General features: G+C 48.8%; 1 protein-coding gene and 1 non-coding gene across 4 annotated transcripts; one reads left to right on the forward strand and one right to left on the reverse strand.

The window, feature by feature from the left end:
• Positions 1–36,514: 36,514 nt before the first annotated feature.
• RASGEF1C (RasGEF domain family member 1C) lies at positions 36,515–114,823 on the reverse strand. 3 transcript variants are annotated; one of them, XM_055302251.1, is made up of 14 exons: positions 114,705–114,823; positions 68,917–69,099; positions 68,668–68,790; positions 67,354–67,491; positions 59,569–59,769; positions 58,432–58,506; positions 50,095–50,184; positions 48,615–48,717; positions 48,063–48,142; positions 47,884–47,979; positions 43,831–43,926; positions 42,228–42,351; positions 36,946–37,018; positions 36,515–36,740 (listed from the first exon to the last, which is right to left on the reverse strand). In XM_055302251.1, the coding sequence occupies exons 2-14, from the start codon at positions 69,091–69,093 to the stop codon at positions 36,620–36,622; spliced, it is 1,497 nt and encodes a 498-aa protein (XP_055158226.1). In that variant the 5' UTR covers positions 69,094–69,099; positions 114,705–114,823; the 3' UTR covers positions 36,515–36,619. The 3 variants fall into 3 exon arrangements, with proteins under 3 accessions (XP_055158226.1, XP_055158227.1, XP_055158228.1); XM_055302252.1 differs by having other exon boundaries at positions 68,917–69,095; positions 114,705–114,816; XM_055302253.1 differs by lacking the exon at positions 114,705–114,823 and adding an exon at positions 88,401–88,509.
• Positions 110,227–110,333, forward strand: LOC129495354 (U6 spliceosomal RNA). The gene has a single exon (XR_008661512.1). It is a non-coding gene; the product is annotated as a U6 spliceosomal RNA (small nuclear RNA).
• Positions 114,824–122,407: the final 7,584 nt, after the last annotated feature.

Consider the following 122,407-nt stretch of genomic DNA (forward strand, 5'->3'; position numbering starts at 1 on the left):
GTTTCGCTTGTCAGATGCCTAAGAGTATGTCTCCTCTCTTCGGCATGAGAATTTCTCGAATTACATATGGGTGCCAAAAATGTGAGGTGAAGGGTGAACCTGGTTGGCATACTCATAATGACTGATAAGGATCTTACTTTAATCCATTCATTACATTGCTCCACTATTAACTTACAATAAATGCTGTATTTGCTTTCTAGACATGAACAAGATGCCTTACTAGACATAGTCCTAGAGGCCAGAGAAACCAGCTCCTAATCCATATGCAACAATCCACTGGTGCATTCCTTTCAGGTAGATTACAATTTATCTACAATAAAATCTTTATAGATTTACATAAAATCTTTACATAGAATCTTACACATTTGGATCCTGCAAAGGAGACCAAAGACCACATCGGAGCTGCAAGGCTGAATTATGAATGTGGGATGATGCTTATGCTGACGACTGCAGGTCCATGACCTCTGTCTTCTAAGCTCAGAGCCCACTGTGGTCTCTGATCAATTTACGAATCAAACAAAAGAATACCTAATATTGGGCAGTGCTTGAGTAAGTACAGCAAAGTGCTAAGTACCCTAAGAACTACGAAAAATAAAAATTAATTTTAAGAAAATGGTAACACACACTCCTGAGTAAGAGCTCTGGGAGCAGTCAGGCTGGGTTCGACCCGGCTATGCCACTACCATCTCCATGATCCAAGGAATGGTGTACAATGTAAATGTTGTTTTGGCAAATTCCCATAAAGAAAAGAACTTGCCAGCCAGTGAGGGGGGTCACAGGAGGCAGCATCCAGTCAGGTCAGGGTCCAGTGTCTGCTCAGAAACCTCAACAGCCGGGCGGGTGACACTGGTGGCCTGACTGCAGGCCTCGCAGGGAAGTGGTGTAGCAGGCCTCTCAGGGCAGCAAGGCAGCAGAGCTGTAGGCCTCGCAGGGCAGTAGGGCTGCAGGCCTCGTAGGGCAGAAGGGCAGCAGGGCAGCAGGTCTCTCAGGGCAGTAGGGTTGCAGGGCAGCAGGGCACCAGGCGTCTTAGGGCAGCAGCGCTGTAGGCCTCGCAGGAAAGCAGGGCAGCAGGCATCTCAGGGCAGCAGGGCAGCAGGAATAGCAGGGTAGAAGGTTAGCAGGCCACTCGGGACAGCAGGGCTGCAGGCCTTATAGGGAGGCAGAGCAGCAGGCCTCGCAGGGCAGCAGGGCAGCAGGTCTCTCAGGGTAGGGGGCTGCAGGCCTCCCAGGGCAACAGGTCAGCAGGCCTCTAAGGGCAGCAGGGCTGCAAGCCACACAGGGTAGCAGGGCAGCAGGCCTCACATGGCAGCAGGGCAGCACGGCTACAGGCCACTCAGGGCAGCAGGGCTGTAGGCTCGCAGGGCAGCAGGGTAGCAGGCCTCACATGGCAGCAGGGAAGCAGGGCTACAGGCATCGAACGGCAGCAGAGCAGCAGGTGTCTCAGGGCAGCAGGGCTGCAAGCCTTTCAGGGCATCAGGGCTGCAGGCCTCGCAGGGCAGCAGGGCAGAGTCCTCACATGGCAGCAGGGCAGCAGGGCAGCAGGCATCTCTGGGCAGCAGGGCAGCAGGCCTGGGAGGGCAGCAGGGCAGCAGGGTTGCAAGCCTCGCAGGGCAGTAGGGCAGCAGGGCTGTAGGCCTCTCAGGTCAGCAAGGCAGTAGGGCTGCTGGCCTCGCAGGGGAGCAGGGGAGCAGGCGTCTTAGGTCAGCAAGGCAGCAGGCCTGGCAGGGCAGCAGGGCCCAGGCCTCACGTGGCAGCAGGGCAGGCCCTCGGGGAAGCAGGCCACCCTCGCCCTCTGAGCCTTGGGAGGCTCCTGAGCTCGCCCCGCAGGGCCTCCCCGGGCAGGGCTGGCCGCCACACCCTGGGGTCTGAGTACCCCAGGCCTCTGCAGTCCCAAGCCCCGCCCCCCCACCCCCCAGCAGCAACCATGCTGGTGCTCTATGGCCTCAGCCTCTGGAAGGTGGGCCCCGCCCCCGCGCCCTCCCCCCTCCCCTCCACCCCTCCCCCCCGCTGGTGGGCGGGGCTGCACAGGCCCGCGTGGGCGGCTTTGTGACCCCTTAGCACGTGGGTGCACCGCTCAGAGGCTCAGTGTGTGCTTGACCTGGAGAGGAGTCAGACGCCTTGGAGACCCTGTCCAAGGCCTTAGGCTCCAACCTCCGACCCTGGCGCACAGCTAGCCCTGAATGGGCCATTTATTTTCCAAGTTTCTTCGCCCTCCCCGCCGCCGGCCCCTGTCCGGCCGGAGTCGCCCCCTGGTCACTCCTGCCTGTGACACCGCCCATGCTGGCCGCGACCACCCTGCCGCTCCTGCACCTGCCGCCTGCTCTGGGCGCAGGCCGTTCCAGCGGGCTCGCAGGCCTGTACCAGCTCGCTGCCACGGGGAGCCCGGGAGGCGGCATCGCCGCTCCCCCAGGCCGCGGGCCCCCCTCTGGGCCTCCTCCCCGCGGTGAGCTGGAGGAGCCCTCCGGGTGGCCGTGCGCTGCCTGCGCGCAGTTCCCTGGTGCTCCGGCCCTCGAGGACTGCGAGGATCCCTCCTCCCGTGCGCAAGGTCGCTCTCCTGCATTCACTACCTGCGCAGGTAGCCAGGGCTGCGAGTCAGGTACCATGCCCGCCCCTCCCCGCTTCGATCCCACAGGGCATGGAGGAGGAGGTCCCAGAGCACCCCGCAGGACAGAGGGAGGCTCCTGCAGAGGCCAAAGGGCCGGATGGTGGGAGTGGCCGCCCCCACAGCCGCGGGGATACACAGGGGACATGCGAGCGCCCCGAGACCAGTGGCGTTCTCAGCCTCCACCGAGCCAGCCCTGCACCTCTGGACCGACGCCTCAGCCCCTCAGGAGAGAGCTCGTGGCACAGCACCCAGATGTCTCCGGTGTCCTCCTCGGAAGGCCGTGCGGCCACCTCTTCATGCGGTCCCGCGGGAGATGGCCTCGGGAAGGCCGACAGGGATGCGGCGGTGCTCCCGGGCCCACGCCCATGCTGCCCCTTGCCGCAGGAGACATCCGCGGAGGAGGCGGCGACTGAAAACCATCAGCCCGTCCAGAGCGTGCGGGACGCATCGAGGAAGGACCCGCAGGCTGAGGAGCCCTCAGGCGTCTCACCCCGGAGCCGTGGCCCGCCAGCACCTGCCAGCAGCGGGCGAAACAAAAGGAAACTGGGCATGCCCCTCTGTCTGCCATTGCCGCCGCCACTACCGCTGCTGTGGGATCGAGGGGACGTGCCCCCACCCCCTAAGCTTCCTTGCGTTGCTGTTGACAAGGACCTAGGCACCGTGCAGAACACCGAGCGTCCGAGGAACAGGACCTTGAAGGGCAGAACAAAGACCTTGGCCGACTGCCGGGCCGCTCAGCCTGCCCCTGCCTGCCCCCCGCTGGCCTGGGACACCGCAGGCTCCGCGCCCCTGGCCGCTCCCGCTGCCCAGGTCCCTGTGCCTCCCACCGCCGCGGCCGAGCCTTCTGCCGGGCCCCCGATCCTATCTGTCCCTCCGTCTTCCCCAACACAACAGGGTGGCCCGGAAACAGGACACGGAGGTCCTAAATCTCCTCCTCTTGCTGTTCCTGCTGATTCTCTTCCTCCGCTTACTTCCAGTCCCACTGGGGAAACTCCCCCTCGGGGAGGCCCTCTTCCACCAGGCAGCGCTGCAGCACCTGCCTCTGACCGCCCCCCACCTCCTAACACCTCAACCCCCTTACACCCAGCCTCCTGCACGAAAGAATCCCCAGCCCCTATGTGTGTGGACTCTCCCCCGCTCTCCCGGACAACCCCTCGTCCAGGCCACTGCACAGATAGCTCCGTCGGTGTAGTCCAGCCTGGCACCTCTAAGCCGACGTCTTCTACCATCGCAGCAAAGTCATCTACTCTGACCCCCAAGCCTATTTCAAACCCTGGTGTCGTGGACATGGACACTACGCCTCCTTCCCGGGCTGTCATCTTCAGCACGTCCCCGCACTGCAGGATGAGCTGTCCTCCGTTTTCGCGGGGCCGTGGCAGTACGACGCAGAGATGCCCTGCGAAAGTCGCAGCATCCACCAGTCCACCGACATCGGTGGCCCCCGGCCCCACCCCACTTCTTCATCAACTCTTCGGCCTCCAGGTCACCCCTCAGCCCACACATGGGACTCTGGCTGGGAGGCAGCAAACAGCTTTTCTTCCCAGTGCTCCTATCGCCACTGGCTTGCCCAACCTCAGTTCTGGAGCCACCACCACTCCAGTAGGCAGCACCTCTGCAAACCTCAACGCTCACTCTGACCCCGATGCCATGGATACCACATCTCCCTCCCGGGCTGTCGTCTTTCACTCCCACCCTGGGTCCCGGAAGAACCATTTGTCATTTTACAAGGCACTTCCTGGTTCTGGCAACACACCACCTACGAGCAGCACTGCCTTGGGCCACGGCTCTACCAATTTACCTCAAAAGTCAGCCAGCATACAGACCCCCGTTCCGAAGCACTCTAACGCAGGAATGGCCTCTCAGCCCACATTGGAGGTCACAGTGGGCAACAGCCTAACAATTCCTACCTGTTAGGGAAAACAGTCGCCCCAACACAGGCTGTCGGCCTGGCCCCTCCTATAACTCACCCACCTGGAGGCAGCACAATGCAGGCAGCTTTCGGGGGCTCTCCTTTTGGCACCACTGTCAACAAGCAGACGGCCTTTGGCAACCAGCCAGGTATTCTCCACACTCCTCACTCTACCACCACTGGCTTTGGAGGTCCGACTGGGAACACTAGCACATCACTCACAGCTACTATGACGGGAACACAGAGCTTTGTGTGGTCTGTAGTCCCCAGTGGCCCACCCCTCACGGCCAGCACTATAGGCCCACAGACCTTTGTGTGGTCTGTAGTCCCCAGTGGCCCACCCCTCACGGTTAACACCACAGGCCCACAGACCTTTGTGTGGTCTGCAGTCCCTGCTACCACTACAGGCCCAGAGACCTTTGTGTGGTCTATAGTCCCCAGTGGCCCACCCCTCACGGTTAACATCACAGGCCCACAGACCTTTGTGGGGCCTGCAGTCCCTGCTACCACTACTTGCCCACAGACCTTTGTGGGGCCTGCAGTCCCTGCTACCACTACTTGCCCACAGACCTTTGTGGGGCCTACAGTCCCTGCTACCACTACAGGTCCACAGACCTTTGTGGGGCCTACAGTCCCTGCTACCACTACTTGCCCACAGACCTTTGTGGGGCCTGCAGTCCCTGCTACCACTACTTGCCCACAGACCTTTGTGGGGCCTACAGTCCCTGCTACCACTACAGGTCCACAGACCTTTGTGGGGCCTACAGTCCCTGCTACCACTACTTGCCCACAGACCTTTGTGGGGCCTACAGTCCTTGCAACCAACTCTTGCCCACAGACCTTTGTGGGGCCTACAGTCCCTGCAACCACTACTTGCCCACAGACCTTTGTGGGGCCTGCAGTCCCTGCTACCACTACAGGCCAACAGACCTTTGTGGGGCCTACAGTCCCTGCAACCACTACTTGCCCACAGACCTTTGTTGGGCCTACAGTCCCTGCAACCACTACTTGCCCACAGACCTTTGTGGGGCCTACAGTCTCCAGTGGCCCACCCCTCACGGTTAACACCACAGGCACACAGACCTTTGTGGGGCCTACAGTCCCTGCAACCACTACTTGCCCACAGACCTTTGTGGGGCCTGCAGTCCCTGCTACCACTACAGGCCAACAGACCTTTGTTGGGCCTACAGTCCCTGCAACCACTACTTGCCCACAGACCTTTGTGGGGCCTACAGTTCCCAGTGGCCCACCCCTCATGGTTAACACCACAGGCCCACAGACCTTTGTGGGGCCTGCAGTCCCTGCTACCACTACTTGCCCACAGACCTTTGTGGGGCCTGCAGTCCCTGCTACCACTACAGGCCCTCAGACCTTTGTGGGGCCTACAGTCCCTGCTACCACTACAGGCCAACAGACCTTTGTGGGGCCTACAGTCCTGCACCACTCTTGCCCACAGACCTTTGTGGGCCTACAGTCCCCTGCCCACCCTCACGGTTAACACCACAGGCCCACAGACCTTTGTGGGGCCTGCAGTCCCTGCTACCACTACTTGCCCACAGACCTTTGTGGGGCCTACAGTCCCTGCAACCACTACTTGCCCACAGACCTTTGTGGGGCCTACAGTCCCCAGTGGCCCACCCCTCACGGTTAACACCACAGGCCCACAGACCTTTGTGGGGCCTGCAGTCCCTGCTACCACTACTTGCCCACAGACCTTTGTGGGGCCTACAGTCCCTGCAACCACTACTTGCCCACAGACCTTTGTGGGGCCTACAGTCCCCAGTGGCCCACCCCTCACGGTTAACACCACAGGCCCACAGACCTTTGTGGGGCCTACAGTCCCTGCTACCACTACAGGCCAACAGACCTTTGTGGGGCCTACAGTCCCTGCTACCACTACTTGCCCACAGACCTTTGTGGGGCCTACAGTCCCTGCTACCACTACTGTCTTAAAGAGCACCAGGGCCTTGCCTGGCCACACGACCTCAGCTGTAGTTGCAAGCACCAGCACCGTGATCTCAGTGCTTCGATGCACTTCTAGTTCTACCTTCCTGCCAGGCACGCGGGGCCCACCTGCCCAGCGTGTGAGTGGTGTGAAGGAAGGGAACAACATCACTCCCAAGACTGGAAGACCTGGAATTCCCGCTTTATGTCAGCATAATGGGGGCCCACCTGATGCAAACACAGATGAAAACCTCATCGTGTCTATGATGGCAGCCCTCTGTATCAGCAACCGCCCTCGGAACCCTGGGGGCCTACCTGTCTCTAAGGCAACTGGTGCTACGGGGAACAGCACCATACCTGCTGTGACTGGACAAAATAGTGGTCCCCCATTCCTACAGAGCACACAGAACCCCCCCAAGCCACAGCACTGGTGGTGCCACGGGGGACACCACCATGCATCTTAGAGAGAACTCTCTACTCTCGGAACACGTGGACCTGCCCCTAGTCAGGGCACCCCTCTGACTTTGGTGAGCCAGCACTGTGTGTGCAAGTTCTTGGTCCACTGTTCTGTGCTCTGGGCGTGGCTAGGCTACCTTCTTAACCTGTCTAGAAACCGCCACCCACTGGTTCCTTCCTTTTGTCATGAATCTCAACATAAACGGAACAGATACTCCTCCACGTATTATATGTAATAGTAAATGGATTTTGCTGTATCAGAGCCTCAGTGGGCTCTTATCTTTCCCGGATTACGTAGAGATACTTCTATATCTATAAAACTTTGTTCTTACTAATCTGCCTTTGCTCGTGTGTCTTTTTGTCTCGGCAGTAGAGAAAGAATTAACCGATGTGAGTGTGGTGGGTTGAACCAGACTTTATGCCAAAGTTTCTGCGTCTCAGAGACTGGAATGTGGAAGTAGCCACAGGTTCTGGCTGCACGCACAGACCCCTGAAATGTGCATTTTGAGTGTAAGGGATGGGAATCCAGGAGGAAGGAAGGTCCAAAGGAGGGAGAGATGAGGTGACTCGTCCTTGCCTCTACCCTCTGTGCTTCGCTCTCCTCTCCCCCGACTCTGACCTCAGTAGAGGTTGAATAACCCTTGATGAGTGCAAGGAAACCACCCTGTGATCTTAGTTTTTAAGAATGTTTAAATGTTTTCTTGGGTGCCTTCTTAGTTTAGGCTTAGGCCAATCATTCTTACACATTCCCACTTCACCCAGAGGAGACAGATTTGAGCCCGGAGAAACAAGTGGAAAAAGAGTACATGCATGCCTGCTCTGGAAGTGTTAGGAATGTCAGTTTATTTAGAGTTTATGGTGCCGCTTAAGCGCAGTAGAACAACAGATCCTTTTCAATAAGCAGCCCAGCTCTGATCTAAATCACTAAAATATCAAATCACCTGTGTTATTATTCCTGGTTCTGGCTGACCCTAAACTTTTCTGGATCTCCACTAGACTTAATAGAGGCAAAATTGCTGACTTTGTGGGGCTTACATTCTAGTTGGAGGGGAGAAAAATACATGCGTGTCGACGATCTGGTAGGTTAGTCACTTAGAACCCCTGTGGAAAACCAAGTAGCATACGGAGCATTGAGGCTGTAGGCAGAGAGGAGCGCAGCTTTCAATTTTAACAGTGGACAGGATAAGCCTCACTAGAAAGTGGGATTTGATCAGGCTAGAGGGAGGGAACAAATCAAATATCTGAGGGAAAAGCGTTGTAAATAATTGGAATAATCACTGCAAAGACCCATAAGAAGGGTACCGGACACCCTCAGGGAGCAGTTACAAACTAATGTGGGTGGCTGGCATAGGGTCAGCAAAGGGAGGAAAGAGAAGACGTGGGTTGAATACTCTGCACCATTTACTGGCTGTGCGATGACAAATGGTAGACCAACCTTCAAGAGTCTCCGTGGACTCAGTCTTTCTCCGTGGCCTATTTACGTTGCAAGAGTTTTGGAAGGCTAAAATAAGTAACTTATAACCCATGTTGTTGTTATTCTATAAATAAGGATAGATGCACAGAGGGTAGGTAGGTAGGTAGGTAGGTAGGTAGGTAGGTAGGTAAGTAAGTAGATATACAGAGAGAGAGAGGATGGGGATCGGGCATGTACATTTAGGTGCATGCTAATGAGCTCCTTAGGCCACTAGTGCTGCCTTGCCTTCAGCAGGCCTTTCAAAAAGGAGATCCCATGGAACAGGGCTGAGATCAGCCCTGCAAAAGAAAGAACACCAGGGCACAGAGGCTGCTGGACCCCTCCGGGCACCCTGCTCCCCGATCCATTACTCTAAGTTGTGTATTACAGTTCCAGAGGATCAAAGCTCCTGCTCCCTGGCTGCAAAGAACTGCCTACCCTTTGTAGGCAGAACTGCCTCTCAGAAGCAGGGTTGAAATCCAGTTTGCTTCTAATAGTCCTGCACCCTCTCTCAGCCCTGTCTGCTAATGTTACCAGGGACAACTTCTAAAAATTCGTACTTCTTGACTTTTTTTTTTAAGCCTTCAAGCTAAAAGTGATGCCCTGAATAAGGCAAATATTTAACAAACATGTGGTAGAGGTAAAGATGATTTTAAATATCACGTTTTGATGCACTTACACAGTAGAAGCAATTTCTAAAGAGACATTTTATTTTCATGCAAATAATACATGAGCCTAATAGCAACTTGAATGATAGGGAAATGCAGCCCTTCTCCCTCAAGGTCCCCTCTCCAGAGTCAGTTTCTTGCTACTTTGATGTCACCCCCATAATTCTAAACGTTATGCTTATCCTGCTGTATCATGACATACTCATTTTAGACCATGTTTTTACCTCTCTAACATGATGGAGGAAGATAAACTCCACTCCCACTGTTTTCCCTCCCTCTTCCTTTCCAAACATCGCATTCAATTCATCTGCTGCTTCCCTGTTGTACCTTCATGTAACTGCGCTGGGTTTATTGGTGAAGGAAGGGGTAGCAAAGGGCTAAAAGCTGTGGTTCTGACCACTTGAATTAGAATCACAACCTACCTTATGGGGTTGCTTATGATAATGCAAATAGTAACGTACTTGCAGCCTTTAGTGTCTAACACACAGGACAGCTCAAGAAATATTAACAATTATTTATTTCTTGTGTTACCTACCTTCACCCTAATCTCGTGATTTTTCTCTATGCATGAGCCTGTGTGCCATGGCTCCTCTGCCTTGCCTTTCCCCTTGCATAACTAACTCACTTGACTCACTTTCTATCAATAACATGTTTGCTTTTGTTTGTGCTGTTAGTGTTCACATGTTTCCATACAATTGTAGCAAAGTGTTCTGTGTTTTATCCACAGCTTGGCTTTAAGGGCTGAAAACCAACAGCCTGTATTGACTAAGTATTGCTTAGTCCTGGGGAAAATAATGCGGTAGGATTATATTTTCTACTCTGTCAGTATAGCACTGCTACTTGTCTTTACCATCCTTGTTTAAAATCAAGCTCTATTTTAGTTTGCTTGATATTTCATCTATTTTCTCATACATTTTAAATAATTTTTCCCAAAATTTGAATTGTTTCCCTCTTTTTTAAATCCTTGCACTGCTCACTCACTCATTAATAGTTTTATTTTCTATTTTTAAGATTTATTTATTTGACAGAGAGAGAGAGAACATGGTAGGCAGAGGGAAAGGGAGAAGTAGGCTCCCTGCTGAGCAAGGAGCCTGTTCGGGGCTCAATCCCAGGATCCCAAGATCATGACCTAAACTGAAGGCCACTCGGGCGCCCTAAACTATTTTATTTTCAAACTCAGTAGTGTTTACTTGGCCAGATCCCTTCCTTTCCTAGAACCCTTTGCCCCTCCCCTTCTCAGTTTGGAAGATACATGATCAAAGTAAGGCATGATTCTAAGAGAAAGGGAGCCAAAGGGGCCATTCAAACTGCTTTTAGGCTAGGCCAGAAATGCTCACTAATCACTAATTATGAAAAATGCATAATTCTGGCCCCACTATCCTAAGTTTGTAGTTCTGTGGGAGAAACAACAATCTTGATTTCAACCAGCACTGCAGGTAATTATGATCCAAATAGTCCACTTTCCATATTATACCAAATACTGGTTTGGGCCTTAAGTAAGGGTTCACCAAAGGGCCCATACATTTTACAAGATTAAACATTTTATATGGCATGTTGGGCTACAACTCCAGTTAGTAATAAGCAGGACATTTTCCCTACATATATTTCTCAAGAACTAAAAGGTAGCTTGTGAAAAATTTCAGTGGTTCAGACTCATGTATGCATATCTTTCTTGCCCTAGATATATTCATTTTAGAGATCTAGAAACTACCTGAGTGTGATGAGCCTGCGCAGGCCCTTCCTGACCCAATCACTGCTAAGATCCCAGGGTCATGTGATGTAACCAGGCTTCCCAGCAGCAGTTCACACCTCACCTGAGAGAGAGCTGGAAATGTTCATTTTAGCAGTCCCAAGACCGTGTTGTCCTCAGATATCCCTTCCAGATTAGGAAAACTGAGGCTGGCAGAATCCAACAGGTGCTAAGAATTAGAGCCATGATGTGGATCTCCTGATTTTGTCTGAGGCTACAGGTGTGAGGAGGGCAACCAAACAAAACAAGACAAAACCAGGCCTGAAAAACTCTCTCTCTGATATAGTGTCTTTTTGTTAAATCCATGCTGAGCTTGACATCAGAGACTTAGAAGTAGATTTTCATAACGTGGAGGACGAATGCAAGTTTATGTATAAAGAGATGGCAGTGAAGGGCCTTGAGGTAAAGGCTTTAAAACAGAAGTTCAGTTTCTAGTTTTCCATTAGACTAATCAAGGCTGTCATACAGAAATTTGGAAACACTGGCTAATACCTAAGTTAGCCACATGGACAATCACTGAAAAATATTTTTCTGGATAGAAATATCTTTCTGGAGAGGAGGGGCAAGATGGTGGAAGAGTAGGGTCCCCAAGTCACCTGTTCCACCAAATTACCTAGATAACCTTCAAATCATCCTGAAAATCTACGAATTCGGCCTGAGATTTAAAGAGAGACCAGCTGGAATGCTACAGTGAGAAGAGTTCGCGCTTCTATCAAGGTAGGAAGACGGGGAAAAAGAAATAAAGGAACAAAAGGCCTCCGAGGGGGAGGGGCCCGCGAGGAGCCGGGCTGAGGCCGGGGCGAGTGTCCCCAGGACAGGAGAGCCCCGTCCTGGAGAAGCAGGAGCTGCACCAACCTTCCCGGGCGGAAAGGGGCTCGCAGGGAGCTGGAGCAGGACCCAGGAGGGCGGGGATGCCCTCGGGCTCCCTGGGACACTAACAGACACCTGCGCCCCGGGAGAGTGCGCCGAGCTCCCTAAGGGCTGCAGCGCGCACGGCGGGGCCGGAGCAGCTCGGGGGCTCAGCGCGGAGGGGGCTGCGGGGCGGGAGCGCGAATCCCACAGCGCAGGCCCCGGAGCACAGGGCGCCGGGACACAGCCCAGGATCCGGCCTCCCCCGGGACAGGCAGAGGCCGGGAGGGCCCAGGACAGCAAGGACGCTCCTGCCCCGAGCTGAGCAGATCAGCGGCCCCGCCCCGGAGCCTCCAGGCCCTGCGGACGGAGAGCCCCGTAGTTCCTGCGGAGGCTGAATCCAGGGCTGCAGAGCTGGCCCCGCCACTGGGGCTGTTCCTCCTGGGGCCTCACAGGGTAACAACCCCCACTGAGCCCTGCAGCAGGCAGGGACAGAGCAGCTCCCCCAAGTGCTAACACCTGAAAATCAGCGCAACAGGCCCCTCCCCCAGAAGACCAGCTGGACGGACCAGTTCCAGGGGAAGTCAAGGGACTTAAAGTCTACAGATTCAGAAGATACTCCCCCGTGTTTTTTTTTTTTTTGTTTGTTTTGTTTTTGCTTTTTGATTTGTTGCTTCCCCCACCCCTTTTTTTTACTTTCTTTCTTTTTCTTTCTCTTTTTCTTCTCTTTTTTCCTTTTTTCTTTTTTCTTTTTCTCTTTTCTTTCCTTCTTTCTCTCTCTTTTTCTCCTTTTCCCAATACAACTTGTTTTTGGCTACTCTGCACTGAGCAAAATGACTAGAAGGAAAACCTCACCCCAAAAGAAAGAATCAGAAACAGCCCTCTCTCCCACAGAGTTACAAAATCTGGATTACAATTCAATGTCAGAAAGCCAATTCAGAAGCACTATTATACAGCTACTGGTGGCTCTAGAAAACAGCATAAAGGACTCGAGAGACTTCATGACTACAGAATTTAGATCCAATCAGGCAGAAATTAGAAATCAATTGAATGAGATGCAATCCAAACTAGAAGTCCTAACGATGAGGGTTAACGAGGTGGAAGAATGAGTGAGTGACATAGAAGACAAGTTGATGGCAAAGAGGGAAACTGACGAAAAAAGAGACAAACAATTAAAAGACCATGAAGACAGATTAAGGGAAATAAACGACAGCCTGAGGAAGAACAACCTACATTTAATTGGGGTTCCCAAGGGCGCCAAAAGGGCCAGAGGGCCAGAATATGTATTTGAACAAATCCTAGCTGAAAACTTTCCTAATCTGGGAAGGGAAACAGGCATTCAGATCCAGGAGATATAGAGATCCCCCCCTAAAATCAATAAAAACCATTCAACACCTCGACTTCTAATAGTGAAGCTTGCAAATTCCAAGATAAAGAGAAGATCCTTAAAGCAGCAAGAGACAAGAAGTCCCTGACTTTCATGGGGAGGAATATTAGGGTAACAGCAGACCTCTCCACAGAGACGTGGCAGGCCAGAAAAGGCTGGCAGGATATATTCAGGGTCCTAAATGAGAAGAACCTGCAACCAAGAATACTTTATCCAGCAAGCTCTCATTCAAAATGGAAGGAGAGATAAAGAGCTTCCAAGACAGGCAGGAACTGAAAGAATATGTGACCTCCAAACCAGCTCTGCAAGAAATTTTAAGGGGGACTCTTAAAATTCCCCTTTAAGAAGAAGTTCAGTGGAACAATCCACAAAAACAAGGACTGAATAGATATCATGACGACACTAAACTCATATCTGTCAATAGTAACTCTGAACGTGAACGGGCTTAATGACCCCATCAAAAGGCGCAGGGTTTCAGACTGGATGAAATAGCAGGACCCATCTATTTGCTGTCTACAAGAGACTCATTTTAGACAGAAGGACACCTACAGCCTGAAAATAAAAGGTTGGAGAACCATTTACCATTCAAATGGTCCTCAAAAGAAAGCAGGGGTAGCCATCCTTATATCAGATAAACTAAAATTTACCCCGAAGACTGCAGTAAGAGATGAAGAGGGACACTATATCATACTTAAAGGATCTACCCAACAAGAGGACTTAACAATCCTCAATATATATGCCCCGAATGTGGGAACTGCCAAATATTTAAGTCAATTAATAACCAAAGTGAAGAAATACTTAGATAATAATACACTTATACTTGGTGACTTCATCTAGCTCTTTCTACCCTCGATAGGTCTTCTAAGCACAACATCTCCAAAGAAACGAGAGCTTTAAATGATACACTGGACCAGATAGATTTCACAGATATCTACAGAACTTTACATCCAAACTCAACTGAATACACATTCTTCTCAAGTGCACATGGAACTTTCCCCCGAATAGACCACATACTGGGTCACAAATCGGGTCTGAACCGATAACAAAAGATTGGGATCGTCCCCTGCATATTCTCAGACCATAACGCCTTGAAATTAGAACTAAATCACAACAAGAAGTTTGGAAGGACCTCAGACACGTGGAGGTTAAGGACCATCCTGCTAAAAGATGAAAGGGTCAACCAGGAAATTAAGGAAGAATTAAAAAGATTCATGGAAACTAATAAGAATGAAGATACAACTGTTCAAAATCTTTGGGATGCAGCAAAAGCAGTCCTGAGGGGGAAATACATCACAATACAAGCATCCATTCAAAAACTGGAAAGAACTCAAATACAAAAGCTAACCTTACACATAATGGAGCTAGAGAAGAAACAGCAAATCGACCCGACGCCCAGCAGAAGAAGAGAGTTAATTAAAATTCGAGCAGAACTCAACGAAATTGAGACCAGAAGAACTGTGGAACAGATCAATAGAACCAGGAGTTGGTTCTTTGAAAGAATTAATAAGATAGATAAACCATTAGCCAACCTTATTAAAAAGAAGAGAGAGAAGACTCAAATTAATAAAATCATGAATGAGAAAGGAGAGATCACTACCAACACCAAGGAAATACAAACGATTTTAAAAACATATTATGAACAGCTCTACGCCAATAAATTAGGCAATCTAGAAGAAATGGACGCATTCCTGGAAAGTCACAAACTACCAAAACTGGAACAGGAAGAAATAGAAAACCTGAACAGGCCAATAACCAGGGAGGAAATTGAAGCAGTCATCAAAAACCTCCCAAGACACAAGAGTCCAGGGCCAGATGGCTTCCCAGGGGAATTCTATCAAACGTTTAAAGAAGAAATCATACCTATTCTACTAAAGTTGGTTGGAAAGATAGAAAGAGATGGAGTACTTCCAAATTCATTCTATGAGGCCAGCATCACCTTAATTCCAAAACCAGACAAAGACCCCACCAAAAATGAGAATTACAGACCAATATCCCTGATGAACATGGATGCAAAAATTCTCAACAAGATACTAGCCAATAGGATCCAACAGCACATTAAGAAAATTATTCACCATGACCAAGTAGGATTTATCCCCGGGACACAAGGCTGGTTCAACACTCGTAAAACAATCAATGTGATTCATCATATCAGCAAGAGAAAAACCAAGAACCATATGATCCTCTCATTAGATGCAGAGAAAGCATTTGACAAAATACAGCATCCATTCCTGATCAAAACTCTTCAGAGTGTAGGGATAGAGGGAACTTTCCTCGACATCTTAAAAGCCATCTACGAAAAGCCCACAGCAAATATCATTCTCAATGGGGAAGCACTGGGAGCCTTTCCCCTAAGATCAGGAACAAGACAGGGATGTCCACTCTCACCACTGCTATTCAACATAGTATTGGAAGTCCTAGCCTCAGCAATCAGACAACAAAAAGACATTAAAGGCATTCAAATTGGCAAAGAAGAAGTCAAATTCTCCCTCTTCGCCGATGACATGATACTCTACATAGAAAACCCAAAAGCCTCCACCCCAAGATTGCTAGAACTCATACAGCAATTTGGTAGCATGGCAGGATACAAAATCAATGCCCAGAAATCAATGGCATTTCTATACACTAACAATGAGACTGAAGAAAGAGAAATTAAGGAGTCAATCCCATTTACAATTGCACCCAAAAGCATAAGATACCTAGGAATAAACCTAACCAAAGAGGTAAAGGATCTATACCCTCAAAAACTATAGAACACTTCTGAAAGAAATTGAGGAAGACACAAAGAGATGGAAAAATATTCCATGCTCATGGATTGGCAGAATTAATATTGTGAAAATGTCAATGTTACCCAGGGCAATTTACACGTTTAATGCAATCCCTATCAAAATACCATGGACTTTCTTCAGAGAGTTAGAACAAATTATTTTAAGATTTGTGTGGAATCAGAAAAGACCCTGAATAGCCAGGGGAATTTTAAAAAAGAAAACCATATCTGGGGGCATCACAATGCCAGATTTCAGGTTGTACTACAAAGCTGTGGTCATCAAGACAGTGTGGTACTGGCACAAAAACAGACACATAGATCAATGGAACAGAATAGAGAACCCAGAAGTGGACCCTGAACTTTATGGTCAACTAATATTCGATAAAGGAGGAAAGACTATCCACTGGAAGAAAGACAGTCTCTTCAATAAATGGTGCTGGGAAAATTGGACATCCACATGCAGAAGAATGAAACTAGACCACTCTCTTGCACCATACACAAAGATAAACTCAAAATGGATGAAAGATTTAAATGTGAGACAAGACTCCATCAAAATCCTAGAGGAGAACACAGGCAACACCCTTTTTGAACTTGGCCACAGTAACTTCTTGCAAGATACATCCACGAAAGCAAAAGAAACAAAAGCAAAAATGAACTATTGGGACTTCATCAAGATAAGAAGCTTTTGCACAGCAAAGGATACAGTCAACAGAACTCAAAGACAACCTACAGAATGGGAGAAGATATTTGCAAATAACATATCAGATAAAGGGCTAGTTTCCAAAATCTATAAAGAACTTATGAAACTCAACAGCAAAGAAACAAACAATCCAATCATGAAATGGGCAAAAGACATGAAGAGAAATCTCACAGAGGAAGACATAGACATGGCCAACATGCACATGAGAAAATGCTCTGCATCACTTGCCATCAGGGAAATACAAATCAAAACCACAATGAGATACCACCTCACACCAGTGAGAATGGGGAAAATTAATAAGGCAGGAAACAACAAATGTTGGAGAGGATGCGGAGAAAAGGGAACCCTCTTACACTGTTGGTGGGAATGTGAACTGGTGCAGCCACTCTGGAAAACTGTGTGGAGGTTCCTCAAAGAGTTAAAAATAGACCTGCCCTACGACCCAGCAATTGCACTGTTAGGGATTTACCCCAAAGATACAGATGCAATGAAACGCCGGGACACCTGCACCCCGATGTTTCTAGCAGCCATGTCCACAATAGCCAAACTGTGGAAGGAGCCTCGGTGCCCATCGAAAGATGAATGGATAAAGAAGATGTGGTTTATGTATACAATGGAATATTCCTCAGCCATTAGAAACGACAAATACCCACCATTTGCTTCAACGTGGATGGAACTGGAGGGTATTATGCTGAGTGAAGTAAGTCAATCGGAGAAGGACAAACAGTGTATGTTCTCATTCATTTGGGGAATATAAATAATCGTGAAAGGGAATATAAGGGAAGGGAGAAGAAATGTGTGGGAAATATCAGAAAGGGAGACAGAACATAAAGACTCCTAACTCTGGGAAACGAACTAGGGGTGGTGGAAGGGGAGGAGGGCGGGGGGTGGGGGTGAATGGGTGACGGGCACTGAGGGGGCACTTGACGGGATGAGCACTGGGTGTTATTCTGTATGTTGGTAAATTGAACAATAAAATTAAATTTATTAAAAAAAGAAATATCTTTCTGTTCCCCTTGAAAAAGTTATGACAGAACGTTGAGAAAGTTATATGCTTGGATTTTGCATTTATCATTGTTATCAAACCTATTTGTAGTGCTTACACTATGACAAGTACTTAGCAAATATTAACTCACTTAATCTTCATAATAGCAACCCTATAGGTATTATTCATAATATCCACTTTTTGGGGGAAACCAGAAAGGTTATATAGCTTGTCCAAGTCACACAGTAAGTTGGTAGCAAAACCCAGGATTTAAAACCAGACCATCAAAAAAAAAAAAAAAAGACAAACAAAACAAAACAAAACAAAAACAAAAACAGACCATCTAGACTTTAATCACTTTGCTGTGTTGCCTTATTATAAACTGTGTTTAGGAAAAGGACTAAGTTGACAAGCATGAACTCAAAGCAGAAGAGAAATGAATGAGGAAGAGGAAATGAATGAGCGCAGAAACTGGAGAGGAGTTAAGTTTCAGAAATTGCTGGTAGTAAGACCTAGAAATAATAATCTGGTTGAAATGTTAATTTCAGGTAGCACCTGAATCCGTTGAGAAATGCTATATATATATATATATATATAGTTCAATTTGCCAACATATAGCATAATACCCAGTGCTCATCCCATCAAGTGCCTGTCACCCAGTCACCCCCCACTTCCCCACTCACCTCCCCTTCTACTACCCCTTGTTCATTTCCCAGAGTTAGGTGTCTCTCATGTTCTATCACCCTCACTGATATTTTCACTCATTTTCTCTCCTTTCCCTTTATTCCCTTTCACTAGTATTTATATTCCCCAAACGAATGAGACCATATAATGTTTGTCCTTTTCCGATTGACTTACTTCACTCAGCATAATACCCTCCAGTTCCATCCACGTTGAAGCAAATGGTGGGTATTTGTCATTTCTAATGGCTGAGGAATATTCCATTGTATACATAGACCACATATTCTTTATCCATTCATCTTTCGATGGACACCGAGGCTCCTTCCACAGTTTGGCTATTGTGGACATTGCTGCTAGAAACATCGGGGTGCAGGTGTTCCCGCATTTCACTGTATCTGTATGTAACTCTGTTTAGATTACTTTTTGCCATGTAGAATTTTTTAAGTTACACAAAATCCAATCCACTGTCTGGTTCTTTCTGACATCTCACTTTCATGTTTTGCTTTGGCAAAGACTTCATTATAATAAGAACAGTATTTCTCATCCTACCTTACGTTCCTCTACATTATCCTTTTCTTACAACATTACCAAATGCATGCTATACAGGCAGTTTTTGCTCTGCATTGCACACCTCTGCACAAATTTCAGTTACCACTATTTAGTTAAATAATCTCGGTCCCAGGGCAACACAATTCACATTTTAGTTACCACCATATATTAAGGGTGAGAAAATACTTGAAGTACAAACTTCATAGCTAATTCCTCAGAACTCAAATTACCATACAGATAACAGATGTGTGTCATGATCAGCCATCACTTCCTTCACAGTCAGGTAGTGCTTGGTCCCCGTGCATGTTATTCAGTTCACACACAGATACCCAGACAGCAAACATGTCATTCTGCTGCTTCTTTGTCCTCCTCTTGAACATCCACATCACAGATTACAAAACTGGATAATCTTGAGTGGGAGTGAGAGACAACAAAGGCACACGTGTCACAAGGGAACAGAAAGCGATTCGTTGGAAATGCAATTCTCACAGAATATGAAGGAACCACTACAGAATAGCTGCCTCTGAATGTTGAATCTGCAGGCACAATGAGAGTAAATATGCAACCAAAGCTACTTAGTAAAGGCACAATCAGTACCTGTGGAAAGGGGTCAGGACAAAAGGATGAAGATGTCAGAGAGTAAATGATGTCAGCCAAAAGCTTCACATTAAAGGAACTTTCAGATATATTTCCCCATATTAAAAGCACAAAGAATAAAATGTCAGAAGTGGATACCAGACTCAGAATGGAGTATGAGACTTTGCCAAGGCATGGAAGAGATTCTTGCTCTTTATTGTCAGCTACACGGCAGGTGGAGGGCAAGCACTGTGCAGAATAGCCTTGATATAAGTCTTTTCTTTTCTCCTTTAAAATTAGACTTTATTTTTTATTTTTATTTTTATTTTTTTTAGACTTTATTTTTTAGAGTGGTTTCAGGTTCATAGCAAAACTGAGCAGAAAGTAGGGAGTTCACATATCTCTTATGCCCCCATGTAAGTGCAGTATCAACTTCCCACACCAGAGTGGCATATTTGTTATAATTGATGAGCCTACATCGAAACATTATTATGGCTCAAGTCGACAGTCATTGGTTCATTCTTGGTGTCCTATATTCTATGAGTTTGGACATATGTATAATGACATATATCTACCTCTGTAGTATAGTTTCCTTGCCCCCCAAATCCTCTCTGCTCTGCCTTTTCATCCCTTTCTTGACCCTAATCCCTGGAAAACTATTAACCTTTTTACCGTCTCCATACTTTTATGTATTCTAATATGTCATAGAGTAGAAATCATATAATGTGTAGTCTTTCAGATTGGTTTCTTTGGTTCAGTAATATGCATTTAAGTTTCTTCCATGCCTTTTCATGGCTTGAGAGCCCATTGTATCTTAGAACTGAATAGTATTCCAGTGTCTGGATGTACCACAAATATTCATCCATTTACGCATTGAAGTATACCTTGGTTGATAACAAGTGTTGGCAATTAAAGCTACTGTGTACATCCGTATGCAGCTTTTTATGTGGACTTTTCAACTTATTTGGGTAAATACCAAGGAGAGCAATTGCTAGGTTGTATGGCAAGAAAATGTTTAGTTTTTCTTGTTTGCTTTTTAATTTTTTTATTCGAGTGAGGTTGACACACAAGATTACACTAGTATCAGCTGTATAACATAGGGTGATTCAATATCTCTATAGATTATGCTGTGCTCACCATAAGTGTGGCTACCATCTGTCACCATACAGCATCATTACAATATCATTGACTGTATTTTCTATGTTCTACCTTTAATTCCTGTGACTTCACTCATTCCATAACTAGAAGCCTATATCTCCCACTCCTCTTCACACATTCTTTTTTTTTAAATTTATTTATGATAGTCACACACAGAGAGAGAGAGAGAGAGAGAGAGAGAGAGAGAGAGAGAGGCAGAGACATAGGCAGAGGGAGAAGCAGGCCCCATGTACCGGGAGCCTGACGTGGGATTCGATCCTGGGTCTCCAGGATCATGCCCTGGGCCAAAGGCAGGCGCCAAACCGCTGCGCCACCCAGGGATCCCTTCACACATTCTGTCCATCTGCATGCCCCCCTTCCCTCTGGCAACCATAGTTTGTTCTCTGTATTTATAGGATTCTGCTTTTTGTTTGTTCATTTATTCATTTGTTTTAACAGTATGTTTACTTTATATAAAATCACCAAACTATCTTCCAAAGTAGCTGCACCATTTCACACTCCAACTAATAATGAACAAGTCTTTGTGTTGCTCTACATTGTTGTCAGGAGTCAGCATTTGATGTTGCCAATGTTCTGGAGGCTGGCCTTTCTAATAGGTGTGGACAACCTTCCTCTGATCACTTATTAGTTTCGGAAATTTTTGGATATTTTCCTGTTTTTTTTTTTCACATATTAGTCATGTCATCTGCAAAAACGAAGACAGTTTTAGTTTCTCCTTTTCCATCTGTACTCATTTTATTTCCTTTTCTTGGCTCATTGCATCAGCTAGAATTTCTGGTAAATGTTGAAAGGGAGTATTGAGTGGAAACCTATCTTGTTCCTAACCTTAGCAGGAAAGATTTTAGTTTCTCACCGTTAAGTGTGATGTTAGCATAATGCTGACCTCATAGAATGAGTTAGGAAGTATTCCCCCAGCTTTAATCTTCTAAAAGATATTGTGGAGAATTGGTATAATTTCTTCCTTAAAGAAATTGAGTTAATTGGTAAACACATCTGGGCCTGGTGTTTTCTGTTTTGAGAGTTATTAATTATTGATTCAATTTTAAAAGTAAATATAGGCTTATTCAGATTATCTATTTCTCTTTGTGTGAGTTTTCAGAGATTGTCTTTCCAGGAATTGGTCTGTTCCATCCAGATTCTTCTCAACTGTGTAGGCATAAAGTTGCTCATAGTATTCCTTTGCTATCCTTCTAATGTCCATGGGATATGCATTGATGATATCCTGTCCTCCATTTCTGATATCTAAATCTCTGGAATGTGACTGAGTTTCAGTACTCCAAATTTTGAGGCTCCCACAATGCACTGATCCTCTGGGGGAGGGTCTTGTCACACTTTTGCCATTTGCTGGCCTGTCTCAGAAAAGTGGTTACACGACTGTACAGCAATTCAGAGTTTATGGCCAAACAGAGGAGAAAGCTGCAGCAGGACGCATTGCCTTCAGCTGGCATCCCGGCTCCTATGCCAGGAACAGTGTAGCCCTTGGTGCCACCTGTTCTTCTTGCAACCCAGAGGATCCTCAGACAATGCTGTTGCTCTTGGGACTCTGCCTTACTTTCCCACCCGAGCACCTCTAAGTCAGGCACATCACCCCCACTGCAGTGGACTTCTAAAAGTTCAGGTTTTGCACTTCACTGATGATAATACTTCTGGGTAGCCTCCTTAAGCAGGCTCCCTTCCCACCACACTACCCACAGTTATATCTCCCCCAAATCAACCTGCACCTCCTATCTTCCAGAAGGTGGTTGCTTTCTTACTTGTAGACTTGTAGTTTGGCTCTCTGAGATCTCCAATTGATTTCTTGGATGTTCAAAATGATTTGATAACCATCTAACTGTGTTCCACAGTGGAGACAAACAGCCCTCTTGCTCCTTGGCCATCTTAACTCTTCGGACCTCATTTTATCTCAACTGCTTTCTTGAGAGGTCCTATCTCCAAATATAGTCACATTCTGAGTTACCTGGGGTTAGGACTTTAACATGTGCATTTGAAGGGTGGACACAAGGCAGCCTGTGACAATTGCTGTATCAGTGGCAGTGGGATAACTGGGTCAAAGGGTAAATGCAATATAAATTTGATGTATATTATTACCACATTGTCCTTAATGGGTTGCTATAATGGCCTGAATTTTTGTGACACCCCTCCCTAGTTATATATTGAAGCCCTAAACCACAATATGATGGTATTTGGAGGTGGGACTCTGGGGAGGTAATCAGAGTTAGATAAGGTCATGAGGCTGAGGCCTTAGTCAGATAGAATTAGTGCCTTATAAGAAGAGACGCCAGAGAACTTGCTTTCTATTTTTTCACATGTGCACAAAAAAGAGGTCTGTGAGAACACAGGAAGATGGCAGGTGTCTGCCTGCAACCTAAGAATAGAATCCTACCAGAAACAGAATCAACTGGCACCTTGGTTTTAGATTCCTAGCCTCCAGAATTGTGAGAACATAAATTTTACTGTATAAACCACTCAATCTGTTTTCTTTTGTGTTATGGCAACCTGTAAGTGGCAATTCCCTGCAAACTTGACAAGTTGTCAAGAGTGTGTTGCCAATATTATGGGTGAAAAATATGTTGTTGTGACTTTAATTTGCAGTTTTCTTATCATGAATGAGAATGTGCACTGTTTCATATATTTAAGGGCCAATATGAATTGTTCACTCTTTGCCCATTTTTCTGTTGGAATGTTTGGTCTTATTTTTTTTTAAAGACAGCTCTTTTTTTTAAGATTTTATTTATCCATTCATAGAGACACACACAGAGAGAGAGAGAGAGAGAGAGAGAGAGGCAGAGACACAGGCAGAGGGAGAAGAAGGCTCCATGCAGGAAACTTGACCTAGGACTCAATCCTGGGTCTCCAAGATCATGCCCTGGGCTGAAGGTGGCGCTAAACCACTGAGCTACCTGGGCTGCCCTGCTATATTTCTTTTATCATTCTTTTAACCTAGAGAGTATAACAAATATTCTTCTTACAAATGCAACAAATTACTACTTTTACCATTTCCCTATTAATGCTAGATGCTTAAAACATTTCAATTCCAGGGGTGCCCACGTGGCTCAGTTGGTTGTGTACAACTCTAGGCTTTGGCTCAGGTCATGCTCTCATCAGTCATGAGATTGAGTCCTGAGTCAGCCTCCTTGCTCAGCAGGGAGACTGCTTGAAAGATTCTCTTCCTCTGCCCCTCCCCCCCCTTAAGGTAAATAAATAAATATTTAAAACAAAATAAACAAAACATTTCCATCACATAGACTTTTCCTGGATTTTGCAGTACTGTTGGTATGTGTTTTATTTTTACATGTATTTTTAAATGCCACATGACATTGCTATTATTGCTTTGTATAATCACTACTCAATCAGTACTCATTAATTTTAGCCTGTATACTTACCTATTTGTACTTTTCATTCCTTTCTTCAATTATGTAATTCTCTCTGGAATCATTTTTCTCCTGTCTTAACTTTTTTGAGGTTTAGGTTTTATAAGTTTGCTGACAATTAATTCTTTCTGGTTTTGTATGTTTGAAAAGTTGTTATTTCCCTCTATTAAAAAAAAAAAGAGTTTGTTTGTTTGTTTGTTTGATTGGGGGAGAGAGAGAGAAGAGAGAGAGGAGAGCAGAGAGAACCTCAAGAAGACTCCCTGCTGAGTGTGGAGCCTATCTCAGGGCTGGATCTCATGACCTGAGATCATGACCTGGGCCGAAATCAAGAGTTGGATGCGTAAATGACTGAGCCACCCAGGCACCCTTATTTCCCTCCATTTTTGAAGGATATTTTCTCTGGCTCTAAAATTCTAGGTTAATGATTATTTTGTTTCAATGCTTTAAAAATGTTTCTTTGTGCTCTGGTTTGCATAATCTCCGCTGAGTAGTCAGTTATTAATCTTATTTTTGTTTCTTTGAAGGTAGCATATTCTTTTTATTTGGGTGTTTTTAAGATTTTTACTCCCCCCCCCCTTTGATTTTAACATTCTTATACTAAAATGCCTAAGTGTGGTTTTCTTTGTATTTATCTTGCTGGAATTTGAAGTGTCACTTGAATCCGTGCTCTGATGTCTTTAATTTCGGAAAATTCTCAGCAATTTTCTCTTCAAATATTGCTTCTGCTCCATTTCTTCTTCTCACTTTCTAGGGCTCCAATTCTCCTGTTTTATTTTCATTCCTGTGTTCTACATGTCTCTTACACTCTTTTTTTAAATTTTTTTTATTAAATTAATTTTTATTGGTGTTCAGTTTACCAACATAGAGAATAACACCCAGTGCTCATCCTGTCAAGTGTCCCCCTCAGTGCCCGTCACCCATTCACCCCCACCCCCCGCCCTCCTCCCCCTCCACCACCCCTAGTTCGTTTCCCAGAGTCAGGAGTCTTTATGTTCTGTGTCCCTTTCTGATATTTCCCACACATTTCTTCTCCCTTCCCTTATATTCCCTTTCACTATTATTCATATTCCCCAAATGAATGAGAACATACACTGTTTGTCCTTCTCCGATTGACTTACTTCACTCAGCATAATACCCTCCAGTTCCATCCACGTTGAAGCAAATGGTGGGTATTTGTCATTTCTAATGGCTGAGGAATATTCCATTGTATACATGAACCACATCTTCTTTATCCATTCATCTTTCGATGGACACCGAGGCTCCTTCCACAGTTTGGCTATTGCTCTTACACTCTTTTCTGTACATTCTCTTATTTAAAAAAAAATCTCTACTTCAATTTGGATATTTTCTATTTGTGGTGACTTGTCTCCATGATGTCCATCATTAATTATTTCCTGCCCTGAATACTAAGGTATTTCTCCATTAAGAAGTAAAATGTGGGGCACCTGGGTGGCTCAGTCAGTTCAGCATTTGGCTCTTTTCTTTTTAATTTTTATTTATTTATGATAGTCACACACACAGAGAGAGAGAGAGAGAGAGAGGCAGAGACATAGGCAGAGGGAGAAGCAGGCTCCATGCACCGGGAGCCCGATGCAGGATTTGATCCTGGGTCTCCAGGATCGCGCCCTGGGCCAAAGGCAGGCGCCAAACCGCTGCGCCACCCAGGGATCCCAGCATTTGACTCTTGATTTCGGCTCAGGTCATGATCTCAGGTCGTGAAATTCAGCACTGCATTGGGCTCTGTGCTGGGCATGAAGCCTGCTTAAGATTTTCTCTCTCTCCCTCTCCTCGTGTCCCCACTCCCCTTCTCTTTCTCTCTCTCTCTCTCTCTCTCTCTCTCTCAAAAAAAAAGTAAAATCTATTCCTCTTTCTTTCTTGCATCTGGGCTGGGTTTAGAACCCAGCTGAGCGGGCAGCCCTGGTGGCACAGCGGTTTGGCGCTGCCTGCTGCCTGGGGTGTGATCCTGGTAGACTTGGGATCAAGTCCCGCATCGGGCTCCCTGCATGGAACCTGCTTCTCTCCCTCTGCCTCTCTCTCTGTCTCTATGAATAAATAAATAAAATCTTTTTAAAAAAAACCAACAGAATGCAGTGGAAGTAATAATCAGGGACTTTTGAGTCTAGGTCATAAGAAATCAGTCACTTTTCACTTATCCTCTTGGAATTCTCACTGTGGAGCAATCCAGCCACCATGCAAAAAGCCTGATCACCCTGAGATTGCCCTGTCTGAAAAGTTTTGAGCTTATCATACATAGAGGACAACCATAGGTGCTTTAGTTAATAGTCTCAGCTGAGTTCAACTTTACCATCATTCCCTGCACCAATGTGCTAGTCATATGAATGAATGACAGAAAATAGATATTGGTCTCTACTTCTGTTTCCTGGCACAAAGCTCCTGAAATATTTGTAATTTCCTCAGCAATAAGAATACTGGGAATATCTCTTGTTTTAGTATTGGCCTTTGACCCCATCCCTGACATGGAGCTTCTAAAACCCTTGTAAATTCCTAAATGATAAGAGCTCTAGGAGCATCTATTGTACTATTTAGATGATTACAGGGGCTCCTGGATGGCTCCCAGCTCGGGGCTGCTCACCAGAAAGACCAAGCCCTGATCAGAAGCTTGGAATTTTCAGCATCCCCCACTTCCACTATTCTGCAGAGAGGAGAAGAGGTAGAAATGGATGTAATAATTGATCATGCTTACATGAAGAAGACTGCATAAAATTCTAATATCAAGGAGTTCAGAGAGCTTCCAGGTTGATGAGCGCATCCACTTCGGGAGGATGACACATGCCTACTTCATGGGGCAGAAGAAGGTCCCATGCTCGGGGCCCTCCAATTCACCCTATGTATCTCTTCATCTAGCTGTTCTTCTGCATGCTTTATTGTATCCTTTAATAAACTGGTAGATGAAAGTATTTCTCTGAATTCTATGAACTACTCCAGCAAATTAATAGAACCCAAGGAAGGTGGTTTCTGGAATCTTCAGTCTGTAGCTGGTTGGCCAGGAGCATAGGTGACAACCTGGTCTTGTAATTTGGCACCTCAAATGGTGATGGTAGGAACAGTCTTGTGGGACCAAGCCCTTAACCTGTGTCACCTGACACTATCTCCTGCACTATCTCCTGAGAGGTGTATCAGAACTGGATTAATTTGTAGGACACCCAGGTTGTGTCACAGAGAATTGTTTATCATGGGAGAAAAACCTCCAGGCATTTGATGACCAGAAATGTCAGAAGTCAAGTGTTTTGTGTGAGTAGGGAAGGAGACTCACATGTAAGAAACTCATATTAGGGAAGAACTGTTTTTTTTTTTTCCCTACATAGGAAGAAAAAATATTGGGTTTTCTTTTACAGTGGGATTCTCTCAGACCAACCCATCTATTAGTTGAATACTGCCAGGTGACCTCTGTTGATGCTGCATGGAGCAGGAGAATCTTCAGCTGAGCCCCTAAATTTACCATCAACAACAAAATTGTGAGATAAAACAAAGTGATCATTTTTAGGAAGGCACTAATTTTGGGGTGATTTCTTATGCAGCAATAGCTAACTGGAACAAATGTCAGTACCTGGAAGTGGGTCACTATCTCAGTGGAAGCCTGAACTATGTGACATTGTCTTTGGGAGTGGTTGGTGGTGGCAATTTGAAGGGCCTTGAAGAGATATGGTCACCAGCACCCAAAGGACAGTGAAGTCCTTGCTGCTATTGGATCCTCGAGAAAAGACTGGGTTCCTCATGGCTGTCATTTTCCATGATTCTCTCTGTTAAACTAGCTGATTTACGGTTTAGATTGGTCTCAAGAAGCTACCAGTCTCCTATTAATTGCTTGCCACCAAAATTTGTTTTCAGGAGCCCCTTAAGTTGGAGCTTCCCTACACTCTATTTTAAGTCAAGTAATTTTCTTTGGGTAGAGCTTGGGAGTTCTCTGTTCTTATAGCTTGCCTCTCCCTACTGAAAAAACCTCTGAGCCGTGCTCCAGAGTTGACAGTGGTCCACTTTCTCAGAGTGATACCCTTGCTTCATGAGCAGAGCACTGGATGTAACTTCTGGTCTTCTTGACTTGCCTCTCCCACCGTAGAACACCCTACACATGACATTAGGTAAGGGTGATCAGGGCCCCAGTATTCCCTGATGAAAGCACCTGGCATAGAGTTTCTAATTTATGACAGGGATCAGGTGGAGGAAAGTGGACCCCAACCACTCAGCTGCACTCACTTAACCTTACCTTTTGCAGCATGTAGCGGGAAGGCAGTTTGCTCCTCTTGAGGAGATATGGTAACTCCTGACTTTAATCTGGGCAGGGGATGGGGAGAGGGAGCCATGTGTTTTTGGTTGTACCCACCTGGAGCAGAGCATCTGTATAGCCACCTCTCCCAGTCCTCTGTCCCCAGGTGTTTCTCCTGGTAGCCCTGTGTGTTTGGGATCATAGTCTTCTGGAAGGAGATAGCCTTTGGGAGAGAAATCCATCTTTTGCTGTTCCTATACTTCCCCATGGTCTGAGGGCAGAACTCCCTTGCAAGGTCACATGCCATCCCAGATTTGGAAACCGGACCCTACCTCCCACAGTGAATTACTGTGATTCTTTGTTTGAAAATGCTTGAATGGTTGGGATCCCTGGGTGGCGCAGCGGTTTAGCGCCTGCCTTTGGCCCAGGGCGCGATCCTGGAGACCTGGGATCGAGTCCCACATCAGGCTCCCGGTGCATGGAGCCTGCTTGTGTCTCTGCCTCTCTCTCTCTGTGTGACTATCATAAATAATTAAAAAAATGCTTGAATGGGACTTTATAATTTGGCTTTAGAAATTATTTCTAGAATTAAAATTTAAAATCAAAGTTTGACTTGAAAATAATTCACAGTGTTAAAGCCTTTGTAACAGAAACCAGTCGTTAGTCCTGTTGCAGGGGCAAAGAGCAGGTGGATTTAGCTCCCCAGCCCAGCCCAGAGCCTGGGAGTCTTTTTCCACTTTACGGAGGCACTCTGGTCACCCCTGCCAGCCTTCTTTCAGTGCCAGGCTTTTCCTGGAGCCCGGATCTGCCTGTTCACTCCAGTGGGTCCTGGGTGCTCTCTTAAGACTGTCCCTTTGTCTCCCAGGACTTTCCTTGTTCTTGCCCTGCATTGGATCCTGTGATTGCTGACCTTCATCATCTTTCTTGATTTATTTCTTCATTTTGGTGCATGTACTTTGTAGCAGACCATATCCTAATGATGCTAAGTGTTGGCAAGAATTTGGGGGCCTCTGTTGTGGGAGCACACTCTGGTACCATCATTCTAGAAACCACTATTGCTATATTCTGTGAAATTGAGAATTTATGGATCCTGTCTAGCAATCCTACCTGCAGGGAATCTCTGATAGCTAGAAATTGGAAGCCCTCTCCCCTCAGATTCTCAGCTAGAGGCTCCCTCACTTTGTGTGTTAAATTTTGAAAATTAACTTCATTATTGAATAGGTAACATACATGCATGGCACCGAAGCAGAAAGTCTCTCTGCTCACCCAATTAACTATTATTATTAAGTTTGTGGGTATTTTTATTTTTTAAAGATTTTATTTATTTATTAATGAGAGACACAGAGAAAGGCAGAGACACAGGCAGAGGGAGAAGCAGGATCCCTGCAGTGAGCCTGATGCGGGACTGGATCCCAGGACCCTGGAATCAAGCCCTGAACCAAAGGCAGATGCTCAATCACTGAACCACCCAGGTGTCCTTTTGGGTATTTTTAAATGTTTGTAAAGTTTTAAAGAGATATTTATTTATTTATTTATTTATTTATTTATTTATTTATTTATCTATCTATCTTAAAGAGATTTTTAATATAACGTAAATTAATGTAAATATGTCTTCCTGCTCATTTCTTTTTATGCAAATGCTAACCTACTCTACAGGGTGCATTCTACCTGTATCATCTCATGGGTCCTTTTCATGTCAATACATGAGCAGCATCCTCATTACAGCTGCACAGTGTTCTATGCTTGGGCTGTGCGGTGCTTGATTTCTTCACCAGTTTCCTATTTATTGACACTTGGGTGTTCTCCAATCTTTTGCTTCACACAGTGCCACAATGAATAGCCTTTTGCGGGCTTGTTCACTTGGTGGTATGCAAGCATGATGGGAAGAACAACTGCTAGTGGTAGGATTGCTGCACCACAGCGTGCACATACTCATAATTTTGATGGAAACTGCCAGGCTCGTTTTTGTAGGGGTGTTATCAATTTACACCCCAAACGGCAAGGTAGGTATGCCTATTTCTTCAGCTTTGTCCACACGATGTTATGATAATTATTGTTATTACTATTATTATTTTAGTCAATCTAAGAGTTAACAATGGTATGCCTGTGTGGTCTTCTTCAGTGTGAAGGTGAGCATTCCTGGGTGCAGAGTGAAGATGGTGGAGCAGTAGGGGGACCCTGGGCTTTCCTTGTCCCTATAATACAGCTGTATTAAGGTCAGGTCACTTGGAACACCCAGGAAATTGATCTGAAGACTGGGCAGAGGATCTCCATGGTTGGAGGGAGACAGCGTGGCAGGTGCAAAGGTGAGCATTCCTGTGATCCCTGAGCATCTTCTCACATGTTTGAGCCACTCATATCTCTTCTGTGAACTGTTTTCGTCCCCTGCCCATTCTTCTACGGGACACTTGAGCTTTCCATTTTCTTTGGAATCATCTTCAGTCAGATTTTTGTCCCTAACCTTTTCCTGGGACTCCTTCCTGTGAGGCCATTGTTCACGTCCATGGTGACAACCCAGAGGCCAGCTCTTGGTCCTTGTCTTTGCTGGCTTCTCAGCAGCACTTGGCACAGCTGACCACCCTCTCCTTGGGTCTCTCTCTCTTCATTATTTCATAGATGCATCACCCAGGCCCCTGGCTGTATGAGCAGCCTGCACATTGAAGTTTCCAGATGTATGTATCCAGGCCCAGTCTCTCTCTGAAATGTCACTCTTCTGTTCGCTGAGGCCAAAATTCCTAAGGTCGGCTTTGACCTTTTCCTGGTTTTCACATTTGACCTGCAGGTTCTCAGCAAATCCTGTTGGCTTTACCTTCCAAATATGCCCCACACCTGGCCACCATTTGCCACTCTGCTGCCACACCCCGGCCCAGCCCACCTTCTTCTTTCAACCCCATCACCTGCCAGCAGGTCTCCCTGCTAAGAACCGTGGTGTGTGAGATCCAACAATTAAGTCTAAAGGCAGACCTACACAGAGAGGTTGTGTTCATTTGCGTTAAAAGATCTTAATTTAAACCCAAATGTGTTCTCTGTGGCTGTATTTTATTTCTGTTCTACTCCAAATAGGTAAATCATTATTGAAATAAAGAGGGTATAACTGTCCACAAAGCCATTGAAAAGTTTTCTTTTTTTAAAAAATATTTTATTGATTTGAGAGAAAGAGAGAGCATGAGTTGGGGAGGGCAGGGGCAGAGGGAGAAGCAGGCTCTCTGCTGAGCGGGGAGTCCTGTGTGGGGCTCAATCCCGGGATTGCAGGATCATGACCTGAGCCAAAGTCAGACACTTAATCAACTGAGCCACCTAGGTGCCTGAAAACCTTTCTGGTTTTCAAGCTAGGCCGCGCTGAGCTTATTGTAGCACTTAGCCCTCATTGTTGGCTCATCCTGCGCGCCTTCTCCTGGAGGCCAGGAGAGTTCCCCTTGGGCTCTAAGAAACAGTTCAGGTGTGACTCCTTAGCAGTGGGGGCTCTCCAGGCTCTGGGCTGGGCTGGGGAGCTAAATCCACCTGCTTTTTGCCCCAGGAAAGGGAATAATGTAACCATTCATTACTTTTCTGTTATGCAAATACTGTGCTAATCTTGGATTTTTTTCCCCATGAGATAAATTACAAAAGTAGTATTATTGAGTTAAAAGCTATCAAAGAGATCTTTCTAAAACTGACCTTGTTCCAGTTTAGTCTGGGTTCTCCAGAGAAATCAAAGGAGAGATAGGAGAGAGATGATATAGATAGATGATAGATAGCTGGATAGATAATAGATAGATAGATGATAGATAGATAGATAGATAGATAGATTTATTATAATGAATTAGCTCCCATGATTACAGAGGCTAAGAAGTCCCAGGATCTGCTGAATGCAAGATCATTGGAGAACCAATGGTGTATATTCCATTCCAAATGCAGAAGATAGGCAGAGAGAAAATACTCTCTTCCTCCACATTTTGTTCTATTCAGGCCTCCAACTAATTGGACGAGGCCCACCCACGTTGGGGAGGGCAATCTATGCTACTCAGTCTACTGATTCAGGTGGGAATCTCACCCAGAAGCACTTTCACAGACACATTCAGAGTAATGTTTGCCCAAATATCTGGGTACCTCATGGTGTCGTCAAATTGACACATCAGATTAACCATGACATCCCTCCTTAAAATTCTTCAATACCTGCCCCCCTGTCCTGTTCTCCCAGACCTGCAGTATAAACTCCAATCTACTTGGTCAGCCCTACGGGACCTCCCACTGTCTGGCCTCTGCTGGTCTATCCTGCCATTGCTCTCTATCCCAGAAATACTGGATTTCTGTTCCCTCCTTTTTGCTCAACTACTGTTCTCTTTGCTTGTCCAGTTGGCCAAGGCCCACTGATCAGTAGTGAGGGTTCCAACTCATGACTCAGGTCTGTTCATTTCCAGTTAACCTTTCCAACTGTCTGATCCTGTCTGAGGCCCAGGGTGGGGTGCCAGAGGAAGATGGTATCAGGCACCCTGTTCAGCCATGGGCAAGGGCACAGTTTTGGCTGAGAGGTATGCTGCACATATGTTTCCAGGTCTTCCTATTGATCTGTCTCCTGACCCAGGGCCCCAGGACTCAGTGAAAATGGAGCCATTTTTTGCTGAAGATGCCATGCAGCAGGACATGAACCTCACAGCATGCATGTTGGTGATAAAGGGTGGTGTGATGGGGAATGAGGCCTGCTGTCTTCTGCTGCTGAGCATGAGGCATGGCTTTGCCTGGTGGGGCCCATGGAGGGTAGCTGGAGACAGGCAGGAGGTTTTGTCTTGAGGATGTGTGAGACCCTGTAGGGCACTCCTGAAACACCAGGGAGCACCCGGGGGCATAGACCTTCCAGAAAAGGAAGGGGCAGGAGTGGAGGAAAGATGTGTGTCACTGTGTCTGTGCTTGCAGGAAGACCAGGTGGCCAGCTGGAGTCCCCTGGCTTCTCCACACCCTCAGCAGCAGAGCTGGGGAGGCTGCTGGATTCTGGTAGGCCCAGGTGTCATCCCTGTAAGCTGAGTGTCCCTGGGCAGTGGCTTTGTCCTTCTGAGTCTCTGTTTTGTCACTTGCCAAATGGGATGGTGACAGCGCCTACCCCTTGGGGTTTGTTAGGCTGTGTGTAAAGTCTAACTGGTGGGAGCTTGGCACTTGGCACTTGTGACGGAAGCATTTGAGTTTCAAGGTAAAATGGAGCTTCTAGCTGGGGCACTCCCGGACTATGGCTCTTGACGGCGTTACTCAGCTTCTTGCCACTTTGGTGCATCAATGGGTATGTCAGCTGTTGAAAGTTAGAGACTGGGCATTGCTTGGGGGTGCCGATTCCTCAAGAACCTCACATGAGCCTTGCAGTCTTGGGGAAGCAATGGTCCGAGGTCTGATAACTGCCTGAGAGGTCCGAAGCACCGGGGGCTGTGCTGGCATCTATCAATCCCTGTATTGTTGGGGAAAGGGTTGTCGTCTGTGGTGTTCTCTGGGGCAGCCTTTGAGAACCACCTTGGGATCTTCTGGGGTCCTACCTTGGAGGGCTTCTGCAGAGGCCTGGAGGTGGCTAGATTACTGGGATAAATCTTGGGTCATGATGGAGAAGACCTCACCTCAGGAACTGTTGGGGGGCTGGGCGTGGTGGAGTGTGTCCCCAGTGATTCAGCCATGTGGGGTCATGGGTTTCGGAAAATGAATTGATTTTGAATCTCAGCCCAGGCCCAGGGGTCTCTGAAGCAAACCCCAGTCGGGGATGTCTTCAAGAAAGCACGAGAAGAGATCACAGCCATGCCCTTTCCTTGGCCTCCTGCACACAGTGAGGCCACTGGCTGCCCTGGAGCCTTGAGGCCCAGCTGCCAGCCTCGTGGCTGAGCTGGGCACCTTCAAAGGCCAGCTGGAGACCCAAAGCCTGGGCCACGTGTCAGGGGTGATGTCACCCGGCACCAAGCCCGGACTTACAGGCACCGTCTTGGCCACCACCTGTCCTGCTGACACTTGCCCACAGGTGTGGGGTCTGCCCTTTATAGCCCCACAGGCCAGCTCCCTCAGTGGTAAGGGCTGAGGCTGGGACAGCAGGAGGACAAAGAGGCCTCTGCAGGGGAGGGCCATGAGTCCCAGACGTGATGATGGCAGGGCACTACCCTTGAAGGGCTCTGAAGCTGTACCTGGTGAAGGGACCCCAAGATCCTCACCTACCCAGTGCGGTGGGGGGTGGGGTGGTGAGTACCGGCCTCCCCCGCCGTCCTTCCCACACCCACTCTGCACTGAGCCACTGTGGGGCTGGTGGGGAGCAGGCATGGAGATGAGGGTGCAGGTCAGGAATCCCTCCCCAGAGGCTGGGTTTCTGACTGGATTGATGAGGTGGGGCACAGCATGCCAGGGAGTGGGAACAGCATGGACAAATCAGCCTGTGGGTGGTAGGGCCAGCAGTACCCTTTGTGGGCACTGACAAGCTTGAGCGACCTCCCTGTCTCACGGTCAGAGCTGCAACTATGGGCATTGCTCTGCTGTCTCCCGTGTGCCTTCCTCACGCTCACTGTGGCCTGGGGGAGGCTGCTGCCATCTTGGGGCTGGGACAGAGCAGGGACTGAGCTGGGCCTTGGCGATGGGGACGCATGGCTGTGGGGAGGCATATAGGGCTTTGGCTTTGGAGAAAGAGCTGGAACACTGGGCCAGACAGAGTAGTGTCCTATCTCCTTGTGGCTGGGGTAGGAGGTGACATCCTGTGGTGGGAACTGGCTCCTGAGCAAGCCTTCCTGAGCTCCCTTGGCATCAGTCCTGGACCTGCCATAGTGTGTATCCAAGGCCACCAGCTCCTTCTGTGATGTTTGGCTCCCTGCCTCTGATGCGCAGTACCCAGTGTGGCCAGGAGGCAGGGACAGTGCCTGCTGGTGTCTGTAGGAGGTCCTGTCTAGAGCTGCCCCAGGGATGCGAGGGAGCGAGGGGGGCCTGTTCGTGGTGGAATGAGGGGAGGAGGTGCTTCTAACCAGCTCCTGGGCCCCAGGGCTCTGTGAGGCCCCAGCAGGAGCTGGATGTGGCATAAGGTGGGGAGAGGGGGGAGCCTGAGCCTAGCTGGAGCCCAGACCCTGCTCCAGCCCCTGCTCCTTCTGCCACTCACCCTCTTGGGGTCTCAGACGGAAAGGGGGTGGGCAGGGTGGGGCAAAGAGCAGATCCTGCTCAACCCTGACATCCTTATGCCTTCTGGGCCTTGCGGAGGTCCTGGGCCCACCAGGCGGAACTCTCTGAGTCAGAGGAGCCTTTCCCTGTCCCTCAGATGGGACCCAAGTTCATGCCACCAGGACAGGCATGTCTGGCACCAAGTGGGGCCCAGGAGCTGGCCAGGGTGGGTCAGCATTCACCGACACACACACACCCCTCTGCCCAGCAGGCATAACCAGGAGACCGGGTATGTATCGTACTCCCTGCCTTCCTGGCTGGGTGACCTGGTCACATGCCGGGTGGGGGCTCAGCAGCTCCATTTCCCATTTACTTCCTGGCCCAGAAACTTGACTCAGTGTATGAGGTTCTGGGGGGGGGGGCAAAGGAAGGAGCCTCATGGTGGGCTCATTAGCCCCATCCCACCCCACCTTAATATCAGAGGTGTCTGGCCACATGCAGGGCTGTGGGTGTCCATTTGCCAGGCCCTGTCAGCACAAGAGTACTGGAGTGGAAATGGCCACCATGTCCCTCTCCTGACCTGAGGCCATGACATTCCCAGGCCTGAGCTTGGGAAACTGCCCTGCATCCTAACAGAAGCCGATCCCAGGCCCATAAGTGAAAAGCAGCTTGGATGTAGATATGCAGGGTATATACCACGTGTTGATACCAACTCAGAAATTCACAATGTACTGTACAGGTGGTCATTCTCATGACTCAAATTTGTCCTGTGACCTGTGTCACAGTCGTCACCAGAAAGCTATGCCCTGATACCAGCAGGATCCATAGAGGGGGTGAACTGGGCTGCAGGAACCAGCCCATATTGGGGGGCAGGGTAGGGTCCATCAGAAGAATGGCAGGGGCCGCTGGCGTGGTGCCTGCTTGGAGAGGAGGAGGCTCCCAGGCCACCTGGTGACAGACTGGGTGTCAGCCTCTGTGGCAGTCATCACTCAACGTTCTGGGGTGGTGCCATGTCCTTGCTGAGGATGGACAGATGGATCAGCAATGTGACCCCCAGCATCCTGAAGGCAGATCCCCTGCAGCATGTGTCCCCCTCATGTCAGGAGGCCCTGGGCCTGCTGGGGCTGAAATTTTACGAAAGGTGGAGAAAGCTCTCCTGTGGCATGTGGCTGCTGGGGCGGGCGCCAGGCCATAGGGTCACCGTTTGCAAAACAGTGAGGTACCAACACCTCTATTTACTGCTGGGCCAGCTGAGGCAGGGCTGTGGAAGGTTTTTGCTGACTTCCTCCCCACCTCCTCCTCTTCCTCCTCCTCCTCTGCCACTTCAGCACTTCTCACGTCTTCCCCAAAATAGAAGATCTGCAGATTTAAATATGTCCAGGGTGGTATTTATTTTTCTCTCCAGCATGTCACCTGCTAGGCAGGTGACTCCCACCCCAGAGGGGTTCCACACAACCCTCCTGGCTCAGTCCTCAGAGCCCACTGTTGCGAGTCCACGCCAGCCTCCACTCAGCTGTGTTTACAGGCTGCACAAACAGGAGGTGCTGTCTCACATTCTGGCGTAAAAATACAGACTGGGAGTTCCAGGGCCTGGACGCTCATCTTGACAGTCCATAGGGGCAGCCTCCAGCTGTGGGGGTTGGGAGGCCATTACAATCCCAGCCTTCCTCCCATCCCAGGCTTGAGTTCTGCCCTCACCCCTAGGAGCTTGGCTCGGCCTGCCCCCTCCCTGTGGGCCTGGGTATCTGTGAAGGCCCTGGGCCCTGGCCTGGCCCTAAGCGCCCACCCCTCTCCCCTCAGTCCTTCCCCAGTCCTGTCTTGGCTCACGGACTCACCTTAGAGATTTCCACCTCTCTTTTTCTGTTTGGTTCTCTGGGCTCTCACTTTCATAAGAAGCCAAATAAAGACCTGGTCAGGAAGCAAGGTGAAATTACAGTTATGGTCAGCAATGATAGCCTCCTCCACACTCAGCGTCTGACCTGTTTTTTGTTCTTAAATTAAATTAGCTGTGAGTAGACCCACATGCAGTCGTATGAAGCAATTAAGAAAGAGGTTGGTGTGCCCTTTCCCTAGTTTCTCCTGACACAGAGAGAACCACTTGCAAAACTATAGCACAAGATCACCAGCAAGATATTGACATTGACACAGTCGGGACACGGAACATCCTCGTCACTGCCTCGTGCTGCCCTGGCAAGGGGCACTTTTCTTAGCCCCTGGCCACCACTAATAGGTTCCCCGTGTGCAGATTCTGTCATTCCGAGAGCGCGATACAAATGGAATCAGTACACATTTGGGATGGGCTCTTTTCACTCAGAGTAATCCTCCAGAGGTCACTGAAGCTGTAGTGTGTGTCCGTACTTCATCCTTTTTCTTGCTGTAGAGTGTTCCATGGTGTGGATATACCATAGTGCGGTTAGCCACTCACCCATTGAAGGACATCTGTGTTGTTTCCAGTGTCCAGCTAGAACAAATTAAGCTGCCATAAACATTGGAGCACAGGTTTTCATGTGAACACAAGGATTCGTTTCTCTGGGATAAAGAAATGCCCGAGAGTGCAATTGCTGAGTCAGATAGCAGTTGCATATTTAGTTTTACAAGAAAGTCTAACTAGTTCTACAACCTAAAGATTTTCTGTTGCTTTTATTCTTCCTGAAAGTTGTACAGTTTTACATTTTACATTTGGGTCTATGATTAATTTTGGGTTAATTTTTTGTAGGAGGTGTATGGCTGAGTGGAGGCTCACTTTTGGCTTACAGATGTTCAAATGCCCCAGCATCATTTATCAGAAGATTTATGCTTTAGCTCTGTTGTCAACCATTGGGCATATCTGCGTGGGTCTATTCTTGGGCTCTCTACTCTGTCCTTGCTATGTGAGTCTTTCAACTCATGAACATCATGTCTCCATTTTTTTTTTAGATCTTTGATTTCTGTCTTTACCATTGTGTAGCCTTTGGCATACAAACCTTGAACATGCTTTGTTAGATTTATACTTATGTATTTCATGTATTTGAGTGATTATATTGAGTGATGGGATTGTATTTTAATTTCAGTGTCACATATTCAATGTTAGCACATAGAAATACAATAGATTTTTGCATCTTTATTTTGTATTCTTCAACTTGTGCTGAACCCACTTAGTTCTAGGAGTTTTGCAGATGCTTTGGGATTTTTTACATTTTCTGCAAATAGGGACAGTACTAATTCTTCCTTTCTGATCTGTCTTTATTTTCTTTTCTTGCCTTATTGCATGGACTAGAACTCTATTACTACCCTGAATAAAAGTGGAGAGAGTAGATATCCTTGCCTTGCTACTGGTCTTTCACCATTAAATATGATGTTAGAGGAAAGATTTTTGTAGATGCAATTTTTCAAGTTGATAAATTCTCCTCTATTCTTATTTTTCTGGGAGTTTTCCCCATGTATAAGTGTTGAAATTTGTCAAAGCTTTTCCTATATCAGTTGATAGAATCGAGTGATTTTTCTCCTTTAACCCATTAATATGGTGGATCACACTGATTTTCAAATATTGAACTGCTTTGTATCTCTGGAATAAACTCATTTGATAATGGTACGTAAAGAAAGATTTAATTTATTTATTTGAGAGAGAGAGTACAGGAGTGGAGCGGGGGAGGGAGGGCAGAGAAAGAGGGAGAAACACACGCCTCACTAAGCAGGGAGCCTGATGCAGAGCTTGATCACAGGACCCTGAAATCATGACCTGAGCTGAAGGCAGACGTTTAACTGGATGAGCTATCCAGGCGCCCCTATTTTTTGGTATTGCCAAATTCTATTTGCTAAATTTTGTTAAGGAATTTTTGCATCTATATTCATAAGGGATCTTTGTTGTTACTCCCCTCCCCCTTTTTTACTTACTATCTTTGGTTTTGGTATTAGGGTAATAATGACTTAATAAAATGAATTGGGAAGGCCCCTCCTCTTCTATTTTTTTTGAAAAAGATCATGCAGAATCAGTATTAAGTCTTACTTAAATGTTTAATAGAATTCTCTAGTGTAACCATCTGAAGTCAGAGATTTCATTTTTGGGGTGTTTTAGAATTACAAATGTGATTTCCTTAATGGTCATAAGGCAATTCAAATAATCTACTTTGTGTTGAATTTGTGGTAGTTTTTGTTTTTTTAAGGAATTGGTCCATTTCATTCAACTTGTCAAATTAATGTGTATAGAGTTGTTCATGCTATTTCCTTATTAGCCTTCCAATTTTGCAGAGTCTGTAATGATATCCTTCATTTCAGTCTTGATATTAGGTATTTCTGTCTTCTCTTTTTCCTTGTCGAGTTATTTGTTGTAGAATGGCAGTGTCATAGTTCTTTTCAGAGAATCAGCTTCCTGTGGGCTACCTGAACAGTCTTTAGAATTCCCTTTTGATTTATCTGTAGTAAATTCCCGAAGGATATTTTCACTGAATATAGAATTCTGGGTTGGCAGTTATTTTCTTGCAGCACTTGAAAAATATGCCGCTGCCTCTGGCCACCATAGTTTCTGATGAGAAATCTGTCATCCAAATCATTTTGCTCCTATAGGTAAAGTATCATTTCTCTCTCGGTGATTTCAAAATTTGTTTCTTTTTCTTTGGTTTTCAGAAATTTGACTATGATGTATCTTGGTGTGGGTTTCTTTGAATTTATCCTTTTTGGTGTTTACTCAGCTACTTGAATCTGTAGGCATATCTTTTCCAAATCTGGGAACTTTCCTGCCATTATTTCTTAGATGATTTTTTTTCAACTCTGCCTGTTTTCTCCCCTTCCTTCTCAGACTCTGATGACAAGAGTGTTAGATCTTTTGTTGTAGTCCAACAGGTCCCTGAGACTCTGTTGTTTAGATCCTATAATTTCTATTCTTCTGTCTTCGAGTTCATCAATTCTTTCCTTTGCCCTCTTTGTTCTGATGTTGAGCGCATCTACTCAGTTTTTTATTTCAGTTATGTATTTTTCAGTCTTATAATTTCCATTTGGTTCTTCTTTATACCTTCTGTTTCTTTGCTGATACTTCTTATATTATCATTTATTTCAGGAAGCCTCAAGGCTGACTTGATTGCTAGGTGGGTCCTGCCAGGGGGAGCCTGGAGCTGAGGTAGGACATGATTTCTGTCAGAGGCTGTGACAGACCAGTTTGGGCCCAACACAGCTTAGGTCTCTTGCTTTCTCCACTTTTTTCAGGGTAGGAGGGAGAGGAGGAAGAAAGGGTCACTGTAAGATGCTCCTTTCTAAGTACACTTCAGAAAGGCCAGGGTTTTATTTGTATGTTCATAGCCAGATCACTGCTTTGCACACAGTGGGCTCTCTAGAGATACTGTTTGCTGAAAGAGTGAATGAAATGCCCTATCTCACTCCTCTCCCTGACTCAGACCCCACCCCCACCCCTCTTCTAATATGGCTTTGACACATTTTATTGCCCAACTTCTACTGGCTGACAGCAATCATCCCAGTGACTAGTGTTGTAGGTTGAATGATGGCCCTCAGAGATATCCAGATCCTAATCCCTGGGACATGTGACTATTACGTGGACATTACCTTCCATGGCCAAAAGGGACCCTGCAGGTGGGATTAAGGATCTAGAATTGGGGAATTATCTGGGATTATCCAGCAGGGTCCTAACTCCCACTGCAAGTGTCCTTCTAAGAGGGAGACAGAGGGAGGCTTGACCACAGGAGAGAGAAGACGATGTGATGGTGGAAGTAGAGGTTGGAATGATGTGCTTTGAAGGTGGAGGAAGGAGTGATGAGCCAAGGCATATGGGCAGGTGACCACCAGAAGTCATAACAGGCCAGGAAACAACTCTCCCCTCAGAGCCTCCAGAAATAACCAGCTCTGCTGACACCTTGGTTTTAGCCCAGTGGAATGGATTTTGGACTGTAACCTCCATAAGTGTAAGAGGATAAATTACTATTGTTTTGAGCCACCATGTTTGTGGTGATTTGTTATAGGCCCAATAGGAAACTAACACAACTAGTATCAGTCAACACTCAATTGAGTGTTGTCCTATAGGATTTGCCTGTGCCAACTCAAGTAATTTTCACCGTGGCTTAGGAAGTAGGACCTCTCATTGCCCCACTTTATAGATGCACCAGATGAGGCTTAGAGAGGGTGAGGCACCTATTCAGGGTCACACAGCTTGCTGGGGTGGAAGTAGCCCAGGCTGGTTTATCCATCAAGCTGCTGTGCTCCCAGTTACAGATGAGACCCCCTCCAAAAAGTTACTTGCTCCAAAACATAAACAATAAAATGGCAAACTTGAAAGTATTAACAATTAAAAGCAAAATCATGAAAATAATCCTTCCCCTAAGTTTTTGTTTTTGGCAGAAAATGTTCTCCTGAGCATGAGTGGGGAATCCCTTTGTAAAATGCCTGCTGTGATGAGGAGGCAGGCCTCCTTTGTGCTGAGCAGGGACCTCCCAGGGTGGGTGGAGGGTCTTGGATCCAGAAGGCAGCTAGCCATGGGGCCTACCCTGGGATGATGGACTTAGGCCCAGATGACCACTTGCTTCCAGTACTTTCTCTTCCTGAAGGGCTCCTGGGGTATGCTTGCTTAACAAGTTCACAAGCAAATGTGTCACATTTGACAAATGATCAGATGGGAATGCTGATTTATTGAAAGGGACAGACATTAATGGCACTCTGGAGAAAAGATACCTCATCTCATTATACATATGCACACACACACACACACACATACACACACACACCTGCACACATACCCAGCTGTACAAAGATCCACAGTGAGCCCAGGGCTCCATCTTCCTTATGTGAGCACTGGGAGGGTAGTTCTTATCAACATGCTAGCTTCACCAATGAGGAAGGTGGGTCAGAAAGATGGTTTAGATTTATGAGGCCCAACAGCATTTACGCTATGTCCGAGGGGAAACCTGGCCCTTGGGACCCTTGAGGTCCCAGCGTGCGGCTCCTTGGGCCCTATCCTATGCTCTGGGGGTGGCAACCATCCAGCCGGGGGATGCAGCCTTCTCTGCTCCCTCTCAGATCAAGTAAACACAGGCCTGATGCATCTTGCTCAGAGCAGGAGCCCCAAATGGAGCTATGACTAAGAAACCACCCAAGAGTCCCAGAGCTGGGGGTGACAGAGGCCATGGGACCACCTTACCATCCTCACTGAAGATGGGAGCGGTGTGCAGGTAGTGAGTGATGCTGGGGTCTTGCTCAAAGGGACACTCTACTTGTTTCCATGTGATGAACTCTCCAACCTGCTTGGCCAGCTCCAGAAATTTCTGCCAGGGTCATAGAGACACAAAATGGGAGCCCCTCAGTGCCTGGAGATCAGCCCCACTCATCTGTCCCACAGAGACCCCTCTGGGGAGGGCAGGGCTAGCACCAGGCAGTAAATGACAGACTTCTCCATTGGGAATGTTGGGTGTTTGCCACATCTCTTCAGTCTCTCTGAGGAATCTGGGGAGAGGGCTAGGTCATCAGCAGGCAGTACACCCAGCTACATGGGAACATTAATTTCTTTCTATTTATTTTTGTGATTATCCCTACAAGTTTGTTTATTTAGAGAATGATGCAAAGAAATTTAAATAAATATATTTAAGCAAATAATATATTTAAGGAAGATTTAAGTAGAATTTTATTTAAGTAAAATTTAAGTAAATGTATTTAAATTAAAAAAAAACTGTGCTAATTTAAAAAAAGGATTTTATTTCAAATAAATAGCACAAAGTCATGAGTGGGTGGGAACTATACTGTATGGCATCGTCTGATCAGTCCTGGTGGCTGGCTCCAGCCCCTACTGCCCGTGTCCCAAATCTGTGTCCACATGAGCACCATGCAGCCTTGCATTTCATGTCCTGGTCTTGGTTCTGAGGACCCATGCCAGGAGGGCTCCATGCAGGGCTTCCCACACCTAGTGTGTGTAGGCTTTCCTGGAGAGTATGATCCCCGGCTGTCTCATGAAAGCCCAGCCTCTTCCATGTCACCTCCAGTCCGACTTTCCTGGGGATGCAGCACCCAGTCATCTGCTGGACTTCATGTCCCCTGCTACACAGGCCCTCAGGGGTAGCCAGGCCTGCAAGTGGCATGTGAAGTCTGCTGCGGGGGTTGGGGGTGGGACTGCAACTGTGTGAGGCCCCACAGCACAGGCAGCTTCAGGCCAAAGGGCCCAGATGTTGGGTGGGGACACCTGCTGGGCATGGTGTGCACCCGTAGTTGAAGCCCCGTTTTATAGAGGGAGACACTGAGGCCCAGACAGAGCAAGGGGCCAGCCCAGAACTGACTGCCCCGTGGTGGTGCTGGAGGCTGGGTAGAGCCAGCACCAGGGCAGGCCAGCCTTCCCAAAGGAAGAGAGCCTCCTCCTTCCACTGCTGTACAGCACGCTTTGACTGCCTGACTCAGTGACCAGTGCTCTTGGGGCTCCCAGGCCCAGAGCTGAGCCCACCAGCCACTCTAAGATGTGTGTGCTGGGTGGTCCCATGAGGTGGGGTCAGCCTGATTTTGCTTCTAAAGAGCTAGGGGACCACAGTGCTGGGATCAAGGAATGTCTAGCCCACTGAGCATGGGCCTCCCTCTGTCTGGGAGGTCATGGAGGGCTTCCCGGAGGAGGGGACACTTGAGCTGACGGCAGCGCATGTCTTCAGAGGGAGTAGAAATCTTTCCTTCCCTCTGCCCACTCTGTCTGAACACCTCCTCCTGTGCTCAGCGCCCCTCTGCCTCTGCCCTGGGACCCTGACACATCCGGGACCCCCGCACCCTACCTCAAAGTTGACATGTCCGTTTGGCAGGCGGTTGGCGCAGCCCTCGTTCAGGAAGTAGATGTCTTTGATGAGCAGGCTGAAGAAGGGAATGACAATCTAGGGGGAGGAGGGCCGGTTAGCCCTGGGTCAGTAGGAGGTTCAGGCCCTTGACCCTGGGCCCAGACTGTTTCCTCCTGGGCCCGAGACTCCAGTGCAGACTGAGCGCATGATGTATATGGTGCCATTCTTCCTGGGGCTGAATGAAAGACGCACGGTCCCAGCGTGCCTTGGACATTTCCCCCACTGCCCGCTGGGCAAGGCTGTGGCAGTTTGTGCCAGGGATCCACAGACTTGGGCCTCTTGGCTCAAGCACACCGGTAGGAGCACAGGTGCATGCTGAGCCCGCCACTAACTACATACGGAATGTGAATCGCTTCTTGCAAACTTTTCTGGCCTACCTTTAAAAAAATGTATTTATAAGGATTTGTCATTTTGTGCCTTTCTGGATGCTAAAGATCCAGGCCTGCTGCATTGTGGTGCCCTGCTCTGGTGTCTGAGGGGTCCGACTTTTGAGCTCAGCGGGAGGAAGGCAGGGGCTCTGTGCATCACTGTGGGATGCCTGTTCTGCACGAGCCAACTGGGGGCCCTAGAGAAGGCACACCTGCTGCTGGAAGCTCAGATGAGCCTCAGGGAGCCAGCTGGCTGTACGCTGCTGCCGTGGGTTTACTGTGCCTCCCAAAAACCTATGTTTGAGTCCTCAGTGCCATGCCTGTGAAGGGACCTTAGGTGGAAAGGGTCCTGGCAGATGGGACTGAGCTAAGATGAAGTCACACTGGGCATCATGAGCTCTACTGTGGTGGCCAAGGTCCTTGAGAAAGGAGGACAATTTAGGCACACATGAAGGCAGAGGATTGGCCACTGGCCAAGGAATACTGGGACCACCAGAAGCTAGAAGAGGCAAGGAAGGATCTACTTTGAAGGGAGCATGGCCCTGAAAACCCTGATTTTGGCATCTGACCTCCAGAACTGGGAGGGAATACATTTCTGTTGTTCCAAGCCGCCCAGGTTGCGTACTTTGTACGCCGGCCCCACAGACTAACACATCTGTGGCACCCTTGGGACCAGGTGCCGGGCCCTGACATTTCGGCTCTCCCCATCCCCCATCCAACTTGATAAGGTCTTTGAGGTGAGGACCTGGGCATGACCACATGGCACAGTACAGAGGCATGAATGGCCCATCAGGGCAGGGCAGGTGGGGAACCAAGGTCCCCAGAGTGGCAGGGCCTGGCCCAAGGTCACCCTGCGAGTGAACACTGGGGCCAGGACTGGAGCCAGATTTAGCAGGGAGACCAGCTGCCTGGTTTGTCCAGGACTGAGGGGGTCCCTGGGATGCAGTTCCAGTGCTCAAACTGGAGTAGTCCCAGGGAAACTGGGACAGACTGGTCCTCTTAGATCTGTCAATTCTGCAGACATTTGCCAGGGCTTCTCCATGCCAGGTGCTGGGGAAAAGGAGGCACATCAGGCCCATCCAGTGTAGCAGGAGAAGGTCACAGAAACCCCACCTACAGAATGAGCCCTGTGCAAAGTCTTGGCCACCTAAAGAGTCCCCCCACACACACCCTCATCACAGGGGCATTGGTGGTGGGTCTGAGTGCTTTACTGTGCCAAACCAGACACATTCTCGAGGATCAAGTTTCATTCTCAGCAAGTTCTGGGAAGCAGAGCTCTATTACCCTGCCTGACAGACAAGAAGCCAAGACCCAGAGAGGTTAAGTAAGTCACACGAGCTCACAGAGCAGTAAGTAGCAGGGGCAGGACTAGGACCAGGTGGCTTGGCTCCAGAGCCCCTGTCCTGCCTATTTCCTCACTGTGCCTGGAGGGAGGGTGGTCTCCCTGCATCTCCCTGACCTGCCCTGGAAGAAAGCACAGAATTCCATTATCTCTTGGCCTCAAAATTTCAGCAGGGGTATCTGGAAACTCTGAGAGCATCTGCAAGCTTGCTTCCTTCCACCCACGCATGCATCCATCCTCCAGTCTCCCATACATTTATGAAACACCTTCTGTGAGCCCAGCTGATAGTCCACATCTCTTTGGAAGTTAGAGGAGGATGCAGTGAAATGAAATGCACAGCTCTGTAAATCATCCACCTCTAGCCACAGACCTAAACTATGGCATCCCTGTACCCCAGAGCTGGAAGGGGGCTCAGCGTGCAGGAACAGGACATCCCAGTCTGCCCCACAGACACTGGCCAGCACAGATGGAAGAAAAACTAGTGTCATAGCTGACATCTCAGACCAAGGCTGCAGCCAGCTCCTCCTCTCCACAGTCCAACTCCTGGGCCATAGGCCAGTAGCTCTGTGACTGCCACACACACCTGTACTCTGGGAATGGTAGGCAGCCTGGTGGTGTGCTGGAGGGGCTAAAGCCTGATTCCTGGCTCTGCTGCCTACTTGCTGTGTGATTGGACAAGTGAGATATCCTCTCTGAGACTCAATCTGTGAAATGGCACTGCTAGACTCCACCCTGTAAGTCGTCATCAGCATTAAATGCAGGGAGGTGGGGGGGGGAACAGAGTCAAGTGGCTCTCAGGTGGTAGGTGCTCAGTAAAGCAAGGTCTCTTTCCCTGCTGCTCTGGTTTCCTAGCTTCCTGGCTCCTGAGGGACAGGCTCACCTGTCCTGGATTTTGAGGTCTTGCCTTACTGAATGCTGCTCCCCAGCATCAACCCTCCTCAGAGCCAGAGTTGCTGAAAGGCTCACAGCCTGACCAGGACAGGCCAGTTGGATGAGACGTGGCCATCCATGTGGCCAGGGTGTGTGTACAACACCCCTGATGGGAGGGGGGTGTAGGGCTGGAAGGTGTTCCCGGGGGCACAAGGATGCATTCTTGGCCTGCTTCCCAAGCCTAACCACTGGTACCCATCCTATCCAATTCCAGAATGACTTTCAATTTCAAGAGGAGCAGCTTGTTTCGGTACCCCTCAAGCTGGAAACAGAGCTGCACAAATCATGGCAGAGACCTAATTCCAATACTCCTGCCAAGAGATCAAGCAGGAAAGGCACCGCAAGCCCTGGCGTTTCCTTTCTATGGAGATGACAGCTATAATCATCAGGCTGCTACCAGGTCTTAAGCCAGAGGCTCACTGCAACCAAGGCGCAGTTTCCTGTGTGGAGGCCACCAGAAGAATTTGGGAGACAAATAAAATTGATTATCAGGGTCAGTGAAGCCCCCTTCTCCCCCCCACCAAGTGCAAATGTTTAAGAACAGAACCTGTGAAAAGGCAGTTTTAGTGAGTGAGAAGTTTGGTTCACTCTTTGTCATACATGTGAATGTGATCTGAGGCTACATCAATGAAGGTATTGCATTTAGAATGAGAAGGTGTAAGTCCCTATATACTGGAAACAATTTAATCTGAAACAGAGGGACCCTGACAAGTGAAACTGTTCAGGAACCAAAGAGATCCAAGTGCGGAGGGGATTGGAGACTGGAGTACAGCGGGGCAGGCCTGGGATGTTGGCTTTGGAGGAAAGAGGGGGCCTGGGGGTGCTTAAGGACTGGTGGGTAGAAGAGGGAGCAGCCAGGGGGTGCCTGAGTGGCTCAGCTGGCTGAGCATCTGACTCTTGATTTCGGCTCAAGTCATGATCTCAGGGTCGTGAGATTGAGGCCCACATTGGTCTCTGCTCATCTAGGAGTCCGCTTGAGATTCTCTCTCTCTCTCTCTCTCTCTCTCTCTCTGCCCTTCCCCCTGCTGTGCTTGCACTCTCTTTCAGTAAATAAATATCTTAAAAAAAAAGAAGAAGAGGGAGGAGCCTCACTTGGCATGACCCTCCAGAGAGGATAACCCCAGCCTGAAAAGGAAGTACTTCCTATCAGTTAGAGCTGCTTGGGCATGGGTAATCTGTTCTGTGAGGTGGTGAGTCCCTAATTTTGGAGGCATCCAGGGAACATGGCTGTCTATATAGATACTGCAGAATGGCAGGGGGTTGAGCCACCAGCTAGGCTCTCTGATGCAGCCCACCCGGGCCAAGGTGGGGAGTAGGGAGGAGCACTGAAGGCCATTCCAGCCTCTGACCTACCTTCTCTCTGCTGCTGTGGGCTGTCAGGGAGCGGTGGGCCGCTCCTCGCAGGGCTGTTCTGTAGTTGCAGAAGTTCCCTGTTGGGTCCATCTGGTGCTAGAAAGAGACAGGAAGGCAGTAGGGGAGCTGTGTCCTAGGGTCGGCCAGTGCCAGCTGGCAGCTCGGCGGCCCTTGCTCACCTCAAGGATGAAAAACTTGGCCGTCTTCACTTTGGCCCAGGTCTTCTTCAGCCTGGAGACAGGGCTCATGTTCATGCCGGCTGGAAGAGGGAGGGTGGGGCTGGGGGGGGATCTCCAGGTGTCACAGGCTGCTTACTCCCTGGGGCAGGGGGACTGGGGGGTGGCCCCAGCAGGATGAGCCTGCCACAGATGGCGGGACGGTGGGTGGGCAGGTGCTGGTGGCCACTGTGTCCGGGTTAGCCTGGCTTCTGTGCAGGCCCCTGTCCCACTCCCCGCCACACTGGCCCTGCACCCTGACCAAGCTCTGTTTTGGGTCCCCACTCTCCCTGGATCTGGGGACATATGGCCAAGCACCCGCGAAGCTCCCCAAGGAGGCTAAACTTGCCCCAAAGGGGCACCTCTCCGGGACCTCGGGGGGCAAGGGAATGTGCTCCTCACTGCACCCACCCTGCCCAGAGAAGTGCCCAGGCTTGCCGCCCTGCCCCTCGCCCACGTGTGCCAGCACCGGCCTCTAGGGGGCGCTCCTAGCAGGAGCCTGGCCAGCCTACTCACAGATGATGGCCATCAGAGAGTTGAAGTTGCCAATGTTGAAACACTCTCGGGCCACATCGATGAAGAACTCCACCACCTGGGCCCTCTGCTTCTTCTTGGCCGGCTGGGGACAGGGCACGGGAGCTTCAGTTCTGACACGTCCCCACCTTGACCCTGGGCCAGTCTCTCAGTGACATTCAGGTCCAGCTCCAGCACATTCCATGGCTCCCTCGCCTGGCCCCCCAGCATCAAGCTGGCTCTCCCCACACTGGGGCCACACACTGACCCAGGTCCCATCCCAGGAGCAGCCCCGTCACTGTTTTCTGTTAAATGACTGCATGACTTCACCTCCAGCTTACGGCTAAGTGATTGGGACTTTGACTTCTCTGGTGGCTCCAAACAATCTCTATCATCCCCCCAGCCATCCTGGAGAAGCACTGCCCAACTCCAGGGAAGGTTCAGCCCAGCTTTGCCCAAGTAAAGCCCCATCTGAGCTGTCAGGCCAGACATGGAAATGCAGGAAGCAGGGGGGCCTGAGCACCCTATCTTCTGTTCTCCCCATACAGATTTAGCTTGCCCGACTTATGTGCAGCAGTGGTCTTTACCAAGAAGCATGAGACATGCTGCCTGAACCACCTTCAGAAAGCCTCCCTCCTGAGGTCCTTCCTGTCCCTCCCAGGCAGCCTATGCGGTGACAGTGATGGCTGAGCAAGGAGGGGGATAGAGGCCAAGCATTTCAGCCCAAGGCTGAGGCACCGCAGACCAGCTTCTCCTTCTGAGCCTTCCTGCCCCTTTCTCTGTTCTCCCAATTTCTATCTCAGCATTTGCTCCTGGAGACCTCCACCTGGCACCTAAGTTGCTTCCAATCATTCCCTGATAAAAGTGCCCTAGGGCTTCACCTTATGGTGAGGGGGGCTTGGAGGAGGATCCCTGCAGTCTAAGGAAGTGAAGAGAGCAAACAGGGTCTGGTCCTAAGGGACCATGACTTGTGACTCGTGCATCTGGCTTGGTGTTGACAAGTCTTCCTGATTTCTGGGAGAAGCTGGAGACCTGGACTTTACATGTACAATCTCCCAATTCTTAAAGGTTGGGTCATTTCTATTCTAAATCCTGAGAGAGGCAAACACAGCATGGCTGCTGGCCGGGCCTACCCAAGGCAGACAGGCACAGATGGAGGGAGCAGAGCCACTTGGCAGAGCAGTAAACTGCCTCTTACACCTTCGGCAAGTGGTCCCTGGCACTCTCTGTCAGAGTCCAGTGGATCTGTGCCAGGCTCTACCCAGAGGGAAATGTCATTGCATGCAAGCTGGGTGACACCTGGTGTCCCAGAGAGGTGCTCAGCTTGATCTTGGGCTTGGAAACAGACAGGCTCAAGATACCCTTCTGGTTCCCTCCAAGGGACCTGCCCCCAACCCCTGCCACCTTTGGCTATGCTAGATCATGTCCCTGGTCTCCTTCGGCTGTGCCAGGTCATGCCCCCCCCCACCAGCTTTTTACACACCATGCAGATCTCAGTTGCCACGAGGTAGCACAATCTGTTGAACCATTTCACATAAGCCTCCAGATTAGTAGTCTTCTCACTGAAACAAGGCTAGGAAAGACACAAGGACCATACTCAGTCTCTCTGTCAACTTTTGGAATGAAATCAGTTTGTTGTTATTATAGATAATCCAGAAAATGCTGGAACCTTAAAACCATTTACAAATATCAGTGATTTGATGTATATCCTTTCAGCCTTTTTTCTATACAAAGACATAATTTAATATGATATACATAATATGTAATTGCATATGTATATATATACCCCACTCACAGTTGATTATCGTTATTCATAGATTCTGTATTTGTGAATATGTCTGCTTGCTAAAAATATATTTGTGACCTCAAATCACTATTCCTGTCACTTTCACTGTCATTCATGGATATGTGCAGGGTGGCAAAAAAAATCTGAGTCACCCAAAGTGCCTGTGTGTTCCCAGCTGAGGTTGAGCTAAGTGACAACCTGGTTTCTTGTTTCAGCTCCCATACTGTGAACAAGTCTTTCTTTTTCTTGTGGTCTATTCAGTGCGATGGTGAGTTCCCTGCTTAAAGCGCTCCAAGCACTAGCACTAAAGCTTCTAAGCATTTGAAGGCTGTGATGTGCCCTAAGGAGAAAATATGTGTTAGATAAGCTTCACTCAGACATGAGTCATGGCACTGCTGGCTATGAGTTCAATGTTATTGGAAGAACAATATATATTAAATAAGGTGTTTTTGAGCTAAACACACACACAATGCAAGGCTATGTATGGACTGGTTGATGTAAATGTGGTGTGAGGCTTGCAAGGGATCCAACCCTGTATTTCCCTTGGGAGCAGTGGTATTTACTGCAGTGGTATGTTCATGATGACATCATGGGATATAATCATGTTAAATAACAAGAGTCAACTGTATGTGGGCTTCTTTCTATCTATATATAATTATATATATATTTCCATGTTTTTCCACATGAACTTTTTCATGCCATAAAATATCCCTTGGAAATATAATTTTTCAATTGAGGTAAAATATTCAACTGCAGGGGCACATAGGTGGCTCAGTGGTTGAGCCTCTGGTTGTGATCCCAGGGGGATCATGATCACGAAGGTCATGAGACCTTCTGCTCGGGCCATGATCCCAGACTCCTGGGATGAAGTCCCACATCAGGCTTCCCACAGGGAGCCTGCTTCTCCCTCTGCCTATGTCTCTTATGAATAAATTAAAATATTTTAAAAAATTCAACTGCATAAATGCACCACCATTTAACAGATTAAACTCAAGTTGACTTCAATATCCACATTGAAATTTTCAGTGTGACCTTCGATAAGTAGAGGGGAAAATGGAACAGGGGATCTATTAATCCAAAAGAAGTACAGTAAGGAGAGAAAAGACAGGAAGAGGTGGGAAGACAAGTGAAGGATGCACAGAAGGTGGTAAAACTGAACCCATATAAGTCGGTAATTACAGTTGCTATAATTTTAAAACTCCAGCTACTTGCTATTTTCAAGTAGTGGGGCACACCCCAAGCCCAAGGATATAGGTAAAAAAATTGAAAAATATATATAATGAATATCACATAGCTGTACTAATGTTAGACAAAGTAGATTTTAAGGCAAAAAAAGACTCTAAGGCAAAAAGCACCAGAGGAGATTCAAGGGTAACTGCATAATGATAAAAGATTTGATTAATCAAGAATAGGTCACAAATCTAAACTTGCTTGTGCCTAACAACACAGCCTCAAAATATGGAGGCAAATATAGTCAGAAGGGTAAACTCCTTTGTAGGAAGAAATCAAATCATATTGCCACAGTGGGAGATTTTAACACAATGACAGCAATGCATAGACTATGGGGATTAAAAAAACAGTTATAAATATAAATTTAAGCAACACAATTTACGTAGTTGAGTTAATGAACAAGTCTGGAAGCCTGCCTGCACTCAATCATATGAGAATGTGTATTCTTTTCAAATAGAAACCTAAAAACACATTTAAAAATAATCTATGGGTCAAAGATAAAGTCACCAAGGAAATGAAAATGAGAATGCTGAAAGACAAAATTTGGAGGCTGAAAATAAAAAATACATTTAGAAAGAAACGAATAGTCTTTCATACTTTTATTAGGACAGAAGAAAGAATAAAAACAGGCTGAACATCCAACATAAAAAATTAGAAAAAGAATAACAAAGAAAGAATCCAAAGAAAGCAGATGATAGGAAATAATAAAGATTTACTCTATGTGTTGCATCTTTCTTCACTATTTCATTTTTTTCTCTATAGAGTCAATGAAGCCAGAAACTCTTTATTTGAAAAGACTACTAAAACTGATGAATGGGGCGGCCTGGGTGGCTCAGTGGTTTGGCGCCGCCTTCAGCCCAGGGCCTGATCCTGGAGACCCGGGATCGAGTCCCGTGTCAGTCTCCCTGCGTGGAGCCTGCTTTTCCCTCTACTTATGTCTCTGCCTCTCTCTCTCATGAATAAATGAATAAAATCTTAAAAAAAAAACCCTGATGCATGCTTAGTAAGATTGATGAAGAAATGGAGAGATAAATATAAAGATTAGTTGTGAATATGAGTGTGAAAGATTGAAAAGATAACTAGAGAATATTGTGAATAACTTTGCGTCTATAAATGTGAAAAGTTAGGAGGACTGAGTCAACTTTCTGGAAAAATATAAATTAAACAGAGTAAAGAAGAAATAGAAAGCCTAAATAGTCCTAAAATTACTAAAACAAGGAAAATCTTGAACAGCTACATAAAAGTCTTCCCTAAAAGGAAATACTAGACTCAGATGGTTTCACTAGCAAATTCTACCAAATGGTCCAGGAACACAGAACAGAGAACAGGGAGAGAGAAACAAAGACTAGACAAGAACGGGAACAGAAAGGAAACTGACAAGTCAATCACATGATTATAGTTGCAGAAATCCTAAACAAAATAAGAGCAAATTGAGCCTAAGGGTGTACAAAAAAGATAATGATCACAACTCAGTTTCATTTTTTTTTCCAAAAATGCCAGGATGGTTTGACATTGAAAAAGAAAAAAACCCAACTAATACAATAGATCTCCCCTTATCCATGGTTTGTTGTCTGTGGTTTCAATTACCTGGCATAAACCATGGTCCAGAAGCAAGATGACCAGTAGTAGTCTAATACTACATCACGCTGCCTATGGCTTTCACCTCACCTCATCTCATCACGTAGGCATCTTATCATCTCATATCATCACAGGGAGAAGGGTTAGTACAATGTAATAAGATATTTTGAGAGAGGGGGGCCACACTCACATAACTTTTATTAGAGTATACTGTTATAATTGTTCTATTTGGTTTTTAGTTATTGTTGTTAATCTCTTAGTGTGCCTGATTCATAAGTGTTATCATAACATGTGTAGTAAAAAATGTAGTATATATAGGGTTCAGTCCCATCCATGATTTCAGGCATCCACTGGGGGTTTTGGAACATATACCCCACAGATAAAGAGGGGGACTCCTGTATAAAATAATCATGTAACAGTTTGAAAGGGAAGAGAACATAAGGTTAATGGACTCAGAAAAAAATAGTTGATAAAATGCAATAATCATTCGTGATAAGAATTCTCAGCAAAGTAGGACCATGGGACTTCCTTGAGCTGATATAGGTCATTGAAAAAAATCTCAGAGCAAACATCATACTCTATTGTGACATGTAAAAATATTCTGTTTAAAATAAAGACAAAAGGGGCAACTGGGTGGCTCAGTGGTTGAGCGTCTGCCTTTGACTCAGCCTGTGATCCCGGGGTCCTGGGATCAAGTCCTGTATCAAGCCCCATGCAGGGAGCCTACTTCTCCTTCTGCCTATGTCTCTGCCTCTCTCTCTCTGTCTGTCATGAATGAATAAATAATATCTTAAAATAAAATAAAGACAAAAGAAGGATGTCAGTTAGCAACAGTTCTTAAATATTTTGCCAGGGGTGCTAGTTAGCACAATAAGCAAGAAAAACAAATTTGGTCAGACTTAGCTGGATTATTCTGCAACAACTAATAATCCTAATGTTTCAGAGATGTACAACATGGGACCCATATGTTATTCATGTCCATCTCATATCAGTGGAGGATTCTTTGTATGACTACACTAAAAATAAAAAGAATAAGGATTGGGAAGGAAGGAAAAAACTGTCACTATTCTTGGATGATGTAACTGTATATGTGAAAAACACCAAAGAATTAAGAAAAACTATGAGAAATAGCAAGAATGTACAGTATCATCAGATACAAAGTTGACATACAAAAGTTGATGACATTCCTTAAATGACAGAAGCAGTTCAGAAATAAGTACAATAGAATATGCCATAAATAATAGCAAAAATATGCATAAGGAACTCAGAGGGAAAATATAACTAAATCTGTTTAATATTTTTATGGAGAAAGTTATAGAACATTAGAAAGTAAAACATTAGATCTAAGTAAATGGCAGGACACACCATTTGTATGGGTCGGATGACTCGGTATCATGAAAACGCAAATTCCTCCTAAATTGGTCCATATTTCATATATTCTAACAAAATCCCAGTAATATTTTTCACTGAATTTGACAAGGGATACAAAATTTCAAATAGAAAAACAAGACCAAGAATATCTCAGTGACTTGTAAAGAAGAACCAGAGGCTTTCCTTCACTAGAAAATGAGAAAAAACTTATCATACAACCACAATAATGGAGATAGTGTATATTGATACAGAGATAGAAAAATTGACCAGTGGACAGAACAGACTGTCCAGGAACATATCTACACATGTTGATTGAACCTGACATATGATAGTGACAAAACCGTTGGGGCGTATTAGTGAGCAAGACAATACATCAATAATGGTGTAGGAAAAGTTGCTATTTGTGTGGTAAAACCATGAACGTGGATCTCCAATTCAGGCCATATCCACGAAATGAATTTTAAATCCAAGGCTTAAATGTGAAGGGCAAAATTCTAAGACTTCTAGAAGAAAACATTAGAGATTATATTTATGAGCTGGGTAGGGTGTAGGGAGGGATTTCTTACTCCCTTCCCCACTAAAAAAACATAAAGGAAAACGTTAGTGAATTTGATGAATTTAAAATTAAAAACACCAGGGCAGCCTGGGTGGCTCAGTGGTTGAGCGTCTGCCTTAGGCTCAGCCTGTGATCCCGGGGTCCTGGGACTGAGTCCTACATTGGACTCCCTTTGGGGGGCCTGCTTCTCCCTCTGCCTATGTCTCTGCCTCTCTCTCTGTGTGTCTCTCATGAATAAATAAATAAAATCTTTAAAAAATACAGAATATTAAAAAAATAAAAAAACCTCTTTTAAAATACTCAAGAAAAAGCCAAATCACCCCAATAGGAAACTGGACGACAGGCATTTCACAGAAAACAGGAATGTTCAAAACATATGAAAAGATGCTCCCTTTAACAGTTTGACAAATACGTAAAAGTTTGACAATTTTAAGTGTCATTGAAGATGTGGAGAAGGAATACCTCCCTGCTGGCAGTGCTGATGGGTACAGCCTCACCTGGCATCGCCTGTGACAGTGTGATTTCCCTCTTAGGTATATTGTGGAGTGACAATTCTTCAAGGGCACAACCAGTTTCATATTCACACAGTGTCATTATCTTTCCAGTGTGTTGACATTTGCACAGATGTGTAAAAGAATAGTGGGTAAAATCGCTCCCAACATAGCCCAAAACAAGGCAGAGTCATCAAACCATACTCATGGTCATTACGTTCTTCACTATCACATGTTCATAGTCAAAGAAAAAAATTGAGTGTGATTTCAGAATGTCCGCGAGGAAGCAAACTTTTCAATCCTATCAAATCTCAATCTTGTGCACACATCTCTTTGATATTCTACATGACAAAGCAGTACATAAAAGCACTTCTGCATACAGAAGTCAAGTCTTGAGGAAAAGCAGTAGTGTGATAGACTTGTGAGCAGTACTGGCCACTTTTCTCATGAAACACCATTTCTACTCAAAGGATTGACCAACTATGGTTTTTCGGACTTCAGTATTTGGTTGATATTTTCTTGAAAACCAACAAAATGAGCCTGTCACTTCAAGAAAACAATTGATAGTGTTTGTTGCTAATGTTAAAATTCAAGATCTCAACAGAGAATTGGGAACTTGTAAAATATGTATCTTCCTCTGTGATCTTGAGAGTTTCCCAATACTCAAGGGCTTTTTTTGGAAGGATAAGATCAGTAATGATTTTAGTGGATATGATTTAAAAATGTTGTATAATGAAATGTACCAACATTTGGAGGATCTGCCCAATTCAGTGAACTCATAGTTTCCAAATGTCCGATGTATGATGTTGTAATATCATGCAGGAGCAAAAGATCCATTCAAGATGCAAGATGGACCAATGGATTTTAATGTAATAGAGCACAGAAAGTCCACTGGTATATTTTCAGATTCCAAATTGCAATTAATCTTTACAAACCTGCTGAATTTTAGCATAGTATCAAAGGAAAATATTCACTCATCTGAAAATGCTGTAAAATATTCTTCCCTTTTCCAACTATATATTTGTGAGAGGTTGGATTTTCAACCAAAATAATGTACATCAAGGGATTGAATGCAGAAGCAGGTAAGAGAACCTAGCTGTCTTTTTGTTATGTTGGTTATTAAAGAGACTTGTAAGAATACTGTAAAACAATATCATTCTTCCCAAGAATTTTTTACTTAGGAAAATCTAGTTATTTCCATAAAATATACCACTTATGTGAAGCTGTAATAGGTTATTATTGCTATTTTGAATAAATAAATATCTTTAAAAGTTATCAGTTTTTTTAAGATTTTATTTATTTATTCATGAGAGGCAGAGAGAGAGAGAGAGAGAGAGAGAGAGAGAGAGGCAGAGACACAGGCAGAGGGAGAATCAGACTCCATGCAGGGAGCCCAATGTGGGACTGGATCCCAGTACTCCAGGATCACAGCCTGGGCTGAAGGTGGTGCTAAACTGCTGGGCCACCAGGGCTGCCCTACAGTTATCAGTTTTAAAAGCTAATATGATGAATATGGGTAGATATAATCTACATAACCAAGTTTTTGGGGGTCCTGCATAATTTTTAAGAGTCTAAAGGGATCCTAAATCCAAATTATTTGAGAACTGATGCCCTAGAAAAATACGCACCAATGTACAGGGAAACATGTAAGAACATTTGTAGCAGCAGTATCTATAATCAAGAGGCTGGAAACACCACAAATGTCCATCTACCACAGATGGGTGAAGAGAGGTCACGTGCAATCTTAGATGTACTTCACAAAACTTAAGTAATTCTTGGAGATGGCCAAAACCCCAAAGCAAAACCAAACATAAAGAACAACCAGCTAAGAGTGGCCCAGTCTCCTTTCCACTCCAAGCCCCACCCCTAAGCTGGGCTCCTGCGAGTAACCCATATTCCTAGAGATTGTTCACAGGCATGGATTGTGCAAACAGGTATCACGCACCCACCTTTTGTCGTTACACAAATGGCCACATCCTCTTTGTCCTGACCTTCACTCTAGTTTTTTCTCTCTATAGTGGATCTGGGTATTCTATACTTCTAGTCACTTATTCTTTGTAATAGATGCATAGCATTCCATATGTGGATATACTATAACTTGTAATTGAGTCCCCAAGGATGATAAGACAGTTTGCTTCTAGCCTTTGGCCGTAATAGTGCACAATATCTTCATGCACACATCTTCGTGTACGTGCGTGTGTATATCCGTAGGATAAATTATTAGGCGCATAAAGTTGGGGTCAGGAGTGTACATTTCAAGTGTTGATACTATTGCCAAGATGCCCCTCAAAGCGGCCGTGCCAGTTTCACCCTGTACCAGCCATGTACGCGTGTGCTTCTTCCCCTACATACCCACAATGCTTAATCTTTGCTTATCTGAGAGGGGAAAATGCATTCTAAATAGAGTTGCTCTTCTTTTATTAAGCCAGAGGGCAAAAGCCCACTAGCGCGCTACCCCGGGTGGCCCCTGGAGGGCACCAGCGCCCACCGAAACGCGCCCAGAGAGCTTGGAGGTCTTGCAGCGCACCTGGGGCGCCCTCCCCTCTCCTCCGGACCCAGCGGCCTCAGCTCCACACCCACCCCGCATCCGCCCCCGCTGGGTTGGTGACAGGTGGCTTCCCCAGGACTCAGGGCTGTCGGGGTCTGAGGCCCTCGGGCTGGGGGGCAAGCTGGAGGGCCAGGGATGGAGTGGGCACAGCTCCCCAAAGCCCATCTGCTCTGCTCTGGGCCCCCCGGAAGCTCGCCCAGCTGACACTCGTGGCATTCCCCCGAGGGCCCAGTGGGCTGGCCTGTCCAAGGGCCTTCTACCTTTGTGCTGGCCAGAGGGTCCTTGTTCACAAAAGCCTGGACAAACTCTTCAGGCCCGATGTGCCGCAGCCGTTCCTGCACCAGAAGGAGAAGAGGAGTCGGGAAGGGGGGGACCCATGGGCAGGGCATGGCATTGGGGGGCTGGCATGTCCTCCTGCAGGTTCCCTCAGCCCACCCCGGGAGGGTCTCTGGACACCTGCCCTTCTCACAAGTGCTCCACAACCCCGTTCTGGGTTGTCACAGAGCTTGAAACCATGCCCAAGGGCTGCTGTCCCTAGCTCATGGGGGGCAGGAGGCAATGTCCCCAAAAGGGGTGCTTGGGAGGTGTGATACCCAGGACACCAGGCTGGAAACTGGGTAATTACCTGCTTCCTCCAGGGGAGGCCTAGTGGCCAAGAGCCCAGGGTCTGGGTTAGAATTCAATCCTGGCTCTGTCCCTTTTACTGTGTGACTTCAGGCAAGTCACTTAAACTCTCTGGACCTTTGTTTCTTCATTGATTCAAAGGGAATAATAATAGCACCTTCCACACAGGGTGGTGGGAAGATGAACTGAGATAGTACACATAGAGTGCTGAGTATAACACCAGAAAGCAGTCAGGGAGCCATAAATGGTGGTGGCAGAGGTTTAAAAGAGAAGAAACCTACTCCCCCACCTCCCCTCTGTCTGGGACAGGCCCCTTGGCCTCTGCATGTACAAGGAATCCAACATGCTGAAGGCTAGGCTGCATGTATCCAGAGTCCAGCCTATCGGACTTCTCCAGAAGGAGAAGGTGGGTGGGTGCAGTCTTTGTGAGTCCTAGATGGGGAAACTGAGGCCCTGGTAGGGAAGACACCAGTGGTAGGAAGCTCACACAGCAGGGGGTGGCAGAGCCAGGATTGGGACCCAGTTCCTCTGTCCTAGGCCCATCCTCTCAGGCAGGCCAAGGGTCAAAGTTGGGTAGGCCTAGCACGTGCAGCCCTCCTATTGGAAGGTGAGAGACTGCTCCAGAGCCAGGGCATCCTAGAGGTGCCCGGCTGGCCCTGCTGTGACGGGCTCAAGCCCTGGGGTACGCTGAGCCAAGGTGAGGACCAGGGATGGCTGGTTCTCAGCTGTCCTTGCCTCTGGGTCTGGCTAGAGGATGGCACAGGCCTGCTCACCAGCTCCACATGGGTCAGCTGCTGGGCCAGAGTGTAGGGGTCACTGCAGATGCCAAGAAGCTCCCTGTGGATGGAGGCTGGCGGCTTGGTCCTGTAGGAGATGGGTTTGTCGGCACCCAGCACGCCTTCTGGGCCCTGGCCCTGAGCCGCCAGCTTCTGGTGCAGAGCCTGTAGGAGCTGATGCATCCTCTTTCGGTAGGCCTGGAGGGGAGGTGGAAAGGGAGGAGCTCATGCCTCAAACCCATCTCCTCGCGTCTAGCGTCTGAGGCTCTGGGCCAGTTGGGATGTGAGCTGTGGCTAGGGGTGCCTGCTCCTGTCCCCACCCTGAAGCAGGATCCAGCCCAGGGCAGTGGGGAAAGGCTGCAGGATTACCAGAAGAGCCCATGCCAGGGAGGGTGACTCCCAGGGCTGCCCCAGTTCTCTGGGCTGTGGGGCAGGCTGGGGCGTGCCACCAGGGAGAGGCGGGGAGAGAGGAGGAAGGCATGGAATGGGCCCTGCCCCTGGTACTGGCTTTTTGCCCAGCTGTCATGGGGGTTCCCACCCAGGCCCTCCTCTCTCTTGACTTGGAGAGGCCTTCCTGACCAGTGACATAGCCCCATCTGTGCCCCGACAGTACTTGTTCAGGTCACCCTCTGTGACTTCCCTATAGGACCACCGTGGGAGATGACCAGGGCTGTTTACCACCTCACTAGAGTGGCAGCTCGGCAGGGGCAGGGAAGCCTGAGCGGCCCCCTGTGTCGGCAGATCGAGGCCTGGCTCTGAGCACACTGTAGGCCTTGAATAATCGCTCACACTGACAAAAGTATCTCACCGTGCAGCTGGCACGGATGCATTCTTGCTTTGGGCCACCCTGGATGGGGTGTGGTGACCTGGAGGGCACCTGCCCTCCCATACCCACACCCTCCCTGGCATGGGCTCTATTTCCCCCTGAGGGACCCCTGTCTCCAAGAAAGACATCATTGGACATGGTTGTGTTTAGTGAGCTTGACGCCCATGCTTCCAAGGGGTTGATCAGTTGTCCACAGGAGAAACCCCCAAACTGGTCAGCAAATGCCCCCCGCCCCCAGAGGTTGATTCAAGCCCCACAAGCCAGGGGGAACTGGCTTGGGAGCAGTGGAAAGTGTCTGGGCCTGGCCTCCTGGCAATGATGAGCCATCAGGCAGGCAGGAGGGTGCCCAGTGGCCCCAGGGGCCTGGGAGGGTAACAGATGCTCAGGAGCTGGTGCGGCCGGATACCGTCGGATAGAAGCGTCCTTTCTCAGGGCACCTGGGTGGCTCAGTGGTTAAGCATCTGCCTTTGGCTCAGGTCATGATCCCGGGGTCCTAGGATCAAGTCCCACATCAGGCTCTCTGCATGGAGCCTGCTACCCTCTCTGCCTATATCTCTGCCTCTCATGAATAAATAAAGAAAATCTTTTTTTTTTTTAAAAAAGTGTGCTTTCTCATGCTGCTTTGAAACACATAAAAAATGCTTGCAGGTGGGGCATCTGGCTAGCTGGGCCAAGTGTGCATGGGAGGCTTCAGTGCTTCCCCAAGCCTGACAGGGCTCCAGGGGGCTGGGAAGTCCAGCACTGTTGGTGCCCAGAGCTCCGGTGACCAAGGTGGCATCATCTGGCACTCTCGGAAGTGCTTCTTTGTCAAGGGGCCTCAGACAAGAGCCTTTGGGATACAGGAACCAGGACAGGAGGCTGCTAATCTCAACCAAACCCAAACCCTAAATCTTGCTCCCAGAGCCTTGGTGGGGGCAGGCCCACTGGACAGTATGTGGGTAAACTGAGGTCCAAGTCTTCCATCCGTCACCTGTGGAAGGAACAACTCTGCTGAGTCTGAGAGTGTGGTTGGCACATTGCCAGTCCGGTTCTCGTTTGCATGCTGGGAAAATAGGGAACTGAGTGCGTGCTGAGCCCCAATGCCCATCCAGGCCCCATCTCTCTCCTCACTTGGGCGGCCACACTGCCATCATGTTCCCTCCTCCCAATGCCCTGTCCTCCACCCTGGCCCATGTGGCCTCATTCATGGCCACCTTCTGAGGGAGGCATCCCCGGGCCCCGTCCCAGGTTGCACCTGCCTCCGGTCCCTCCTGCCTCAGGCTGTGGGCAGGCCTCTCTGCACCGTCCTTCTGCTGCCCTGCCTCTGTGTAGCCCTCTGTTCCCTGCAGTCTGTCCCTGTCCCTAGGCATGCTGCCTCATGTCCCAGTGTGTCACTCAGTGTCTGCATGGACAGCATCCAGCTGAACAGATGCAGCCTCTCTGAGCTCTGGAGCCACTCGGCCACGGGGCCACCCCCACCCAGTGTGTGTGAGTGGACCTCTCACTCCCCTTGTCCTTGGTGGCCACCTCCTGATTTTGCTTCCTGCCATTTCCGTGCTTTGTGTCTGTGGTATAGGCCATTGCTGTGTCCCTGTGGCTGCAGGAGGCCCTTGGGCCAGGGGGTGGGGTGGGCGCATTGTGCCAGCCTCTCCACTCCACTCTGCCGCCAGAGCAGGTCTGTTGAAAATGCACATCTAACGTGTTCCTTAAAATGCCCCAGTGCCTTTGCAAAGACAGAAGCCCCGTGGGGCTCAGGATTCCTGAAGTCAGCTCCGGCCACATTTGGTGGCCTCCACATGGCCCCTGCTACCCTTCTCAGTGCTCCAGGCACAGGCCCCTCCTGCTCCTCTCGCCTGAGACCCCGGCAGGGCCTGTGCAGCCTCTCCCTGCATGTTCCTCTCATCCTTGGGACCTCAGAGCACCAGGCCTCCTTCAACCCTTGGCTGAGCGTGGACCAGGGGATCGTGTATCTCCTCTTTGCACTACCAGCTCCATGAAGATCAGACCAGGTCACTCTCTGCTCATCCCCAGCAAAAAGGACATGGGAAGGGCTCACACACATGTGCCGATTGGATGAATGTGGCCTTCACCTGCTTCTGGCTGGTCGGCCTTGCCAGCGTAGACCGTGGAGCCCCTCTGAGGTCAGGGGCACACTGTGTTTGTGTCTGTAGTTTGATAGAACCATGTGCTTACCCTCTTTTAAAAATACGCAGATAGGGGATCCCTGGGTAGCTCAGCAGTTTGGCACCTGCCTTTGGCCCAGGGAGCGATCCTGGAGTCCCGGGATTGGGTCCCTCATCGGGCTCCCTGCAAGGAGCCTGCCTGTGTCTCTGCCTCACTCTCTCTCTCTCTCTTTCTCTGTGTCTATCATGAATGAATGAATGAATAAATAAATAAATAAATAAATAAATAAATAAATAAATAAATAAATCTTAAAAAAAAAACGCAGATAATTTCCCAAGACTTGTTTCTACTAAACCAGTACTCCGAATGATTATCATTTTCTGTTTCCTTTAGAATTTTTCTGGTGGTGTTCACCTCAAGCTTATCCGTTGGTTCTTTCCTGAATCTTCTATACCCCCTTTGAATATGGGGATGGCATTTATCCTTCTCTTTCACCTTCTCTCATTGTCTCATGATTCCTACACCCTGGGAATCATGGATAGAAGCTGAGAGATCTAGGTACGTCTGAGCAGACCCAGAGACCTGGCTCTGAGGATGCTGAGGCTTCCCCTTGTCGCCATCAGGAATTCAGATTCCAGAGTCCCGGGGCATGCCCAACGTGGGAGAGACTTTCCCCTTGTAGCTCATGCGCATGCAATCCACGGAGCCACCTGCTGCATACATGAAGCTGGGTTTCAAGTGCAGGGGTCGTCCAGGGATGAAGGCTGTCGTTATCCAGCCTCTTCTCTGCCTGGACAGCCATGGGCCTCTATCTTTGAAGTTCTCGAAAATCCCACCTCAGTGAGCCCAGGAGACTTGCAATGGGCTCAGCCCCCTCCTGTGTGGGCAGAAGCTCCTCACCTGCCACAGTTATTTTCAGTGTCAGCTTTTGACCACCTGTGTCCTTGGGCGAGGGGGCCTCTGAGGGCAGCAGGGTCAGCCCAGCAGGTAGTCGTGGAAAGGGGACAGCAAGCCAGTCCCCCACAGGGCCCAGGGTACAGCTCTTCTGCAGCTGATCCAGCGGGTGTGGCCAGGACACCAGTGTCCTCCTGTCTGGTCTCCCTTATTGGAGCTGGGACCTCGCAACCTTCCCTGGATTCCCATCCTCAGCCTCGGCACTGGCCTCCCTGAACCCAGACTACTGAGTCCAACCTACCAGTACCCCCTCCAAGGCTGGTTTCCCTGCCTCACACAGGGTGGCCCTGAGCAGGTACCTCGGTGCCACCGCCAGATGCTGGGGAAGCTTCCATGTTTGGTCATGGAGTAGGGCTTGTTCAGCTCCTCTCTGGCCTTTTGTTCCCAGGCGGTGGGTAGTGAAGGAAGGACATGGGGGTTCAGGAGCGGGGGCAGCAGATGCGAGAGGTGGTACTTTTTCTGGTCCTCGGATGAGGAAGCCCCCTTGGCCCCTGGCCCCATGCTGTTTACTCTTCTTCCCTGGGCCCCACTGTTATCTCATAGCCCTGATCACCCTCCCTCTTTATAGAAGGACATTTAGGGCTCAGAGAGGTCAAGTAACTTGCCCAAAGACACACAGCTCTGAAAACACTCGGGCTCATTTCATTGACCTGCGCATGGCACTTTATATCATCTGACCCGATCCCTGTGTGAGAAATCTTTTACAGCAAAATGTTGAAATATTTTTGGAGCCAAAGATGCAATGTTTAAAAATACTTTGGTGGGAGGGAGAAATGTGTGAAGGGATAGAAGGAGTGAATTTGGCAAAATGCTGATGATTGTTGAGCCTAGGTGATGAAATCACGGGAGTTAATGGTTGTTTTTCTCTGTCTGTGTATGCTTGTAATGTTCCACAGTAAAAGCTTAAAAGTAGGCCCCAAACACCCGAATTTTGGAAACAATTTGTTCCTCATCACAGCTCACATATACCAAGTGCCAAAATAAGAGTGCACATGATGCCAAAAAGTTGTGTGGTGGCAACTGTTTTTCTCTGTTTTGCTGATGAAGAGACCAAAGCTCAGAGAGGTGAAGCGCCTTGCCCAAGGCCACACAGCTGTGGTTTTGGAGCCTGGATCCAAGTGAGCTCAGGCGACCCCATCCAGACCTCATGCTCTGAGTCCTACTGGCCCTGCCTGATCAGACCAGCTCCTTTCTGGGTTGAGCCCTTGCCGTCCATGCTGGAAGGGGAGCCACCCACATTCCACCTGCAGCTTCCAGGGGAGGGGAGGCAGCACCCAGAGGATATCACTTTGGAGTGGCTGCTCTCTGTTAAGGGCAACTGGGCAACTTGGAGATCTCAAAGACACATGGAAGCGCCCCTGGCCTGGGCCTGGGTGGGTGGGCGTAGGGCCAAGGAACCCTCATTCCAGCCCACAGTGCTCAGCACACCTGACTGGATCCCAGGTTAACAAATGAGCTTGTTCTCTGAACACCCACACCTGTTGGATGGCTGCCCTCAACAGCCCTTCCTAAGCCTCACTTATTTCTCATCCACAGCGTGATTAGAAAGAATTTCCCAGCACAGCCCTGGTGGCAGGACTGACAGCTCTAAGGGGCTGGCAAGGAGGCCCTGTTTCTCTAGGAAACCAGGCAGGACTTAAACCATCCCTACCACCACAGCTGGAAGGGTAAGGTCTGCCTTTGAAACGGCTCCAGCACTGGCAGAGGCAGGCCTGACAAGGGTGGATGGTTCTGTCTTGTCTTGTGGATGGTTCAGATCTCATTCTCCTGAAGACCTCCTGGGGAGAGGGGCTCAAGCAGGAGACTCTCATCTCCTTGCACACCCTCATCCATCCACCCCTGCATCCACCCATCTGCTAGGGCCCATCTCTCCTTTTATATGATACCCACATCCCAATTTACTCATCTATCTTTCCTCCTTCCTTCCTAATGTTTGCCACTCACTCATCCATCCACCTATCCATCCCTCCACCCATTCATCCACTGACCCACTCCCCCTCCCACCCAACTCTCCATCTCTCCACCCATCCATCCATCTACCCACTCACTCACCCTCTCACCTACCCATTCATCCACCCACCCACCCAACCTTCTACCACCCACCCACCCATCCATTCATCTCTCCATCCATCCATCCATCTATCCATCCATCCTTATTTACTCATCCATTCACCCACCCATCCATCCATTCACCCATCCATCCACCTGTCCACTCACATATCTACCCATCCATCCACCTACCCATTCACCCTTATTCATCCATCCACCCATTCATTCTTATTCATCTATCCACTCACCTACCCATCCATCCATTTACCCATCCACCCATCCATCCACTTCTTCATTCATCTACTCATCTATCCATCCATCCATTCATCCACCCATCCATTCATCTAATCATATCTACCCATCCATCCATTGACCCATCCATTCTTCCTTATTCATCCATCCACATACCCGTCCATCAATCCATTCTTATTTGTTCATCCTCTCAGCTACCGACCCATTTATCCATCTACTCATCTACCAATCCATCCTTATTCATCCACTCACTATCTATCCACCAATCCACCCATCCACCCATCCACCTATCCATCCACCCATCCATTCTTATTCATCCATCAACTCATCCATCCATCCATCCATCCATCCATCCCCCTCCCCACTCATCAATCTTTCCACATCCACTCATACCAAATATCCATCTTCCTATCAGAATATCCAAACATCTATCTTCCCCCCTCTACCCATCCATCAAAGTAGCTAACTATCCATCCAGTCAGCCAGCATACCCTCCCTGCTTCTAATCCATCCTTCTTGATTTATCCAATCATTGAGTCTTCTCTGACCCTATATCCTGCTGCATCCTAAGGCAAGTGTCAGGATCCCCAGGTGGATTAGGGGATGCAGAGGAGGAGGAGTAGGGGGGGGTGGAGAAAGGGGTGGAGAAGAAAGAAGGAGGAGGAGATGGAGGAGGAAGAGATGACCCTCATCTCACTGAGCCCTCAGAGTGGCTAAGTCACTTGTTTGCTATATGAAGTGGCCCATAGGCAAGGTCTCCTTCCCTGAGCTTGTTAGGCTATGGGCTTTATGGCTCCCTATTGCCCATCCTGCCTTGGCAGTTTTCCTTTGTTTCACAAGCACCTGGCTCTGTCGCTTCTGACCCACTTTGAGGCACATGACTAGCTACCAGCTTGCCACATTCAGCGTCCTCCCAGGGCAACTGACCTGCATCCTCCACCCACCCCCCCCTGCTGTGTTCTGTCCTAGGGAACACATCAGTGCTGGCCACTGGAGCACTGCTGGAGAATTGTTCTGGAGATTCTGTTACACTTGCTTCTTCTGACTGTGCCAGGAGACCTCCCTCTGCTTCACAGGTTCCTGCTCTGTATTCTGACCCATACCCTGAGATGGGGGGATCTTTGTCCTCCTTATACCTTTAAGGGTCTTACCCCCAGAGTAATACAGCTGGGAGAACAGGGTAGAGTGGGGTACAGAGGCACCTGATGCCCACTACACTGGCTGTCTTCCAAGCCACTAGAGTACTAGGGTGGTACCTTGGGATGTGGTTTTGGCCACAGGGGGGCCCCCTCTTTCTTCCTCTGCCCCAACCAGGGCTCTCCAGGCCAGCCTAATGGGTCACTGACCAATGGGCCTGATCACAAGAGTAGGTCCTTCCTCGCTTGCCATCTGATGACATGTATGAGTGCGGGGGAGGAGAGAGGCCTGGTTTCCCTGCCAGCTCTGCAGGCCTAATTTCCTGATGGAGAAAAGGGCTGATTTTACAGGGGCTGCAGGGTACAGATGAGAAGATGAGGGAAGGCCCTGAGGCTGGCCCCAGGAACAGGCTTGTCTGCAGGGGTGCAGACAGGTGTAGGACTTGTGCTAGGTTTGCCTACCTCATCACAGGGGGCAATGCGGCCCATCACATCCTTCAGGTGCCCAATGGTCGACTCCTCCTGGAAGTCCCGCGGGAATGTCTCCGTCCATTCGGCCAGCAACTGGAGCAGTTTGGGGCCAAACTTCTGGACCCGGGCCTGCAAGCCAAGCCAAGGAGCATCCTCGCAAGGTGAAGGGTGCCTAGAGGCAGGACCCCATCAGCTAGCGCATTGGCCACTCATTGTGCATCCTTAGCTGGGGTTGGGCTACTAGGGCAGTGCCTCTGGTAGCCAAAGGAGGTGTCCCTTGTGCCTTCTCTGGGTCAGGTGACAGGGACATGACATAGGGATGGGGGCTGACCACATGGGGGAACAGCAAGGGACAGACACATTTGGGGCAGTATCCTCTGTTGTGTTTGCCTGCTGGGCATTCCATCTCTCTCTCTGTGATAGTAACATCTCAGCTTGCTTTGGGGGTTTCCCTCTCCCTCATCCCCAGCCCTCATCCCCAAGCAGCTGTCCTTGCCCCAGGTCCCCTGGCATGGGCCCAGATCAGTGCTGGTCAAAGAGTACATGGTACACTCCCCAACCTGAACAGTGATTGGTTCACAGATGAACATGTCTCCTAAGCTAAGCCAATGAGATCGGGACTTGCATTGGAACCTGTTTAGAATGGGGATTGCTCTTGCCATTGAATTGGGAAGAGTAGGTGGTGAGCCTGGAGTGACAGAGGCCACCTGTCATTGTGTGAGGAGAACCTGCCCAAGTGAGGGTGAGGCCGGCCCAGAAAAAAACAGAGCAGAGGGTTGGAGGGAGAAAGACCACATTTCCATTGGGGTCATTTGAGCCCCCAGGAGCTAGTGGTACTTGAGACTTTGCAGTTCCATGAGCTAGTAAAGTCCCTTTATCTTAGGCCAGTTGAAGTTGGGTTTCTATCACAATAGCAGCAGAGCTCAATCGACATACCTATAAATAGAGAGTCACAATTCCTGGGATCTGACCAGAGACAGAGTGAATATGGGGAACCTATAGAGGAGGGCAGGGTGGAACAGAGTGTGCAGAGGGCAGGAAGCCCAGCAGATGCTGCAGGGCCATCCCAGATGGCAAGGGTCCTACTGGTGGGGCTCTGGGCATGGTGTGAGCTCAGGGGCTCCCACAGGGCTTAATGGCTTCAACTCTGTCCCTTCTAGCTCTGGGCCTCAGACATATCAGAAGCCCCCTGTGGGCTCCTCCTCAGGAGAATGAAGATAATCACTACCACTCCAAGAGGCTGATGCATGAGGGCATGTCAGGGGCATGTCTATCTACTCATGGGCCCCCTGCCCTGCCCCTTACCTTGTCCAGCACTGGCTGGTCCAGCTGTTGCTGCTCAATGCACAGGTGGCAGACTCGGGCCAGGAGCTCCTGGGGCTCGATGAAAAGGCGGGAGCTCAGAAGGAAGGTGAAGATGTAGGCTTTCTAGGGGGACACAGAGAAAGCAGCACGTACTCACAAGACCAGCCCCAGCCCTACTGTCTCCCCCATGCCTGGTGGAAGGGAGCCCACTCCCTGGTGCCCTTCCACCCCGCCGGGTAGGTCACCCACCTCAGGGTAGTAGTCAGTCGTGGGCACCAGGTGCTGGATCAGGGTGTCCAGGGAGGCTGACAAGGGAGCTCCATCCAGGAGGGATTGCCCGACCGGCTCGCCATCCGTGGGCTTGGTGGGGGGTGGGCCAAGGCTGCCTGGAGTGACCATGTCGGAGGTGTTCAGGGTCCGGGGCATGCCTGTCTGCAGTAAGAGGAGCAGTTGAGGCACACCTGCGCTGGGCCCCGCTGGTTCCTCTGGGCTCCTGGCTCGGTGGTCATTCCTCCTTTCCTCCTGGTTTGATGCCTATCCAAACCTAGTGATCACTTCCTGGGAGGGCTGCTGGGGATCCCTCCCCCACAGCCTAGCATCCATCAGGAACCAACCCTCCTCTACTCTTTGTCCAAGCCACTTAGGGACTGACTCTTTCCACTCCTACCCCTGGGGAAGGTTGTTTTTGACAAGGCTTAGATAATTAACACATTGCCCCTGCCCCTGGCCACAAAAACTCTTAGTTCAGGACTGGGCCTAATCCCACCTGGAGGGTTCAGATGGCACCCTGGTGGAAGCTCTCTTCCACCTTGGGGTCCCTGAGCTGGAAGAATGGCACTCTTGGGGCCATCTTGGCTCACAGAGCACCAGGGAAGTGGGCATACTCCTGAGTTCGTTGGGTGAGGACCTGCACACTGCTGTGTGGGCTTTTCCATTGAGTGAACCTGTGTAAACTGGGACTCTTGCAGGCACCCCTCCGTAGCCTGGCATTCTAGGCTCTTTGTGATTCAGACCCATTGGCCCATTCAGCTGTCTCCCCCATGGGAAGGCTCTCCCACCGTGTCCACACTTCCATCCCTCTGGACATGGCTGAAATGCCACCTCCTCCTCGATGAAGCCTTCCCTTTCTTCCCTACAGTAACCCTGACCCAGGCTGGGCCCGACCCCCAGTGGGTGTCACCAGATTCTCCTTGTTGGCATTGGGGGCACTGGACATACGGCTTGTGGTGCCGGGGGCAGAGGAAAGCCCCCATAAGTGTTTGTATGGTGACGTCTCCACCCGAATCTCCTCCAGCGGGGGCTCGGGGCACATGCTCTGAGCGGACAGTGAGTCGAGGGTCTGGCTCACAGCAGCTGCCCGTCCATGCATGTGCCCTGGACCTGTGTTTCCTCGGCCAGGTTCTGCATATCCCTGAGTGCAAGTCTCCCTGAACTAAGCCTTCAAGGTGCTCATGGCGGTGAGTCCTGGCCAAGCCCGTGTCTGTTTTACCACCATTCCCCAGGCTGGACATTGAAGTCACCCCCACCTTCTTAACTATGGAGTCCCGCGGGCTCACTACCAGGACCTTCCAGGGGACAGAGTCTCCCCATCACCCTGCTCACCCGGCCTGTGCTGTGCCCATCACAGATGGGGACCCAGGCCCATTTCTGTCTGTCTCCTGTTACCTCTGGGTTATCTGGCCCTGAAAATAGAGTCAGGATGTGCAGAGTCAGAGCTGATGTTGGGGGGATTGGAGGAGGCCCCCAAGGGTGGCTTGGGAACCAGTGTGGATGGCAGCCTGCCCAGCCCTGGCCCCGGCAACAGAGGCAACTTTATTTTCACCTCCCCAGCAGTGCTGGAAGTATTCCATTCTTAGCTGATGAAACTATAAAATGTCACAAAACCACCTCCTGCCAACCCGGTGGGGAGGCTGCCGTGCACTTGGGCACACAGGGGGCTGCCTGTGCCCACTGGGGAGTGCTGGGCAGCTCTGGAGTGGGCGCCAGCTCTGCATTGTGCCCATGGCCCTGTGTGGAAGCCTCACTCCACAAGAAAGAACACACATGGGGCTGGCAAAGTGTGGTGCCTCCTCCTGGATACCGGGCACCTTTTCCCTGCAGTGTTGGGGCTGCCCTGGATCCCAGCCCAATTTTCACAAAGATGAGCCAATAGCATGGGTGAAGGTGATTCTGGAAACCTCTCTGCAGGACAGGGTGGTCTACCAGTGTGGGAGAAACCTTCCTGGGGGAGGCCAGGATGCTACCTCTTCAAGAGATGAGCTGGGAAGCACCCAGAACACCTCCAGGCCTGGCGTGCCACTGGGGCCTGGATGTGGAATGTTGGGCACATGGGGAGGGAGGTGGGCTCAGACTCAGCTCTGCTCTGGGACAATAGGCTAGAAGCTGGAGTGGGGCTGGAGACCAGACCATCATGATCCACAGGGATGTCGAGAGTGGACAGGTTGCCGGTGTCACCCCTCTGACCTCCAGCCACCCACTGTGTCCCCAACTGAGTCTCCTGGATAGTTTCTTGCTACAGTCTCTGGGTGCCTCCCTCCCTTGGCTATTGTGTGGAGTGGCACTGTCCTAGGTACTGTGGACCGAGCCCACTTTCTCAGAGCCGGTGGAGGAAGGCAGACAAGATGTGTGCAGACAGACTGTTCTACTGAGGCACGTGCTCCACAGGGTGTGCCCAGGCAAGGGGAGAGGTGGGTAATGGCTCCCTTTATAGAGAGGGTAGGTGAAGTCAGAGCTGTGGTCAAGGCCCACCAGTCTTCCTGCCCCTTCCTGCAGGTGTGCTGGTATGCACCAGGCTGTGGGAACCCACCCCTGGCCTCCACACGGGGACCCCTAGAGGCACAAACCAGCCTCCTCTTTCCTCCAGTAAGGGCTCCAGGCTGCCTGAAGCACAGAGAAGGGTTGGGGCAGGGGTGGTGCCGTCTGTGCTCAGAACTGAGGACAGGAGACACTTTACCTAGAGACTCAGCCGTCAGGCCCGGGGGCTCAGCGTGCACGAGAGCTCAGTCCCGCTGGGGGCGACATGCTGTGATCATGGGAGTGCATGCTTGGGTGGCAGGAGCCAGGCTGTGCATCCTGAAGAGACAGTAGCCAGTGACTAAGTCAGGGGTCAGGGAGAGTGCAGGGTGCTGGGGTATCACATGCTCATGTACAAAACACAGCCACGTGAAGAGCGAGTGCCCCATGTGCCCCTGTCCCATAAGGAGCTGCTTGTATTCACCTCCTGTCCATTCTTCCAGAGCTGCTTCATGCAAAGACAAAGAACTAGAAATACATATTCCCCCCCTCTGTCTTCATCAGCATATTGTACACATTCTCCTGTGCTCTCTTCCCTGACAATGCATTTGGGGGATCTTTCTTTCTTTCTTCTTTCTTTCTTTCTTTCTTTCTTTCTTTCTTTCTTTCTTCTTTCTTTCTTTCTTTCTTTCTTTTTTAAAGATTTTATTTATTTATTCATGAGAGACACACACAGAGAGAGAGGCAGAGACACAGGCAGAGGGAGAAGCAGGCTTCATGCAGGGAGCCTGATGTGGGACTTGATCCCGGGTCTCCAGGATCACGCCCTGGGCTGAAGGCAGGCGCTCAACCACTGAGCCACCCAGGGATCCCTGGGGGATCTTTCCATAGCAGGGCAGAGTGTCTTTGTTTTATTTATTTGTTTCTTTGTTTGTTTGTTTATTTAAACTGTCCCATGGCATTCTATGGTTTGGACGTCCAGGGGTAATTTTTAAAAGCAATGATGGAGCAACTCAAGTGTCCACCAACAGGTGAATGGATAAACAAAATGTGGACTATCCTTACAATGGAATATTGTTCAGCCTTAACAAGGAATGGAATTGTGACACATGCAACACCATGGATGAGGCTTGAAGGGAGTACACAAAATGCGACAGGCCGGCTATAAATTGACGAATGCTGAGTGATTCCATGGAGATGAAGCACTATAATAGTCCTGTTCATAGAGACAAGGAGTTGGAATGGGGGCTACCAGGGCTGGGGGGCTGGGAGTCGGGGAGTTAGTGTTTAACAGAGACAGACTTCCAGTTTTGCAAGCTGCCAAGGTTATGGAGATGGACGGTGAGGATGGCTGCTAAGCAGTATGAATACATTTAACGCCACTGAACTGTACCCTTAAAAATGGCTAAAATGGGGGCACCTGGGTGGCTCAGCGGTTGAGCGTCTGCCTTAGGCTCAGGGCATGATCCCAGGGTCCTGGGATCGAGTCCCGCATCGGGTTCCCTGCAATCCAGCGTGCCACAGATGATGAACGAAAGATGACGTGAGGATGCCGTTACACATCTGTTAGTGGGGTGTCTGCTGCCATTGGGGTGGTGGCGAAGAAGGCTCAGTGGTACAGGAGGGAGTACTATGCACAGAGCTCGATCTGCTTACTGGAGCAGAGAAGACTACAGTGGGGCACTGAAATGGGCGTCATTGATGTGCATCCCCGCCACCCTGTCGTCCCGGTTGTTGTGACTTTGTGTCATTCCTTCGAGCTCAGTTATCAAAGTCATGATGATGACAGGCCCCAGGAACACCTGGACGGATCCCAGGGCCCTGTGTGGGGATATGGTTTGGGTCAGGGGCGTGTCCACCCTGCGACAAGGTCCCTGATGGGGCTGGTACACATCCAAGAGGCACCAAGCCGCTCTCTGCAGCTGGAACTGCCAAGCCCAGTCTCTGACCTGTCCAGTGCAGGTTCTCTTGCCCCAGGACAAGCCACTCACCGGGCCTAAGCACACACTGGACCTGCCCACCGCCTCCCAGACTCTAGGCCTCAGGCCAGCCTAGGTCTTCCTGCACTGTGTGTGGTCTAAGAGGGACCTGGCCGCACTCACTGCTGTACCCTTGGGGCAACCCCACCCTCGGCCTGACACAGTGGGTGCTCAGTGTGTGATGTTCAAGTGACTCAGCGATGTTCAGTGTGTGAGGAGAGAAGCTTGCGCTGGCTGACCTTGGGGTCCCCGTGGCAACCTCTTGGGACAGGCCAGCCCTTGCACACAGGGCATTTGGGCTGTGGGCATCAGCCTCAGGTGCTGTGTCTCTTTCCCAGCCCAGACCCTGGCTCTGGACCCAAGGCCACCACCCCTGGGGCCTCCAGCTGCCAGGTCTGCGTCCTCCGTGTACATTGCCTTTCCCTGTGGCCAGAACACCAGGCTTTTGCTGGGGGGAATGACCATGCCCTCTGCTGAATATGGAAAGGGTGCTGAGACCCACAGGGAGGCTCCACCCTCACCTGGCCAGGGGCAGGCACCGACCCAGGCTGGGCCCATCAGGCACTGCTACCCTGAAAAATGTACCCGAAGGGGGCCCAACCTGAAGATGCCTGACCCCTGCAGGCAGGAGTTGGTTTCTGAGTCACAGCTTCCCCTTCCTACGCATGTGCTTCTGCCTTGGTTTCCCTGCTCATGTTCCCTACTCCTGCTGCCCGGCCCCCACCCATCAGGTGCATCTGTCTCCTGTGTATAGGTCTCCAGGCCTGGCATCTGGGTTTCCTGGAGCTCCCACCACAGTCACAGAGGTGGCCAGGCTGTGTTGTGTCAGGGGGGAGCGGGCCCCCTGGGAAAACCACCCTGCAGCTGAGCACCCTTCCTTCTGGAGTTGTGCTCAGTCAGACCCTGAGACCACCTGCCGTCGGGGTCTAGGGTAGGACAACTTTTTGGGGCTGTATGGTCCAAGCCTAACTCCTGTATGGGAGTATGGGAGACAGGGGGAAATGTCTGCAGGGACAAGCATTGGACCAGGTGGGATTAGAAGGAAGGTACAGACCTAGACGATAACCTTTCTTTCATTCCCCAACTTTTGACAGAGATATGTGTACCCAATATCTAACTCTCCTCTTCACTGGAAAACACAAAAGCTGACCTGGCAAGAGGCTGGCAATGGCCCTGTGGTGCTCTATGTTCATCCCCCCTCCCCCAGTGTGAGGTTCTTAGAGAGAGGCCAGAGCTGTGGCCACAAAAAAAGTACAGCTCCACTGGGCTCCTGGGAGGCTGACCACATGCTCAGATCTTCCAAGTTTAAGGAATGCTAGGACTCCTGACTTGTATGCTTGGTATTCTGATTTTATTTATTATTTTGTTTTTCTTGGGGTGGTGTGGAGCAGAGGGAGAGGGAGAGAGAATCTTAAGCAGACTCCACACCCAAAGCCCAAAGGAGCCCAAAGCAGGGCTTGATCTCACAACCTGAGTGGAAATCAAGAATCCGACACTCCACTGACTGAGCCACCCAGTAGCCCCAGGTACTCTGATTTTAAAGGTGGCAATTAAACCTATTTAAAGAAAGAAAAAAGCCACCATGAGGGCCACACTGTGAGACAAAAGCATATTTAGAAACAATATCTTTAGCTCCCAGTCTTCAACCACCACTCTGTTGTCACAGTCCCCAGTAGTGTTGGTTGGCATTAAAAAAAATCTGTAAAAAATGGAAAGCCATAGAACCTATAGAAGAAAAGCATGCAACTGGTCAGCAAAGCATGTCTTGGGGCCTGAAGAGGAGATGTGCTCTCAGGCACTTCTGGGGGCTGGGTCGGGTCCAGCTGAAGGGACAGAGACAAAGATGTTCCTAGAGGATGGCTCTTTGCTTCTTGAAGAGTCTCCTGGGCTTTTCAAGTGCCTTCACGTGCTAAGAAAAGGAATATTCCCTCCTCTTCGGTTTAGGGAGAAGAGTCACAAGATTAAGTGCATAAAGAGCCCAGCATCATGCCTGCCATGGAGATGAAGGGGCCACCAGGACCAATCCTCCAAAGGGTCCAGGAACCACAACACAGGGCGTCATTCCAACTGCTCATGGCACTCTGTGCCAGAACAACTTGTCACCTGGGTTCCTGCGATGTACCAGGGTTTCCAACCTGGCTGTGGCCTGGATGGCCCTTTCCCCTGCTCATCCAGTCCTGTGGCCACTGGGCCTTTGAGAGCAGCTATGAATGGCTGCCAATTTAGCCATGTGGGCTAACATATGGCCACAACTCCAAATCGGAGCTTCTGCCTTTGCCTTAGTATGTAGCAGATTGTGCACATCTGTACATCTCATCCCATCAGCCCCTCACTCTTACATCTTTTTAAAAAATCCTAGGAAACTATGCTTAACATAAAATTTACCATTTTACCTATTTTCAAGGGTGCTCCTCAGTGGCATTAAGTACACTCACATTGTTGTGCAAACATCATCACTACCCACCTCCAGAATCTTTTCATCTTCCCCAACTAAAACCCCACATCCATGAAGCAATAATGCCCTGTTCTCCCCTCCTCCCAGCCCCTGGCAAGCCCCGTTCTACTTTCTGTCTCTGAATGTGACTATTCTAGGTCCTTGTATAAGTGGAACCATGTAGTATTTGTCTTTTTGTGACTGGCTTATTTCACTCCACATAATGTCCTCAAGGTTTATCCATGCTGCAGCGTGTGTCAGAATGTCCTTCCTTTTTTCAAGACTGAATCATATGGTGCGCACGTGCACACACATACACACTGCATGTTTTCTCTATTCCTTCACCCACCAATGGGTATTTGAGTAGTTTCTACCTTTGTCATACTGTTTTCCACAGCAGCTGCACTATTTCTCATTCCTTCTGACAATGGAAAAGGATTCCAATTTCTCCACACTGAGGCCCCTTCTGCTTTTTGTTTTGTTTTGTTTTGTTTTGTTTTTGATAGCAGCCATCCATCAGGGTGGGAAGTGGTATCTCATTGTGAACCTTGATTGTGATTTTGTGTTTTGCTAGTGACTGGTGATGGTGGGCATCTTCTCATGCTCATTGACCATTTGTATATATAACCTTTGGAGAACGGTCTATGCAAACTCTTGGCTTATTTTTGAATTGATCAAGGTTTGAAACTTTGTTTTCTTTCAGAAATTTTATAGTTTGTGGTCTTATGTTTAGGTCTTTAATAATCTATTTTCATTTTTGTATGTGGTATTATGTAGGGGTCCAACTTCATTATCTTACACGTGGATATCCAGTTTTCCCAGCACCATTTATTGAAAGCAGTGTCCTTTCTCCACTGAATGGTCTTGTTGAAAATCATTTGACTCAATATACAGGGCTTGTTTCTGGGTTCTCTATTCCATTCCATTGGCCCATATGCCTGTCTCTATGCCGGGACCACACTATTTTGATGACTGTAGTTTTGTAGTAAACCAGGAAGTGCAATTCCTCCAACTTTGTTCTTTTTTTGAGATCATTGTGGCTGTTCAGAGTCCTTTGAGATTCCATATGAATTTCAGGATAGAGGCTTCTATTTCTGCAAAAACACCATTGGAATTTTGATAGAAATTGCATTAAATTTGCAGATTGCTTTGAATAGTACTGACATCTTAACGAAATTAAACCTCCAATCCACAAATACGGGGTATCTTTCCATATTTATTTGTGTCTTCTCTCATTTCTTTCAGCCATGTTTTATACTTTTCACTGTATAAGTCTTTTGTTTTCTGGGCTGAGTTGATTCCTAACTATAAATCCCTAAGTCTATTCTTTTTGAAACTATTGTAAGTGGGGTTGCTTTCTTAATTTCCCTTTTTGATTTTTCATTGTTAGTGTGTAGAAACACAACTGTTTTTTTTGGTGTTGCTTTTGTATCTTGCTATTTTGCTAAATGAATGTTAATTATTAGTCCAATAGGTGTGTGTGTGTGTGTGTGTGACAGTGTGGTGTGTGTTTAGGGTTTTCTACATATAAGATCATATCATGTGCAAAGAACTAATTTTACTTCTTCTTTTCTGACTTGACTGCCTTTATTTTTTGTTTTTTTTTTGTGTGTGTGCCGACTAGAATTTCTAGAGTTAGATGCTTAACCAACTGAGCCATCCAGGTGCCCATGAACTTTTTATTAATATATGATACCCTTCCTTGTCTCTTGTAACCATTTTTTATTTAAAGTCTATTTTTTATTATTATAAAAATAATAATATTTTATTACTCTCTTTTAGTTACCATTTACATGGAATATCTTTTAATTCTTTGGATTTTTGGATATAAGCTGAGTCTCTTATAGACATTGTATAGTTTAATCATGTTTAAGAAATCCAGTCTGCCAATCTCCGTCCATGTAATTGGAGAATTTAATCCATTTACATTTATTTATTTATGTATTTATGTATGTACGTATGTATGTATTTATTTAAAGATTATATTTATTCATGAGAGACACATGGGCTTTGGCCTTTTAAGTCCCCTGGAATCCTCTTCAACCAGTACAGATTGCAGAGAGAGAGGTAGAGACACAGGCAGAGGGAAAAACAGGCTCCCTGTGGGAAGCCCAAAGTGGGACTTGATCCCAGAACCCCGAGATCATGACCTGAGCCAAAGGAAGATGCTCAGCCACTGAGCCACTCAGGCATCCCTCCACTTACATTTAAATAACCAAGGAGGGATTTACTTTTCCCATTTTGTTATTTTTACTACATGTCTTAGCTTTTTGTCCCTCACTTCCTGCATTACTGTCTTCCTTTGTGTTTAGATAATTTTATAGTAAAACATTTAAATTATTTTGTTTCTTTTTGTGTATATTCTATAGCTATTTTCTTTTTCTTTTTTAAAAATTTTTTTAAATTTTTATTTATTTATGATAGTCACAGAGAGATAGAGAGAGAGAGAGGCAGAGACATAGGCAGAAGAAGAAGCAGGTTCCATGCACCGGGAGCCTGACGTGGGATTCGATCCCGGGTCTCCAGGATCGCGCCCTGGGCCAAAGGCAAGCGCCAAACCACTGCGCCACCCAGGGATCCCTCTATAGCTATTTTCTTTGTGATTACCATGGGGTTGACATTTCATATTTTGAAGTTATGACACTCCAGTTTGAATTCAATAGCATACAGAAACACCGCCTTGCCTCATTTCATTTATTGATGCCACAAAATCATATCTTTATGCAGCATGTGTCTAAAAACATAGACTAGTGATTATTTTTTTAACAAAAGAATACATCAGTCTCTATAAAATCATAGAGAAAGCAAAAGGAGGAGTAACAAATCAAAGTTGTCATAATACAGGCTTTTATAACTAACTGCCCATGTATCTATCTTTACCAGAGATCTTTATTTCTTCATATGGCATCAAGTTACTAACTAGTATCCTTTCTTTTCAACCTGAAGGACTCCCTTTGGTATTTATAGTAGGGCGGGTCTAGTGGCAATGAACTCCCTCAACTTTTGAGAATGTCTCAATTTTCCCCTCATATTTTAAGTACAGTTTTGCTGCATAGAGGGTTCTTTTTTTACTTTTGACAGTCTGAATATATCAACCCATTGCCTTCTGGCCTCCAAGGTTTCTGATAAGGAATCTGCTGATAATATTATTGAGGATTCCTTGTATGTGACAAATCACTTTACTCTTGCTGTTTTCAAGATTTTGTCTTTCAACAGTCTGATTATAATGTATTTCAGTGTGGGTCTCTTTGAGTTTATCCTACTCGGAATTTGTTGAGCCTCTTGCATGTTTATATTCAGGTTTTTCATACATTCTGCCCTTTCTCTCTGTTCTCTTTCTGGGACTCTTACAACTTGTGTGTTGGTCTGCTTAATGGTGTCCCACAGATCCCTTCAGTTTTGTTCATTTTTCTTCAATCTTTTTTCCCCTGTTCCTCAGAATCAATCATTTCAGTGGTCCCATCTTCAAGTTCACTGATTTTTCTATCTGCTCAAATCTGTTTTTGGAAACTTCTAGTGAATTTCTCATTTCAGGTATTGTATTTTTCTGCTCTAAAATTTCCTTTTGGTTCCTTTTTATGCTATTTATCTCTTTATTGATATTTCTATTTTGTTCATAGTTTTCCTGACTATCTGACTTTAACTTTAGCTCTCTGAACATCCTTAAGATTGTTGTTTTAAAGTATCTGCATAGTAAATTCATCACCTCATCTTTCTAGGGATAGTCTCTTTTACTGTTTATTGTAGGTCTTGTGATTTGTTGTTGAAAATAGAATGTTTGAATCTTACAATGTAGTAACTCTAGAAATCATATTTCTGCAGCATTTTCTGTTTCCTTTTTTTTTAATTGCTTTAAGGTACCTTCTGTCCCAGGATCAGACTGAGGTATAAATTTAAGGTCCTTTATAGGTCTTCTCTGAGCCTACACCTTTCTCTGGGCATGTGAAGTGACTTTCTAAATTTCCCTGTATACGGGATTGCTTTTGAATATCCTAGTCCTTAAATGTCTGGCTTCCAAAAGAGGAAAAAGGGAAAAATGAAGAGGGAAAGTAACAGGTTCTGGCTCTTTAAGTCCCCTGGAATCCTCTTCAACCAGGACAGATTGCAGCAATGGTGGCCTGCCTCTGTCTGCACCTCTGTGATCAGAAACAGCAATAAGCATCAGAACACAGATTCCCCAGTATTTGCAGGACAAGGCCCTTATTGCCTACCTTGGTTCCACTAGCTGTGGATAAGCTACTCCAGGAACATATGGATGGCTGTCTGTTCAGAGGCTGGGGTGGTGGTGGTGGTGGATGGGTAGCTGCTACTGTGTTAAGAGCTGAAATTGACAAAATTAATGAAATTTTCCAAGGCTTCTTATGGAAGTTGAAAGTCCAGAATAGGTTCCCGAGTTCTAAAATGGTTACATCAGATGGATTGTGCTGGTTCAGCTAACTGATGGTGAAGACTTGGTGCTTCCTGCTCCACTGTCTTTCCTGATAACCCTCCTCTCCCCATTGTATCTTTAACTGGATATTGCTATTGGATTTTATATGTGGATCTTTTATTTTAAGATTTTATTCATTTATTCATGAGAGACACAGAGAGAGGCAGAGACACGAGTAGAAGGAGAAGCAGGCTCCCTGCAGGGAGCCTGATGCAGGACTCGATCCCAGGACCCTGGGATCACGCCCTGAGCCAAAGGCAGATGCTTAACCATAGAGCCACCCAGGTGCCCTATATGTGGATTTTAAAATCTCATTAGTTCTAAACAGTCTTGTTTTTCCATAATACAATTATGTCTACAATTAATGATGATTTAATCTCTTCCCTTCTGATGGTTAAATCTTACTTACTTTTCTTGTCACAATACATTAAACAGAACTTTCCAGGACAAACAAAGATAATAATGCTGGTGAAAATAAGCATCTTATATTGTTCTCTCTATCAGGGCCAGGTGTGCTCTGGGGATTGAGCTGAGAGCCTTTCTAGGATGATGTTCCTAGTCCCTCTGCAGGTTTTTGGGAGGACCTGGGGCTATACGGTTCTTGTGTGTGACCTGAAAACCCCATGTCTCTTCCTTTCCTCATAAGAAAGAGTGCCTGTCCAGTCCAGCTGGGCCTCCTCAGAGCCCATGCTTCAGCCTTGTTCAGTTTTCCTTTTATCTGTGCAGAGCCTGCAGGAGCTCCAAGAAGAAACCTCAATTACAGGTTTCCTCACAGGGTCCACATCAGACATACTCCCCAGGTACCGTGTCTGGAGCTTCAGCCAGACCAGGGCATTATTAAAAGAGCCAAATGGGCATCTTTGCTTGGGACTGCTTCTGCAGGAACGGGGACAGTTCCTGTACCTTTAGGAGGTGGGGAGCTGAACTTGAGGCCTTTTCCAAGGATCTTGGATAAAGTGCCTGTGTCACCTGACCCGGACAGTTTCTATGCTCCAGAGGCCTCAGTTCAAGAGAAAACATGTGTCATGCTTTATGGGTCTTATGTTCTCACATATCACTTAATCTTTCAAACAACCATATGGGAATGATTGCTGATTTCATAGATGAGAAAACCTGGATCCTAAAAGATAGGATCCCAACCAACATGCTTCCTTACTTCCTGCAACCCCTTCTGCCCACTGGCTAGAATCCGTTAGGGTGGGGGTGGGGCTTACTGGGTTCTGGCCAGTGAGAATGCCACATCCCCTCCTCCCACCCCTGACCAGGGACCCAGGTTATCCAATCAGAGTAAATCCTGGGCCTTGTTGGGAGATCACCCTAGAGACATGTTCCCTTGATACGTTTTCCTCTCTACACTTTTACAAAAATTATAAGAGTCTGTAAACACACCTACAATTTAAATAATAAGAATTGTCTATTACTATAACTAGATGAACATCCGTGAATTAATCCCCAGGCTAATATAGAAAGCATTACCAGTACCTTAAAAATCTTTCATGCACCTTCCCAAATCAAGCTGACTGCTCAACCCTCAACTCTAGCTGATGACCATCCTTTGTGCCAATCATTCTTTGCTTTTTATTATAGTTCTACCTGGGTTCTATCCCCCAGCAATACACCACCTAGTCTTGAAAATGGGGGCAAGCACACGTGAGATATCATGGTTCAATTTCCCCTTCTCTGGGAGTTGACAAGGCCCCTTCTGGGGAAGTTGTGAGCAAGGTCACAAGTAGTCTTGGGAAACATGCGTCTCTTCACAGTTGGGTGCTTAGCAAAACTAAGGTGTGGACCAGGCACTGGACGTGCAGCAGAAATACAGTCAGAGGGAATGGGCTGCCATGCCTCCCGCTCTCAGGGAAAAGCCGAGAACTCAGTGAGTGACAACTATGCCCTCAGCAGAGCGTGAGGGAAGAGACCTCAGGAGCACATGGTCAGGACAGGCCAAGTCCTCATGAGAATCTGGGCCAAGCTGCCCTGGGTGTTCTGTCTTTGGTTTAAGAAGATGGCCTGATAGAAATGGGGGGATCTTAGTGATGACCATCTGTCTGGGGTCACACTGCTGCAGGACAGCTCAGCTCCCTCCACATCTGGTGCAGAGCTGCCCTTGGGGATCCCTCCATCATTCGCCAAGGGATCCCCTCCTCATCTCTTATGTTGGGTCACCTGCTTTCTATACCTTGTCTCCTCATCTTTCTTGGCTTATTCTTTCATTTTATGGAGCACTTCCTCCAATTGCTTCTTGAAAATTGATCCTTAGGGAAAAATTTTTGAGACCTTATATTTTTGGAAACGTTTTTACTTTACTGTCATACTTGGTAGTGTGATGGAAAGTTCAGTGGGGTATAGAATTCTAAATCAGAAATCATTTTCGTTAAGAATTTTGAAGGTATTGTCTTCTGGCTTCTTTCTGAGCTTTGTAGATATTTTTGGGTCCCAGTAGGGTGATCGGCCATTCTGGCTTTCCCAGGACCATTCAGCTGGTAGCATGGAAAATCCATATCCTAAGAAACCCCTCAGCCCTAGGCAAACCAAGATGGTTGTTTGTCATAGTCCTAAGTGTCCTGAACTTTCACAATGATGCACCTTGTACAGGTCACTTCCATCCCTTGTGTAGAGCACTTGCCAGTGTCCTCTGCTGGAAACTCAAGCCTTCAGTGCTGGGATATTTAAGCAATTACACTGAAGACTTCCTCTCTTTTCTTTGTTGGGAACTCTTAGTACTCATGTTGGACCTCCTGGACTTGTCCTCCCATCCATGGAAGGCTTTTTTGGATGTGAAAGAGTAAATCCCATCACCTTTCTTTTCTTTTTCTTTTCTTTTCTTTTCTTTTCTTTTCTTTTCTTTTCTTTTCTTTTCTTTTCTTTTCTTTTCTTTCTTTTCTTTTCTTTTCTTTTCCTTTCTTTCTTTCTTTCTTCTTCTTCTTCTTTCTTTCTTTCTTTCTTTCTTTCTTTCTTTCTTTCTTTCTTTCTTTCTTTCTTTCTTTCTTTCTTTCTCTTTCCTTTTTTTTTTAAAGGCCAATTTGACCTGGGCCTGTGTCGCCAGAAGTGGAAAGAATCTTGATGCCAACCAATTGCTCACTCCAGTGACACTCCTGCTTGTGGGGCTAACAGCTGCCCACCTGTGGCCTCATTTATCCCATAGAAGGTGGACAGGGATGTACCAGTAGAACTCTTTGCTAACTTGGAGATAATTCCTGTAGGTTCCCCCTAGTTGCTGGTGAATCCATCCTGCACCCTTCTCAGGTCCCTCCTGCAAGAAGCCATCCTGGGCCTGAGGAGCAGAGAGGGGTCAGTGAGGGCTCCAGGGTCCAGTCAAGGCATCACTTCCCTCCATGAGCAGTTGGCCTCTGGCTCCTCCAGACTAGGCACCCCTTACTTCCCGTGCACCTGGGCATGTTGTTCTATGGACTAAGACATAATTCTCCAGGCTGTGCAAGGGGTGGGTTCCATGCTGGAAAGAAGGTTCTCCATGTTGGTGACACATACTGGCCACCACTTCACCACCTGGGGTCCCTCCACCTGGCTCTGTGGAGCAGAGCCTCCAGGGAAAGACCCTCAAGCTGCCTTCCCACATTCTCTCATCCTAACACAATTCCAGTGTCATCCCCATCATCCAGGTCAGCCTCACCTCTGTGAAGAAAAACCTGGCTCCCTATTGCTGATAAGCCATATGCAGTATGCCTGTCACCAATGACACAGGGTTAGGAAAGCTTTTAAAATGCCTTTAGAGCCAGGACACCTGGGTGGCTCAGCGGTTGAGCATCTCCCTTTGGCTCAGTGCATGATCCCAGGGTCCTGGGATCGAGTCCTGCATCGGGCTCCCCACAGGGAGCCTGCTTCTCCCTCTACCTGTGTCTCTGCCTCTCTCTCTCTCTCTGTCTCTCATGAATAAATAAATAAAAGCTATTAATAAATACATAAAATGCCTTTAGAGCCGATGGGTAGAAAGTTAATCTCCAATTAGGAGCATAGGGCAGAGAATTGAGAAGACTACCTCCTTCAGCAGGGGCAGCAATAATCCGCCCACAACTTAAGAACCTGCCAGTGAAAACCGGCTGATCCCTAGTGTGGATTCAGGAGCATTTCCCTCAGATGCTCTAAGGCTTTGGCGTTGGTGTGCTGCTCTTGACGCACATACCCACAGCAGAACACAAGGTGGTATCACCAAGAGGGGGCACAGAGCACCGAGGTGGGGCGCACGCCTGTATTCAGCCCACTACCCTGGAAAGTCGTGGATACTGAGAAGAGGAGAGGCCTCACTTAAGAGAATAGCCAGTTTCCCTACGGTGACCACCACCCCACCTGCCCACTGCCCCCATCGCCAGTGGAGCCCCGGGAAGGAAGGAAGGAAGGAAGGAAGGGTCAGCAGAGAGCAGAGCAGCAGAGAAAAGGGGACTGTCTGGGTCTCTGCATTTCATATGCCTGGGCCAGACACTGTGGACATGGACAGGTCACCTCCACAGCCTTCAAGCTAGAGAAGTGTCTCCCGGGCAGGGAGGGGTGCAGAGGACCCTGGGGCCCGAAATGTGGATCACCTGCATGGCCAGATGGGGCCGTGGGCATCCCCAGTGTGAGGCGCCTCTGACATCTGTGCCTAATCCTAGCTTCCCACATCTAGTTCCTGGATGCAGCCGGGGTTGCTCAGATGTCCGTACAGATCGGGACCTGCACTCCTAGAGCCATAAGGACCGTCCACAGACAACAGCAACCTGGTTTCCTGCTCACCGGCCCTGCCTTCTTTCTGAAAACCAGAATGGTGTTTGCTTGCCACCTGCTCACGGAGACCCCATGCAGAGGCTGAGCATTCACCCCTGAGTCTCTGCAAGTGCCAGGTGACAATCCTGCTGGGCCAGGAGATGGAGATATTTGCACTCCATGCCCAAACACTCTGGGGGCCCCCAATCCTGGGCGGTGGACCCAGGGGCCAAAGACCACATACCAGCATGAAGAGCAGATGCAAGAGGGAGTCTCAGATTCTCAGAGCCAGAATGGAAAGATCGTCCTGGCTTTGATCCCCTTTGGACTACCCTGAGCAACAAAGCCAAATGGCCTTTCATTGGTAACATTTTTTTTAAAAAAAATATTTTATTTATTTATTCATGAGACACAGTGAGAGAGAGAAAGGCAGAGACACAGGCAGAGGGAGAAGCAGGCTCCCTATGGGGAGCCTGATGCAGGACTCGATCCCAGGACCCTGAGATCATGCCCTGAGCCGAAGGCAGACGCTCAACCCCGGAGCCACCCAGGTGTCCCTCATGGGTGGCATTTGATAAATGATACCCCTGGTCTCACTAAGGAACTTTCTCTACAGGCATGTATTGTCACAAACTGAATTATGTTTATTGCTATTCACATGTTGGTGTTTTAAGCTACTTTCATTCCTCTGCCTTTCCACATACATTTCTGAATGACCTTGTCCTATCTATCAAAAAAAAAAAAAAAAAAAACAAAAAAAACCCTGCTGGGACTTGGGATCAGAACTGCAGTAAATCTGTAGATGAATTTGTGGGAGAATTGATAGTGCTCCAACCCATGAGCCTGGTAGGTTTTTGATGTCATTGATTTTTATATTTATCTTCATTATTTACTTCCTTCCACCCGCTTTGGGTTAATTTTGCTTTTTTCCCACCTTAGTTTCTTAGTGACCACCTTAGTTTCTTAAGGTGAAATTTGTAAGTATTGATTTAAGACCTTTCTTCCCTTCTAATGCAATAATTTAATGCTATTGGTTTCTTCTAAGTACTATTTGAGGCACAACCCACAAAATCTCATGTAATGTTTTCATTCTCCTTCAGTTCAAAATATTTTCAAATTTGCCTCAAAATTTTCTTCTCTGTGGACTATTTAGAAATGTGCTGTTTAATGTATAAATGTCTGGAGAGTCTTCTGTTTTTGTTTCTATATTTTGGTTATATAGTTTATATGTTACATAAAATAAAACTATATTATTATATTTTTTATTCAATTTGTATTATATATCATTGTGTATATATCTTTGATTTCTATGATTTGAGGTAATACACAACCGTAGGATCTTGCTTTCCTGAGCTCTCTTTTTCTAAAATCTCCATGGTATTTTGCAGTTTCCTGGAGCTCCCCTTTTCGGTTGGCCAGCCAGAAGGCAAGGGCTTTAGTCACCCCACTCTGCTGAGCACTTCCCCATGACTATACCTGTGTCTAGAGGTAGGAGGACAGAGGGAGAAAGAAAAGCAGTGGGTTCCTCTTGCCTTCTGGGGGATAAGAGCTCTGCTTGGAGAGGAAGGTGCCCCACATTTGGTGGGAGAGGTAGAGTGGAACCAGCCTGGAACCAGAAGACTGGTGCTTGTATTTTATTTTGCAGTTTTATTCTTTTTAAAAATTAATACTTGTTTTTGTTACATGAATTAAAAAAATTTTTTTAGAGATTTTGTTTGTTTATTTGAGAGGGGGGGGTTGGTGGGCAGAGGGAGAGGGAGAAGCAGGCTCCCCACTGAGCAGGGAGCCTGGGATCATGACCTGCGCTGAAGGCAGATGCTTCATTAACTGAGCCACCCAGGTGCCCCTGCTACCTGACTTTTTACAGTCACTTTCTATTTATGGGAAGTGATGTTGGTGATTTAGGTAAGAACATAAAATTTCATCACAGAATATATTCACTTTAGTAAATGAATTGATTTTACAAAAAACAAAAACAGCAAGATGACGCCAGACCTATGTGCTTGCTTGCTGTGTCCCAGACATGCCATCCACACTGCTGCCTCTGACTCAGGCTTTTCACTGTCTCCTCTGTTTTAGAACACCCTTCCCCTTGTTCCTTGGAGGTCCAGCTGCAGGGTCCCCTCCTGGAAGGGACCTTCAGAACCACAGCAGACAGGGGTGAGGGGTGCTGGGGCCAATGCAGAGAAAGGGTCCTTTGAGCCACTGGGATTCAGAAGGGGCCACATCCAAGAGCCAGTCAGCTGGAGAAGAGGTGCTGTTGGCAGGTGGATGTGAGCAGCAAAGAAAGGCGCAGGCACCTCCCTGAGCCTCAGTCTCCCCCAATGCCCAAGGGGGCTAACAGGCCTGGGTCAGCTCAGAGCGGCTGGGACTCAGCACCAACGTTGAGCATCCCGTTACAGGCCCAGGCCCTTCCCTCAAGCCCTTCTCAAGGCCCGTGAGTCCATTGCCTGGGCTCCGGACTGCCTCTCTGACCTTGTGTCTGATTCTTCCCATACTCTCCATACTCCCCTCTCACTCCTGCCTCAGGGCTCTGTGCTTGCTGTGGTCCCACTGGGAATGCTTATCCTCCCGGCCTTCCTCTGGTGGCCGTCCTGTCCCCCCTCCCCTGGCTGCTCGCCATGCACTCACTGTACCCCGAGCCTCATTTGCTGTCCTGTGCCATTTATCTGAGTGTGAAGTTCTCACGTGCCTTTTATCTACTTGCTCATCACCCGTCTTCCCCACGTGGCCGTGAGCTCCTTTGGGGCACAGTCTTTTCAGTCCTGCTTGCAGCTGTGCCCCCAGCATCTGGACCAGGGCTCTGTCAATCAGTGCTTGCTGGGTGAACACAGGGACAGGTGGATGGGTGGATGCACGGATAGTTGGCTGAGGGAATGACAGTCACTGGGAGGTCGCTGGCTGCAACAGCCCATGGAGGACGGTGGAGAGAGTGCTTGGCAGTGTCTGGCAACCAGCTGAGGCTGACAGCAGTGACCAGGCTGCTCTGTGGCCTGGCCAGCCAGGCAGCAGCTGCCAGGGAGCAACATGGCCTGTTTTGTGAGGGGAACAAGTGTCTTATTTACATGGAGAATGAATATCAGACTGTGTGAAGAGCACATTTGCCAGTGAGATGTGTGAAGGGAGGACTGGGGATGAAAGCGCTAACTGTTCCTGCGCTGAGAATCTTTCAGCCCCACAGGCCTCCTGCTAGGCCACTCCTCCAGTCCTGACCGCCTCATCATGGTGGGACCCCTGCCCTGGGAGGGCTCACCACCCTCCTGTGAGCACTCAGGGTCAGCTGCTCCTAGTTTCCTCTCCCGTTAAATCTTCTGATGGCTCTTATGGCCTCCGCCCTCCTTTGGTGCTTTCCCTCCTCCCCATCCTGCACTGGGACCACCCAGACCTCCCCACTGCCCTGCCCACCCTGCAGGCCACTTGCCCTGTCTGGCTCTGAGTCCCTCTCTGTGTGGCACCTGCTCACCAGGTCACGTTCCTCTCCTGCTCCCGTTGTCCTCAGGGCTGAGTCTCTACCATGTTGGCAGCTGTGTGATCTGTCCTCAGGACTAACCTCAGTGGGTGTGTCTCCCTCCTGTGAGTAGAGCCAAGATGACCCCCGTGTGGCTCCTGCTCAGGTGTGGGCCTGGAGGGAAGGGGCTCTCATAAGCACCGTGAAGCCTCTCCAAATCAAAGCCCTTGAGTCCCAGAAAGTGGAGGACAGCCTGGGTCAGAAGGCCATGGCCCTGGTTCCAGGATGTGGGAACCCCACTATGAGACACTGGCCACGGAGGCCCTCCATTCTAGGCCTGCCCTCCATTCACCTCCTCAGGGAGGAAGCACCCAGTGGAAGGAGCATAGGGGAGAAAAACCATTCACAGCTCAAGTTTTGTGGCTCCTGAGCTATAAGAGCCTGGGACTTCCGGGTTCCCCCAGCTGCACCCACAAAGGCAAGGCTCAGGCAGGAGTCATCTGGGGCCTGCAGCCTGGAGCAGGGAGGACAGGGGGCATCTCACATTCAGATGCAGAATGGAGGACGGCGTGGGGCAACCAGGATCACGGTCCTCCCTCCCCATAGCCTGGGGCCAACATCACCCTTTTGGAGGGCAGGAGACCCTGGAGTTGACAAGCATCCTGAGGAACTCAGAACCTGCCTTTTTGGCCGAGGGCCTTGTTTTCAGGAACCCTGGCGGCACTGGGCACACCGACTCTACCGCCCCATCTCCCCACTGGTCAGCCTGGGCCACAATGGCACGCCCAATTCTGCAGCAAAAACAGCAGGTTCCGTCTTGGAGCATCTGCGGGAGTCACCCACGCCTCCCGACAGACACCTCACAGGCACCGTCGGGGAGGAGGAACGGTTGGCAAAAATAAACACTTTTATTTCTCCCTGCAGCTTCTGGGAGTTGCTTCAAAGAATGGTCTGGGGAGGCAAGCCTGTGAGGCTGCGACTGGCTCTGTGGCACCCAGGGGTGGGGGGCAGCATGTGGCCCACGGGGGGTCTGCTCCGCTGTCTGGCTGTGAGATAGCCCCCTCACCTGGCTGGGCCTCAGTTTCCATACCTGTAAAGTGGGCTCATCATACCTCCCCCACCCGGTAGGTAGACATACTCGGGTTGGGAGCAGGGTCAGTGCTGCACCCATATGTTCTGCCCACCCCCCGCCCCACTGCTCCCCAGGGTGGGCCGAGGAGGACCAGGGGAACCACCTTCTCTGCCAGCCATCTTCCTCATCAGCCCCAACAGCTGGGGGGCCGCCCCAGCCTGTCCCCCGCCTCCCCACAGGCAGGACTTGCTCCCAGCGCAGGCTGCCTGGCCTCCATCACCACTTGTATTGTCTTGTCCTCTCTCTCTGAGCCTGGCCATGTGCACCTGGGGCTGTCCCGGTCAGGGCCTGGGTATCCCAATCCCAGGGTGGCTGAAGAGGCCGGGCCCAGAGCGCAGGGGTGCCCCACATCAGCGCAGAGTGGGGGCTGCACGGAGCTCACTCCCCAGAGCCACTCATTTCCTCCTAACTAGAGAGGTCCGTCAAGGGTCTAGAGAATCTTAAAGGACAGAGAAATCATTTCATTTCTGTCCTGAATTTGGAAACTTGGGTGAATGAGTTGAGAACTGCACAACTTTTTGTTCACGGTGCCCAGTGACTGGGACACAGCTGCAAGGTCCAGACACATGGCAGTGGGTGGGGGTACCCAGAGGGTTGGGGAGCCGAGATGCCAGAACAGGTGCTCCCGGCCCTCCTCCCCATGGACAGTGGGAGCCGGGCACCCACCTCGAGCCCAAGTAGGGCCACTTATCCAAAAATAACTCCAAGAAGCAAGAAGCTGCCTTGAAATACTCGTCATTCTTGCTGTAAGAGGGGGCTCTCATGGCTGAACTTTAACAAATTCGTCATCGTCTTTTCTGGGAAGAACAAGGGGAGATGGAGTCATCCGTGTGAGAATAAAACAAAGCAGCATACTGTTTTCCTCTGGCTTCTCTCAGAAACATCCAGCAGACAGAGAAAAGGCCGTTGTCAGAAAGTCAGGGAAGCTGTGTGTATGTGTGTGGGAGCCACCCCCCAGCCTGGTGGCTCCACTCGCAATTGTGAGTTCAGTTCCCTGCCCTGTCCTGGGCCACAGGCCGACATCAGGGCTACGGTGCACAAACACACCATTGTGAGTCGGCTTCTCTCAAGACCCGCTGAAAAGCAGTTCTGTCCTTATGTGCATTTCACAGAAGGGAAGACTGAGGCTCAGAGAGAAGACCTGACCTGTGCTGGGTCACCCAGCTCAAATGGCTCTCAAATTGATTGGCAGACTTTTACCGTCTTCTGCAAATGGGTCCAGGGTAGCCCGAAGCAGGGACTGGCTCTGATTTGGGCGGGTCTCCACATAGGAACACCCCAGGCAGCTCGTGTGGGGAGGGGCCCCGGCTGGATGGGGGGCTACTCAGACCACAGACCCTAGGGGCTCCCCACTGCACGGGGTTGGCCCCAGGGCCCCAGGCAGAACAGGGTTTCCTGGGCCACTGACCTGAAAGATGGTCAAGGAGGTGCTGCCGGGATCCAAGTCCTGCCTAAAGGCCACACAGCCACTTGTGGAGCAGTGCAGAAGCCAGTGAACCCCTGTTTCGGGGGCCAGGACCACTCACCACTGGTCAGCTGCGGGCATTGGACAATTGTCACCACTCTCTGCATCCAGGGGCACTCACAGATGCCCTAGCTCCTGGTCAGTCTGCATACCTCCTGTGCTCAGGCTGGCAAGAACCTTCACCCAGAGAAGTCCCTGACCTGAGAGCTCCCACAGACCTGCCCCACCCTCCCCAGCCCCGGAGCCCCCACAGAGCTTCCTAATGAAGTGGACACCGGTGTGCTGCCCCATGTCGGTGAAGGGGAGGGTACAGATATGAACCGGCCACTATGCTCCAGTGAAAGTCACAGTCCAAACATGGCCAATACATGCGTGCCTAAACATGGACACGTGGGCATCAGAAAGCAGAACGAGCCTCAGCGCAGAGGGGACGGCTTGTCTCCCTCCCACCAATTCAACAGAGCCCCCAGCAGGAGCAGTCGTGAAGGGGGGGTCATCGTGATCACAGCGTGATCACAGCGGCACGACTGTCACCTGCACTGGCTCACGCAGTCCTTGCCCACCTGTACCAGGTTGCTGTCTTGCTGTTTCCTGGGAGACAGCAGTGGTGGCTTACCCCGTGGACGAGGGAGCCAGGCTGTGGCACTGCATGACCCGGAACCCAGCTCACCGCACTCCGCGTGTGTGCATGTGGAAGCCCTGAAGGATGCTGGAGGAGTGAGGGCTCCCAGCAGGAGGAGGAGCAGTCCCAGGATTGGGGACACCTGGATGCCAGGTGCTGGTGGGTGATGCAGACAGGGCTCTCCCTGAGCACGCCTGTCCTGGGCAGCCCCTTGGGTCCCTTGAAGAGCCCGGCCTCAGGCTCAGGGCCTTTGGGACATGAAACCATTTCAGTGTCTGTCGGTTGCGGCATTCCAGGGTCACTTTTGGGGTATGTCTAGGCCCTATGTAGCTATTCGGCTAATCACATTCCTCATATCAATTCACGTTTTAAAATTAGCATTGTTCTTACCAACACTATCTATGACCTCATGGGTCTAATGCACTGGGTATATGCTTTTTAAAATGTGTTAAAATAAACACATCAATATGTAATAACTCAACAGTGAACGAACACATTGTTGCACACTGCTGGCTGCCAAGGACACATGGCTGTCACATGGCGTAGATTTCTGGACCTCCTACCTGGGGTCTTTTAGGCAAACCAAGCTGGTTCCTCGACGTGCCTGGGCCTCAGTGGGTCACACCCTCAGGCAGCAGGTGGCTCTGGAGGCAGAGGCCATGGCTGCCCTCCCAGCCCCCATCCTGCAGCCCTCCCCACTCCCCGAGCACTCCTGCAGATGGAGGCTAGGGAGGGTGCCGGATGATCCAGCCACACTGAGTGCCTGCTTCAGTCTTGCAAACACATCCTGAGGAGCATCAGGCCTGTCATCAGGACGACTCTGGGTTCTGCCACCGGCTGCAGGCCGAGACAGCTGTCATGCGTCATACCTCCAGCCCTGTCAGGCTGCACTGGGCAGGAGGCAGGGATAGGGAGCCTGGCCTAAGGGCCACAGAGTGACTGGGGCTACTTCCAGAAACACCCACCCTGTGGAAACGATGTTTTTGGGGCCAGTGGCCTATCAGGTGCCTGGTTCAGCAGCCCCAGTGCTTTCCCCCTTGGGGAAAAGAGGCTGGCTGCCTCCCACCCAGCACAGGGGCTGGCGTGCTGTTGTCCCTAATTACTCAAGCTGATTTCACTGAAGGCTCACGCTCTGCTCACCTAGCAGCTTCCCCAAGAGAGTAAGCTTCTAACTGGCTCCATTTTTAGCCTCGTCTGTGCTCCTGCAGCCCCAGTGAGGGCCCTCAGGTGAGTGTGTGCACCATCCCCTGGCCACGCTGCAGCAGGTGGACCGTGTGAGGTCGGGGTGTGGCAGGCGCTGGCAGGCCAGGGGGGTACTGGGTTTGCCTCTGGGCTCCACGCCAAGACATGGTCCTGTAGCAGCTGCCCAGGGTCAGGGTCACTGCAGCTTCTTCCTGCCCAGCATCTGTCCCTCCTTCTTCTGTCTACAAAACCCATTGTGTCCTCCCTCTCCAGCCTGGGATAGAAGGGCATATGGCCCTGGTAGGCTACCCAGGGCAGGAACTGCCTTGGCCGACAACGGTTTGAGATGGGTGTGGGATCCAGGCCTGGGCACCCAGTACATTTCATCCCTCCAGCCTTTGAAATAGATTCATGGTAGGCATAGTACCAAGACTCAGTTCTTGGAGCATTTACTAACATTCATTATTGCACTGTGTCTTTCTGCTCAGGTCAAGGAAAGCCTAGGAAATAAGTGTGAAGCTGCTGGGACCTCCTCGTACCCACCCTTGAGCCCACATGGAGAAAGCAGAGCCAACAGGCAGAGAGATGGACACTGGGTCCTAGATCTAGCTATGCCTGGCTTCTTATTTACAGACACAAACACATTTTCTCTTTGAGCTTAAGTCTGATTAAATTGAGATTCTACACATGCCATACACAGTCGTAACACCCCAGACTCTTGATGTGGGTAGAATATGCCCACATGGAATACACCATCCCTAGCAGGCAGTAGCTATGCTGCATAGGCAACAGGCTTTGGAACCAGAGGGTGATTGTGGGCTTGGTCCTTGTTGGCTGGGACACTTGGAGGATGTCACTTGCCCTCTCACATTCTTGCCTGTAGAATGGGCCTAATAACCCCAGCTCCCAGGCTTATGTGCAGAGGTGACATCTGGTTAAACTCAGTGACAGGAAGAATCAGCCTTGGAAAGGACATTCTGGGAGTGTGTGTAGGGTCTCAGCTAGCACCCAGGCCCAGAGAAAGGAGCAAGCCAAGGGGAGCAAGGCTGCTGTGGCTTCAGTAGGGTGACAAGGAATCTCGTTGTGGGGCACAGGATGGGGAGAAGGCAGGGCCTGGGCTGTGGAGGAGATGGGTTTGGTCACGTGCTGCAGGATGATCCCTGGAGGGTCTCTGACTGTTGCGACAAGAGTGGGTGGAGGAAGAGCCAGGGGAGTGAAATAGGCAGGAGTCAGGGGATAGAGAGAAGTGGCTGCATTCTGGCCAGATCAGGAAGGTGACACCCACAGGCTATGTTGATGTTTGGATGGCAGAGGCATCACTGATGGGCAGGGTCCTCAGCTACTCAGGTAGCACTTGACCACCTGGCTGACATAATGAGGATGAGGGAGATTTCGGGGAGGAGAGACTGGGGAGGGGGGTGCAGCAGGAGAATGCTTGGGGAAGGGAAGGGGTCTTGGAGGCCCAGAGCGGGGGCAGTGCAGGACAGAAGGACTGACCAGGGGGCCCAGGGTACAGAGATGTGCAGGGGAGCATGAGGCAGTGACCCCATGGGTGATTCCTGAGGCTCTGAGGACCCTCCCAAGAACAGCTAGTGGATGGCATGAAGCCAGAAGCCAGCCTAGATCAGCACCTTTGACCTCAGACCCAGCAATTACTTGGGACCCAATCCAGTGTGGGTATAACCATCAGTAGCACCGCCTTGGGCTGAAAATGAGGAGCGCCCAGAAACAGAACACTGGTTAACAAAGTGTGGGCCTGCTCTTCAAGGGACTATACCACCTGGCTGTCAGAGGAGCACAGGAGATTCTGAGAAGAATGTCTTCCAGCTACCGGAGTGAGAAAAGCCAGTGATAACTCAGGCTCTGCTTAGTATGAAATGGATCTCTGCAGAAGAAAATTCTACCTCCATGCACCCAGAGAAACCCTAGTATATTTAGTGACAAGAAGGATTATTTCATCACATAATGGGATGGTAAGGGGTTTTAGTTTCTGCTTTACCCCTTTCTGGTTTTTTTTTTTCCTTCAAAAGGAAAAGAGACAAACAGGTAATGGGTGTGGAGTGCGGTACCGCAGGTGGGCGGGAGTGCTGGTCACCCTGCAGGCTGTCAGGAGCCGGGGGCCTCTTGCGGGAGCTGCACCTGTCTGCTGCTTCAGGGAAAACCAGCCAATTCCACTAAAAGGCCTCTCTCTCCAGCCACTTAAGAGTCTGTGGTGGTAATAACATGCAGAAGCAGGGAGGGCGCATTTGTGTTTAACAAAGGCAGGGATGATGGATTCCAAGTCATTTGTCAAAGCAGAGGCTGGTGTGCAGGGTGGCCTGGCTACTGCCTTCAGACACACAACAGCTGCAAGGCCACCTCTTTGCTAAAACCAGAGCTGCCACCACCACTCTTTGACATGAGTCCCATGAGCCAAAGTAGTCGGAAGACAAATGGCCATTTAGGGGTTCAGATGGACATGTGCAAGCACTTTACAGTTTTAACAGATATCATCACTCCTGGGTCCTAGGTCCCTGCCCCCAGGCTTGGAGAGCCGAGCCCCAGCCCCATGGTGGTCCCACGTTGGCCACCAGTGAACAGCCAAGTCCACTTGCACAAGCAGGGCCTCGGGGGTCCTCAGGTTCTCTTTCAGCCTTAGTGAGTTGCTTGTTTCTTCCCTTTTTTTTTTTTTTTTAAGATTTATTTGCTTGAGAGAGAGAAAGAGAGAGAGAGTGTGTGCATAAGCAGGGGAGGGGCAGAGAGAGAAGGAGAGAGAATCCTCCACTGAGCGCATGGAGCCCGACACGGTGCCTGATCCCAGGACCCAAAGATCATGACCTGAGCTCATATCAAGAGTTGGACACTTAACCAACTGAGCCACCCAGACACCCCTGTTTTGTATGGGTTTTTTCCTAACTTTTTATTGAAGTATAGCATCTGTCCTGAAATGCACACAGATTTGAGATGTGCGGCCAGGTGAGCGCTCCCAGAGCAAACATACCTGTGTAACCAGAACCCACGTCAAGAACACACTTTCAGCTCCCCAGAAGTCCAGCCTGAGCCTCTCAATTTCACTAACCCTTCATTTCATCTGGAAAGAAACAAACATGAAGAGGGATTCCCACATGGGAAGACCATTGCAGTTCAAAACACCCAAACTCCAAGACACGCTGAGCCCAGAGGCATGCTTGGAGTAAACTAGGGAGAGAGAATATGAGATGGGCCTCGCGTGCCTGGCCCCATATGGCTGAGGTGGGCTGAACACAGTGCTCAGCCCCACCCAGGTCTACACAAAGGATCAGGAACATGCTAACCACATGGGTAAATAGAGAGACTATTTTCAGGACACATGGGTGGCTCAGTGGTTGGGCATCTGTCTTTGGCTCAGGTCATGATCCTGGAGTCCTGGGATCGAGTCCCGAATCCGGCTCCCTGCAGGGAGCCACTTTCTTCCTCTGTCTGTGTCTCTGCCTCTCTCTCTGTGTCTCTCATGAATAAATAAAATCTTTAAAAAAATTTTAAAGGAAAGACTTTTGCTTTTCACTGACATATCTTTAAATATAATTGACCATTAAAAGCAAAAATCATGTAGTACAGCATTTGTAAATATGTGGGTAGCCTTGTATGGCAACCATACAGCCTTGTATGGCAACCGTACAGCATAATTACAAGTTGAATTATGTCCCCCCCCATGACCCTTTTCTCCCTACCTCCACCAAATACATTGAATTCCGAAGCCCCAGTATTTCAAACTGCGACATTATTTGGAAATAGGCTCTTTACAGATGTCATCAGTGAAGATGAGGTGATTCTAGAGTAGGATGGGCCTCTACTCCAATGTGACTGGTGTTCTTATGAGAAGATGGCCATTTGAAGACCCAGACACTCTAGAACGACATCATATGACACTGAAAGTCCAGATAGGACCCCAAGCCAGGGAACGTCAAAGATTCTGGTAAAGAAAATCAGGAGGAGGTTTCAGATGAAGCATGGCCCTCCGGTACCTCGGCTTCGGACTTCTATGCTGTGAGCAAAGAAATTCCCATTGTTTTAAGCCATCCCAGTTTGTGGTATGCTGTTACACAGTCCTAGGAAATGAGTGGGAGTGCAGAGGTCAAGAGGGAGAATGGAAGTGTGCTGGCATCAGGTCGTCACACTACCTGGGAAGTAGCATAAATATCACTTGATAGTAGATTGTGGTACGTTAAAAATGTGGGGGCAAGAATTCTAAGATACACATCCCTCCCCCAGGCCCCCCCTTGGTATAATGCCCTTTTGAGTGTGATAGATTGCAATCCAGTGATTAGCTTCTGTTACATGGCAGAGGTAAAGGGAGTTATGCAAATTTAATCAGAGCTTTTAATCAGTTGACTTTGAACAAATCTAGATTATCCTTGGTGAGCCTGACCTAATCAGGCAAGCTCTTTTAAAAGAAGGCGAAGAGGTCAGAGACTCACTTCAGAGGCTCTCCTGGGGTCCTTGAAGAAGTAAGCTGCTATGAGATCTATAGCTGCAGGGAAATTACTTCCATCACCATCTACATGAGCTTAAAAGGGGACCCCTCTGATGAGACCCCAGCTTCAGACTTGTGAGACTCTGAGGAGAGAACCCAACTAAGCTGTCCTTGGAACCTGATTCATGGAAACACTAAAATAATAAATATTTATTGTTTTCTGCTGCCAAGATTGTTTTAATGTTTTAAGCAGCAGCAGAAAAGTGATACGATATATTTTATAGTACCTAAATCAAGTACTAAACTAATACAACAAAGGAATATAGCTAGCAAGTCAACAAAGGAGGTAAAAAAAAAAAAAAGAAGTCAGAAAAAAAGGGACACCTGGGTGGCTCAGCGGTTGGGTGGCTGCCTTTGGCTCAGGTCGTGATCCTGGGATCTGGGATGGAGTCCTGCATCGGGCTCCTATGAAGAGCCTGCTTCTCCCTCTGCCTATGTCTCTGCGCCCCTCTCTCTCTCTCTCTCTCTCTGTATGTCCCTCATGAATAAATAAATAAATCTTTAAAAAGAAAAGAAAGAAAAAGAAGATATAAGAAGCAAAGAACATATGAAACAAAAAATACGGGATGCCTTTGGTGGCTCCATTGGTTGGGTGTCCAACTCTTGGTTTTGGTTCAGGTCATGATTTTGGGGTTGTGGGATCGAGCTACCAATTTCATTAGGTGTCGTCAGTGGCATGGTGCTTATACAGATACAGGCTGTCAATGTCAGAGTCCCAGCCAGGATACGACCAGGTGGGAGCACAGACACAGGAAGGTGAGCCAAGATCTGACGGCTGGGAGACAGGGACATGGTGGCAGATCATATTTGCCCTATTCTTTATATTACTACTACTACTACTACTACTACTACTACTACTACTACTACTACAGTAGGCTGCCCATCCAGCATTCAGTATGGAGCCCAACACCAGGCTTGAGCTCATGACCCTGAGATCATGACCCGAGCTGAAATCAAGAGCCACCTAAGCACCCCTGACCTACTCTCAACATGTTTACATTTTTTAAAGTTTCCATAAGAAAATGTTTAAAAAAGAAAAAAGAGGAAGGTCTGTGGTTTTCTCCCTGAAGGTCCCATGGCCCAGGGCTGTGGTGTGACCTTGGGATGCGCTTCCGGACTGAGCCAGGGATGAAGGTAGCAGCAGGAAGGGATGCAGGCTTCCTCATTAAGGTGAGTGGCAACACTGATGATCAGTGCATTACATGCGATGTGCACCTGTCAATGGCTCTGCTCCTGGAATCGGTTACAGCACAATAACCCACTTTGTTCCCCCTCCTTACGCTCACTGTTTGCAAAATTTAAGGACATTTTCTCTGGCAAACATTTCAAAACTGCAACATGCAGACACTTAAGGCCCTTTTCATCATCCAAAGTGCTAATACAATTTGGCTGCGTTCATGCAGAAACATCTGTTTTCAATCCATAGGCCGCTGGGGACCTGCACTTCATGCCCGGGTGCAGCTGTCACATACTCTGTCATCTCTTGCACAATCCCCCTTGCACACATACACACAAACCATCATGTGGACAATGTTTCATCCTGAAGCAGCCCGGGTGTCAGAGCTGCTGAGCTGTGATTGCCCCCTGGTGTGGTCAGGACATGGCATCCCTGGGGGACCAATGGGGGGTCACCATTAAATCTCAAAGGACTGGGGAGTTCAACCATTTTCCTGTTGATGTATCACAGGTAGATCTCGCCTCCCAACAGGGGTGTCGATGCATGGTTAGCCTTCTCCGAGGATTAGAGGCAACATCTCTAGGTTGCCTAACCAGGGTGGGTCTGCGCATGTAATCTAGCCCAGAGCCCCAGCTCCTTCCTCCTGGCCCCTCTCCCTGCTCCTCTTGCATTTGTGTCTGCTGAGGGCTGACAAGGGAACTAGGGGCTGGCTAGTTAAGAGGGTAAGAGAGCCCGGAGCACTCCTGCACACTGTATACCCCATGGTGCACTTCCAGCCTGTGGGCATTGTGGTAGCGACAGTGGTCCACCGTCTCTCCTTGAGCTGCTCAAGTCAAGATGCAGAGAGCAGGCATTGACCCGCTGGGGTGTCTGATCGTGGGTGGAGGGGGGTGGCCTGTACCCATAAATCCTTCCTCTCCTACCTGACCTCCTGATTGACCTTCCAGAGCAGCTGGGTCATGGGATCCCCCAGGGAGCCTCCCTAGAGTTGACCCCAACTGCAGCCCTGTCTCACCCAGGTGTGAGTTCAGGGACACCCTAGGCCCCACACCAGGGTCTGCTGGTGACCCGTAATTTGATTGACTTAGTGGTCTTCCAAGAGGAAAGTATGTGTCACCAGAGTGCAGACCAACATGAGGAGTATGGGAATCTCAAATAAATTCATTAAAAATATTTTATCTAATGCATATAATTCAATGGCAACCCCCCCAAACAATACAATTAAATGGATTAACTATAATTAATTAATGGTTAATAATTATACTTCATTGAAAAAGTGGGTTGAGGGCAGCCCTGGTGGCTTAGAGATTTAGTGCCGCCTTCGGCCTGGGTTGTGATCCTGGAGACCTAGGATCAAGTCCTGCGTTGGGCTCCCTGTATGGAGCCTGCTTCTCCCTCTGCCTGTCTCTCTCTCTCTCTCTCTCTCTCTCTGTGTGTGTGTGTGTCGCATGAATAAATAAATAAAATCTTAAAAAAAAAGTGCGTTGAGGATCTGAATAGATATTTTTTACAAAAAAAGATATACAGATGGCCAAGAGGCACATGAAAAGATATCAATCTCACCCATCATCAGGGAAATGCAAATCAAAACCACAATGAGATAGCACTTCACACCAGTAAAAATGACTAGGATCAAAAAGACAATAAATGACAAGTGTTGGTGAGGATGTGGAAAAAAGGGAACATTTGTCGCAGTTGGTAGAATGTCAATTGGCGCAACCAATATGGAAGGGAGGATGGAGGTTCCTCAAAAAACTAAAAATTGAACTATCATATGATCCGGCAATTCCACTTCTGGGTATTTATCCAAAGGAAACAAAAACACTAACTTGAAAATACCCCCATGTTCATTGTATCATTATTTACAATAGCCAAGATATGGAAACAACCTAACTGTCCACTGATGGACAAATGGGTAAAGAAAATGTGGTATATCACAGCTAAGATCATCCTGAATGGTGAAAACCTGAGAGCTTTTCCCCAAGGTCAGGAACAAGACAGGGACATCCACTCACATCACTGTTAGTTAACATAGTACTTGAAGTCCTAGCCACGGCGACCAGAGAAGAGAAAGAAATAGAAGGCATCCAAATTGGTAAGGAAGAAGTGAAACTTCCACTATTTGCAGATAACATGATACTATATACAGAGAACCTGAAAGACTCCACCAAAAAACTACCAGAACTGATAAATGAATTCAGTAAGGTCGAAGGATAAAATCAACGTATAGAAATCCATTGCATTTCTATACACTAATAATGAAACAGCAGGAAGAAAAATTAAGAAAACGATCCCATTCACAACTGCACCAAAATTAATAAGATATCTAGGAATAAACTTAACCAAAGATGTGAAAAACCAGCACTGAAAAATATAAAACAGTGTTGAAAGAAATTGAAGACAACAAAAGAAATGGAAAGACATTCTATGTTCATTGATTGGAAGAGCAAATGTTAAAATGTCTCTACCCAAAGCAATCTACACATTTAATGCAATCTCCCTCTCTCTCTTTTTTTAAGATTTTATTTATTCATAGACACACACACACACACACAGAGAGAGAGAGAGAGAGAGAGAGGCAGAGACACAGGCAGAGGGAGAAGCAGGCTCCATGCCGGGAGCCCGATGTGGGACTTGATCCTGGGTCTCCAGGATCACACCCCAGGCTGCAGGCGGCGCCAAACCGCTGCACCACCAGGGCTGCCCTTTAATGCAATCTCTATCAAAATACCAACAGCATTTTTCACAGAACTAGAACAAATGATCCTAAAATTTGTATGGAACCATAAAAGATTCTAAATACCAAAGCTATCTTGAAAAAGAAAAGCCAAATGGGAAGTATCACAATCCCAGACTTCAAGTAATAGACAAAGGTGTAGTAATCAAGACAGTATGGTACTGGCACAAAAATAGACACACAGATTAAGGAAACAGAATAGAAAGCCCAGAAATAACCCCATAATTGTATGGTTAGTTAACCTTTGATGAAGGAAGAAAGAGTATTCAAAGGGAAAAAGACAGTCTTTTTAACAAATGGTGCTGGGAAAACTGGACAGCTACATGCAAAAGAATGGAATTGGACCACTTTCTTACTATACACAAAAATAAACCCCAAATGGATTACGGACCTAAGTGTGAGACCTGAAATCATAAAAATCCTGCATAAAAAGACTGCATAGGCAGTAATCTTTCTGGCATCAGCAGTAGCAATTTCTTACTAGACATGTCTCCTGAGGCAAGGGAAACAAAAGCAAAATAACCTATTGGGATTACATCAAAATAAAAGGCTTCTACACAGCAAAGAAAAAAAATAATCAAAACTAAAAGGCAACCTACTGATTAGGCGAAGATATTTGCAAATGACACATCTGATAAAGGGTGAGTGTTCAAAATATATGAAGAACTGATACAAGTCAGCACCAAAAGAGCAATCTAATTAAAAATGGGCAGAAGGGGGATCCCTGGGTGGCTCAGGAGTTTGGCGCCTGTCTTTGGCCCAGGGCGGGATCCTAGAGCCCCGGGATCGAGTCCCACATCGGGCTCCCGGCATAGAGCCTGTCTCTCCCTCTGCCTGTGTCTCTGCCTCTCTTTCTCTCTATCATAAATAAATAAAATATTTTTAAAAATGGGCAGAAGACATGAATAGGCATTTCTCTAAAAAAAGATATCCAGATGGCCAACAGACACATGAAAAGATGCCCAGTATTACTCATCATCTGAGAAATGCAAATCATAATGAGATATTACCTCACACTTGTCAGAATGGTAAAACCAAAAAGACTAAGAACCAACAAGTGTTTGTGAAGATGTGGAGAAAGAGGAACCTTCATGCATTGTTGGTGGGAATGCAAACTGGTGCAGCCGCTGTGAAAGACAGTATCTTCAAAGACAGTATTCCTCGAAAAACTAAAAACAGAAGTACCCTATGATCCAGTAATCACACTACTGGGTATTTACCCAAAGAATACAAAAATGCTGATTTGAAAGGATATATGCACCCCTGTTTACAGCAGTATTATTTACAATAGCCAAATTATGGAAGTCGCCCAAGCATCCACAGATGAACAGATAAAGAGGATGTGGTCTATACACACACACACACACACACACACACACACACACCGTGGAGTATTATTCATCCCTAAACATAATGAAATCTTGCCATCTGCAACAACATGGATGGATCTAGAGAGTATGATGCTAAGTGAAATAAGCCAATGAAAGAAAGACAAATACCATATGATTTCACTCATATGTCGAATTTAAGAAACAAAACAAAGGAAAAATAAGGGACAAACCAAGAAACAAACTGTTAACTATAGAGAGCACACTGATGGTCACTCGAGGGGAGGTGGGTAGGAGGATGGAAGAAACAGGTGATGGAGATTAAGGAGGGCACTGTGTGATGAGCACTGAGTGACGTAAAGAACTGAGCACTGAGTGATGTAAAGAACTGTTGAACCACTATATTGTACCCTGGACACTAAAATAACACTCTACGTTAACTACACTGGAATCAAAAGTTAAAAAAAGAAAATGTGGTCTCCCTCTCTCTCTCTCTCTCTCTCTCTCTCTCTCTCTCTCTCTCTCACACACACACACACACACACACACACAGAGGAATATTATGCAACCACAAAAAGAGAAAGAAACCTTGCTCTTTGCAATGATGTGGATGGACTTTAAGGGCATAATGCTAAGTGAAATAAGTCAGGCAGAGAAAGACAAATAACATACGATCTCTCTTATATGTGGAATCTGAGAAAACCAAACTCATAGATACAGAGCACAAGTAGGTGATTGCCAGAGGGGAGGTTAGGGGTGGGCAAAATGGGGGAAGGAGGTCAAAAGGTATAGACTTCCAATTATAAAGCAAGTAAGTCCTGGGGTGTAGTCTATAGCATGGTGACTACAGTCAACATTGCTGTATTATATATTTGGAAGTTATTAAGAGAGTTGATCTTAACAGAAGGAAATTTCTCAGAAGTATGTATCCCTAAGCAATATATTATATAGCGTGCTTGCTTCCCAGTTTTATAAACATGGTGTCATTTTGTCTATAGCGCCCTGTGACTTGTTTTTTTTTTCCCCGCTGGACATGGTATTTCTGAGATGACGTCCATCGATATTTCTACCAGTCTGCTCTGTAACTTTTTCCATTTTCCTGACACAAGAGCTGGGTGTGTTCCACTTGTTGCTCCCAAGGGCAGGGCTCAGGGAGCACATGCACACACAATTCTCTGGACGCACCAATTTCTACTACCACAGGTAGATTAGAGCGGTTTCTATTGATCCGCCTCGTCTCCAGCATTCTTACTACCGCACATAACTAACTTTTTAATTGAATGAGCAGGCAGTGGTGCTGCTTCCTTAAATATTTGATAGAATGCACTGGGCCAATCACCTGGGCCTGATTTCTTTCTGGGAAGGTTTCTAATTATAAATCAAATTCCTTTAACAGAAGAATCCTATTCAGATTTTCTATGACTCCTTGTATCAAGTTTGGGAAGCTATGTCTTTCAAGGCATTTGTCCCTTTCACCAAACGTACTGGTATGAAGTTCTTCATAAAAAGCAAAAATGAACGATTGGGACTTAATCAAGATAAGAAGCTTTTGCACAGCAAAGGATACAGTCAACAAAACTCAAAGACAACCTACAGAATGGGAGAAGATATTTGCAAATGACGTATCAGATAAAGGGCTAGTATCCAAGATCTATAAAGAACTTATTAACCTCAACAGCAAAGAAACAAACAATCCAATCATGAAATGGGCAAAAGACATGAAGAGAAATCTCACAGAGGAAGACATAGACATGGCCAACATGCACATGAGAAAATGCTCCGCATCACTTGCCATCAGGGAAATACAGATCAAAACCACAATGAGATACCACCTCACACCAGTGAGAATGGGGAAAATTAACAAGGCAGGAAACCACAAATGTTGGAGAGGATGCGGAGAAAAGGGAACCCTCTTACACTGTTGGTGGGAATGTGAACTGTTGCAGCCACTCTGGAAAACTGTGTGGAGGTTCCTCAAAGAGTTAAAAATAGACCTGCCCTACGACCCAGCAATTGCACTGTTGGGGATTTACCCCAAAGATTCAGATGCAATGAAACGCCGGGACACCTGCACCCCGATGTTTCTAGCAGCCATGTCCACAGTAGCCAAACTGTGGAAGGAGCCTCGGTGTCCATCGAAAGATGATGGATAAAGAAGATGTGGTCTATGTATACAATGGAATATTCCTCAGCCATTAAAAACGACAAATACCCACCATTTGCTTTGACGTGGATGGAACTGGAGGGTATTATGCTGAGTGAAGTAAGTCAATCGGAGAAGGACAAACACTATATGGTCTCATTCATTTGGGGAATATAAAAATTAGTGAAAGGGAATAAAGGGGAAAGGAGAGAAAATGAGTGAAAATATCAGTGAGGGTGACAAAACATGAGACCCCTAACTCTGGGAAACGAACTAGGGGGGGTGGAAGGGGAGGTGGGGGGGGTGACTGGGTGATGGGCACTGAGGGGGGCACTTGATGGGATGAGCACTGATGTTATGCTATATGTTGGCAAATTGAACTCTAATTAAAAAAAAAGAAAAAAATATCTTGTGATCCCTTTAATGTCTGCAGGGTTTTGGTAACTTGTGTTTTCTCCTAGTCACTCCTGAATCTGTCAGTTTTATCAATTCTTTCAAAAGGGTTTTTTTTTCTCTTGTTTTCTGTTTTATTCACTTTCCTATCTCATGAGATAATTTTTAAAAAATATATTTTATTTATTTATTCATGAGAGACACAGAGAGAGAGGCAGAGACACAGGCAGAGGGAGGAAGAAGCAGACTCCCTGCAGGGAGCCCATGCGGTACTCAATCCCAGGACGCCAGGATCACAACCTGAGCCAAAGACAGATGCTTAACCACTGAGCCCCCCAGGGGCCCATGAGATAATGTTTATAAACAACTTGGCACACCCTGTCTGAGAGATAGTAAGCCCTCAGACAGGCACCTCCTGCTGCTTAGCACATGTCTGTCCAGTGGTCGGGTAGATGGAGAGACAGGTGGCTGAGCAGAGAGCAGAGAACCCTGAAATCCAGAAGCACCAGGCAGGTCACTCCACCTATAGGCAGCCCTGACTGTAAACATCTCAGACCATAAATAGCATAGACTGAGATCCTAGGCCCACACAGGCTGGGTGATGCTGTGAGGTCCCCTCACATCCCTGAGCCTCTGTTTTCTCATTTGCAAAGCAGATGGAAGTTGTTGGGAAGAGTACCTGAGGCCACATGGTCCCAGTCGCTGGCCCAACGCAGGTGCTTCAACCTATTTCTTTTGAATGTTCTTTGGATTGAAAAACAAAGGAACCATCTGCTGACCAAATAAATCAAGTAAATCTTTACTCTGCAGGGTCAGTATTTCTCTGATTTCAAGAGGCCATGCTTCTTCCTGCCCTTGGTGAGACCTGGTGCATGTAAAGCAGGAATTCCCCAATTAGGATGATCCCTGGAGCAGGATGGAAAGGCCTTAAATGGGCAATACTGGAGCTTGGAGCAGCCTGGGTTGGCTCAGTGGTTTAGCACCGCCTTCAGCCCAGGGCCTGATCCTGGAAACCAGGGATCGAGTCCCACGTCAGGCTCCCTGCATGGAGCCTGCTTCTCCCTCTGCCTGTGTCTCTGCCTCTCAATCTCTCTCTCTCTCTCTCTCTCTCTCTCTCATGAATAAATAAATAAAATCTTAAAAAAAATACTGGAGCTTGTGTTAGCTTGTTTCGAAAATAATATAACCGAGGCAGCCTCTACCTCCAGTCCTGGGCCTTTCATAGATGAATCTGGATAACTCTTCCTGGCTGAGTTTATGCACCTTGATAGTTTGGGGCGTCCTCGGTGGAGGTGGCCTGAGTAGGGAGGCCTTAAGGAAGTCATGGAGACAGATGTGACATGCATGAGAAGGCTTCATTTTGTAAATGCAAGCCCAGGGAGCTCTGCTGGCTGGCAAGGGAGGGCCAGCCGCGCTCCACCCCCCACCCCACCCCGCCCCGTGATGGTTACTGAAAGTGAGGGATGCATGTCGGGTCCCCAGGAAGGGAAGGAAATACACGCACTGTGGATGCCAACTCTGTACCAGGCCCTGGCACTGTGGGCTCCATTATGGTGTCTGGAACCCAGCCTCATTCTGGGACCGTAAGAGCAGTTCCCCAGCGAAGAAGCAGGGGGTTCAACCCTCGGCCGCATGATGGGCACTGCTTCTGGTGGCCTCTGTTTCCTTGAGGAATCTTTGGGGGTTCTGCATGAAAGGTGCATGGTGGGCACTTTTGCTGCAAAAGCAACCCCCTGAGGCAGAGCCAGGCACACAGGCCGGGCAGCTCCCTGGAAGGGACTGGGAAGGATGACAGGAGGGTGGGAGGGGAAACAGATGGGACATCACAGTAAAGCGTGCAGCCCCAGGGCCCCAACCGCTCCTCCCAATGGCCCCTCCTGATGCCACTGCTGGCAGCTGCTTTGCCCCCAGAAGGGCATGGGATGGGCTTCTCTTCCTAGATAGGCATCCCTGTCTGAAGTTTTTAAAAAAGATTTTATTTATTTATTCATGAGAGACACAGAAAGAGGCAGAGACACAGGCAGAGGGAAAAGCAGGTTCCCTGCAGGGAACCCAATAGGGGACTGGATCCCAGGACCCTGGGATCACGCCCTGAATAGAAGGCAGACACTCAACCATGGAATCACCCAGGTGCCCCCATCTGTAATTATAAAACAACTTTGACCCAAAACACTTAGCCTGAATTGAGTTTTAAGAGAAGACTCCAACGAATCCAGATTATGGGAGAAAACTGATGCGAAGACTTCAAACCCATGTCAGGAAAGACAAACAATATGGAGGAACTGTGGTAGATGAAAAGACTCTGGTAAACATGACAAACAAGGATGACACTTGATCATGGATTGGATCCCACATGTAAAAATACAGCCCAGAAGGACATTCCTGGGGCAGCTGCAGAAAGCTGACAATGGACTGTACATGACAAAGATGTGGTGTTAACATTGCTCCTTGAGTGTGATTCCTGTATTCAGGTTTTGTAGAATGTCCTTGTCCTGAGGAGATGCTGCCCTACTTGGGTCATACACGGTTCAGGAGAAGTCATGAGCACTGAGGTAAAGCGCAAGCTGTTAGATGTTAATGACGAATGGAGTTAGCTGGGGAGTACACCATACTGTTTGAAGCTTTCTTTCTTTTTAAGATTTTATTTATTCATGAGAGACAGAGAGAGAGAGAGAGAGAGAGAGAGAGAGAGAGGCAGAGACACAGACAGAGGCAGAAGCAGGCTCCATGCAGGGAGCCCGATGGGGGACTTGATCCCGGGTCTCCAGGATCAGGCCCTGGGCTGAAGGCAGCGCTAAACCCCTGAGCCACCTGGGATGCCCTGTTTGAAGCTTTCTGAGTAAAAAGCCTGGGGACATCTCCAGGTCCCTGGAGATAATGGCAGCCTCCTAAATGCAGATTGACCAGGAGAGCAAATAAAACCACTCACACTCAGGCCTAGAGCAAGACCCAGAGACAGTCTGCTGTCCCCTTGCCGCTGGTGTGAGACACCCAACCTGCAAGACACTCAACCTGCAGAGCCTGCTCTGGAGCCCTGCTAGCATGGCTGGAGGGGCAGTGACCTGGTGGGAGCGAGGAGCAGGCAACCAAGGCCAAGGATTTAGATAAAATAACACCAGAAGGAGACAGGCCCACCAGAGGGGGGCAATTCTGAGAGCAAGCAGGTCTGAGGTCAGGTGGGAAGCAGAAAATGTATGGGACCAGAGTTGGCTGTCTCAGAAAGGCCCTACTTCTAGAGGCTGGGGCTCAAAGGTAGAAGCCATTAGAGGGTCGGTGGTAAATGGACAGGAGGACATAGCACGGGGAATTCAAGGGTCTAGAGAAGCAAAAGCAAAGGGTAAATTCAGCAGACAGCTAACAAACCTGCAACCCCTTAAGACTCCAAGTAAGAGTAGTGCAGTTCCCAAAACCAACACAAGAGGGCACTCCTGAGCTAAGAAACCCGAGGTTACCCAACTCCCCAGTGCCAACCTACATTTGTCTATGATTAGGAGTCCCCACAAACATAAAAACATTTCTAAGCTAACAGAAGGTAATAGACAATATCCTTACAAAAGCAATATAATGATCTGACAGCCATTCTCCCCATGAATCACTTTATGCGTGAAAAATATAACACAGCGTCTTGACTTGAGCAGCCTTGAGAAAGTATTTGTGACAAAACCCCTTTAGTATAAATTTGAAAACTCAAAACAGAAATGGACACACACATACACACAGAAAAGAGATAAACATGAAACTATAACTGCCCAAACCCTGGAGAGAAATAAAAAACACAACATCATCTCAGAAGTGAAGCCTAAACTAGATGCTCTCTTTAAGGAGAATAGATTTGACTGCAATTTTAGTAAAGCTCATTGAGGAAACAAATGAAAACAATCATAAAACCAAAATGAAATAAAGTTAGTAGTGAAGAGGGTTATATAGAAAGTGATGGATACAAAAGATGGGCAAAAAAGATCTAGTGTATTGGTGTCGCATTGGAAGAAAAACAACATAACATTATAATTATTTTCCAAGAAAACTTTCTGGAAATAAAGGAAGACTTGAATGTGCGTATTCAACTGCTCCCCCAAATGCACCTGACAAAAATGATACTGAATGGGCAACTTAGTGAAATATCTTTGGAGCTCCAGGAAGAATGATCAAGTCACCCATAGAAGGAAGAAAAGTATGTTTATATCATACTTCTTGACAACATGTAAGCAATACAACTCAGAGCAACATCATAACAAATTCAAGTAAAGCAAGTGTGAGCTGGGATTTTATAACCAGCCAAACTATCCTTTGGCTATCAACGGTACAAAACACCACTTCAACAAGAGAGAAATCAGGGAATGTGGTACTGATGAGTCCTTCTGGAAGAACCCATCAGAAGCTATGCTATAGCGAAGCAAGGAATGACTGGGGACACTGTAGCAAAAATAAATATCAGCAAACAGAATCCAACACCCCTATGTTGGGCAGACTGTAAAGTGCCCACTATCCCTATCTCCTGGCATTAATGCTCTTCCTTGAGTGTGGATTGAACCTTTCCTCTAACCAACAGAATATGGCGAAGGCAATAGGATGTCAATTCTGTGATTCTGCTATGTAAGACCCCGTCTTGCTAGAAGATTTACTCTAGATACTCTCTTGGCCAGCCTAAAGGAGCAAGAGGCTGTGTTGAGGAAGCTGACAGGACAAGGAACTACAGGTAGCCCCTAGCAACTGTGGGTGGCTTCCAGAAGCTGAGGACAGATTCCAGCCAACCACCAGCAAAACACTTAAGCAACTGGAAATTTAGGCAACTGGAAAGAAGTGAGTGCTGCTGGCAACAACATGAAGAGAAAAGTGGACCCATTTCTAGTTGAGCCTTTGGATGAGGACCCAGTCCTGGCCAACACCAGCAGGAATCCAGAAAAGCTATGCCTGGACTTTGGATCCGCAGAAACTATGAGATAGTTGATGTGTGTTGTTTTAAGCTACTAAGTTTATGCTAACATATTACACAGCAATAGATGGCTCACATTAGCATATTAAAACATATATCATGCCCAAGTGGCTTCCACTTCAGGAAGGCAAGGATGGCTTAATATTCATATTTAATAAATTTTGCATCTTATTGTTTGCCTTATCCTCTCATCCAGAACTTGAGATTAGGAAATCCATTAATATGATTCATCTTATTGTGCTGGCTTCAGCAGCACACATACTGAAGTTGGAATGATACAGAGAAGATTAGCATGGCCCCTGCACTAGGATGAAGCATTCCATATTTTAAAAATATATATGATTCATTTATTCATAGTGCTAGGAGAAATATCATACAATTATCTCCGTCTATGTCTTCAATGAAAATCAATATTCATTCCTGGTTTTAAGAAACCAGCCCTCCCCCAAAGAGGAATTAAGGTATATTCCCACCTACATACACAAATATCTCCCTATCCCCTCTCCTAATCAGCATCTCTCCCAACAGAGACTAGAGGTCTTCTTACTAAGCTCAGGAGCAAGGGGAGGAGGCTCATTTATATTCAATTTTTAGTACTGAATTGAAGGTATTTAGCCAACTTCATTAGAGAAAGCAAGTATATGCATAAAAATCAGTAAAGAAGTCAAAATATTTCAATTTTCAGATGACAGAATACCCAAACCCTCTAAAAGAACCCATGAAACTAACAACAAAATAAATTCAGTGCGGTAGACACAAAAACAACAGGCACACAAAAAATGATCTGTCCAAGACATGACGGAAGAAAAAAATTCCTAAGGCAGCAAACAGAGCCAAGTACTGATGAATAAACTTAACAAAAACATGTGAGGAAAACTTCAAAATGCTCCCAAGAGTGGTCTTGAGCAAATAAAAGACGAAGTATTCTAGAACATCTAAAAAGACATTCCTTGGTTTTGGATAAGATGGCTCAACTTGATAACAATGTCAATTACCCTGAAGTGCATCTGCGAATGTGGTATGATCCCAACAAAAGATAGCCATACACAGGAAGAGCTAGGATCCCTGGACACAAAAGCAGAGGGAGGATGACAGGCCCTACCAGATACTGAAACACAGTAATGGGAGTTGAGCTCAATCTCTCAATTGCTCAATTGCAATAATTGTAGATAAAGCTCAATTGCAATAATTGTAGATAAAGCCTTCCTTGTGTTTGCACACATATGCACACATGCACGCACGTGCATGCACACACAATGACAGTTTTGCAATTTCCGCCATGGGGAACCAGCACATGAAGAGATGGACCTAGTCAGACAGACATGGAAGCCTGGAATAGGTCCATTGCATTCAGGTGTTTATTATACGATACAGGTGCACTTCAGATCACTGGGGAAAAGATGGCGTCTTCACTGTACCATGTTGGGATAAAGAGACATTTGGAAAAAGATTCCATTGGGCCCATAAACAAGCATTGGAAAACATGGGTAGATTTCATACAACCAGTATAAGAACAGCCTTTCTAACTAGGATTCAAAATCTAGATGCAATAAAAGAATGATTAAATCAAATATATTAAAAGTAGAAAGCTTTTAATGGCAAAAGCCATTATAAACAAAATTTAAAAAGACCTGGGGGAAACATTGGCAATAATAATAAAGATAAAACACTAATCTCCCTAATATGTATTCAAACAAACTTTTAAATCTAAGGGGGAAAAAAGGCCAAAAATCCAACAGGAAGTGGGCAAAATAGATGGACAGGCAGTTCATGGAAAAAGATAGTCAAAGGGCTTGAAAACATACACACAGATGTCCAGTTGCACTCACAATAGACATGTAAATTAAAATGCACTAAAATGCTATTTCCCAGCTCTGAGAGTAGCCAGGTTGCAGGGGAAACAGACACTGCCATACATTGCCAGGGGAGAAGGGGAATTTGGAGTAGCTAACATATAAATACATATTTACTCCTACTTCTGGAATTAAAGATACACCTCCACAAATGCAAACAACGTATGTGCAAGGCTCTCCTTTCCCTTGTGGTTTGGAGTAATGAAAGCCTGGAAAACACAAATGTCCATCCGTAGAGCACAAGCTGAGTTACGTGCGATACAGCCACTCAATGGAGTACTAGGTGGCTGTATAAAACAATGAGGAAAGCCTACGAACCGGTAAGCAGATATTTTTAATTGAAAAAAGTGAGATGCAAAGGAGATGGGTAACGCACAAATAAATGGCTTGCTTTGCAAGAGACACCCAGGAGCAGTAAACCAGAAATGATTTCAAATGGTTACACCCAGTGTGAAGACAAGAAGAGTCAGCGACAGGATTGAGACTTCTCGGTATAGCTTTCTTTAAGTTTTGACACTGAACCATGTAAATGTTTTATATACTCGAAAAATCAAAGAAAATTATATCATAAAGACTAAAAGGGAAAAAACCCAAATTGCATGCAAACAGAAATAGATGAAGCTATCTGTATACTCGAGCTGGTAATACACACTCACACAGAGCTCCCTGCACACCCACAGTCATCCTGAATTTGACCTGGTAGGTTTCGGTAGGCAGTGGTTTGGATGTAGTGACTCTAAAACTCTTTGGGATGTATTCTAAGACTATGCAGATGATTACATATATTGATGTTTGGGGAGAACCTGGTTCTTAGTGTGGGAGGAAGATGAAAACATTAATTTTTAGTTAAAAAACAGATTTCTTCCCTCAGTGCATTGAGAAGACCTAGAGACAATGGCATCAAGGCAAGCACTGCTAATGTCGAGATACTAGTTTCGGACACCCACTCCCCTCTAAAAGGTGTGGAGGATTCGTGGAGAAGGGGCTGACTCTATATGTCTGGGTCAAAATACAAGTGAGAACAGGGACACTGCTCAAAGACTTATAGGACATGTCCAAAGGGACATGTCCAGAGAGCAGCCTGAACACCTGGCCTAAACATCTAGCAGCATCCCTGTGAACTTGGGATGGGTGTCCCTCCTGCATCGGACACAGGGAGGTGCAAGACCACCAGGGATCCACTAGGGACATGTAGGGACTGGGGCAGTGTGCAAGCCCAAACCAGGCTCCCTTGTCCACCACTTGCAGAATGCTCTAGCCTCCTCATGTCTCCTGGCCCTGTAAGGAGCCACGGGGACATCCCCACGAGGATGGAGGTGACTCTACATTGGGTGGGTTGGCTCCTCCTAGAAGATCCATGGCAGACTCCAGCAGCCTCCTTCCTGCTCCCCTTCCTGCCCCCTGAATTCTCTCTGCCCGCCTCCGGGCAATTCTTTCCCCAAACTCTAAACCTTCTGGGGACTGTGCACTGCACCCAGAGGAAAATCCAAACTTCACTGCACCCCTCAGTGGCTCTGTGTCAGCTCCTTCACCCACCACCTGTGTCTGCCTCAGGGGCCCCGCATCTGCTGTTCCCTCAGACCTTGTTGGTGGGCTCTGCCCTTGAAACTGCATCCCAGCCAGGGTTCCTGGTCAGAGGCTCTCCCTGACCCTCGCTCGCCAGGCTATGGCTAGGCCCCCACCCCAATCTCTCTCTGCTCCGATAACCCTGTTTGATTTTCTTCCTAGCAGGTACCCTCCGCCAGGACCTCGGTGTTTTCTCTGCTGGCTCAGCTTCTCTAAGCACTAGCTGGGGCTGGGAGCAGACAGCTCCCAGTGGGGGCTCAGTGCGTGCTCTGGCCCAGTGAGCGGGCAACCTCAAGCCTCCCCTGGTCACCTGGCACAAGGGTTGGAGTATGGCTTGTGGGGCCAGTGCTCCCAGGGCTGGAAACCCAGCTTTGTTACTTCCTAGTCCTGTGACCTTGAATAAGTCTTGTCACCTCTCAAGGCCTCAGTCACTTGCACTGTAAGACGGAGAGACATCTCCTGCCCACAGGTGAATCTTTGCAGGCACTTCTGTGGTTACTGAAGCTCAGCAGGACATCTGCGTCAGGAGCCCAGGAGGCGGGAGGGAAGGGGCGGGGGTGAGGCCGTCCACCGCCCCAGGCTGCCCTGTCTGCCCCTTCCACATGCCCCCCGGGCCATGGGGCAGGCTTGGGCGGACCTCCACTACCGCCCCTCGGGCCTGCCTTGCTCTCCCTGAACACAGAGAGGAGTGACTCAGGGTCCCCTGACCCTGTCCACTGCCACTGCGAGAGGCACACGCTCCGGACCCCAAACTGTCCCACCGTCCCCCGCCGGCTCTCTGAGGGTGGTGGCGTTCGTGCTTTCCGTCATCTCGCCCCAGTTTCCGAGACATCCTCCTCCCGCCCCCTTCATCACAAGCACCCGGCAGGCCAGCTGTTCCCATTTCACAGAGCGGGAAACTGAGGTGCGGTGCGAGGTGGTGGCCTCGGGTCCAAGCTGGCTCTCCTTCGGGAGGCTGCAGAAGCTCGCCGCTCACCCCAAGCGCGGTGGCGGGGGGCGCGCAGGGGAGCCCGGCGCCCGCTCCACGGCCGGGGGTGCGCCCTCGGCAGGGGCCTCCCCGCCACCACCCGGGCGCACGCCCCCGCCGCCCGCGCCCCCGCCGCCCGCCGCGCCTCCCCCGCGCGCGGACCCACCGGCCGGACACGCGCCCCGCCCCCCGCGCGCGCACCTGTGCCCGGGTCAGGCCTGCGCGCCCCGCGCCCCGCGCCCCGCGCCCCGGCGTCCGCGCCCCCCGGCCCCCGCCCCGCGCCCGCCGCCCGCCGCGCCCGAGTTCTGCCCGGCCGCGCCCCCACTCACCGGCTCCCTGCGCGCCCGGCCCCGGGCCCGGCCATGGGAAGCGCCCGCCGCGCCCACCGCGAGCTGCGGTCCTGGACCCGGGGCGCTGCCCGCCGCCCACAGTCGCCGAGGTCCCCTCGCCTGCCCGCGGTGCGCGGCGCGGCGCCCCCTCGCGGCCGCCGGGGGGAGCGCGGGGCGCGGGGCGGGGCTGCGGGCGCCCTCCCCGCCGGCTCCTGGGCCTCTGCGCCGCGGGCCGCCCTGCGCCGCGCCTCTCCTCTGCCCCCGACCTCGAGGTCAAGGCGGCGGGGCCGTCCGCCTCGGCCGCCCTCCCGCCCAGTGGCCGGGACCCGCCGTGAGCAGCGGCGGCGTCCCCCTAGCGTGGCTCCTGCTGGACTCTGGCCCCGAGCTTCCCCCACCGGCTCTCTCGCCCTGCGAGCCTCCGGCCCCCCGAGACCTCGGTCCACCCCCTTTCCTGGGCCCTGGCCGCTGCTCTGGCCTTTCCTCCTTCTGCGATGGCCACTCGGTTGTGCTCTGTCTGTGTCCCTGAGTCCTGTGGGCGCAGAGTGAGTCTCGAGGGGGCAGGAGACTGCCTCCGCCCCTCCCCCGCCTCACTGCTCCCGGTGGGGGCGGGATGGCAGGCCCAGGAACCAGCGCACGGGGAGGGTGGGTCCCCACTCCGAGGTCGCTGGGTGCTATTTCCTTTTACAGTGGTGGAGGGAGCCTGAGCAGGACCGGGTGACCTTCCTCAACTGGCGCCACCTGGACTTTAAAATTTTCCTGGTTTATCCCAGCATAGAGATCAGGACGCCAGTCCTCTGTTTCAATCCGAACCTGTCCAATGAAATGTGGCAGGAAACCCAACCCAAACACCTTCAACAAAAATAATTTATTGGCTCATGAAGCATGTAAAAATTTTAAAAGCCAAGGAATGGCTAGATCCAGGTGCTGAAACAATGTAAATGGGAATCCACCTCCCCCATCTCTCAGACTGGCTGTGGCACGGTGGCCCCCGCAGCTTTGGGTTGACACCCTCAGAAAGAGTGCACACCTGTGTGATAGTTCTGCCAAGAGCCCAGGGCTGCCGCTCACAGGCTTGGAGGAGCTTGGCTCAGGCCCACAGACCTGGACACTGAGGATTACAGGCCCGGGTGTTGCCTCCCTGGAGCTGGGATGAAGTTTGCTCTGTGTTAACCCTGAGGATGGATGGAGCAGGGCTCTGCTCCAAGCGTGTCCTGAGAGCTGTTTCCACTGGATGAGTGACAACAGCAGAGTCCAGCCCGTGGTTTGCATGGTTGGGGAAATAGGCCTGGAGTCAGCAGGTGCCTGCCTGGGGCACACACGTGTATCAGGGCCGGTGTGGGTTGGTTGGATGGGGCAGGGAGGCAACAGGACCTTGGGACAGGACCAGGCCAGAGGCTGGCGCCAGCGAGGGTGATATCCAAGACCGACGTCAGGGGTTGGGCTGGGGTGAAGAGGCAAGCAGGGGACAACGGCACGTGCTGGGGCCAATCCTGAGGCTGGGATGCTTTCCCCAATTCCCTCCCATCCCGTGGCCCTCAGGTTAGGCCCAGGGTGTTACCAGAGGCATGCTGGGTTCTAGGGTGAGAGGGTTGCAGGAGAGCCCTGGTGAGAGCCAGCCTGCTCATCTGTGGCATGAGGCGTCAGAGCAGCCATGCGGGACCTCCCAACCCAGTGCAGCTCAGAGAAGCAGGGCAGTCTCTCCACACCCTGCTGCCTCTCTTGGAGCAAAAGCTCCGGGGTCGCTGACACATGATTGGCACACTGAGTGAAGAGTGGGTGCTGGGGGTTGGGGCAGTGCTGGGGGGAGCAGCTGAAACCCCAGGGCAAAGTTGCCTGTGGCCACAGTTCATGTCCCAGTGGGGCAGTGGGTGGGGCTGTGCCCTGTGGTGGGAAGAAATGGTCCCGTGAGGTCTGCTGTGTCTCTTCCTGCTGCACAGGAGGTCAGGTGGGTGCCAAGGGAGCAGCACAGCCCCGCAGCCCCTTGAGCCAAGTCCTGATCTGGCCTTGGACAGGGCCACTACAGGGGAGCTCTGGCTGCTGGTGCTGTGTCTGGGCCCTGCAAGAGGTCAGGCCCAGTGTCCATGCCTAAAGAGGAGGAGAGGGTGCTAGACAGAGCAGGAGCCCAGGTGGCAGGCGGCAAGGCCAGGCCAGGGCATCCTGGGGTATGAGAAGCTGGGACTCTGTTCTCCGGATGTGGCCCAGGGGAGGTGAACTGTCCCCAGGTGTATGGTCTTGGCACCCATGAACCCTTTCCTCACACCCCTCGCCCCTCTCCTGGTGGCCCTGGGCTCAGATGGTATATCTCCTACCCTGAGACTCTGAGGCCACCTGAGCTTGCTCCACTGGCCCAGCACTGGGCTGGCAGGGCTGGGGTCCTCATCACCAGGGGGTGGAGGAGAGGGAGAGGGTGGTGGGCAGGGGAAGGGGCAGCGCTGGGGTTATTGCCAGAGGAGAAGCGTCCGGGTGATGAAGGATGAGAAGGATGCCTGAGGAGTGACAGAAGTGGCTGGGGCCTGGCCAGAGTGGCTAGAGTGGACAAGGATCTGCTGAGACTGGGGTCAGGGAGGATACAAGGAGGACGCCTGGAGTCTCCTGGGCTGGGGTGCTGGGCCCTACGTGGGCCACCAGGGCTGGAGGGAGGGGACGCTGGGGTTCTTTGCACCTGGAGCCTGCGAGAGATGGCAGCATGTTTGTCCCAACTCTTGGCCCAGCAAGAGCAGGTGACTCAGAAAGGAACCTGACCTGAGCAGGGCAGCCGCATGGTGTCACCAATAACATTTGTGAGTGGTGCAGACAGAACTTTGGGCTCCAGCCAACACTGTATTAGTGCAACTCCGAACCCATCTGTCCTTGGGTCTGGGGCAAATCCTCCACGCTTATAGCAAGGGCAAGGCTCCAAGGGGTCACTGTGAGTGAATGGGACCCCCCCTTCCATTCATGGGTTGGAATCCTCAGCCCCAAGGTGATGGTATTAAGATGTGGCCTTAGGGAGGTGGTGGTCCGGGTCCAGTGAGTGAGCCCTCATGAACGGGGTTAATGCCTTTCTATAAAAGACACCCCAGAGAGCTCCCTTGCCCCTTCTGTGAGGACACAGGGAGACGGTGTCCATCTGTGCACCCGGACATGGCCCCCCACCAGAACTCAATGATGCTGGCTCTCTGACCCTAGACCTCCAGCCTCTAGGACCGTGAAAAGTAAGTCTCTGTGGTTTATGAGCCGCCCAGTCTGTGGCCCTTTGCTATAGTGGCCTGATGGGACCAAGACAACCACATTTGATTCTTGTTTATGGGCCAGGGTCCTGACTACCCGCCGATGCCCCCTGAGTGAGGGTCAGAGAGAGGGAGGGTGTGCACTTATGCGTGTGTGTTCTGGTGTGTGTTCCGTCTATGTGCATGGTGCATGCATATGGCACAGGCATGTGGTATGTGAGTGTGTGTGTTCTGTGTGGTGTGCATGTGTGTGGGGGGGGATGAATGTGACTATGTTCCCCATCTGCTCCCCACCCCCGCCTGGCACAAGGTTCCAAGCGGGGCTGGTCTGAGGACAGAGGCAGGCATTAAAGGTGGGGTCCCCTGGTGGCAAAGCCTGAGGTCTGTGCAGGTGGTTTGTGTGGGTGAGGACCCCGGGAATCCAGGGAGAACAGAGAGACAGAAGTAGAGAAGGGGGAATAGCCCGCAAAGGGTGCATTACTGGGATGGGTACACTCGTGGCCAGCACGGGCTCAGATCTTGGGGAGCTGTGTGGGGAGTGTCCCAGCCTCTTTTGCTGAGAGAGCTTAGTTATGTCCCCTGTACTTCCAGATGGCTCCTGCAGGAAAGCTGAGCAGACGTTGTATATCAAGCAGAATCCGAGGTGGAAACGCAGAGCGGGAGGTGGGCCGCTCCTGACACGTGCACGGAGCCATCCACCCAGGCTCTGAGCTAGGTGGGACTCAGCATGGGGTGCAAAGCTTGCCAGCAACAGTGCCCCCACCTAAGAACATTCAGATTCCCTCAGGTTCCACGTTAGGTCCACATGGTCACACCCCTCCTCCGCCACTCCCTGGAGCCTCCTCACCCGCAGGCTGCAACGCCCTAGCCTAGGTGGCCACTGGGGACACCTGCTGTCCTGGAGGTATAGATCAAAGGAGATATAGATCAGAGGAGCCCCCACTGGGTCCCGGGGGCAGCATCCAGCGCAGCCTCAGTCTGTGGGCCCGGGAAGCACCTCCCTAGCAACCTCAGCCTCCAAGCTCAGGGAGGCAAAGTTGCAATGTGATGTGACTGCTGGGTTCTAAGGGGACTGATGGCATGAGCCTCCTGCCTGCCCCCTCTGAGTGCTCCTAGCTCCTGCCACACTGGAGACCTCGCTTTTCCAGGCTGTCCAGTGCCACCATGCAGAGGCATCACCCAGAACTTTTGGAGAGGCAGCACCCCAAGACCCCCATCGAGACTCAGGTTTGGGCGTCTGAGCGGTCCCTCAGTCCCCAGGTAATACAGATGCTGGCAGGAGATGGGGCACATTCTGCAAAAACACTGACTGTAGGGGATGCAATGTGACCACCCCCATTTGTGGTGGGCAGATAGCGGCCCCCAGGGGCTGTCCACATCCTGATCCCTGGAACCTGTGAGTAGGTGACCTGACACAGCAAAGGGCACTTTGCAGGTGTGGTTCAGTTAGGACTCTGAGATGGGCACATGCTCCTGGATTATCTGGGTGAGCCAAGGAACGTGGCCAGCCTCTGGAAGTGGGAAAAGGCAAGGAACAAATCCCCCCTCACCCCACCCCATGCCTCCGAGAGGACCTGGTCCTGCACACAGCTTGCTTCAGCCTACTGAGCCCCGTGTGGGACTTCTGACCTACAGAACTGCACGATAACATGCTTGTGTTGTTTTGAGCCATTAAGTTTGTGGTAACTTGAGACAGCAGCCAGTAGGAAACTAAGACACCATTCCACAGAAGAGGCTCAGAGTGGGCAGGCAGTTTGTGCAGGTGGCCCAACAGCCAGCACCCAAGTCCTCCCTGCCTTCCCCTGGGGTAGGGAACTGTCCTCCGCAGGGCACACGCATGGCTGAGCAGAGAGGATGTATGCTCGGCCTGGTCCTGGGAGCTCGTTTATGACACAGATGCTAGAGACCCTGCCAAGAGCTGAGACTCAGAGGGTCCGGGTGGGCACAGGAATCTGCATCCTGCAGCAGTGGCACCATCACTGCAGCATCAACATGCTACCGGCCTTCGGTTCTTTATGATGGTCCAGCAGAGAGAACATAAAATGCGCTTTTGGGACATCCATTGGTCCTAAACATGATGCTGGTGACCCCAATAATATACAGGTAAAGGTGTAGCGGTGGCAGTGGGTGGGGACTCAAGTTTGAAAAACAGCCATGTGGTCCACTGGGACCCACAGAGGTTGCCATGGAGTCCGTGGCACGGTGGTCACGGCTGTGTCCTGGAGGCTCATTCCAGGGCTGGGTGAAGGGCAGGCAGTAGCTGGACAAGAGTGGATGCCGGGAGACCCTCTGGCACTACAGCCGAGGTCCCTACGCATAAGGACGGGGTTGCAGCCGGGTGGTGGTAGAGATGGGGAGAAGGCAGCAGAGCTGACTTATCTTTTGGTGATGAAGGTGAGGGGTTAGATCCTCCTTCACCCAGGTGACTTCTCCTTGTCTTCAGTTGTCAACTCTCCTGCATTAAGTGTCTGATTGCAGCCACAGAGCAGAGTGTCCAGGGGTAGGGTCTGTGTCTGGTTTATGGTCCAGGTATTTATGAGCTGCTCGGTAAGCATTTGTGGAACTGAATAAAGGAATGGCCTGTGATTGGGTGAGGAGAAGAGGGGATGGGGCGGGGGGTGGTGGTGGACCTGGGAAGAGGAGCTGGGGAAGCACTGCAGCCCGGGTGAGGATTCTGCATGTGTCCTGTGGAAGGATGCATCTTCGTTTGCACGGAGGCAGCAGGATTTCCCTGGGGACCAGGGCTCTCTACCTCCAGCGGAGCCGCTGGCTGGGGCATCAGCAGGCTAACAGGACACAGGCACTGCACCTCAGCAGTGCTAGGCCTGGTCTCTGTCCTCTCACCGGGTGCAGCCACTGCCTACTTCTCCTGGTTGGTTGGGTGCCAGGCGGTCCCTTACTGGTGGTGTATCATGCGTTTCTGGTGGCCAGCTCACATGTGGGTACACACACACACACACACACACACACACACACACACACACATGCATGCGCTCCAGTCTCCATCAGAAGGTGGCTTCAGGCTGTGGCTTTGGGATGTTTGACATTTCTGCTTCCCCCTGCTCTTCACTGAATAAGCCTTGCCACTCCCCAAAGGAAGCTCTTTTCAGAGTTTTCTGAGCCCCTTTTTTTTAAACAAAAATAGGTTATTTATTGAAACAGTTGTGTTGAGTTACCCTCCCATTCTGGAGGCCAGACAATGTTGGATTCAGTCAGCATCTGTGGAAAGGGCATATGATCTTGATTTTTTTCCGTTTTTTTTTAAAAGATTTTATTTATTCATTCATGAGAGACACACAGAGGCAGAGACACAGGCAGAGGGAGAAGCAGGCTCCATGAAGGGAGCCTGACATGGGACTCGATCTCAGGTCTCCAGGACCACGTCCTGGGCAGAAGATGGCGCTAAACCACTGAGCCAACCAGGCTGCCCTTTTTCCAGTTTTGGAATCAAGAGGATACCAACCTCCTAAAGGTAGTTGGGTCGTTTGGAAATCTTGGGTTAGGTAAGGTTTTTCTATTGTGTGGAAGTTTAGTAAAAACTGGCTTGGAAGACTGATTTGTCCTGGAGAAATTTCAAGGGGTAGGGGTGGCCTTTGGTTGCCACTTCCCCTTCTCCGATGGTCACTGGTCTGTTGGACTTTTCTGGAGACTGTCCAGAACTTGCAGTAGCTATGAGCATGGGACTGGCACCTGCCTGACTGGTCCAGACTCTGTCTGCACACAAGCTGGCTGTGGGAGCTCATGTTGTCTGCCTGCCTCTGTTCCCCCAACTTCACGATGGAGAAAATAATGCTGAGCTCACGGGAACTATTGAGAGTGGATAAATTCACCTGTACCGTATACTCAGTCATCACTCTTGAGACAACTGCAGTCTTTTTAGTGCTATTGAAAATGATCTTTTTGCAGATTATCATATGCATTGGAACATTGCAAATATCACATCTATGATTATCTCCCTTCGCTGTTACTTGTATATCCTTTTTTTCCTTGACTGGTATTGCCAGAGATTTGTCTACCTTAGTAGTGTTTTGATTTTGGTGATTTTCTCCTCTCATTTTTATTTTTTAGTTTCTTATCCTTGTCCTGTTTCTATTACTCTTACTTTTTTGTTTCTTTGGGCTTTGCTCTGTTGCTCTTCTGCCAATCCCTCCAGTTGGATACTGAACTCAATTGTAACAGTTTGACTTGTTTTTTTTGTTCTTTTTTTTTTAAGATTTTATTTATTTATTCATGAGAGACAGAGAGAGGCAGAGACACAGGCAGAGGGAGAAGCAGGCTCCCTACAGGGGACGTGGGACGTGGGACTCCATCCCAGGACCCCAGGGTCACGCCCTGTGCCGGAGGCAGATACTCAGCCGCTAAGCTACCCAGGCGTCCCTAGTTTGTCTTGTCTTATGATAAATGTATTTAGGTCTTAGCTGAGGGCTACCAGATATGGTATGTTGTGTTTTTGAGAGGCCATGCTCTGTTAGGAATATCTCAAATTTTTTTTCA

The sequence above is a fragment of the Nyctereutes procyonoides genome, unplaced genomic scaffold (assembly GCF_905146905.1).
Source record: "Nyctereutes procyonoides isolate TBG_1078 unplaced genomic scaffold, NYPRO_anot_genome, whole genome shotgun sequence".
Lineage (NCBI taxonomy): Eukaryota > Metazoa > Chordata > Mammalia > Carnivora > Canidae > Nyctereutes > Nyctereutes procyonoides.

What these genes read in the sequence shown, in the direction of transcription:
- RASGEF1C (XM_055302251.1), bottom strand. Translation starts at nt 69,093, where the DNA reads ATGCCCCGGACCCTGAACACCTCCGACATGGTCACTCCAGGCAGCCTT. An exon ending in CCCACAGCAGCAGAGAGAAG is followed by an intron (nt 43,927 to 47,883) that starts GTAGGTCAGAGG and finishes TCCTCCCCCTAG; the next exon opens with ATTGTCATTCCCTTCTTCAG. An exon ending in ACGGACATGTCAACTTTGAG is followed by an intron (nt 42,352 to 43,830) that starts GTAGGGTGCGGG and finishes TGACCCTGGCAG; the next exon opens with AAATTTCTGGAGCTGGCCAA.